The sequence below is a fragment of the Corythoichthys intestinalis genome, chromosome 13, assembly GCF_030265065.1.
Source record: "Corythoichthys intestinalis isolate RoL2023-P3 chromosome 13, ASM3026506v1, whole genome shotgun sequence".
In the NCBI taxonomy this organism is placed as follows: domain Eukaryota; kingdom Metazoa; phylum Chordata; class Actinopteri; order Syngnathiformes; family Syngnathidae; genus Corythoichthys; species Corythoichthys intestinalis.
The window spans coordinates 40,780,226-40,890,196 of NC_080407.1; the positions used below are offsets into that span (position 1 = coordinate 40,780,226).

Genomic DNA, 109,971 nt, shown 5'->3' on the forward strand with positions numbered 1-109,971 from the left:
AAAAGTAAAGTAGACATAGTGAACTGAACAGTTGAGATGGGCGATACCAGTGATTTTGGATTCGATTAGATACCAAGTAATACCAAGGCCAAATATTGCGATCCTGATCCGATATCGAAACCGGAAGTTTATGTATATATGAAGTTTATGTATATATACATATATATATATATATATATATATATATATATATATATATATATATATATATATTTTTTTTTTTTTTTTTTTTTTCATTCATAAGTGTAGATTTTTTAAAACAAAACCATGTTTGCCTTACTGGAGAAATGATTTCTCTATCTTTTGCAAAGCGTTGGATTTGATAGATGGCATTTTCTTTATTTAAACAATTTAAGTTGATTTAAAAAGTCCTCTCTCAAAAAGAAATTCATTGAATGTTCTTTTACTTTTGTGTTTGTTGTTGTTTTATTTTTGTTGTTGTTGACGTTGTTGCCAGTGTTGTTAATTTTACTTTAAAAAAGTAATTAATTACAGTTACAAATTACTTCTCCCAAAAAGTAATTGCGTTAGTAACTCAGTTACCTGAATGTAAGAGTAATTAGTTACTTGGCAAAGTAACTAGTGATTTTTTTTTTTTTTTTTCAAAAAAAAAAAAAAAAAAAAAAACAGGTCACACAATGTGAAGCTTAAAGGGTTTGGGGGACAATTGGCCCTAGCCCAATTCTTTACCCTCAACTTAACTAGACAAAAGGGTATTGCGATAACTAGCTAGTAACCTTTGCTATGTGTGGAAGTCATTTAAAGTTGTGAATCAATCGTTAAAGTTGTTAAAATTTCTCCCGTTATTGCATTAGTTCCCTTCTGTCTACTTTAAACATGCGTAAGTTTTAAAACTGTTTCATCATTTAAAGATAGATTTAAGTTAAGATTTTGCAGATTTAGGAGCATTTTAGATTTTTAAAAAATTACTTAGGTTCGCTAGGAAGGATCTCTACATCAGGGCCTTCCTGAGAGGTCTACTGCTTTAAGATGGCGGCTGTTTACAAACGCATGTAGTCCTTAAAACATGTTGGCAATGCAGCAGTGGCTGTCATTTGCATCTAGTTCTATAATATGATATCTACCGTGTCATGTGGGTGTAGTTTATCGGCTATGGCTGCAGTCAGGTATTATTGGAGCCACCTAGCATCGCGGTTGCAACGGCGTCTTCCCCACTCCTGCTCTGCTCTCGTTCCCGTGAGTCCGTTTCTCTGACTTTTTTTTATTCAACCAACTTAGTAACGCATAGTAACGCACGCCTTTCCCGCCTCAGTAACGGTAACGGCGTTGCCAAGATGAGAAAAGTAATTAATTAGATTACTCATTACTGAAAAAAATAACGCCGTTAGTAACGCCGTTATATTGTAACGCCGTTATTAACAACACTGGTTGTTGCTATGGTCCGCTTGGTTATGTGCTTAAGCTCAATCTATAGTATTCTATTTGATTTTGATAGTTGAATGCTTTGTTTTGTTTGTTTATGGTTCAATTAAAAAAAAAAAAAAAAAAAAAAAAAAACATTCGTGCGTGCACGCTATAGCGCAAGCGTATTGACGTAAGTACATCTGTGAATTGGCATTTACGGTATTTCACTTTACGTGACAGGCACGATATTTAAAGGGCAACTGAAGACCTTTCCGGATTTTGGTGTAATTTTATGAATATAAACTTGGGACAAGTTCGTCAAAACAACCATGACATTATCAACACGTAATTGTAAGGATAATTTGCGTTTTTTTTTTTTTTTAGTTTTTTTGCAATCCGTTAATGGTCCCTTCGCAAACCCGGAAGTGTGACGTAGGCAACAGAAGACTACCCACAGCTATCATAGCAGCAACAACGATGTCAGTGATATTTCCACCAAAGGTAACCATTCAGGATCGCTCTTTCGTGACGCTACCGATGGCAAAGGCTCCCAGGAAAGATGAACTACAATTAATCCCTACATGTTTGAACCTGAGGCGTCAGATGACGGCGATTTACTTGACACAGCAGATGGCGTCATGACGCCAATTGACAGCTCGACACTTCACGAACGGGAGAGTGAGTGGTAAGTCCAGCATCGTGATTTTTTTATTAGAATGCAATTACATGGTTGTATATTTTTCCATGCTCTACACATAGCTAAAACTGGATATTAGGTAATGGGACAGCTCCTACCGATCTAAATATGATAAAGCTAGCCCAAATGTGGCTAAATGAATGCTCTACACATAGCTAAAACTGGATATTAGGTAATGGGACAGCTCCTACCGATCTAAATATGATAAATCTAGCCCAAATGTGGCTAAATGAATGCTCTACATATAGCTAAAACTGGATATTAGGTAATGGGACAGCTCCTACCGATCTAAATATGATAAAGCTAGCCCAAATGTGGCTGAATGCTCCACACATAGCTAAAACTGGATTTTAGGTAATGGGACAGCTCCTACCGATCTAAATATGATAAAGCTAGCCCAAATGTGGCTAAATGAATGATATGTTATTGATATTTCAAAATAAATGACAAAACCATTTTATTTTCCAGGTGTTGCTGTAAACCGTCAAGTAATTACCCTTCCAAGAGTATGCCTGTGTCATCAGGAGATCCCAGACGTGAGAGCCAAACTTGCGGAGGCTGAAGCACTGACAGGGGCATGAATTTCATTAAAAAAATAAAACCATAAATTGTTAACAACATTGACACATTTTGTTGACTGTTTAATGTATTCTATCGGTATATAATATATTGTAATTATATTACATTCTGAAAAAATATTCAATAGGCCGCAATAACAAATGATACCAGGTTTATGTTGAATCAGCATTAGCTTTCGTTGCCAGATTGTGACACAACATGTTATACCAAGCACACAACGGCACACATCAAAGAGCATAATCGTCTAACACGAAAGAGACAGATGTGTGCGCACACGTTTGCTCTTTTATACTTTAACATTTATTAATAATACGCTCTGTGTGTGGATTCACCAATCGCTTATACGCATTTTTAAATGGGCACTTTTAAGCGAACGCGTTACTATGACTCAAGTAACAACGGGAACATTTTTAAACAGGCATTTCACGGGAGAGCATTTTGACACTTCGGCCAATCATATGGCGAGAATAAGGAACGTCACTGTCAAGCGCAGACCCCGCGGGTGGATAGTGAAGGGAAGAGGATTAGTGAGCCTACACCGGCCAAGGTGGATCATTTTTTCTTTGTGCGCATCTTGTTTTTTTTTTAGTTAATTTCAGTCACTTAACTAAACCGAAGCTTCGACGACGTGTCCGGCTTTAGCCACATTACAGACTCAAACATCAGTTTTCAAGTCTCAGCACTCGTTGAAGGTTTGCGACCTACTTTAGCTTAGCCTAGCTGGCCAACCACTAACAAAGCTGCAAGGGACGTCGTCAAGTGTTCAGAAAATGTCCGGGAAACCGGCCCTGGCTGCAGTAAAGTTCCAGGAGGTAAAAGAGGAGCCCCCACGTCACCAAGACTCGACTGTGTGCAAAATAATGCACGCAGAGGCTGTTCTTCACACACTAGAAGGTTGGTTCTAGTGCTGCAACGATTAATCGATTAAGTATTCGATCAAAAACATTCGAATTAAATTTTGTTGCTTCGAGTATCCGTTTAATTATTACAATGCTCAAGTAGGTCGAAATCCAGCGTAGGGCTACTGCACCTTAAAACATGTTTTGTTTTCTTTTTCTCCTTGGAATAACGGTTGTTGTGATTTGGTCTAAACTAATAAAAGTTGATTTGATTTTATTTGACTTAGAACACATCCATAACTGAACAGTATGGACATGCAGGTGACAATGTTTTTTTTAGGTAACCTATTGTGGTTCCTCGGTTTTATTATTAATATTATAGTTATTCTTAGTTCCGCTGCCCCTTTGAGCTCAATTTGACCTTAGAATGTTTCAAAATGCACAAAAATCGGCAGGCAGGTCAAGACAGGTGCAATCTTTGATACCGTGTAAAGAAAAATTCCAAATACACTATGTAGCGTTCCCTAGCAGTCATTCTTTGTCCCGCTGACGCTTTGAGCCCTACTTTGACCCCCTCAGAATGCTTCATAACTCATCAAACTCAACAGCCAGGTTAACACTGACAAAAACTTTGATAAAATGTAAAAAAAAAAAAAAAAAAAAGCAAATTATTTGTAAATGTGTGTAGGGCCCCCCAGGAACAAAACCAACATTTCATTTTTTTTTTTTTTTTTTTTGAGGTGAAAGAGAAGGTAACAACGCAAAGGGTAAAACTTAGAACACATCAGTACTAAATGAATGGGATACCATAGGTGGTGCCCAGACTGCCGTTAGTACTACATCCAGTTTTCTTTGGGTGGGCAGAGCATGTCCGTGGGTGGGCACTGCCCCCCCCCCCCCCCCCCGTAAAGCCCCTTTATTTGACATGAAGATGGATATGATAGAAACATATGAGCGTAGAGTGCGCATCTGTGATATGGCTCAACAACACAGCCGTAGACTGTCTATGATCTCGGCAGTCCCCCTCCGTTCACCAGTCTTCATAAGGTGGTAATTATTAATGTGGTAACAAGGCAAAAGAAATCGCCAGCTTTGTCAGGTTTCTAATCATTTATTCCATCAACTTGTGCAACACTACAGGCTTCTGTCCCCCGCTGCAAATAAAACTAAAGTAAAAAGGCTTCGTTAAGTCAGCCACGAGGTGCGTTCAGGTACATCAAAAAGCGTCCGCCACATTAGAACCCGGTTTGTTTATTATTATTATTACTGTTATTGTATTATCATTCCAATTTTTATTTATTTGTTTTGCCCTTTGTAATTTATATTTGCAATAGTAACATCAGTATTTATTAAGAATTTAGTGTAGGTTTTAGGGCTCTGGAACAAATTAATTCAATTATAATGTATTCTTATGGGAAAATCCTGCTCGACATACAAACATTTCGACTTATAAACAAGGTTCTGGAACGAATTAACTTCGTATGTAGAGGTACCACTGTATATTTTTCCTGCTCAGAGGTTGGGAAAACTCCGGCTTCCCACCTTCCTCGAACGCAGCAAAAAGATTGGCCAGTTTTTCCTCTTTGGTCTTTTTGGGTTTTGATCTCCTCTGTCCCAGCCACTTAACCGAAGTCACTTTATTCTAGCATAGCTGGCCGACCGATAACATTGACACGCCGTCAAGCATTTAGAAATCAAGCGAGTAAAATGTCAGAACGACACCGGCTGCAGGAAAAGAGGAACTCCCGCGTCACCAACGCTCAATGTCCAATGGAGATTCTTGACTCTTGACACAATTTCCAATGCAGTTTCTTGACTCTTGACAAGGTAATGATGCTGGAACTTGGGTTTGTTGCTGTTCCAGTGAGATTCACAAACATGACTGCCTGAAGAAACCATCAAAATGCCCTCAGTCCTTGATGATATGGGGCTACATGTCAGGCAAAGGCAGTGGGGAGATGGCTGTGGTTAAATTTTCAATAAATGCACAAGTTTACATTGAAATTTTAGACAGCTTTCTTATCCCTTCAATTGAAAATATGTTTATCATGTTCCAAGATGACAATGCGTCATGCCACAAAGCTAAAACTGTGAAAGCATTCCTTGGAGAAAGACTCATCCAGGCAATGTCATAGCTTGCAAATAGCCCAGATCTCAACCCTATTGACAAGATGTGGTGTAAATTGAAAAAAATGGTCCACAGCAAGGCTCCGACCTGCAAGGATGATCTGGCAGGTGCAATCAAAGAGAGTTAGCACCAAATTGATGAAGAATACTCATCAAGTCCATGCCTCAGAGACTGCAAGCTGTCATAAAAGCCAGAGGTGGTGCTGCTAAATACTAGAGATGTGTTTGGATTGTTATTTCTTTGTTTGTTTCTCATGATTCCATATATTTTTCCTCAGAATGGAGTGATTCCATATATATTTCCCTGCACTTGCTCTATAAGAGTAACATTTACTGACTACCACAATGTTTTTAATTCATTTCTTTTAGTGTTTCTGATTGCTAAAGAGTTGCACTTTTGAACTAATTAATTATTTTTTTTCAAGCTTTTTATCTGGGTTCGCTCTACATGATAAAATGTCTGAGTGAGTGCTCGTCCGGGACTGGTGATTCCACACTTCTTGCTTGGGGTTATATAAGTAGTCATCCAAAAAATGTACTCAAGTACAGTGCAAGTAAAAACAAAGTTCAACACAAAGTCAGCGATATGAACTGTTGTGATAATGATACTGTACAATAACCCATTACATAACCACATTAAGCCAAAGAAATAAAAAAAAAAAAAAAAAAAAAACCCCAGAAATTATCGTTATTCATTCAAAGAGCTTGAGTGCCCTCTACGTAGTGGAGAAAATTGTTCCTAGTTTGAATGGTTCCTTCACAGTTCCTATATGAAAGGATCATATCTCCAGTTCACCGTTGTCAATCGGTGCCAAATAAAAACCGGGAGAGGTTAAAATCCACGCTTTTGAGTCATGTTGAGGGCGGCGCCCTATATCAAATACTTCATTTTTTACAGTGCTTTAATGATGCCACGTGAATGAACAGGCTGGCGTGATCGTACAGCTGCGAGCTTGCGTCTGATTGGTGTAATGGAGTCGTGATTATTGTTGCGACGTCTCATTGGTGAAATTGACAGATCTACTCTTGGCATCACTGGCAAAAAAAAAAAAAAAAAATCTAATATGTAGAATAAAGAGGAAACGTAACGACTTGTACAGCCCAAAGAAGGTAAGAGTAGTGTTTTTTTCTTCACAACTCTACTCAAGTAAAAGTAAAAAGTATGGCTTCGTAAAGTACTTTTTAGAAGTACGTTTTTTTTTTTTTTTTTTTTTTTCCCCAAAAAGTTACTCAAATGTAACCCAAGTACATGTAACGCGTTATTACCCAATGGGAAATGGAAAAATGACCAAACTGTCTTGGTGTTCAATAAATTAATTTAGACCAGGCTCGATTGTGTAATATCCAGCAATTTCAGCACTTGAATTGGAAAAGGAATTTAGTTTGCCTGAACTTCTACTTAGCTAACATCCAAGCAAAGAGGGTCTTCGCTTGAAAGCCAATCACAGCAAATGCATAGTTTCTTACAATTTGGCAGCTTTGTCAGGCAAAGGGTTTTATATACAAGTAATAATGACAAACCATAGAGTTCATAATACTTGACATGACATGGGAAACGGGGCTGATCCATAAAACTTCAAATTCAAATATTTTCAAAACCAAAGCTGCTACCGACCCAAAACCAAAACACCTACCTTAGCCATACAGTGGGGAGAACAAGTATTTGATACACTGCCAATGGGTTTTCCCATTGGCAGTGTATCAAATACTTGAGTCCATGAGCAGCGGCATCAAAAAATTCAAAGTCGTTCCCTTATAAAATCCTGATTAATTATTTTTTATATAAGTATAACACGACTTAAAATGGCTATAAATTTATTAGATTTTACACTAGATGCACAAAAATCACCAAATGCAGAGATAATAACCTATATTTTCAGGATCAATAGCAATATTTAACATATATAAGTTTTTGACTAAAATAGCAACTTTTTTTTAATTTTTTTTATTTACTTCAAGTTTTCAACAGCTAATAAATCACTCAATTTAACATAAAAAATTTAATACTTGTGGAAAACATGCAGAATAAATTATAAATAAGATGTAAATAGATAGGGCCATGGGGAGAGATGGCCGCTTGATGACCGCCCGGCCTGTGTCCGTGTCCCTGTGTTCTTCCTTGCCCGTGGTCATGGCGAGGAGCCTCAGCCCGGCGATCGTGCTGGCGTTGACAGCCGCCGTGATGGCATTGAGTGAAAACACAAAGAGCTTTTTCCATTGAAAATTCTTGTGAAAAAATGCTTAAATCCCCAAATACTTTATAGATATGGAGGTAAAACAGTCTCGATTCATGGTTAAAAGCCAAAAAAAAAAAAAAAAAAAAAAAAACAGGAAGTTTGCATGCATTTACTTCACGTAAATATGTCAAAGAATGATGCTAATCTTCTAGGTCTTTGTTATGATAAGGGGGCTGCCACAATGGCTTTTTCCGTTCAAAATTCTTGTGAATAAATGCTTAAATCATTGAATTCTTTATATACATAGAGGTAAAGTTGTCTCGCCTCTTGGTTAAAAGCAAAAACCGGGCAGTTGGCAGTTATTTTACCTAAATATTGCGAGGTATAATGGAGAGGCTAATTTTTCCCATTGATTTTTTTTTTCACAACATTTCAAAATGCATGCATGGTATGAAAAATATAATAATTACCAAGAATCCTCGAACAAATCACTCCTGAGACAATCCATCTTGTAAGTATGCGGTCCAGCTTTCATACTTTATAAATGTAAATCCGGCAATGTGCTCAAAAGTATGTGTAAGAGTGTCACTCCCACTGACTTCTAATAAATGAAGCTGAGTCACACAGCCCCCTACGGGTAGGCGGGGCGCAGAGAATGAAGGAACTTTCAAGTCAAGTTTTTTTATGTCTATGGACAAACGTTCTTTCTACCGTAAGACATCAGTCATTGCTGTTAAAGGCTCTAACGAAGTGCAGCAGGCTTATCTTAAAATATGGCTATCCTCAAACGAGGCGTTTCCAGTGGAGTTTGTTCGAGGTGATTCGCTGTCTTCCCGGTCAACCAAGATCACAACTATTTTTCGACCAAAACCACTGCTCATCCATAATTCAATGACTTTTTAATCATATTTCCCGGTACCTCATAAATCAACTTTTTGTCAAAATTAGTTCATCAACTATAAAACAATGTTAACCCTGACATACCATAAAACAGCATTGTTTCAACGTGACTGTCATGTGTTATTGATTCAACATTGGTTATTGTCGAAAATTTCGATGTCAACCATACTGATGATTTTGATGGAAAATCAACTTTTATTCAGTGTCTGTCTGCTATCTGGGTGTAATGTCAAGCACTTTGAATTACCTTTCAGTTGGATTGGATATACACAAAATATCAATCAACAAAAAATTGGCAAGGAGGAATTTTCTCCAACAGAAAACAACTTTGGGAAAACAAGATGGCAAATAAGAAAATAAGATTGGCCCGTGTGTTTGTGGTCTTGCAGATCTGAATGTCACCCAAGCCCATCGTCCGGAGCACCAGGAGTCTGCATGCATCAAGAAAGAGGGGGAGGAAGAGCCACCATACATCAAGGATGAGGAAGAGTCCGCACCCATTCAAGGTCATTCTAAGCATTACTTTTTTTTTCTTCTTCAGAGGTGCGGAAATGCGGAATTTGTCTTATATTGTGGCTTTGCATACTTAGTAGCTGTGCAATGGACTCGTTAACCGACGTAAGGGTTTCGGCACGGCATCGACTTGAATATTGTTTGCAGATTGAAAGATTTCTTTCAATGGAAACAAATTTGAAGTAATTGTATCATGCATATACAGTATATTACTTGCGATTACCAGGATAAAACACACACACTGAGTAGAGCAAACAAGAGCGTAACACTGTGTAAAACATATTGATGGCAAATACCTGCTCACGCCAACCACAGCAAATCAAGTGGAACATTTATTCATGCATGATACACCTTTGTTTACTTTGACCACTGCTTCTCATTTATTTTCTTTTATGCACCCCCAGGAAAATGTAAGCATTTCGCCCCCCCCCCAACTCTCTGCCGCCCCTGTAAAAAGTATCATTTGTCTTTAAAATTAATTTTTCTATACGCATACCTGTCAATCCGAGGCCGTTGGCAATCTACAAATAGTGACATATACCCTTACAAATTGGTGACTAATCTTACAACGTTGTATATAGCGCGCAATATGAAACAAAAATAAAACTCAATTTTTTAAATATTATGAATTTATTGGTAATATTGTAACATATAACCTGGTGCAATCAAAGAATAATCAATATCTTCAGCTACATTATGGTTACTAAAATTTAACAGTGACTTTTGTCATAACTGTATGTAGCACTTTTGGCTATTTCTATCATGTCTTGATGGCTGCACTTCATGGCACTTTAGCTCGCAATTCAGTTTGACTTGAAGGTAGTTCGTTAGTGTGTCCAATTATAAATTAAAAAGGTCAATTGATAAAATTAACCTACCGATGCAATCTTTGAGTCAGGGAACATTTATTTTGCTAATTCTGAGAAGTGATCAACAATAGTTGCAGGCAAATTGTGTTCGGCAACAAATTGGCAGAATGAAATCTCCGCTTTCGTCACTTTTTATTCTGCTGACTTCGTCTTTATGACCAGTGTTGTTAATCTTTTTTGTTTTGAGTAATTAATTAGTTACAAATTACTTCTTTCAAAAGGTAATTGAGTTAGTAACTCAGTTACCTGAGAGTAAGAGTAATTAGTTACTTGGGAAAGTAACTGTGTTACCTTTCATGTTTTTTTTCATTTAAAAAAGCAAACAAACATGGTAAACTTTGCTATGTTTGGAAATCATTAAATGTTGTGAATCAACTGTTAATGTTGTAATATTTTAATCCGTTTTTGCATTAGTTCCCTTCTGTCTACTTTCGACAGACACATGTTTTCAAACTGTTTCATCATTTAAAGATAAATTCAAGTCAAGATTTTGCCGATTTAGGAGTATTTTAGATAAAAAGTTAAAGTTCGCTAGGAAGGTTCACTACAACAGAGCCTTTCTGAGAAGTCTACTGCTTCAGAATGGCGGCTGTTTATTAACGCCACCGTCTGTCCTTTCGCATGTAGTTCTATAAGCATTTGATATCTAGGTGTAGATTGCAGGCTGTCTGCTACAGTCAGGAAATATTAGAGCCACCTAGCCTAACATCACGTTTGCTACATCAAAAAAAAAAAGAGAAAAAAAAACACAATTGGGGGAAAAAAGAAAAAACCATGACAACTTGAGAAGGGACGCGTTCGGCTTCCAGACTGCAATAGATGCACACCATATCACTGGGTATGTTTACATGGACACTTTGATTGGGATTTAAAGCCTGACCGGAATAAAAATGCCATTCGGAATATTGTAACCCGATCCAGCCTATTCCGCTTCAGATTCTATTTTGAACGAGAGGGGTGGTTTATACCGATTGATAATCAATCTAAATCTATAACAAATCTTTATGCATGTATTTTACAGGTTATTTCCTGTTGATTTTGAGTCACTTCCGATTCATTTGGTGACATTCTTTTTAGCAACGGGGAGTAGAGTAGCCAAATATTTTACTCAAGTAAGAGTAGCGTTACTTCAAAATAATATTACTCAAGCAAAAGTTAAAGTTGTCATCCAAAAACGTGGTCGAGTACAAGTAAAAAAAATATTTGTTGAAAAGATTAAGTCATAAGTAACATCGTGAGTAACTGCTTTTTTTTTTTTTTTTTTTTTTTAAACAAAGCTATTTTTTTCCTCACCACAAGATTATCTATATGAACTGTTGTTGTAATGATACTCTCCCATAACCCATGACTCAACCACATTGAGACAAAGATTAAAAAAAAGAAATCATTGAATTCCGGCGATAGAGCAAAAAATTACAGAAATGAAGCATAATTCGTATGAGTGCCCTCTTGTTGAGAAAGCATGTTTCCTATTATGAAACTAAAAGGATCTCTAGTGGAGAAAGCTAACCTTTAAACACGCCACGTGATTGAACAGGCTGGCGTGATCATCGAACGGCAGCCTTGCATCTGATTGGTAAAATGGAGTCATGTGATCATTGTTGCAACGTCTCAACGCCGAAATTGGTCGAGCTACTCATGGCATCGCAAAAAAAAAAAAAAAAATGTTGTATGTAGAATAAAGAGGAAAAATGTTATGACACTTGGGTAGCCCAAAGTAGCGGAGTAAGAGCAGCATTTTTTCTTCAAAAATATACTCAAGTAAATGTAAAAAAAAAGTATGGCTTAGTTAAACTACTCTTAGGCTACGTTTATACTACAGGTCTTAATGCACGAAACCGATTTTTTTGTGTTTTTCTGACTCGAGTGAGGCATTAACTTGACGGTCTGAACGTGACAATTCGCATAGAACTGGACCATTTCATATCCGATCCGGGTCCCTTTTGTATGTGGTTCAAATCCGATCTGGGCCACATTTTTCCAGACTGTCGCGGCGGTCTGTACTGTCCAGTCTCTCAAATCGGAATTCATGCACCAATTACGTCATCAAAAAGCGAGAGAGACTCCACGGTAGCGGTGCAGCTGTGCGTTTTTGGCGCCTAGCTTGCCTTGAACACGGCTTTTTAGGAAGGGTCGGAGTTGACAACAGTAATAAAAAAATTAAAATGGGTTGAGGATAAGCCTGAGAATGATTGGTTTTCTGTCTGCTCCATATAAGCAATATTTCAACATTGCTTACACGGGAGAGAGTCGGGGCAAACTGCGCGTATATGTGTGTGACATGCACGGACAGTGCGTGCATGCTATCGATCCATATACTTTGAATATAAACCTAAACTGGGATTATTTATGTCTGTTATTTGTGTCCTCTTTTTAAAAAGCAAAATATGATATCCCTGGAATGACGGATGACAGCCAGCATGTGTGGTCATTTGTTTTGATGCTTCTGCGCATGCGGGTCGTCTTGCTCAGCGCTTGTCAGACTGCGAATTAGTGCGCATGCGTAAAAAAAAAAAAAAAAAAAAAAAAAACAATCGTCTTAATACCACTCACACAACGGACTAAGGCAATCTGAACGGGCACGCCAAAAAAACAGATATGACAAAAAATCGGATTCGTGCATTAAGACCTGCAGTATGGACGTAGCCTTAGACCTATGTAGCGCGTTACTTCACACCTATGCTTTTCAGGAACCCAAAATGAGCAGGAAGTGACCCTAAATGCCCAAAAAATGGAAAGGAAGTGCCCAAAAATTATCAGGAAATGACGTGAAATGGCCCAAAATGCACGAATAGCCTGGCATTGGCTACCACTGACAACCATAGACGTCCAATCCGTTTGAAGTGTGAGAAATGGTAGCGAATGAATTGAGTATGTATGTGGGATTTACTTCAATTTAGAAACATTCCTTGCGTTCTAACAAGGCGTCAAAACGTCTTGGATTGGATCATTTCTTTATCATGAAATGCTTTCTTGACCCATGATCCAGGCAACTATTTTGCTGTTCTGTCATGCACGAGGTCAGTTTTGTGCTCGAAGTCTCGTTCGACTTTTTCAGATTTTTTAAGTTCATCTGATTTCGGAAGGGTATTCTTGATTAAAATTGTGGTGGCCCTTCTCATGGTGGCATTTTATGTTTTCACGTTTAGTCAGAGCAACAGTGCTTCGACACAAAAGACACATTGGCTTCATGCTCAAAAATGGCAGGATAAACTTATATTTGTCAGTCCGTTCTACATTTTATCGGCAGTTTTCAGTGGCCACCTTTCTCAGACGTGCCATTTTGATGTCGTGCCACGGGTGTGAGCAACGCTCCTGCTGCAAATAAATTGCCACTATTGCGCCTGATGCATGAGGTCGTGTCAATGGACAATGATTAACAGCCAATCGGTGCGTCGTTGTCATGGGATTGACAGCCCAGAATGCATCTGGTATGAGCTCGTACATACAGTGGGGAGAACAAGTATTTGATACACTATTGGTAGTGTATCAAATACTTGTTCTCCCCACTGTACCTCTCTATCTCGCTGTCTTAGCCAGCCTAACCTCACGGCCTACTAGCTGGATAGACTGTTCATAAAACATATTATTTGACTATTTGTGTCTTGCAGGTTTCAGCAAATATCTTGCTCTTGAGGGGCAAGAGTCTGCTGGCGTTAAAGAGGAAGTCGAGCACCCGCATATGAAAGAAGAAGAGCAAGAGCACTCTCAACAGCAAAAGAAAGAAGTGCAACTTCCAATCAAAAAGGAGGAGGTAAATCTGCCATATATTAAAGAGGAAGACTATATCACCAGGTCGACTGGTGAGCCCTTGAAGAGTGAAGATGGTCCGAGTGAGGTCAGCAGAGGGACGGAGCCTCCAAGCAGCAGCAGCAGCAGCTCAACAGAAGGCTTGCAAGCCTACATTTTCATCGCACCGTCAGATAGAAATGGCGCCACGTCACACTCACCTTACAAAGATGATGGTCCTAAGAAATTTCACCGTGACGACAATCTCTGCAAATGGTCTCAGTGTGGGAAAACCTTTGCTAATAACTATACTTATAATATGCATATGAGGAGCCACACAGGTGAAAAACCTTTCTCCTGCTCCGTTTGTGGTAAAAAATTCTCTGACAAAGGCAACTTGAAAAAACACACAAGAACCCATACAGGTGAAAAACCTTTCTCCTGCTCCGTTTGTAGTAAAAAATTCTCTGACAAAGGCAACTTGAAAAAACACACAAGAACCCATGTTGGTGAAAAACCTTTTCCCTGCTCAGTTTGTGGTCATGGTTTTATTCAAAAGAAAAACTTAAATGCACACATGAGAACCCACACCGGTGAAAAACTTTTTTCCTGCTCAGTTTGTGGTCAAGCATTCAGTCAAAAGGAAGACTTGAAAAGACACACAAGAACCCACACTGGTGAAAAACCTTTCTCCTGCTCCGTTTGTGGTAAAAAATTCTCTGAAAAAGGCAACTTGAAAAAACACACAAGAACCCATACCGGTGAAAAACCTTTTTCCTGCTCAGTTTGCGGTCATGGTTTTGTTCAAAAGCAACCCTTAAACATACACATGAGAACCCACACTGGAGAAAAACCATTTTCCTGCTCAATTTGTGGTCAAGGGTTCGCTTGGAAGTATCAGATTAAGAGACACGTGTGTGTCTGACATGTGCTTTGTCCAATCCTTGTATTATGTGGATCCACACTAGAGCACTGGCTCACCTGATTTAACTGTCAAGTTAAGTGGCATTTTTTATACAATACTCCCCCTCCTTCAAATGACACTTCACAGTTAATATTGAAACAGTAGATCCCAAATTACAAAAATTTAGAATCATTAATAACAGTGTTGTTAATAACGGCGTTACAATATAACGGCGTTACTAACGGCGTTATTTTTTTCAGCAATGAGTAATCTAATTAATTACTTTTCTCATCTTGGCAACGCCGTTACCGTTACTGAGGCGGGAAAGGCGTGCGTTACTATGCGTTACTAAGTTGGTTGAATAAAAAAAGTCTGAGAGAAACGGACTCACGGGGACGAGAGCAGAGCAGGAGTGGGGCCGTTGCAACCGCGATGCTAGGTGGCTCCAATAATACCTGACGGTAGCCATAGCCGACAAACTACGCCCACATGACACGGTAGATATCATATTATAGAACTAGATGCAAAAACTGACACAGCTGCATTGCCAACATGTTTTAAAGACTACATGTGTTAGTAAACAGCCGCCATCTTAAAGCAGTAGACCTCTCAGGAAGGCCCTGATGTTGAGATCCTTCCTAGCGAACCTAAGTAACTTTTTTTTTTTTTTTTTTTTAAATCTAAAATGCTTCTAAATCGGCAAAATCTTAACTTAAATCTATCTTTAAATGATGAAACAGTTTTAAAACTTACACATGTTTAAAGTAGACAGAAGGGAACTAATGCATTAACAGGAGCAATTTTAACAACTTTAACGGTTGATTCACAACTTTAAATGACTTCCACACATAGCAAAGGTTACTAGCTAGTTATCGCAATACCCTTGTGTCTAGTTAAGTGGAGGGTAAAGGGGCTAGGGCCAATTGTCCCCCAAATCCTTTAAACTTCACATTGTGTGACCTGTTTTTTGTTGTTGTTGTTTTTTGTTTTTTTTTTGTTTCTTTTTTTTTTTTTTGAGAAAAATTTTTTTTATCACTAGTTACTTTGCCAAGTAACTAATTACTAGGTAACTGAGTTACTAACGCAATTACTTTTTGGGAGAAGTAATTTGTAACTAATTAATTACTATTTTAAAGTAAAATTAACAACACTGCATATACTGTATATAGATATAACTAGATGCAAAATGACAGACACGGCACTAGATGCATTAGTAAACAGCCGCCATCTTAAAGCAGTAGACCATTTATTACGGCTCTTTTGTAGAGAACCTTCCTAACGAACCTAAGTAACTTTTTATCTAAAATACTTCTAAATTGGCAAAATCTTGACTTGAAGTCAAAATCAACAAAAAAAATCAAGTAAAGTCAAAATGAAAGTTTTAAAACTTTCATTTGTCGAAAGTAGAGAGAAGGGAACTAATGCAATAATGGGAGCAATTTTAACAACTTTTAACTGTTGATTCAGGGTGAAGGGTAAATTAGGGTAAAGAATTGGGCTCGGGCCAATTGTACCAAAAACCTTCACAAAAAAACTTCACATAGTGTGGCCAATGTTTTTTTTTTTTTTTTGAGGAAAAAAAAAAGTAATTATCACCAATTACTTTGCCAAGAAACTAATTACTCTTACATTCAGGTAATTGAGTTACTAACGCAATTACTTTTTGGGAGAAGTAATTTGTAACTATAATTACTTTTTTTCAGTAAGATTAACAACACTGATTAATAAATAATATAATTGCATCAATATGGAAAATTATGATTGGCCCACTAATAATAGTTTTGGGGGCAGGGGTGATTATACAAATTTAAAAAAATACTATTACTACTCTTGATTGACAGTGATATATTATGACAGAGTATTAGGGCAAAATAAGGGGGGGGGGGGGGCAAAAGGAGTACGATATTAAAGCTGTACTGTTACTTCAAGAAAAGAATTACGTAGGGGTAATGTAGCTGAATAAGCAGCTACGCACTTTACATACATGTACCTTAAGCTGGTAGCTACGACGAAGCATTAGTACAAATCCTTCTATTGATAATAATTTAATGTAGATGAGCCAAAAGATGAAGGATTTCCTAATTTTGGAAACTGATTCTTAAACACAGCCTTACAAGATGCTTTCATGATTGCTGATTTTAGCATAGGCGGCAACACGCAACGTAAAATATATAGCTGCTCATTCAGCTACAGTACCCCTACGTAATAATACGACTTTTATTCTCGTAGTAATTGTACAACTTATTTCTTGTCGTGACAGTTCAACTTTTTATTTTTCATTGTAACAATATGATTGATTGGACATATATTTTTATTGTTTGTGCTTTTAATTATACCAATTCCAACTGATGAAAATCTCTCGACTCTTCTTTGAACTTCAAAGTGCTTGTACTTCACCGTCCTTGTTTATTTTCATTCATACTAAAGACCTTGTTTTCATTCAGTCCAAGCCTCCTGTTCCGGTCCTTCAGAACAAGCCTGATGTGTGCTTTAAAATAATTTTGCTCATGTTGTTGTGCCACTTTTGGTCAATTTACTAGGGACGATACAATACACCATAACACCTACGATGCGATTCGCCTCAATATGCAGGGTCACGATTTGATGCGATAGTGTTTAAAATACCAGCACTCCAATGTGACCAACTAGATGAATTTTTGATTGTTACATGACAAGTTACCAGTAGGTTTAACCAGCATTTATGATTAAAATGCTTATGACATGACAAAATATCTTAAATAGCATTACTATGGGAATTTATATCATATTTTGAGACGATTCAACTATATAACATAATTTGGCAAAGTGCAGATGACGAGAAATGCATCTTTAAATCTGCAGTTTAGTTCCTCCAGTCATTATAGTGCACTGGTGTCTCCATATTTGTGATGATGTCAGATAATGAGCGATTTCAGCGGATTTAGCATTGAGCCCAATGGAGGAGGAAATGTTTTACAGCGATACTGGTTCAAGTGTGAATTTTTCGAACGATATTGTCAATCCAGAGCAAGTATGTGATATACAGCCATTTATGATTGAGTTGCATTTCAAGGAGGAGGAAAATTCAGAATGAAAAAAAGGCAACAAACACAAGGCTGATGACTAGAGGAGACAGCCTGGACAACACAAAATGTCATATTTTTTTTATCTTTCTACTCCAATACTTTTCCAGGACATTCTAAATATTTTTTCCCCGACTGCTATATAAATTGTATGGTCATGACAAATAACAGTCTTGTGCTAAATGGAATATATAATAAAAAAAGACATTTATTCATTTCGACATTGCAAAATTACTACATAATGGTCAAAACTGTCGACTTCACCTTTACTGGCGCACTTCCCGAACGATATTTTATGCCACCGTAGTTAGTCCGGCGCTTGTCATTTTCCTGCCCCGGCTTCGGAGAGTGTAAACATACCAAGAGGCGTGACAGCTAGGCGACATGCTAATCCGAACCGAGTCACATCTCAAAGTATTACTTTCGCTTTTCGAAGCGAAAAATCACACAAAACTAGCCCAGATCATGTCACACGGCGGCGGGGTCGTCAGTTGTCATCGTCGATCGAAGACCCGCCTGGCGGCGAGCAAGTTACAGCTCGTTCCTGTGAGAGAATGTATTCATGCTTAAAACACAAACATTATACATTATATGTTGAATGCTTTTGTTATGCTTGCATGAGGACATTATAGCATAGAGTATCATTGTTAGATTAATCTGTTGCCTTGACTGTATCACAGTATGCCCAAATATGGACTGTTATGTTCCTGTTTTCCAGTATGCCCTGAATGAATACAATGAGCGACTGTAGTTTATCCGACTAAGCTTATCTTCAGTCTAGCCCAGACCAGCGCTCAAGGTCTCAGCTCAAAGATGATTTGTATGGAAAAATACCAATGCTTGTGAAGATGATGAATTTCGCTTCTGGGTAAAGTTTCATTTCAGGGGGACTTCGGCACCGCCCTTTTCAACAGTATAAATCCCGGCCTCTATTGTATTTCTGTGTACTTTCTGGCTGACCTCAGCTCCTAGCTGGGTCATCATTTTGTGCCGGTGATATATCATTTTATATAAGCAAATAAGCCGCCGGTCGTCAGCCGAATGGCATTCTCGGAAGACTATTAGCCACAAAATGCAAGCCACCTCCGTATTAAAAGGTGCCATGATCCCAGTATTTGACAATACGAAATAGGATATTACAGTAAATTCCGGACTACGAGCAGCTACTTTTTTCCCTCATTTTGGATCCTGCGGCGTGTGCAATGATGCGGCCAATTTGTGCATTTTTCTGACGGCCGCCCGGGGCGCTCGAGCATGGAATTTGGGAGTGAGACACGTGGAATATAAGTGTCGAGGAAGACTGTTGTTTGCACTATGACCGGTGGCTTAACTTTGTACGTTGTGCATGAATAGAGTGGTGGAACCTCATCTTTGTGCAGAGTAGAATTGGCAGATCTGCATCATGGAGAACGCTAGAAAAAATTAAATTGGCCATCCGAGTTGAATGGGAAGTTTTGACGACTCGTGGTGAGAGATCGTTTGACAAGACTCGCCTCGTGCGAAGACCAGCTATTGCACAGGTATGCCGGGGGAGCCTGGCAGCGTGAAAGAAGTCCGCCATCACCAACGGGTTTCGAGGGGCCAGTCTGCTGCGTGCCAAAGAGGACAGCACGGGCTCAGGAGTGCATTTGCCTCATTATGGGAGACATTGAAGGCGACGGCGAAGGAGAGACTGAGTCGGTGCGTGGCGAAGTGTATCTGAGCATCTTCATATCCGACACTGAGGGTGAAGACTTCCATGGTTTGAGTGCACAGGAGGAAGATGAAGATTGCTAACAAAGACTTTTATGTTTTCAAATAACCAGCCCAATTTGTGCTGTACGTCTATCCAGCCAGGGGTCCGGATAGTCAGGAGGCTGCAGTTGAAAAATACTCTGGGGAGGGGGGAAAGGCGGCACCGGGTGACTAGTGGTGTGACTGAAGAGACTAGTCAACTATATATTAAAATTAGAGAATTGAAATAAAGTAAGACAAGTGGTAGGTAGAGTGAGAAAACGGAGATAGGACTCAGTGGCTGTACTTCCCCCAGCATTATAGCTTCTAGTGCAGCTTAGACTGAACTGTGAGTCTAGTCCGGTTTCAACTAGCCTGACCATAAGCTTTGTCGAATAGGAACGTTTTTAGTTTAATCTTAAATGTACAGACTGTCTCGGCTTCTTTAATACTAGCTGGAAGCTGATTCCATAAAACAGGAGCTTGGTGGCTAAAGGCTCTAGCTCCTACTGTACTTTTAGAAACCCTGGGAACTACCAGTAGACCTGCATTCTGAGAATGGAGTGTTCTGTTGGGGCTGTATGGATCCAGAACATCGGTGAGATAAGATGACCCCAACCCATTAATGGTCTTAAATGTAAGAAGGAGGATTTTAAATTTAATTCTAAACTCGACTGGAAGCCAGTGAAGGGCCTGGAGCACAGGGGTGATATGCTCTCTTCTATTAGTTCCTGTTAAAAGTCTTGCTGCTGCATTCTAGCTGAAGACCTTTTAGAGAACTTTTAGGACAAGCTGCATGTAGGGAGTTTCAGTAATCCAATCTAGATGTAACGAACGCGTGAATTAATTTTTCTGCATCGGTTGTTAGATAAAATATTTGGGCTAATTGTTGTGCAGGTGAAAAAACGCTGTTCTGCAGGTTTGTTTAATATGAGCTTTAAATGATAAGTCTGGGTCAAATAGAACTCCTAGGTTTTTAACTGCAGTGCCGGAGGCTACACTTACATTGTCCAGAGTGACCATCTAGGCAGTTAAAGAGTCTCTCACACTTTTTGGGCCTATTATAAGGACTTCTGTCTTTTCAGGGTTAAGTAGAAGATAATTAGTGCTCATCCGGTTATTTATATCTCGGACGCAGGTGCTTAGTTTATCCACTTGCCTGATCTGCTCAGGTTTAATTGATAAATACAGTTGCGTGTCGTCAGCGTAACAATTAAAGTTAATGCTATGTTTTCTGATGATATTGCAGACGGGCGCAGTTATGAAAAAAAGGCACCCAACCCTAAAAAAATTGCAACAAAAGGTTTTTCAACTGTTTTTTGTAGTACAGTATTAGGTGTACTAAATAAGATACCAAAAGTTTACCAAAATATGACCACTGGAAAGGTGTTATTTTCAAGATGGCATCCAAGATGGTCAAAAAAACATTAAAATAGCCTATCTCTGTCCTTATTTATCATAGACAAGCACTTTTTGTGTCTAACCCTATATTTTGGGGACCAAGAAATCTGATATACAATTAGTTAATATGGAAATTATATATTTTGCTATATTAATTTCACGAAACCTTTAAAATGATAACCCATTTCAAGGTATATAATTGATTATGATTAAAATATGTCCATCCCATTATATTATTATTCTTTCTTGATGGAAAAAGGCTTGCAAAATCTGCCATGAAGAAATAAAAGACGCTTCAGATATGGTTGAAGTACGTCAGAAGGGAGCTGATGGAATCAATAGTGCAAGTGTCCAAAGAGGGGATAGCAGTCATTTCGGATGGTGGAAAAGTACACTCAAAATGTCGACAACAGTATGTAAATCCCAAAAACATTCAAAGGCAAAACAAAACCTTAGTAGAGCCCCCAACGAGAAGTGCCAGAGTAATAACTGGTCCTTTCAACAGCCAAACCGACTGTCAATTTTGTGTGGTAACAGTGACACATGGAAGTGCAGACTTTAGCTGTGTTAAGACAGATACATTTGTCAAGTGCATTCTTGAGTATTGTGAGAGTCGCTCTGATGAATGGGCCTTCACCGTCAAGGGCAGAATTGAATGTTATGCCCGTGATCTACATGCTCCGGATAGTGTTTACCCTCACACATGCAGTATTAATTTCCGGACTGAGAAATTACCACTATTACAGTTCCAGAACGACCCAGAGGCAAAGCATAGAAAGTCTGGCCGGCCCAAAAATGATGATCAGGAGCAGGCATTCATGTAGGTTTGCCCTTACCTTAAGAACAATGATGAGGAACTGTTAGTTGACATTTGCAAGATATGATGAAGGAATTTATGTCAAATACAGATTCCAAACCATTTGGAAAGGCCTACCTCAAAACAAAGCTAAAAGAAAAGTATGGGGACAGTGCACATTTTGCTGAAGGGAAGGGTCTCCAAGACATAGTGACGGTGAGGGAAAGGACATCACAGATACTGAGATCATATTTCAAAGCCCAAGCAAAGGACGAGGAATCACAGAAAAAAGTGATCATTGAGACAGCACGGTTTATTAAGTTATATTAAGTCCAATGTTGCTAAACTTCAAACAAGAAACCCCTGGGTGGCAGGGAATGATGCATATCATGCATGAAGGAAAAGTCAGTGTTCCAGAAACTTGTGAAAGGTGGTTCAACCATCCAAACCGGCGCAAACGGGTTTCTGCTCCCTAATCAAGTAAAGAATGTCATAGAAGACCTTCGGAGACGGGTGATGGCTCTTATGTTTAGTGTCAAAGATACAGATTCTCTTGTATCTTTGTGCTACAAACATCTCAGCAAGAAAATTGTGTTTGCTAAATCATTTGTCAACCCAGAACAACTACCTCTTACAGAGTCTGCTACTACATATCACTGCCAAAGAGTCGATTACCAGATCCTTGTCTGGACCGAAATGGTGAAGGACATGAATCCATTGGATTGGGGATGGAAATGGGAGGACAGTAACTTTGTGCCAGTTATGACCAACAAAACGGCTGCTCCAGAAAGCCTCTTGCATATGGTCCACTGTAACTCCACAACTGCCTGTCGAACACAACGGTGTAGTTGCAGATGATATGATTTGTCATGCATGCCTGTTTGTGGAACATGTCAAGTCGAAAATTGTGAGAATCCGCAAAATCGATCCACTTGTTCATATAGAGAACGCCCACATCTCTGAAAATCTAGTCCATGTTTTCCCTGTGACCTAGCTAGCAGTCGGTACTGCCTTTTGTTTTTCCCGCGATCATTCTCTGCGCATGTCTTTCACCTTTGTTGTTTTGCTGTCAAAAGTTACATCCCAGCTCTAAAATAAGGCTACCACTTAGCTGCTGCTAGCTAGTTAGTTAGTCTTTTGGCCTGTATGTGTGTTATGAATAATTTTTGGATATATTTTTGTGTGCATGTGTGTAAGGCAAATTAGTCTGACCCAGATATTACTTAAATCCAATTAATTAGTAGTATTTTTCAGGGTTTGAAATTACAGCCATTTTTGTTACCTAAGTGCCCAAAATGTAATATGTGTATCAGCACATGTGCATGTATGTAAAAAAATTAGAGTCACAGGGCCCTGCGATCGGCCTCGAGAAGACCGATCAAGGGTAACAGATAAAGCGAACCGTGTGGCTCTCCCAGAAGAATGGAGGTGGCATGAGAAAGGGAAAAATTATAATCAAATTAAGCCAAATCAATAATTTTGTACGTCCAAAAACAGTTGGTTCTTAGTCAAAATCATGCTCATCAAGGCGTAAACGAGACTTCAGTTCCCCCAAGTCCTTTGCGACAGTTGCGGTCCGCCTCAAACAGTTCTGCCTGCTTTCGCGCTCTCAGTGCATCGTGGATTTTTTAATCATAAGCATCTCATAAGAATAAAAGTTCTAAAAGCATTTATGTAAATATTATTTACATCTACGTTCATATGTACACACACGAATCATATGAAAGTGAGACAATGCGTGTACAGTACGTATTTATAAATCATTTTATGTCCATTATTTATATTATTATTATTGTATTTTATAATTTCTGATTATTCTTTCATTTTCTAATGATAACATACGCATATATAGGGCTTTACATACACTTATTGATGTCCAACCCAAAAATGTATTAAAAAAAAAAAAAAAGGGGGGGGGTGACATTATTTTGCGTTTTTTTATTTTATTTTTTTACCATTAACAGCGATGAGTCATGTCATGGGAAAGAGGGGATCAATATACATACTGTATATACACACACAAACAAAAGTTAACCACCAGTTAGCTATGTAAAATCCGATTAAAAATTCGAATGCCTTGACAGCACTACTTTTAACATGAAAAATGAATTCTCATCACCGGGATCTGTCTTCTATCATGTACAATTTACACATCCTCGAACGTGAACCAACCTTCTAGTCTGTGAAGAACAACCTTTGTGTGCATTATTTTGCACACAGTCGAGGGTTGGTGACGTGGGGGCTCCTCTTTTACTCCACAAAGTTCCTCCGGGAACTTTACTGCAGCCGGTGTCATTTTTGCTGACATTTTCCTGACTTGATTTCTGAACGCTTGACAAAGTTTCTTGCCGCTTTGTTAGCAGTTGTTCAGCTAGGCTAGGCTAGGCTAAAGTAGGTTGAAAAACAACTGAATAATTTCTTTGAAGAACTACACTTACCAGGATCCTTATAGGCGAAATGATAACGCTACAATAGGGAATGGGACGTACTACGTCATTGTTTGGACACGCCTCCATGCTGGTAATATCCTTTACTTCCGGTCCGGCAGACTCAACGGTGATTGTAACGTGTGGTAGTGCTAAACTAATCCCTTCGGTGTATTAGAAAGAAATTATGGTTGTGTATTGTTGTGTTACCGGGTGCAACAGCGTCTCCCACCCACGACAAAAAAGGGCAAGGAAAACTGGACTATGGATATTTCTGCTGGAATGAGAGTGTGTTCCCGTCATCTCTACTCTTGTAAGTTGAACGATTTATCCACTGTTTTGGTTTCAATACGTTTTTGTTTTTTTACCGTTGTGTAAATCTGCCTTGGTAGCAATGCCCTACCTGTTGTGTTCCTAGGGAAACCTGCATATGAAATGCTGACAACACATTGGTCACCGTCTCTCTTCTTGAGTTATTCTGAGGTCAAGCGCACCACATCAGAGCTTTATGAGAGGTTGGAAAGGCGAAGAGTGCACGCTGAAACTTCTGTTTGCTGTGCTCTTCCAAACATGAGCCCAAGTGTTGTGAAAAGTCAATAAAATGTGAATACAAAAACATGACTTGAACAAGTTCTTGACAAACTGTTAACTGCTCGTTGTTTACTTCAGCTCTTCATAATAAACAGGTGTAATAATTACATAGTCAGGTGATTTAGTTTTGTTATTCTATGTGGAATATGCATTGACAATGTTTGGACAGTGTTGTAGACAAGAACTGGAACTGATAAATTGCAATAGATTTATTTCAAGTAATGCAATTTCTCCAATACAATATTTGAACTGACAGTTTAAAATCTTTAAATTAGTGCAAACAAGGCCCACCCTCTGACGGGGGTAGCAAATATTATATGATAAATTATAAGTAATATACAAATACAAGATTACAATAAACGTGTGTTTGTCAAAGTAGTTAAAAAAAACTATTTACTGGCCTTGCGTAAATTGCCAGACAGAATAAATATGTGCTTTAAAGTTCTTGCATTTCCATTTTAAGTATTGCAAGTTCTCCAACACAATATTTGAACTGGCAGTTTAAAATCCTTTAAGTGCAAAATGGCCCACACTCTGACAGGGGACAGCAAATATTATAATACATAATATAATACATTATAAAAAGCTATATACTATATAAATACAAGATCACAACAAAACATGTCTTTTTCAAAGCAGTTAAAAAAAAATCTGTGGCCTTAGGTAAATAAAGGTGTATAAATATGTACATTACAGTTCTTGCATTTCTATTTTAGGAATTACAACTTTTCCAACACTATTTGAATTGACAGTCTAAAGTCTACATTAGTGCAAACAAGAATATATTATAAATAATAATAGAATATATGCAATATTACAATTAATTGTCTTTGTCAATGTGGTTAAAAAAAAAACTGGCCTTTGTTGAATAGCCAGGCAGAATAAATATATGCATTAAAGTTCTTGCATTTTCACAAGTTATAAGCCCGCAGTCCATTGACATGAAGGGCAGACCCAGATGGCGTCTGCTGCAGGGGCTTGTTTGAGTCCGACACAAGACAAATGGAACAAATTTCTTTGTCAAATAATCCAAGAAGAGAGACGGTGACCAATCGGGATGTGTTGTCAGCATTTCATATGCAGGTTTACCTAGGAAGACAACAGGTAGGGGAGTAGTAATGAGCATTGCTACCGAGGCAGATTTACACAACACTTAAAGAAAAAAAAAAAAAAAAAAAAAACATCAAAAGAAATGCTTTTCCGACGAACCGCCGCGACCCAATCCATCCGTCGTGCCTTCGTGATCTGATATTTGGTCCTCAATGCAGGAAAACGGTGAAAAGTGAGTCCAGTTTTCCTTGCCCTTTTTTGTCGTGGGTGGGAGATGCTGTTGCACCCGTTAACAAAACAATACACACCCATGATTTCTTTCTAATACACCGAAGGAATTAGTTTAGCACTACCACACGTTACAATCCCCGTTGAGTCTGCCGGACCGGAAGTAAAGGATATTACCAGCATGGAGGGGTGTCCAAACAATGACGTAGTACGTCCCATTCCCTATTGTAGCGTTATCATATCGCCTATAACAGGGATGGGCATTACGTCGATCGCGATCGACCAGTCGATCGCAACGCTAGTGTGGGTAGCTCACAGCATCAAAAAAAAAACAAATTTTTTTTTTTTTTTATGTACATAGTGAATTATGTTATGTGAGCAAACATAATTTACCGTCCATTTTTTATTTATATTTTTTTAAATGTACACAGTTATTTGTGTTTTGTGATCAACATATTTTTTGTAGTTCACCCTCCTCTCTTAAGGTAGATCGCGGGAGGTTGTCTCATTTAAAAGTAGATCTTGGAGCAAAAAACATTGAGCACCCCTGGCCTATAAGGATCCTGGGAAGTGTAGTTCTTCAAAGAAATCATTCATTGCGGTCAGCGACGCTTTCTGGCGGTCAGTAAGGATGAAATGAACGATTGTATTATTTCCAGTTTATGAAACAGTCATTCACATTTAACGGTCTATTTATTCATGATTAAACATTTAAATTACATGTTGATCAACACAAAACACTGAAGTACAACTTAGGCAATTCTTTACAATAAGGGTCTCTTAATTCACATTAGCTAATTCATTTATAGAGAGTAATGTTTAAGTAACATCATAATAATTATGAGCCCTTATAATCCCTTATCTAACATGAGTTAATATTGTAGCGGATGACGTACCAGTAAACCCGAGGCCGTTGGCAATCTTACAAATAGTGATGTATGCCCTTACAAAATGGTGACTAATCTTACAACGTTTTATATAGCGTGCAATATGAAACAAAAATAAAACTCAATTTTTAAAATAATAGGAATTTTGGGAGAAAAAATCCCAAAAACTATATTTATGCGTTTTTCATACACTTTGATATGCTCGAGTAAAATTACAGTGCATAACAATATTTTGGTGAACGAAATAAAAAAGGTCAATTGATAAAATTAACTTACCCATGCAATCATTGAGTCAGGGAACATTTCTTTGCTACTGCAATACTGTGGTCCTTTTGTTAGGAAATGAAATTATACAACATAAAATATTGAATATATATGAATACTGTCATATAATAGGCTATTATTATATGGGAAGTGCTTTATGAAAAGGCTGTACTGCAATACGTCACGCCACGGCAATCCGTGAGCTTCCACAGCCACAGAACGTGCAGGAGTTAAAGCGTGTCTTGGGGATGTTCAACTATCTTGGAAAATACATTCCCAACCTGTCGACAGTGGCCCAGCCACTATATGAACTGTTGAAATCCAAGACAGCCTGGACGTGGGACCACGCTCAGCAGGAAGCGTTTCAGCGCATGAAAGATATCCTGTCGACCTCTCCAGTCCTGAAGTTTTACGACGTGAACCGACTTGCCGTCTCTGCTGATGCCAGCAGCTATGGCATTGGCGGAGTGCTGCTGCAGCTGCATGACGGGTGTTGGCTGCCGGTGGCGTACTGTTCACGCCGACTGTCTGAGGCCGAGACTAGATACGCCCAGATTGAAAAAAAATGTCTGGCGAGCGTCTGGGCCTGTGAGCGATTTGGGAAGTATCTGTGTGGCCTTGATGACTTCAAATTGGTCACCGACCACAAACCACTCGCTCATGAACAAGAAGGACCTCGACAATGTTCCGCTACGATGTCAGAGGCTCCTTATGAGACTAATGAGGTTCAAGCCAACGGCTGAATACGCACCGGGAAGAACTCTGACAGTGGCCGACACCCTCTCACGGAGTCCACTACCGTCCCTGGAAAAGGAGACTGACACCCACTCAGAGGTGGAGTGTTATGTAGCCGCCGTCATCGAGTGCACGCCAGCCACTCCACATAGACTGGAGGCTATACGAGCAGCCACCGCAGCTGATGGTGACCTACAAGTGGTGCTGCAGTATATCAGGTCAGGGTGGCCGGACTATATAAGCAATGTCCCAGCAGCAGTCAGAGAGTACTTCCCCATCAGAAACGAACTGTCAGAACACAACGGGTTTGTCACCAGAGGAATCCGCATGGTAATACCACACGTTCTAAGGGCAGACATCCTGAATCGGATACACGACGGACATCAAGGTCTGTCAAAGTGCAGAGAGCGGGCCAATATGTCTGTATGGTGGCCCAGCGTCTCATCTGAAATTAAACAGAAGGTCGAGTCATGTCAGGAGTGCCACAAGATGAAGCACACTCAGCGAAAGGAACCTCTTATTCCAACACTTCTACCTGAACGACCCTGGCAGAGACTCGCTGTTGACCTCTGTGAACATAACAAACACACCTACCTCATAGCGTCTGACGACTTCTCCCGTTTCTTGGAGATTCTCCACATGCCAACAACCACTGCTTCACAGGTCGTCTTAAAGCTGAAGACCGTGTTTGCACGGTTTGGCTGTCCAGATGAGGTCGTATCAGACAACGGACCTCAATTCTCAAGTGAGGAATTTAAGGAATTCTCAAAAGACTTTGATTTCCAGCACATGACCTCAAGCCCGCACCATGCCCAAGGGAATGGACATGCAGAGAGAGGGGTTCAGTCCGCCAAGAGAATCTTAAATCAAAAAGACCCTCTACTCGCCCTCATGAGCTTCCGCTCAACTCCCTCCACCACCACAGGCGTGAGCCCTGCAGAGCTTCTCATGGGCCGGAAAATCAAAACGACTCTTCCGACACTGGAGGCCAACCTTCAGCCCAAGTGGCCAGATCTGGACACCGTCCGGGAAAAAGACGCTACAGAGAAGGAGCTGCAGGCCCTCTACTACAACCGACGTCACGGTGCCAGGCCCCTCCCAGCTCTTCACCCAGGGGACAGGGTCTCCACCAAGCTCGATCATGAGAAGGGCTGGACTACGCCGGCAGTGGTCTCCGGAGCGTGTGACACCCCGCGCTCTTTCCTCATCAGCACCCAGAAGGGGACTGTGCTTCGGAGGAACCGCCGCCACCTTCGTGCAGCGCCACCTCCCCAGCCTGCCCAAGCCACCTCACCCACATCCACCGGAGGTACTGGGGTGAGTTTCCAGTCTGAGAATGTCGCTGAACCAGAGACTATCCCTCCAGACCCAGGTATGATCTCTTCCCCTGTACGGCCACCGAATCAGACTCTGACCAGGTCGGGCAGGGTCAGCAGGCCAGTAGTTAAGCTGGACTTGTAAGCTTTTTTGTGTTTTTGGGGTGGGTACAAGAAACATTGATACTTGATAAGTTCTGTGTTAAATGACATTTTTGATAATATTTCAGATAAGAAAATTGCTTATTACACTAAAAGAAACATTTATGCCTAACTTGATTTAAGTTTAATTTTCATCACATATTATATAAAAATCACACCTAAATGTTATATACATGGTTGAAGCTATTAGAATAGAAGTGTCATTTTGTTTGGATGTAGCTTGTATGTGTTTGGATACAACTCTACTATATCCCGGTTAACATGTTATATTTGACTGATATAACACTGTGTTCTTAAAAGGGGAGATGTCATATAATAGGCTATTATTATATGGGAGGTGCTTTATGAAAAGGCTGTACTGCAATACGTCATTCTCCAGTTGATTGACAGGTCCCGCCTATAAGGGGAGTACCAGGAAGTGACTGTAGTGTGAGCACGCTGCATGTTATAGACCCTACCCACGTGACGTCACAACTCCGCTCTCCTGACTGGTGCCGCCCACTTGTCCGGCAACACATCGTGTTGACCTGTTACGGCTACGTACATTCCTCCTATTTACGGCGTGTTTTTCTGCTCGTTAACATTAATAATCAAAATGGTGAAGGCGTGTGTGGCGGTCGGATGCAATAACAGAGAAGATAGACGGAGAGACTTGAAGTTCTACCGGATTCCGAGAGACACGGAGAGGAGAGAGCGAGATGGGCTGCTGCAATTCGACGAGAAAACTGGGATCCAAACGATTACCACAGATTATGTAGTAGTCATTTTATATCTGGTAAGATGCATTTAATATATATTTAGAGGGTTTTGGGCTGACAACCACAGTTAAGATCATTGCTAGGCTAATCGCCGACAACATACACGTATGTATGTAGTCAGAGTGCTATCGCTAAACCATATAAACATTAAAAGCCCTAGCTCCATTGACAAATGACATGAAATACATTAGACTTGACAGTGGATGTTAGCAAGAACAAAAGATTTTGAATTGAAAATTTCGTAACTCACCTTCCGAGCACAAGATTCCTGCCGAATTTTCGTGTACGAGGACCTGTTTCACCCAACCAGCAACGTAGCATTTATAAGCCTCCAAGCTCTTAAAGTTTTTCAAACTTTCGTGAGAATAGGCTGATTTTGTGTGGACAAGATAGTTGTAAATATCAGGGTCAGGCAGAGACGGCGAAGGCAGCCGGTCAAAAATCATCGATTTAGGCATCAAATATGGATCTGGCGACTGTATAGAACGAAGCTTTTCCACATAACGCCTTTAATGCAACACATCCAGTGAGTTTACGGCATCAGAAAGCACCGGGTCTTCCATGAAATGCATTTTAAATTCTTCGATCAATTGAAACCAATGCTAATACAGAGACAAAATGACGGACAAGTGGGCGGAACTATACAGCGAGCACGTGGTTTTGTGACGTCGGTGGGTAGGGTATATAGACCCTACTCACGTGACGTCACAGCCACGCCCCCGCGCCATGTTGTCCGTATACTAGTCATGTTAATGCATTAGCGCTTCGTAAATCCCTCCTATTATGGCGTGTTTTTCTGCTCTTTAACATTAATAATCAAAATGGTGAAGTCGTGTGTGGCGGTCGGTTGCAAAAACAGAGAAGATAGACGGAGAGACTTGAAGTTTTACCGTATTCCGAGAGACCCGGAGAGGAGACCCGAGATTGACTGCTGCAATTCAACGAGAAAACTGGGCTCCAAACGACTACCACAGATTATGTAGTAGTCATTTTATATCTGGTAAGATGCATTTAATATATATTTAGAGGCTTTTGGGCTGACAACCACAATTAAGATCATTGCTAGGCTAATCGCCGACAACATACACTCAGACGTTGTGAAAGAACTACCTGAAAACATATAATTATTATTACAGTTGTCATACAATTAATTTACAATTTCACTATTGAGGTCAAAAGCCAAAAAATAAATTCAACTAGGGACAATCTGGAGTAGTGCTATCGCACTTCATATTTATTACATATTATATACCAGGGTGACCCAAAAAGATGCGTACCCATGAAAATTTCAATTGTGACTTTGATTAAAAAGCTATTTATTTCAAATTACAACCACACATTATTCAGTTTATGGAAGACCATTCACCAGAGTTTCAGCTATTTCTGTCAATTTTTAGTCAATTTATGGCTTTCCCAAGATGTGTTCCAAATGTCCACCATTCCGTTGCAAGCAAACCTGTACTCGTCTGACAAAGTTGTCAATCACTTTTACACACTCCTCTTCCGGGATGGCTCCTATTTTTGCTGTGATGGCAGTTTTCAGTTCCTCAATTGTTTGTGGATTTCCCTGGTATACATTGTCTTTGAAGAGCCATCCCGAAAGAGGAGTGTGTAAAAGTGATTGACAACTTTGTCAGACGAGTACAGGTTTGCTTGCAACGGAATGGTGGACATTTGGAACACATCTTGGGAAAGCCATAAATTGACTAAAAATTGACAGAAATAGCTGAAACTCTGGTGAATGGTCTTCCATAAACTGAATAATGTGTGGTTGTAATTTGAAATAAATAGCTTTTTAATCAAAGTCACAATTGAAATTTTCATGGGTACGCATCTTTTTGGGTCACCCTGTATGTATGTAGTGAGAGTGCTATCGCTAAACCATATAAACATTAAAAGCCCTAGCTCCATTGACAAATGACATGAAATACATTAGACTTGACAGTGGATGTTAGCAAGAACAAAAGATTTTGAATTGAAAATTTCGTACCTCACCTTTCGAGCACAAGATTCCTGCCGAATTTTCGTGTACGAGGACCTGTTTCACCCAAACAGCAACGTAGCATTTATAAGCCTCCAAGCTCTTAAAGTTTTTCAAACTTTCGTGAGAATAGGCTGATTTTGTGTGGACAAGATAGTTGTAAATATCAGGGTCAGGCAAAGATGGCGAAGACAGCGGGTCGAAAAACATCGATTTAGGCATCAAATACGGATCTGGCGAATGGATAAACTGAAGCTTTTCCACATAACGCCTTTTATGCAACGCATCCAATGACTTTACAGCGTCAGATAACACCGGGGCTTCCATGAATTGCTCCATAAATGGCACGACTAATTGAAACCTTTCAGAATAGGTCTAAAAAATAGGTACAATATGGCGGTCGGATACAGCGACACGTCATTTTGTGACGTAGGTGAGTAGGGTCTATACTGCCTCTGCCACGTTGTTATTAAAAAGTTACAAAAACGCGAAGCTTGTCTGCTGCCCATCATTACAAATACTACATAGCATTTGTAAAACAAATACATGATAAAATAAATAATAGCCCGTATAAATAAAATAAATTGAAATGAGTTAAAACACTGTCATTAAATAATAGAAATAATTCAAAAATGCTGCTTACACAATTAAATTATTAAATGTTGAAGCGGGATGCAAAGTTAATAGTCTTTATTGCTCAATTGCTGTGTCCAGCTCTGTAACTCTCTGCACTCTGTGAACTCTCGTGCATTCTCTCTCATGAACCGGAACGCGCGCGGCTCTATAGACCCTACCCACGTGACGTCACAACTCCTTCCTCCTGACTGGTGCCGCCCACTTGTCCGTCAACACATCATGTTTACCTGTTACGGCTACGTACATTCCTCCTATTTACGACGTGTTTTTCTGCTCGTTAACATTAATAATCAAAATGGTGAAGGCGTGTGTGGCGGTCGGTTGCAATAACAGAGAAGATAGACGGAGAAGACGGAGAGACTTGAAGTTCTACCGGATTCCGAGAGACCCGGAGAGAAGAGAGATGGGCTGCTGCAATTCGACGAGAAAACTGGGCTACAAACGATTACCACAGATTATGTAGTAGTCATTTTATATCTGGTAAGATGCATTTAATATATATTTAGAGGGTTTTGGGCTGACAACCACAATTAAGATCATTGCTAGGCTAATCGCCGACAACATACACGTATGTATGTAGTGAAAGTGCTATCGCTAAACCATATCAACATTAAAAGCCCTAACTCCATTGACAAACGACATGAAATACATTAGACTTGACAGTGGATGTTAGCAATAACAAAAGATTTTGAACTGAAAATTTCGTAACTCACCTTTCCAAGCACAAGATAGATTCCTGCCGAATTTTTGTGGACGAGGACCTGTTTCACCCAACCAGCAACGATGTATTTATAAGCCTCCAAGCTCTTAAAGTTTTTCAAACTTTCGTGAGAATAGGCTGATTTTGTGTGGACAAGATAGTTGTACATATCAGGGTTGCTAGCAGATGTCAGGCAAATACAGCGGAGACAGCGGGTCGAAAAACATCGATTTAGGCATCAAATATGGATCTGGCGAATGGATAAACTGAAGCTTTTCCACATAACGCCTTTTATGTAATGCATCAAGTGAGTTTACGGCATCCGAAAGCACCGAGTCTTCCATGAAATGCATTATAAATTGCTTGATCAATTGAGACCATTGATAATACAGACACAAAATGACGGACAAGGGGGCGGAACCATACAGCGAGCACGTGATTTTGTGACGTCGGTGGGTAAGGTCTATATAGTGTCTGTCATGTGACTGTGACGCAGCCGGTAACGCGCACGGCCAAATGGACACTCAAGTACGGTGGATGAATTTTGTCCAACAAAGGGTCACCACAATGTATTAATTTTTGCGTGGCGCTTTAACTTGAGAAAAAACACCAATAAAGCTTTAGAAAAATGTTCAGAAGAAAAAAATGATGCATTGAGGCATTTCATTTGTAAAAAAACAAAACAAAACAAAAAAACTGTTAAAAACATTGTCACTGGGATTGCTTTACTGTTTAGCACAGGACTTCTTTTTTCTCCTTTCTTCCAGAAAGGTAACTGACCAATACGTGGGGTCTGAAAGGCAAGTCAAATCGGTCTTTGTCAGGTGACGTAACGCTGTCAAAAGCCGCAGTGCATTGTGGGTTGAATCGCCATTTTGAGTGTACACTTATTGTAAACAACTGAGCAGTGAGAATCGTCTTTGCTTTCATCATTGTTTTTGATAAATGGGACACTCGTGTTGTTTGAAAGGCTGCCATACTAAATCACACGACAAAAATGGCAGCAAAGTTGACCACGACGTAAGATTTTTTCGTTTTCCCTCTTGGAAAAGAGGTTATAGACAGCAGGTTGAGGAACTAACGAAGCGGCGTCGGATGGCCTGGGTCGCAGCGGTGAAACGACTTTCTACACCATATCTCCCTTCCGGCGTGTTTGCTCCCGGCATTTTCATAAAAGCAAGTCAGTTTTTTTCAAAGTATTGATACTGAATATGCTGTTTTTTTGCTTTCTAAAGTCGCTATTTTCTCATTGGCTAACCTTAGCTAGCTAGCCTCACTTGTAAACTACAGGCAAAGAAGGGAGGGCAGTTGAAATGGGTTAATCTGTACGTGATAAATCAGTGTTTAATTTATTTAGTCATCGTTTATAAAAACATTATAGAGTGAATGATATAAAAGATAAAGGTAAACAGCAAAAATGCACAGAAATATTGATCAATGCGCGAGATTTCCTTTTGTGATCTGAGAGATCTGATGGGATGGTAGCAAGTCTGATTAAGTGTTTACGAAAGTGAAATGCCATGGAAATATCCAATCTTACCTAGCTTTCTAAATAAAACATGTGATTGCAGGTGAACCAGCTTATGAAATGATGGAGACTGACCCAGACTGGGCACCATCCCTACATCTGGGACACACATCTGTTACACCGACAAACACTGCACGCTCTGCAAGACTAACGTGAGCAGCTACGGAAAGAGACACTGCAAGCACCAGAGATGGGGGTCCAGCAGGATGCAAACATTGAAGAGGTGCAGACCAAGGAGGGTCCATCTGAGCCTGTCAGTCACCAACAGAATGAGGAAGGGACACCTGATGCTGGAGAAGAAAGCGGTCAGCTACAGACTGAAGAGGGGACACATGAAGCTGGAGAAGGTGATCAGCTAATCACAGAGGATGAGACGCACAACACCAATCAGGACCGTTTTGAAATTTTCACAGAAAACCCATCAAATCTGAAAGCACGTGCCCAAATGTTTTCCAGCTACAAGCACCACCACACTATGAAGTATTTAATATGTATTACACCCAAAGGAGCCATTTGTTTCTTATCAAAAGGCTTGGGAGGGCGTACAAGTGACAAATATATAACCCTGAACAGTGATTTTTTTTTTTTTTGGATAATTTGTTACCTGGGGACATTGTCTTGGCTGACAGAGGTTTTGACATACAAGAATGTGTGGGCATGTAGTGTTCAGATGTCAAACCCCCAGCATTTACAAAAGGCCACTGTCAGCACATTTGAGAATCCATGTTGAAAGGGTCATCGGAAATGTTTGTCAGAAGTATAAGATCCTAAAGGGAACCATACCCATAAACATGATTCTTCCATGTGAAGGTGAAGAAGCCACAATGTTGAATAAGGTCACTTTCTGCTGTGCCCTGATAAGCCATTGCCCAACAGTAGTATAGTACAATTTTCTTTTCGTAGTGTTTGTTCAAGCAGTTTTTTTTTATACGTTTGTAGATGACTTAAACCTGTTTAATAAAGTATGTCAGTGACAATTTTGAAGTCTTGACTCCTTGCCTCTCTTAGGTTCGTAAAACACTAGTGTTGGTTTTGATAATGAAAAGTACTTTTTTTAAAAAAAAAATTTATTTTTATTTTTACTAATTACATTCAAACAATTTTGTGGAGATAAACACTGAATAGGAAATACAATGTTTGCTAACAAAATGAGATGTTTGACAGGTTTACTGTTTTTGGATTTATAATTTTTACTAAAATTCTCAAAACACAGCAGCAGCACAATGGTAAACAGAAATTAGCAATACAAGGAAATATAAAACATGTGCATATGAAGTAAAATAACACTAGTAGAATAACGTGTTCAAGTAAATTTGTCCCACTTCACATGATAAGTCCTGCATTGAGAGAATTGCACATCTTTGCATGGCAATGTCAACACTGAAACAATATATTGTGCAACATACATGAATTTGCATGTCATTATGACAGTTCCTTCACCTGTTTTAGTCATGTGATGTTTAAGATGATATTCAAGGTACAATTCAAGTTCAAGGATGTTCAAGTAAGAGCTGTATCATGTTTCTGAGAGTAGCAACGAGTGACGACTGTGTTGTCGCAGTCCTGCGGTCGAAATGCGAAGATCCTGCACCGAGCCATTCGTTATATGTCCGTGAGCTTCGAGAGATTTATAGTTTTTAAAATGTAAGCACTGATACCGTAAACGAGGGACTTTTTTATATCCAGCGATGAAGTTGGAGGCAGTAATGTGGCGTCGGAGCTACTCCTGTTTTGGTTTGTTTACATCCGTGATACACTCAAAATTGGGCATGGGGGCGTGTCCGCTAGTTTGGGCACGTGACTGACAAAGACCGATTGTTGTTGTATTGTTATCTTTTAATACACGCTACTCTCGCACGATCTTGCAATCCTCGCGTGAACCAATCGAGCCGCTCCACTCCGCTGCGCTGCTCGTAAAACGCGTCCTATGGAAATTGACGCCGAGCGTCACTGCTGCGTTCACGTGCCGTAGACGTTTCTTGGGTGGGGAAAACGCGGTGCATTGTCTCGTTGCCGAACAGTGACCAGATCAGAACGGACCAACAGGATGTAAGTAGCGCATGCACAGTAGCGGAGCTACTCACCGAGCGAGCCACGTCGACATCTATCCGCACATGCGCGCTGCCATCTGGTCGCCACTTGCCACGTCACGCACTCAGTTGCACGCGCTAAGAGAAACGTGCTCAGCAACAAGTTGCTTTTTGTGCGACGTTAACCCACAAAGTTCGTGACGCAGGAGGTCCAGAACTACTTGACCGGAACCAATTCGAAACATTTGGTCCGTCCATCTTCAAGTGGTCTTTGCGTGCGTTGAAGCTTCGCAGCTTAGTTAGCTTAGCTTAGCTTGTGAACAAAGACCAACGTCAACATCAAGTTGGAGCCTCCCAAAGTGTGCAAAATGTGTGCAAGAAGGACGCCAGCCGCAAAGTTCGAGGCGGAACTTTGTGGCGCAAAAGCTCAGCGACGACATCAACTCTCAACTGCTTGCAAAATGCAAGTAAAAGTTGTTCTTCGCAGACTAGCAGGTTGGTTCACTGATTCGGGAATATTATTCATTTTTTTCCGTTCTCATGGTGTTGATTCTGAACTGAAAGATGAGCATTCAAGGCCAGGCCTCCCTTTTTATTGCATCGGACGTCTATCGTTTTGAATCATAAAGATGATCATTTATTGATCACAGTGGCCTGTTCAGGGGTGTTTTAGGGGGCCCCTAAAATATTCTTAAGCCAACCTAAATAATAACATTACAAAAAATGCTAACATATTCACTATAAAGATGCGAGGATATTAATTGAAACAATCATATAACCTGGCATTATTAACTTAAATATGATCATAAATCTGTCAGTTTCCCACTACTTCATAGAGTAAGGTAGAGAGCCCCTTCAGTGCGTCGCTATCCAACCCATTCCACTTGTTCATATAGAGAACACCCACATTGCTGAAAACTTTTCCCTGTGGCCTAGATAGTAGTCAGTAGTACACCACCTCTAAAATAACGCTGTTACCTAGCTAGTTAGCATGAAATGTATTGTTAAAGTCCTTGCAGAGTTAAGTGTGCACTCTTGTTACCACTATCTTTGGCAGGGTACACGCGGGTTATTAAAAGTAGAGATGTCCCGATCCGATATTTGGATCAGATCGGGACACTCTTTGGGGTGGGGGACTTCCTTCTGGAAAATCAGCTGTGTTTCACGTATGATTATCATCAGTGGATAGTCATTATAATACACTCAGGCATGCAAACTTGCCACCTTTTGGCAAAATTTTGCCTTTTTGAAATCAAAATGGGTCATTCTTCTGAATCACGTAGATCCGAGGAGAAAAAAATGGGGGGGGCATGTCAACAAGCGCGTGAGACCGTTAACTTAAAAACCGTAGTTCCCTCTGTTAAGTTAATGGAGCATACCAACTCTCTCAATAACAGAGGGGTTTCCTAACAACTAGCACAAACGAATGGCACCAATTCGGAACCATTTTGCAGTAGATGAAGGGCTTAGAGGGACGTCATCACTCGAAATTAATATCTCAAGCCCCCCCCCAATTTACTGCAAAATGGACCCGAATTTTTTTGTACTCTGTTCGTGTTAGTAGTTAGGACACCCGTCTGTTATTGAGAGAGTTGGTACGCTCCATTAGCTGTGGGAGCTAAGCTTAGAAACAGCTACGAGTGACGTCCCCACTCGAAATTAATATCTCAATAAAAGCATGATACTGTATCTACAAAACCGTGACAGCACAAACGATTAACATAATTTTTATATAAATTTGCGTCTGATGGGGGGGGGGGCAACTTAATGGAGGCCCGTAGAGATGGTCACAAAGCACATACAGCAAAGTGTCGTCTTATTATTTTTTTAACTTCTGGGTCATCGTCTTTGCAATTGTCTTGCGAGCCTTTTGCTGTCGTGTTGTGGCAATTGGCGTTCGTGCTTTTGCCAATTTGCAATCGCGCTTTAGGAATTGGGGATTGTGTTGTGGCAATTTGCATTCTTGCTTCGAACCATTTGCTGTCGTGTTGTGGCAATTGGGGTTCGTGCTTTTGCCTGTTTGCAAAGTGTTCGGACTTTGCATTTCGCATGACACCACTCGGCCACCGTACCTTTGTAAAGCGCTTTTTAACGATTAAAAATAAATAAATCATGAGCAATGAGGTAACTAGAGTGATGAACTAGTGCCTTCCATACAAGTCATGTTCAGGGCTTTGTTAGTAAAGTTCTGAATGTTCACCAGTTAATTTTGACGAGTTATTTAAGGCCCCTCTATACTCTCCGATAAATACAGAAAGGGAAGAGTTTTGCCTTGTTGTGGAGGTCGTGTCATTTGTTTAGCCATGGAGAGTTTATCAAACCGGAGAGCTCCGCTACAGGTCGCATTTGAAAGTACCCCCATTCCTGCGCTGTTCGTACAACCCCCCCGTTCATAAAACAGCCTACAGGTGTACTTCTGTTTATCCAGAATGATGCCCTATCTATCGAAGTTAAGGACCATGGGACAAATTGCTTTGGTTGAATGTAAATAAAGTTCTGATCACTACAGTTAATGCTTTTGAAGACTTGTAATTTTTGTATTCTCTCTCTCTCTCTCTCTCTCTCTCTCTCTCTCTCTCTGTCTCCCTCTCTCTAACACATAATAGTTCAGTGAATGGAATTTATACTGGACCTGTAAATTCATATTTTATGCTGTACAGCTGTTCTTGCTTAATGCAAACGGGACATACCATTGGGATAACCAGTTTGCATGCCTGTACACTAACAATTATAGGTGGGAATCTTTGGACTCCTAATGATTCAATTATGATTCAGAGGCTACGATTCAATTATAAATCAATTATTGATGACCCCCCCCGCCCCCCAAGCTATTAGCTGCTTTTATTGTTTCGTACATTAATTACGAAAATTGTGCAAAAAGTCTCTGAGGCTTAAATAAACGACTATTTCATTACCAAGTTAACAGTTCAAAACAATAAATAAAATACTCAAGTCCCCATTCTGTATCAGCAGTTTTAAACTACATTCAATCAATTTAATGTTGTGAATCAACCGTTAAAGTAGTTAAAATTGCTCCCTTTATTCCGTAATTTCCCTTCTGTCGCTTTTCGACATGTGAAAGTTTTAAAACTGTTTTAAAGATAGATTCAAGCCAAGATTTTGCCGATTTAGGAGTATTTTAGATAAAAAGTTAATTAAGTTTGCTCGGAAGGTTCGCTACGACAGCCTTCCGGGGAAGTCTACTGCTTTAAGATGGTGGCTGATTTCGAATGCCGGCGAGTATGTCATTTTGCATCTAGTTTTCTACACACGAGCTGCTAATGCCGCAGAGTATGTCATTTTGCATATAGCTCTTTATACATGTGATATCTACCATAGCATTATGTGGACGCAGTTTGTAGCGGCTGTCGGCAGCAGTCAGGTATTATTGTTTTTTTATCTAGCGGCATGAGTTGCGCCAAAGCCGTGAGTTGAGCATTGTCATTACCCTTGTAATGACAAGCATGCTGTTTACTCTCGATCCGTTCCTCATTGCATCCCAAAGACCGTGCCGACTGTGTTTTAGTTCCGCTTTACTTGACATTTGACACACACACACATTAAAGCTATATTGCTCTTTTGCCAATGAAACATTTAAGATTTTGCAGAATAAAGCAAGCGCATTCAAAAGAATAGCTGCAGCCATTTAATGGTCATTTTATAGGCTTCACTGTTGGATTATAATTTATGATGAATGCTTTAACGCCATAAAAGGAATATCAAAGAAATCACACAGATACAAAATAACGCGTAACACTAATTGCTAGATGCAGTCCGTGTCCAATCAATCCACTCATTAAGTTCAGCCGTTTTGACAAGGTTAGAGCCGCTATCTGACTCCATCACGTTCATTTGTAGCTAGCGTTAGCCTGTGACCTGGCTTCCAGTAGAAAGCAGTGAAAGCACCCTCTCCTGAAATCGTGAGAACCAGGGAGGAAAGCGGACGAAAGCCCGTTTGGAGGCCGCCAAGAGTCTACTGAATGTCGGGTGAAAGTTTGACGAAGCTCCCTTAAGCCCGACTCCATCACGTTTGCTTGTAGTGATAGCCGCTAGCGTTAGACTACCTGGTTTCTGTTTGTTTGAATTCCTGATAATCATGTGACTTCATACGCAAGCACACTGACTGCTTTCTTAAAGGGAATGAACATAACCGAAAAACAGAGACAAAGTAGGATAAAAAGAGTATATTTTCTTGTTTTATTAAAATTATCGTATTTACCGATATGGTCAAAATTACGTCGGTTATCGTGAAGAATTTCGGTAACGGTAAATTTTATGTATATCGCCCAGCTCTACCATACAGTGCCTTCTTTTTTTTAATCCAAATTATTTATTTCATAACAAGTATTACTTAGTTTATCATTCATACATCGTTAATATATAGTTATTTCAAAAAGTTAGTGAGAAAGAACCCTGGCCCGACCCGACGTAATAATTGACATTTTAATTTTGGTCATGTTTTCAGTTTAATTTAGCTGTTTCCAGCTTGCTATGTTAATAATTGCGATGTTTGTTTACCGCTTTTCCCTCTTACTGCGAAGAGGGAGGAAGTTACATCAGCCGCCGCTATGATATTTAAGTCATCAGCCATCTGCTGTGACCTGGGAATTTAACGCCTGCTTTCACGCACACTGCTTCCCATGTCAGTCGACACGGGAAATTGTTTTCACACACAACTGCTGCACGGTTAAGTCCCGCGATATTCCCGTTGTTTTGGAGTATGTGATAGGGGCTCAAGTTACATCCAGATACTTTAGGTTGCAGTTTATGGGTCATGCGAAGGCAGTGGACCTGCTTAAACATTTCGGTTTGCCTTACGAATGAATGTGAATTTCGCCGTTTTAACTCACGAGTTAGCCATGTTTACTGGGGTCTTGACAGGAGCACTAGCTGCTAGACTGTTACAGAAGATGGCTGGTCTGAGTCCTGTCCTCCTCCTCTTTTTGTCCATAATCAGTGTTTCCCACAGGATTTTATGAGACTGTGGTGGGAGGGTCTCTGACCAGTGTTTCCCATAGGATTTTTTGAAACTGTGGTGGTGGGCTGCATCGGAGTCGGACAGCCTCACCATGTCGTGCCACGGGGATTTTTTTTTTTTTCTTCATTATTTTTTTCCCCCAAGAAGAACCATAACAAAGATATATTTGAAATATTTCGTTAGCTAGGCTAATGTTATAGCTCTCAGCTACGGTATATGTATGCAAAATGCGTAGCTGATTACAGCTACGTTACCCTATGTAATAATGCGACTTTTTTCTCTTAGCAATAGTACGACTTACATCTCGTAGTGACTCAGGGTTGGCAACCCAAACTTTTGAAAGAGCCATATTTGACCCCCCCCACTCCCACCCCAAAAAAACAAAACAAAACTGATACAGTATGTCTGGAGCAGCAAAAAATTCAAAGCCTTGTACAAGCCTTATAATTATCAATACTAGCTATATTAGCCTACTATAAAAATGACTAAGTTGGCTAAAAATACATAATTAGCCTTCATGATTAAATGTTTATTTTCCCTGCAGTGGATCCTATAGCGCACCACGTGACTACTCTGTTGTACGATGCCACCACAAGTTTAACTTCATTACAATATTAATGAATTGAAAGAATGTTTGTGTCATGTTTGTCCTCCTAGAAATCCTATTAAAACAAAAAATATATTTCCCTCCCCCATCTTTTTCCATTAAAAAAAAAAAAAAAAAAAAAAAAAAAAAAGCAGCGCTAAAGAGCCGCATGCAGCCCGAGAGCCGCGGGTTTCAGACCACCGTCGTAGTCCTTCTTTTTCCTTTTTATTTGACCCTCGTAAGTACTACATTACCACAACAATAACAGTCCTTCTGTCAACTGACCCATTTACAGGACTGGGGGAATTCTAATGGCCGTGTAAAGAGTTTTACTTGATTCGGTGAGAAGGTGAATAGTTTTTTCCCCGTTGTTCGTGAACTAAATTTCCACACAAACGCACATCGAGGTACCATTAACTTAGCAAGGAGAGGTATGAGAGTCATTTTTCGAGTGTCCCAGAGCTCGCAAAATTGGGGAGGGGGGGCGCATTTATCAAAGATTCATCAGCCGTAATTTGTCTGAAGTTGGCGCGCCGGTGTTGTGCCGAAAAATAGCCACTCCACGCGAAATGTCCCCCCTGACGGGAGCGCCCACGCGTCACTCGTACAAACAGCCTTTTCTTACCAATAGGGAATGGGACGTACTACGTCACTGTTTGGACGCGCCTCCATGCTGGCAATATGATTTACTTCCGGTTCGGCAGAGTCAATGCGGATTGTAACGTGTGGTAGTGCTAAGCTAACTCTTTCGGTGTTTTAGAAAGAAAATATGGGTGCTTATTGTTGCGTTACCGGGTGCAACAGCATCTCCTACGACAAAAAAAAGGGGTTAGGAAAAATTGACTCACTTTTCACCGTTTTCCTGCATGGAGGACCAAATATCAGATCACGAAGGTACGACGGATGGCTGGATTGCAGCGGTTCGTCGGAAAAGCATTTGTTATGATCATATTTCTGCTGGAATGAGAGTGTGTTCCTGTCATCTCTACTCTTGTAAGTTGAACGATTTATCCACTTTTGGTTTCAATACGTTTTTCTTTTTTTACACCGTTGTGTAAATCTGCCTCGGTAGCAATGCTCGCCTACTACGACTCACCTACCTGTTGTGTTCCTAGGTAAACCTGCTGACAACACATCCCGATTTGTCACAATCTCTCTTCTTGGATCATTTGACAAAGAAAATTTGTTCAATGGAGTGGTTCCATTTGTCCTGTGTCGGACTCAAACAAGCCCCTGCTGCAGACACCATCTGGGTCTGCCCTTCTCGTCGATGAACTGCGGGCTTTTAACTTGTGAAAATGCAAGAACTGTAATGCACATATTTATTCTGCCTGGCTATTTAACTATGGCCAGTGACGTATTATTATTATTATTATTTTTTAAACCACTTTGACAAAGACAACTTTCATTGTAATGTTGAATTTATATATTCTATTATTATTTTTAAATTATAATATATAATTAATTATTATAATTAATAATAATTATTATAATAATTAATATAATTGCACTTGTGGAGACTTTAGACTGTCAATTCAAATAGTGTTGGAAAAGTTGCAATACCTAAAATAGAAATGCAAGAACTGTAAAGTACATATTTTTACACCTTTATTTACCTAAGGCCACTGGATGTTTTTTAACTGCTTCGAAAAAATACAGGTTTTGTTGTGATCTTGTATTTATATAGTATATAGCTTTTTATAATGTATTATGTATTATAATATTTGCTGTCCCCTGCCAGAGTGTGGGCCATTTTGTACTAAAAGGATTTTAAACTGTCAGTTCAAATACTGTGTTGGAGACTAGTACTTGCAATACTTAAAATGGAAATGCAAGAACTTTAAAGCACATATTTATCCTGTCTGGCAATTTACCCAAGGCCAGTAAATAGTGTTTTAAACTGCTTTGACAAAGACACGTTTATTGTGATCTTGTATTTGTGCAGTACTTCTCAAATGGTGGGGCGCGCCCCCCCAGGGGGGCGCAGAGCGATGCCAGGGGGGGCGCGAGTGACCTCGGGGAACATGCTTTTATTTTTTATTTTTTTTTGCCGTACTAGAATAAAGTGTACTTGCACATCCACTCCGTGGGTGGCAGTGGCGCTCTCATTTTCAAAGTGCGTGCAGTATTTTTGAAGTAAGCAAGAGCACACGGAAGAGACTCATGCAGAGCTAGACTCACGCAGCGACCCACTGTCTTCTTCGGTTCTCACGTGTCCGGCCGAGAAGTGCCGTTTTCGGCTTGGGATCGTCACGACCACCGCCCTCACCTACGGTTCTACCTCGGCCGCCGAGAATGCGCTTTTTTCGGGCCGTTTGCCTTTGACTTTTAATATAGTGGGAAATGAGGAAAGACCACTGTTTACTGAGTCTAAAAATGATTATAGCGGAGAAGCCAAATCAGTTAAGACGCCACTTAAAGACATTCGACCTCAATCTCATTGATAAACCGCTTGATTGTTTTTCAGCGAAAATGTGCCGAATATTGCCAATTGTCACAATCGTCCCGCTTTGTCAGTGTTATATCAGTAAACCAGTGAGCACTGTGGTGAATCAGCGAAAATAAAAACTTTCCTTCTGTCCAAAGACTTTTTTTCCCCCCTTCTATTCAGTTTTGTTTTTCGGTCAATTTTTTTGGCACGTTGTCCTGAAGAGTAAATGTTTCTAATCAATTTGAATTTGTTATTATTTACTGATTTTATTACATTTTATTTTTCAGTATCAAATGGTCAAAAATGTACCTTGAGTGTATTTTTACAGTTTGGATGTGACTTTTTTTTTTTTTTTTTTTAACTTCAGGCAAATTGATGCGCGTTAAGTCTTTTCTGTTACAAGCAACACAATGTTAAAAAAGTTATACTTTATTATAAGTTGATCTATGTTACTTTTTTTCTTTAATAGAAAAAAAAGGACACAATGTTAGGCTGAGGCGTACTTATAATAGTAATATAGACGAATGATACTATTTACAGTGGTGGCAGAGAGTTGGGGGGGGGGGGCGCGAAACATTTACGTCTTCCTTGGGGGGGCGTAACAGAAAATAATTGAGAAGCACTGTATTTGTGTATTACTTATAATTATATAATATTTGCTGCCACCGTCAGAGGGTGGGCCTTGTTTGCACTAATTTAAAGATTTTAAACTGTCAATTAAAATATCGTATTGGAGAAATTGCATTACTTGAAATAAATCTATTGCAACTTATCAGTCCCAGTTCTTGTCTACAACACTGTCCAAAAATTGTCAATGCATATTCCAAATAGAATAACAAAATTAAGTCACCTGACTTTGTAATTATTACACCTGTTTATTATGAAGACCTGAAGTAAACAACAAGCAGTTACAGTTTGTCAAGAAGTTGTTCAAGTCATGTTTTGGTATTCATATTTTATTGACTTTTCACAACAACACTTGGGATCGTGTTTGTAAGAGCAGAGCAAACTGAAGTTTCAGCGTGCACTCTTCGCCTTTCCAACCTCTCATAACGCTCCGATGTGGTGCGCTTGACCTCAGAATAACCCAAGAAGAGATATGGTGACCAATCGGGATGTGTTGTCAGCATTTCATATGCAGGTTTTCCTAGTAACACAACAGGTAGGTGAGGAGGAGGAGTAGGTTAGCATTGCTACCAAGGCAGATTTACACAACAGTAAAAAAAAACACAAAAAAAAAAACGTATTGAAACCAAAACGGATAAATCGTTCAACTTACAAGAGTAGAGATGAGGGGAATACTCTCATTCCAGCAGAAATATGATCATAAGAAATGCTTTTCCGACGAACCGCTGCAATCCAGCCATCAGTCGTGCCTTCGTGATCTGATATTTGGTCCTCCATGCAGGAAAACGGTGAAAAGTGAGTCCAGTTTTCCTCGCCCTTTTTTTAGTCGTAGGAGAAGCTGTTGCACCCGGTAACACAACAATACACACCCATAATTTCTTTCTAAAACACCGAAAGAGTTAGCTTAGCACGACCACAAGTTACAATCCGCATTGAGTCTGCCGACCCGGAAGTGAATCATATTGCCAGCATGGAGGCGCGTCCAAACAATGACGTAGTACGTCCCATTCCCTATCGATGGACACGGAAACGACGTTCTTGTACCGTGAATATGTATCATTTTACTCTGCTTGAACTAATAAATATTTTACTTTGACCAACGCTCTGAAAATAGAGCAAGGCTTTATTTTGGGCCCCGCCTCTCCGCGCAAGTTCAATCAAAGTTTGCTTTACGTCCAAGACGGCCGTCCACCGCTCACTTTCGCCGAAAAGTCCGATCCAAACTATTGTAATGCCCCGGATATGGGGAAGAAGGAGAGAAGTCTGTATTTGCTTACCCACCTGATTGTGGTAACAATAATACAGAAAAACAATAACAAAATAACAGCGTGCTGCTATGACATGCGACCGCTATCTCGCTCGTTCTCCCATTCTTCCTACTCGTTCCCCTTGCGTCTCTTAAATAAATAAATAAATAAAATACTACTCTAAAATGCTACTCTACTACCCGCGCGCGCTCTCGCGGGTAGTAGAGTGGAGTGGGCTACAGCTGTGTAATCGGCTGACTGACGCATCTGATTATTATCTTCTTTTTTTTATTCGGCGGGGGGGGGGGGGCAAACGAGAGCCGCCACAGTCTCGTTCATTTGTGGGAAACACTGATAATTATTGTGTGCGTGTGTGTGTTTAAAAAAATTCTGACAGACTTTATAATGTTACTTTAAATGTGTTTTAATTGTATCTTCAATATGTGTGCATTCTTTTGTCAAACACACTTAGTAATTGAGGTTAAATTTGATGTTCAGTACTTTATTTATTTAATATGATTCAATATGATCTAAATAATGGGTGCGAGAAAATTATTAATTTTCAGTTGAAATGGCATTAAAAAAGGTCTTAAAAGTCTTGAATTTAGATTGATCAATCCTGGGGGGACCCTGAGTACACCCATTTAAACGCGATAAATATTTACTCTTAAATTCAAAAATACTTTTTAAAAAATCACAACTTAAAACAATAGACCATGCCTCTTAAGTAAAAAACTACAATATTGATACCGCACAGAAACACAGAATAAATAAAATGTGTTTAAAAAAAAAAAATTGCACTTTTCCCGTCATAGCTTCTGCAATGGTGTTTTGCAGGGATGCAACAATACAGTTAAGTCATGGTTCGGTACGTTTTTTGTTACAGGGGACACGATTTTCGATCCGATTCAATATATTTAATGCTCTGTAAAAAAAAAAAAAAACTTTTTTTTTTTTTGCTAATGATGAAGAATTAAATTGCCATCATATAAACATGCATTTTAGTGCATGATATTTATGTGCTTACTTCTTACTGATCTGAAAATTTTTTGTATAAAAGTGCTGAGAACAATCTTTACTGTTTGTAAAGTGAGGCAGGGCAAACTGTTGATTGCTACAGCTCTCTTGGCAGCTAGGTTTACAACATGAGCAAGACATCCTATTTGTGGTCCGAATCCATCTGTGTCACGTACTGAATTAACAGTATTTGCAACATTATCTATAGTCACTGGTATGGATTGATTTGGCCTTCTTAACTTCCATTCAGTCATGACAATTTAGAATTCATCGATGTAGTAAATGGACTACGTGTCCCATAATCACTCTGGGCTCACGTAGCCAATGGCATGGGACGTAGCACATCTAGTTTGCCATGTCATGATATCTAGTGTGTGCGCACATAAAAAAAGTTAGCAAGCGCCGCTGAAGTCACGTCTGCTCATTACTACACAACACCAGCATGTGACAATCGACTTTCATAAACAGGACAAGTTTGAAGCACAGTGCTCTTAATTGCAGCAAAGTCTGTAACAATGTTTTGGCGGACTTCGTTGTAAATATCCGGTGTTGTGCCGAAAAATAGCCGCCCCGCGTGAAATGTCACTCCTGGCGGGAGCGCCCACACGTCAACATGACCGGCGCGCCATAGATAGTCCACAGTCACTCCGGAGCACTGACGCGGCCGGTATACGTTGAACAATAGGATATAATGGGAACGATTGGATCCGGCGCTAGTTTTTGCCTGACCTGGAACGAAGATTCGTTTTGCGCAGTTGATAACGAGGAATCCGAACTTTTAACAGAACGTCCGCCGCACGCGCGCATGCACGTGTACGCGAGGCAATAAATCGCAGCGGAAAAATTACCGCCTTCATTTTTATTTATTGCGCGATAAATGGAATTATTGCATATTGCGACAGGCTTAAGGATGACGTCATAATTCCTATCACCAGACTGATAATTATCGGTCCAATAATTATCGTGTACATATACTAAGAATAGCTTCAAAATGTAAAATCTGATTGGCATTGAATAATTATTATACCGCTATCATATATAGTAGTATCTTATATTAATAATGCTAGATGTTTTTTTTAAGAATTGTTTTGAATCATGTTGCAAAGGCGGTCAGTGTTCTGAATCTGTTTACATTACATTCTTTTGCACTAGTTAATGTTATGATCATTTGACCTCATTGTTTATTTGTGATCTATTGTTGTTGTTATTTACATGTTTATTTATACTTTAATAAAGAATTGAAGCGTTTCAAAATATTTTTGTGAATTACTAAGTGTCATAAAAAAATTCATTACTAAATTAGTTTAAAAAAAGGGGGGGGGGTTATTAGCCTGCCCGTGTCGTGCTAATGTAGTTACCACCGTCAAAAATGGTATCCCTTGAGCGGAGCCATATGGAGGTAGAATTGTGTCTTTATTATTCAAACAAAAAAAAGTTGCTTCAATCAATATATATATTATCAACCAAAAACAAATTGCTTCAATAAAAAAAAAGAAGTGTGTTTGAATGTAAAAATAAATTTGAAACTCAAAAAACTCCCCAAAAATGCATGTGAAAGCTATTTTTCTTTGATGATTTTTGTTTGTTTGTTGTTTTTTTTTTTGTGTGTGTGTTTTTTTTTTTTTGATTGAAGTCATTTGTGTTTGGGCCACATTTTGGCTAGGACATTTTTGTCTTTATTATTCAATTTAAAAAAAAGAAAAATCCCTTCAATCGAAAAAAAATAATTTCAATCCTAGAAAAAGTTTATGAATGCGAAAAAATATTTGAGATTGAAAAATTTGCATTTGGACATTTTATTTTTCAATGAAAAAGTTTTCTTTGAATGAAGCTATCCTTTTTGTGTTTGGGCCATATTAAAGAGCATACGACATGAGAAAAAATGTCTTAAATGGCATTATTATGTGAATTAGAATCATAATTTGAGACGATTTTACTATATACAACAATTTAGCAAAGCGCAGATGACGAGAAATTAGTCTTTTAATCTGCTGGTTAGCCACGCCTACCATTATAGGGCTTTAGCGTCCCCAACAGGTGGATGACGTCAGCGGTAGACTGGGCTCATCGGTTTTACTATTCAGCCCATTGAGGGGGAATTATTCAGAACGAGGAAAACGCGACGAATAGAGCCGCAAAATGTCATTGTTTTAGTCTCTCTAGTCATTGTTTTATTCTCTCTACTCCAATACTTTTACAGGATATTCTTTTTATCCAAGTATTTTTTCCCAATAGCTATATAGACCCTACCCACCGACGTCACAAAACCACGTGCTCGCTGTATGGTTCCGCCCACTTGTCCGTCATTTTGTCTCTGTATTCGCATTGGTTTCAATTGATCGAGGAATTTAAAATGCATTTCATGGAAGACCCGGTGCTTTCTGATGCCGTAAACTCACTGGATGTGTTGCATAAAAGGCGTTATGTGGAAAAGCTTCGTTCTATACAGTCGCCAGATCCATATTTGATGCCCAAATCGATGTTTTTCGACCCACTGTCTTCGCCCTGTCTGCCTGACATCTGCTCCGCTGATATTTACAATTATCTTGTCCACACAAAATCAGCCTATTCTCACAAAAATTTGAAAAACTTTAAGAGCTTGGAGGCTTATAAATACTTCGTTGCTGGTTGGGTGAAACAGGTCCTCGTCCACGAAAATTAGGCAGGAATCTATCTTGTGCTTGGAAAGGTTTTCAATTCAAAATCTTTTGTTATTGCTAACATCCACTGTCAAGTCTAATGTATTTCATGTCGTTTGTCAATGGAGTTAAGGCTTTTAATGTTTATATGGTTTAGCGATAGCACTCTCACTACATACATACGTGTATGTTGTCGGCGATTAGCCTAGCAATGATCTTAATTGTGGTTATTTGTCAGCCCAAAACCCTCTAAGTATATCTTAAATGCATCTTACCGGATATAAAATGACTACTACATAGTCTGTGGTGATTTTTTTGGTGCCCAGTTTTCACGTCGAATTGCAGCCGTCCATTTCGCTCTCCTCTTTGGATCCCTTGGAATACGGTAAAACTTCAAGTCTCTCCTTCCATCTTCTCTGTTAGTGCAACCAACAGCCACACACGCCTTCACCATTTTGATTATTAATGTTAAGGAGCAGAAAAACACGCCGTAAATAGGAGGAATGTACGTAGCCGTAACAGGTTAACACTATGTTTTGACGGACAATTGGGCGGTACCATTCAGGAGAGCGGAGTTGTGACGTCACGTGGGTAGGGTCTATAAATGACTTGAGAAGGACCAGTCAGCCAGTCGAGGGGGAACTATTCACAACGAGGAAACGCGACGAAGAGAGCGGAAAAATGTCATTGTTTCTGTCTCTTTACGTCAATATTTTTACAGGATATTCTTTTTATCCAAGTATTTTCCCCAATTGCTAAATAAATGGCATGGTCATGACAAATAACAGTCTTGTGCCAAATGGAATATGAAATAATAAAAATGCATTTATTCAGGACGACATGGCAAAATTACTCCATAATGGTCAAAACTGTCGACTTCACCTTTACTGTCGCACCTCCCGAACGATATTTTATGACACCTAAATCAGACATATGTCATTTCCCTTACCCGGCTTCGTAGAATGTAAACAAACCAAAATGCGTGACAGCCAGCCGACAGGCTAACCCGAACCGAGTGATGTTTCAAAGTCTTCGAAGCGGAAAATCACACATAACTAGCCTGGATTATTTGACATGAAGACTGAGTTGTCGATTGTTTTTACGGATCGGCAAACCGCCCGGCGGAGAGCAATTTACAGTTCATTCCCCGGAGGAGGGCGGCTGCAGTTGTTATGGAGCTAACATGCTACTAATGTGCATGAGGACAGCTTTTTACATGCCTATCAATAATCAAACGTAAGTAGTCCTTTATTTAAAGAAAGTTTGTAGTGTTTACTTTGTAATAGCTGTATTAATATTTGACATAATACTAAACAAGATGTTTACTCAGTTCCTCGTAAGTCCAATGCTCACACTGTAGTCGGGCTTGTTTTGGCCAATAGTCACGGTGAATGGGAACCTTTTGAAACTCCAAAAAGGCGCATACGCCTCTCCCTCGTACAGAATGATTTTTCTGCAGCCGTTGGGCTGGCGTGATGCGAAAAATAAACGTATTAATCCGCAAAATCAGCTGAATCCTTAGTCCTCATACACAACAGTACGCTGTATAGTGAATAGGACGCCTTCTACCGTACACGTCACAGCGCCCTCCTCCTCAATGCAAGACCGAAGCCGGAAGTCACTCATTTTCATGGCGCGGGATTCAAAAAACTAAATAAATATAGCGATCGCTTCCACACACATCCAAGCGGTCCATATCATTCAGAAGCATAAAATACCGCGTGTATTATGAAATAAACATGCTTTTTCGTGTCACATGCACTTTAAGGGTAGGACATTTGTGTCTCAATCATTTAATCCCTCAAAACATATTTATTATTTTAAATATTTTCAATCCCCCAAAAAAATCATTTGAAAATAAAATTGCCCTCCCCTAATATTTTTAAAATGAAAATTATATGCAAAGCAAATGACCGTCTAAGGTGCTAGTCACATGATCTGTTCGAAAAATAATTTTGACCCATTATAAAATTTTTTTTTTTTTTGTTAATTTCATTCATCTTTGTTGCAGATTTATTGCTTTACTATTTTAAATATATAGGAAAGTCAAATACATGCAATGACACTTTATGGCCACCGGGGGGGGGGGCTGGCCCCTTGGCACCCCCTTAAAATCAGCTTATGGTTTGTATACAGAGTCGAGGGGGAAAAGTACGAAAGAGAATAAGGAGACACCCACAATAGGCCGTCAGGTCACCTACCCTTTCGTTCAGTTTCGCTCCACTACCAGAGGCACTAAATATTATTTTCTTCATAAAATAGATTTATTAGTTCTAAGTAAGAATCCGTGGAGTTCACCCTCTGAAAACGTGCCCATTTTTGGGAGTATTTTGCTTTGAGGCGCATTGATCTCTGGTGTGCGCGTAGTACCATTAGGTCGGGAGTGGTGTGATTTTGGTCACATGAGCCAATCAGGTAGCCGCTTTCCCCTCACCATAACAACCAGATATAAAAAATGGCGACTACCATGTCAGAGAGCGAAGAAGAGCGACTGGAGAAAAAAGTTAAAAAGAGAGCGCAGAAAGTGGGAAATAAACGATGCTATATGCATCTCTTTTCCGTGAAGAATGAGAACGTATTGGACTTCACTTATCAACGGTGGAACACGTACAGAACCTGCTTAAACCTGCTTTAACCTGGCTTTGACCTGGCTTTGTCTTCATGCCGCGAACAAGTATCTTGCAGAAATATACCAACATTGCGTGGATATGGATTTTGAAAATATTCCTGGCGACTCTGGATTCCACACTACATGCTACCGGCGTTTTACTGATAAACAGAAATTGTTGAAGGTGAGCCATTCTGACCCCCCTGCAAGTACTAGCGAAGTTGTAGAAGCGTCTGAAACTCCCAGAAAAAAAAACAAAAAAGTTTCAAAGTATGCTCGTTTGGGATCGGAAGGCAAACGGCAGAGGGATCATCTCGCCAAAGCAAAGACATTGTCGGCAGGTATGTGCATCACAAACGCGCCCATTTTTATTAACAATATGACCGATATTTATTAATGGACTGAAAATAATTTGTTGTTAAGTTAATTTTTAAGGCTATAGTTTAGTAAAAACGCGAGCTGCTGAATGATTTATCGAGTGAATCCAGCAGTGGTTACCAAACTCGGGTTAGCTGTGCCCTTCACAGTCATAGATCACAGCTAAACCTCCCCACACCCCAACCTCAACAAACCCCTTACTTTTAAATCTGTGATGTACATATACTGTGAAAAGCAGTGATGTGACAATAATACTTATTATAATTCTTTTTTTGTAAAGGCCGGTTGCTGATGAAAACTCTTTAATCCTTCTCCATATCAAAGACAAAGACTGTGTTGCAATGGAGTTGCGATACCATAAATCCTGTTAGCGAGATTACACCAGGTTCCTAACCAAGTCAACAGCAACAGAAACGACAGGACGAAGAAATGTGAGTTATTACATTGCACTATTCCATTGACACTTTGCTAAAATTACACATTTCAAAGGTAAAGCATTGGTGAACAACATGTCACTTGTATTCTGCTTGCCTTTAGCCAAAGGATCTAAAGCATTACTTTTTGGACATCCTAAGTGTGTGTGTGTGTGTGTGTGTGTTTCAGACAACCCTTTGCTGAGAGCTACAAACTCTTTTGTGAACAAGTGATTTGTCAAAGGATTATCGTTGACAAAGAAGTGCTCATAATGAGCATGCAAGAGTGAATGTGGGTGTGTGTGATGTGAATATGTGTGTCTTGTGCTCATCTTTCCCTTTAACTTTGTTTCAGGTAGGTTTTGCTGAAAAGAAGATTGAAGTGTGATTTCCCCCAGTTGGTTTTTCACACCCCTTTCCAGCGCAAAATGTTTGAAATGTTTTTTGTTTTTTATTGAGACATTATCAACAACAGATAAACTTTTAGACAGGATACCTCACTCATCGGGTACATCAGCTACCGAATCTACTGAGGTAAGCCAAGAAAGTGACACTGAACAAAGGGCTAGCACAACATCTGGTTGGAAAACCAGCTCTTGGCCCCAGTGTTTGTTCTGCCCTCATTGGCATCCATACATTCACAGGTTATGACTCGACCAGTGCCTTTCATGGCAAGGGCAAAACAAAGACATTTTCTCTTGCTAATCAGCAAGAAGAATACCTGACTGCGTTTACAGATCTGGGTAGTAGTTTTAACCTTGACCAGTCTACATTTGAGGCATTGAGCAAATATGTGTGCCATCTATGGCCAGTCGTCTGCCAAAAATGTCAGCGATGCAAGATACAAGGCATTCTGTATGACATCGTCAGATTTGGCAGAACTGTCCATTCCTCCCAACAAGTGATGCTCTCTTCCAACACAGGAAAAGGGCAAACTACCAAACAGCAGTAATGCGACATTCTCTGACTGGTATGATGTGTGCCCCTTCACCAATTGGCAATGGATGGGACATTGAGGATGGTGAATTAACAGTAAAATGGATGACTAGAAATCCTGCCCAAGATGGTGTGCTACAGGTAGTCCACTGTGGTTGCAAGATAAGCAAGTGTGATACTGAAAGATGTTCATGCTTGTCTGCAAAAATGTCTTGTACAGCTTTATGCCACTGACAGAACTGTGAAAATATTTCAAAGGAAACAGAAAGAGGCACATAGGATAATGACAGTGATGATAATGATATTGATCAGTAGTCACCCACCATGTAAAATTTGTCCTATGTTTCGATTCATTATCAAGATGGCAAAAAAGATGGATGTTCCAATGAAGTGCCATGGTTTTACTGTGAATGCACATTTGATATATATATACATATAATTTTTTTTGTCTTTGTTGTTGTTTTTTTTGTTGTTGTTGTTTTTTTTTTTTTTTTTTTTTTTTATTTTTTTTTTTTTTGGTGTGTGTTAACCCCTACAACAGCTCCAGTGGAAGAACTTGTAAATAGTTTCAGTTCCACTGTGATGACTGTAATTGACACTATTGCCCCGATTAAGACAAAAACTTTGTCAAGAAAGAAGGTCACCCTGGAGAAATGCCATACTAGCTTTAAAGCAAAAGCAAGATTGTAGACGAGCAGAACGCAGATGGCAAAAAACAAACTCCTAGTTTTTTTATATCTTACAAAGAGAGTCTTCGCAAATACAACCAGGAACTGAAAAATGCTAGACAGTCATATTTTTCGGAGATCATTAGTAGAAACACCAACAATACTCGCACACTATTTTCTGTTGTTGACAAACTGACAAACCCACAAGCATCAATACCTCAGGAATTGGCATCTGAGGTGTCCTGTAATGATTTCGCAGCATTCTTTACACACAAAGTACTAAAGATTAGACAGACTGTGTGCAACTCCAGATTGACAATTGTTACATTAAATGCCTCCCAAAATGTCCCCCACGTCAATTTTAGACAGTTTAGCCTCTTGGACTATGCCACTTTAACAGAAATTGTGTCAAAATTAAAGCCCTAAACATGCGGCCTTGACATCCTTCCTTCAAACTTTTTCAAAACTGTTTTTCATTGCTTAGCCCCAGACATACTTCAGATTATAAATACTTCTCTCCAAACAGGAGAGTTTCCACAGACTTTAAAAACTGCAGTAATAAAACCTAATCTGGATGCCTCAACCATTAGCAATTACAGGCCAATATCAAATCTGACATTCCTGGGGAAAATTATCGAAAGGGTTGTGTTCGAACAGATCCAGACTTTTATGATGCAAAACAATCTTTTTAACTCATTTCAGTCTGGATTTCGGCCATAACACAGCACCGAGACCGTGCTTATCAAAGTCCTAAATGATATTCGTCGGAATACCGATGCCGGCAAATCATCTGTTCTGTTACTATTGGATCTCAGCGCCGCATTCGACACGGTTGATCACAACATACTACTCAGCAGATTGGAACAGTGGGTAGGGTTTACTGACACTACTCTTCAGTGGTTCACATCCTATCTACATGATGGGGATTTCTTGTGTCAATCGGAAACCATCAGTCAGAACGAACCAAATTCACGTGTGGAGTCCCTCAAGGGTCAATTCTTGGACCACTCTTATTTAACATCTATATGCTTCCGTTAGATCAGATAATGGAACAGTATGACATCTCCTATCACGCCTATGCAGAAGAGACACAACTGTACATTTCTGTGTCCCCACATGATTGTAAACCCTTAGTCTCCCTGAGTAAATGCATTCATCAAATCAATGAATGGATGTGCCAGAATTTTCTCCAGTTAAATGTGGAGAAGACAGAGGTGATCATTTTTGGGCCAAAAAAGGAAAGGTCAAAGATAAGCAGGCAACTTAGCACAATGTCACTTACAGCTACAAATCAAGTCAGAAACCTTGGCGTAATTATTGACTCAGACCTAAAATTGGATAGCCATCTAAAGTCCGTCACTAAATCCGTTTATTACCGCCTAGAAAATATAATCAGAATTAAGGGGCTTCTGACTCAACAAGACATGGAAAAACTTATGAATGCATTCATTTTCAGCAGATTGGACTATTGCAACGGTATATTTATGGGTCTTGATAAAAAATCAGTCAGGAAGCTGCAGTTAGTACAGAATGCTGCAGCCAGAGTCCTCAAAAATACAAGGAAGCTGGACCACATTACACCGGTTTTGAAATCGCTACACTGGCTTCCAGTGAGTCAAAGGATAGACTATTAAATACTACTGCTCGTCTACAAAACACTTAACTCATTTGCTCCCGGAACCGTATAAATACGTTTTATTTTTAAATGCTCAACTGTCCCACAACCGTATTAATACGTCTTTTGCGTTTTTTTTATATAAGAAGCATATATAGCTTCCGCTGTATCTGAGAAACAAAGAAAAACGCTCCAAACCAATTTTAAAGCAATAAAACTGGCCACTGGAGGGCAGTAGCGCATTTTGGAAGACTAGACAAGCCGATTCAACAGCAGTGAACGGCCGGCCAGCATTGTCAAAGCGCTTGCGGATTGAGCCCAGGCGGCGCTCCGACCGGACAAAACAACGAGAGGACGCCTGGGGCACCAGGCGCTGGACGATCGTGCAAAACGAGTGAAACCCCCCGTGGAGCGGCTCGCCTAGCAGACCCTGCAGAAATGCAAAAATAATCCATCTTTGTGAGACAGATTACGATGAGGGAAAAGTTTACACAGCTGACGTGGCGACAACTGCGTCATCTCGGCGACAAACCGTCATCTCTCAGTCGTTGTGTGTGAATAAATTGTTACTATTCTATCTAAAGCTCTATTTGTCTGGTTGTTCATAGTATTTTGTAAAAGGAAAACATTATTCAGATGTTTGGGATGTAACTAATGCAAAAAATAGCTTTGTTAAAGTCAAAGTTATGTTTGAAATGTATGCATTTACAAAAAGCTCATTTTCTCCGTTTTTTCATCAGAAATTGGAAAATTGCTCAAACTAAGCTATTTTCTAATGCTGATTTCTAAAGAATGGAAAAAGATACGAACTTTTTTTTTCTGCTGAAAGAAGAGAGTCCAATCTTTCTTTTGGTGGGTTCAAAGTTTATATAGCAATAGAACAGAATTTTCTGTGGGCCTTGCAAAATCAGTCAAAATCCAGAAAAAACGGCCGGGAGCGAAGGGCCTTGCTCTGGTGAAAATGGCTGGGAGTGAAAGAGTTAATGGCCTTGGACCAAAATACATGCTTGACTTGTTAGATTCCTATGAGACATCTAGACCCCTAAGGTCGCCTGGAACCTGTCTTCTGCATGTTCCAAGAACAAGAACCAAGCAGGGTGAGGCAGCATTTAGTTATTATGCTCCTCACCTCTGGAACAAGTTACCCGAACGTCTGAAGTATGCTCAAACTGTTAGCTCTTTTAAATCAGGGCTAAAAACGCTTTTGTTTAGCACTGCATATCCATAACTGTCTATATATTTCAATCTACTTGCTTTCTATTCCTCTTGTGCTTATCTCCATTGCTGATTTCAATTATTAGTAGTAGTAGTAGTTTTTGTTTTATTTTTATTTATTTATTTTGATTCTTTTTGTGATTAAATGCGATCTTTATGTATAATTTTATTTCCGATTTTGATTGTCTTGGTTTTTACGTTGTATTGATTTAAATGTGATTTTTATGATCTTCATTGTGATGTAAAGCACTTTGAATTGCCTTGTGTTGAATTGTGCTATATAGATAAATTTGCCTTGCCTTGTGAGGCAGGGATGGGGGGTGGAAATGACATGCTGTGACATAATCTGACACTTTAATAAATACTCTTTGTTACAAATATCTGGGCTCTTAATGCATCTATTTTAATCCAGTGCATTTTGCCTTGTTCCAGTTTTGAGGTGCATGGTAGTATTTTCAGCCATTTTTGGCCAATGTGTGCTGCTTCTTGTGTACCTTTCATTACAGAGTAGGTTGTGAATTGTTTTCATATATAAAACATAAGCTTTTAGATAAATGTAACGTGTGCTTCATGTGCTGGTGTCACCTCTAGTTGAAGTGATTTTTTTTTTTTTTTTTTGCACAGATTTGCTACATTTAATGATCTAAATTCACATACGAGTATATTAAACCACCAATACTTGTCTCTGATATTAGGTACATGTACTGTATGTATGACATTTGAGAAAGATTTTGTGTTGCCAAATTTAATGTAAGACATTTTACAACCAGAAATGGCAGCACCAGATTTTCATTTTTTGTTATTTCCCTATATATATATATATATTCCTGGCTTTTGACAAAATTGGTGCAGGGAAACGTTGGGTGAACTTTTAACCCAAAGTTCAGAAGGGTATTATCTATCAAAAAAATGCATTGAACAAGTAGTACCCAGACAGTGGAACGAAACTCATTTTCTAGGCACTTTTTCAGGGTCCAACCCCAAGGCCTACAAGTTTCGACCTGGTGGTCTATTCAAGACGTTTCTCTTTCTTTTCTACATTTTACTTGACTTTTCATTGAAAAACCAACAGTTTGCGCTGGGCACAGGAATCTGCAGTGTTGAGACACCAATTCCAAGTACGCTGTTTTTTAGTTCATGGAGTATATAATAGGGTTGGGAATCTCTGGCATGAAGCCGATTCGATATGTATCTAGATACACAGGTTACGATTCGATTAAAAAACGATACATTTTTAAGGCCGAGCGATTTGATACGATTCGATATAGTTTAAAAACGATACGGTTCGATACAGAGTGAAAACGATACGATAGTAAACATTTGTTGTGTGTGTTCGTACAGTATTTTAAAAATATAAAAAAAGACCACATTTTTTAATAGCAAAATTAACAAAATTTCATACCAATGTTATGTTTTATTTTTTATGAGAAAAAAAATAAGGCTTACTATATGACCGTCATTTTCTTGGATGGGATTGATAATACAATAAAACTCCAGTCACAGACAACAATAAAGTGCAGTAACTCAATTACTGTATTTCCTGGTGTTTTTCACACAAGAGGTAAGTAATTTAAGTACAAACTTTCAATGTAAACATCTTACAAACAAAAAATATTAATTATATGCAGCAGCTCTTGAAAAAAAAAATTAAACCTGCTAGTGTTATCATAAATAATAAATTATGCTTTTCGACTGGTATAATTGGGGGAATAAAAACATAGCATTTTCGACAGGTCAATAATCATTACTTTAACCTAATACACAGCAAAGTCATTCACTTGTGCCCGTGCTTCCTCATTTTTTATTGCTCATCACTGTCCATATCTTTTTAAGCAGACTGCGTTTCGTGGAAACAATATGCCGCCCTTTCCAGCATTGTAGTGGGTTATTTTTCAGGGTTAAAACTCACGATTTCTGTACCACTTCACACAAGCTCTGTCCCATGCGAACAGATCTGGCTGCCTTCATCACTTCAAAGTCTGACTTTTGTTTTCCTGGGTGCGTTGAAAATCAATCACAGCAGGTCGCTGCCGTCGGTGATCACACTGTCCATTGTTTTCGCATGTTGCTTCGTTGCCACTACTAGTTTCGTTTTCGTTTTGGGCTGTGAAGAAAACGCTACACTGCGTACGTTACAGTGGTTTCGTTAGCTCTCGCGTTGCGTGACGATCAGGTAATGACGGCGACTAGTAGCGGTTCTGCCAAAATGCATGGGAAGTAACTTGTGGCAACCACGACTGTGAGTAGTGCTTGTCCATATTATATCATGCGTGCGGTCTCGATCTCAGTGTGCGCTGTGTGGTGAATGACGCGCACTTGTGTCATTCACTGAAAGACACAAGCGCAGCATGTGAAGTAAAAGCTAAATTATCATATTAAGCTATGCATTGAACTAGACATTAGAAGCCGATTCTTGTGCTCACGATAGCCGAATTCTATCTCTACTATCGGTTCACTGAATATTTAATGGCTAATTATTGCCGAATGGTAACTTTACTATCGATACATCTGTATCTCTCACCTGGAAAACCGGATATCCGGTCATATCAGTTTATCGTTCTCAAGCTTAGTATATAATTGGCTATCCATTTTATAAATATTACAGATTATTTAACAGCTGTTTATAACAGCTCTGAGATGTTATGTGCCATAAATTTTAAATGTGCACAAAGATTTAAACCCACCGACTCAACCAAGGGCATAATAAGGCCCCTACCCGCCACACACGGAGCCCTGATCTCAACATGATGCAGTCAATCTGGAATTAAGAGACATAACTAAAATATCAATATGCAAAGAAAAAAATGTGCTCTCTCTCTCTGCTTCTCTGATGAGTATAGACACCGGGTATTTTTCGTTTTTTTAAATGGCACATTATAGCGAGCGCTCACGAGGGAACGGAGTTGGCGGACCGCAGCCGTGCGCAGCCGGTATGATTTGCCTGTTTTTGACGTACTGCGTGGCACGCAGTCAACACTGAGCCGGACCAGAACCGGAACGATCATGCATCTGGTGTATTTGGGCCCTTACTGTGTACATTAAGACAATCATAAGAAAAATTATGAGAATTAAAATAATTTAAAAAAATTAATATTAAAAAGTATGAGAGCAGAAAGGGTGAATTATCGCATATTATAGTATTCCCATACAATAAAATACTGACAAACGACAACATTAAACACTAAATGCACACACACAAAGAAATTCTTCCCTAGAAGACGAGAATTTATAACCTCGATATGTCCGAATTTTTATATTCACTGTTCAGAATGTTTATTAGCATCATTTTAGAGTTGGAGATGGATTTCAACACTTTTAGTTTGTCGTCGAGCTCATTCCAAATTAGGGCCAAATAAAAGAAAAACAAGGACTACGATTTGTAAGTCGTAAAATGGCTACGAGAAAAGGTATTATTACGAAGGGTAACGTAGCTGTAATTAGCTAAGCAATTTACGTACATCTACTGTAGTTGAGAGCTACGACATTAGCCTGGCTAATGAAATATTTCAAATAGATCTTAGTTATGGTTCTTCATGGGGAAATTTTTTTTTGTCATGATATGACGCAATTTTGCCATGGTCAACATGGTGATGCTGTCCGACTCGCCACCACAGCTTCAAAAAAATCCTAGGGGAAACCCTGGATTGATTTATTTATTATTTATACTTCCATTGGTGACATTCTTGAGTCACTTCCTTTTCAGCTGAGGAAGGTAGAGTAGACAAAATTTTAAATCAAGTTAAAGTAGCATTAAAAAATAATACGACTCAAGTAAAACTAGTAGGGGTGTAACGGTACACAAAAATCTCGATTCGGTACGTACCTCGGTTTTGAGGTCACGGTTCGGTTCATTTTCGGTACAGTAAGAAAACAAAATGCAAAATATAAAAGTGCTAGTTGTTTATTACACACTTTTGTGCTTTCAACAATAGGAATATTAGCCTATACAAAGCTAGAATTCTACTTAAAAATAGAAAATACAATATTCTGAAATGTAGATATTTTGAAAAACAAAATTAACTTTGGCTAAGACTTTTTCTTTAAAATAAATATCTGATGTGCAAAATTGAACAGTTGCAACACTGAAGTGAAGAGTTGTTCCATCTATATTCTTTTTTAATTTGAATTCCCCACCCAGAGGGCCAACCATCTTCCGTGTTAACATTTAACCGTTACCCACGCTGCTCACTGCACTTCTGAGTGGTGCGACGGCCCTGGCCGTTTGTTATCTTTTTTGAGACTGTCAGTCATCTGATAGTCGCGTCCGCCAGCTGGCTGCCTCCTCTCCCAACGTGGCGTACTCTGACGCCGGACGGGCTGACGACGTCACCGCCGCTGACGGGCCACCCGAACTAGCCGCTGTCTGACATGTATCCATTATGCAGCGCTTTGTTTACATTTGCGGCAATAACAACACTTGCTTTACGGCGGCTAATCCGATACACGGTAATATGGCTCTGGGTAATACTATTAGGCCGTTGTTTGAGCTTGCATACTCGCGTGTGTGTTGCATTGTGCCTGAGTCTTGTTAACCAAAGAAAGGCAGCGTTAACAAAAGTCATCTGACCGCTCGTCATTTTACAGTCAACACTCAGATTTCGCAACTTCGCATTTGACAGCATACGTGCCGCGTACCTCCTCGCCAGCAATTTGCTCGCTATTCATTCACCTGTGCATTTGATCGCTATTATTTTACACTCGCACTCTTTCGATGAGGTATTTTGTGTTCATTCGTTATTGGATCAATTTTGTTCACCACTGTAAATAAGAGCACTGCAGCAGTAGAGGTAAACTGCCATTTTCGTTCAACCCGTTTTGTTTAGTGTAGAAGCCAGGTTAGTGGCTGTAGTTTTTCTTTTTTACGATCAGGGTTACTTAGCTGGTGGGGTTGAAGTGTAGTTTCATTTTGTTTGTTGTTTTGGCCTGGGCTTACACTGAAGACAGCTTCTTCTGCATTTTGTATATTTTGTTCATTGCGAGTTCGATTTGTGTTAATAAATTTGTGTCCACTTGCAATTTGTGTGCGTGTCTCTTTTTATATTACGCCCTTTGCAGCCGTCTGTGGTACGTAACAGTGGGATTATGGAAAGCATGAGCGGGCATTCCACGCTTGCGTTAAATGCGTCAAATATTTTAACGTGATTAGTTAAAAAAAAATAATTACCGCCCGTTAACGCGCTAAATTTGACAGCACTTTACATTGCGTCAGAAACTCTTTCGGTATGCCCCCCTACCGAACCGAGTACCCCGAACCGAAACGGTTCAATACAAATACATGTACCGTTACACCCTTAAAAACTAGTCATCTAAAGTACTCAAGTACAATACTCAAGTCATAATTACAATTGTAACTGCTATTTATTTTTCCAAACAGAGTATAAATAAATCAGTAAGTAATAAAATAAATCGAAATCGAGTCGAAATTGATAATTATCATGATCATTTTTTCTTTGAAATTTGAAGTCTGATTTATTTATTATTTATACTTCATTTAGGGACATTCTTGAGAAACTGCCTTTTCAGCAGAGAGGGTAGAGTAGGCAAAAAATTGACTCAAGTAAGAGTAATGTTACTTCAAAATAATATTACTCAAGTAAAAGTAATCCAAAAAATTTACTCATGTACAAATAAAAAAAGTATTTGGTGAAAAGACTACTCAAGTAAATTGTAACTGCTTACATTTTTAATTTATTTTTAAACGATGAACACAAAAAAATAAATAAATAAAACAAATAAATAAAATTGCCACGGCTTGCGCCTGAAGGATGAGAGCGTGTCAATGCACGATGACTAACAGCCAATCGGTGCATCGTTGTCATTGGAATGACAGCCCAGAATGCATTTGGTACGCGCGTGTATATACACTCTCACTCTTTCAGACGGTCTAACCTCACGGCCTAGTAGCTGGATAGATGGTCCATAAAATACTAGTATATCATTTGTCTTTTTGTGTGTATTGCAGGTTTCAGCAAATATCTTGGTCCTGACGCTCAACAACTAAAGAGAGAAGTACAACTTCCAATCAAAAAGGAGGAGGTAGAGCTGCCATACGTTCAAGAGGAGGACGATATCACCATGTCGACCGGTGAGCCCTTGAATGGCGAGGATGGTCCAAGTGAGGTCAGCAGAGGTACGGAGCCTCCAAGCGGCAGCAGCAGCTCAACAGAAGGATTGCAAACACAGATTTTCCTCGCACCATCAAACAGAAATGGTGCCATGTCACACTCACCTTACAAGGATGATCATGGTCATAAGAAATCTCACAGTGACGGCCAACTCTGCAAATGCTCTCAGTGTGGGAAAACCTTTGCTAATAACTATACTTATTGTATGCATATGAGGAGCCACACCGGTGAAAAACCTTTTTCCTGCTCAGTTTGTGGTAAAAGATTCACTCAGAAGAGCACCTTAAACACACACACAAAAACACACACTGGTGAAAAACCTTTTGCCTGCTCAGATTGTGGTAAAAAATTCAGTCGCAAGAGCGTCTTAAAAAGTCACACTAGAACTCACACTGGTGAAAAACCTTTTTCCTGCTCAGTTTGTGGTAAAAGATTCACTCAGAAGTGCACCTTAAACACACACACAAGAACACACACTGGTGAAAAACCTTTCTCCTGCTCAGTTTGTGGTCGAGGATTCACTCGAATTCCCCACTTAAAAGCACACACAAGAACCCACACTGGTGAAAAACCTTTTTCCTGCTATGTTTGTGGTCAAGAATTCAGCCATAAGGGTACCTTAAAAGCACACACAAGAACCCACACTGGTGAAAAACCTTTTTCCTGCTCAGTTTGTGGTCAAGGATTTAGTCAGTCGAGTGCCTTAAAATCCCACACAAGAACCCACACTGGTGAAAAACCTTTTTCCTGCTCAGTTTGTGGTAAAGGATTTAGTCAGTCGAGTGCCTTAAAATCCCACACAAGAACCCACACTGGTGAAAAACCTTTTTCCTGCTCAGTTTGTGGTCACAGTTTCACTGAAAAGAAATCATTACAAATACATACAAGAACCCACACTGGTGAAAAACCTTTTTCCTGCTCAGTTTGTGGTCACAGTTTCACTGAAAAGAAATCATTACAAATACATACAAGAACCCACACTGGTGAAAAACCTTTTTCCTGCTCAGTTTGTGGTCACAGTTTCACTGAAAAGAAATCCTTACAAATACATACAAGAACCCACACTGGTGAAAAACCTTTTTCCTGCTCAGTTTGTGGTAAAGGATTTAGTCAGTCGAGTGCCTTAAAATCCCACACAAGAACCCACACTGGTGAAAAACCTTTTTCCTGCTCAGTTTGTGGTAAAGGATTTAGTCAGTCGAGTGCCTTAAAATCCCACACAAGAACCCACACTGGTGAAAAACCTTTTTCCTGCTCAGTTTGTGGTCAAGGATTCAGCCATAAGGGTACCTTAAAAGTCCACACAAGAACCCACACTGGTGAAAAACCTTTTTCCTGCTCAATTTGTGGTCAAGGATTCACTCAAATTCCCCACTTAAAAGCACACACAAGAACCCACACTGGTAAAAAACCTTTTTCCTGCTCAGATTGTGGAAAAAGATTCACTGAGAAGGGTGCCTTAAACACACACACAAGAACCCACACTGGTGAAAAACCTTTTTCTTGCTCAGTTTGTGGTCAAGGATTCACTCAAACTCACCACTTAAAAGTACACACAAGAACCCACACAGGTGAAAAACCTTATTCCTGCTCAGATTGTGGGAAAAGATTCACTGAGAAGGGTGCCTTAAACACACACACAAGAACCCACACTGGTGAAAAACCTTTTTCCTGCTCAGTTTGTGGTCAAGGATTCACTCAAATTCACCACTTAAAAGGACACACAAGAACCCACACTGGTGAAAAACCTTTTTCCTGCTCAGTTTGTGGTAAAAAATTTGCTCGCAAGGATCGGACTAAAAGACATGTGTGTATTGGTGTGAAAATTAGTAGCCAATGACTGTTTTGCCTGTCATCCATGCTGCCTAGATTAGATTGTGCACACAGTTCAATTGCAGTCTGCAGAGTTTCCTCAAATCCTGTTGAGGATTGGCAGTATTGGTGCTTTACATGTGCTTTGTCCAATCCTTGCATAATGTGTTTCCACACTATTGCCAAAAGTACTGGCTCACCTGAATGAACCCTCAAGTTGAGTGGCATTATTTATACAATACTCTCCCTCGTTCAAATTACACTTTTCACAGCTAATATTTGAAACACTAGACCCCAAATTACAAAAATTCTAAATCATTCGTCAATAATATACATACAAAAATATGGAAAATATGATCTTATGTAGATGAGCTAAAAGATAATGGATTTCCTTATTTTGGAAAGTGATTCTAAAACACAGCCTCAAGAGCTGCTTTCATTTTCGTTGACTTAAGTGGCGGCGGCAAAGCGCTACAGAAAGTATGTAGCTGCTTATTCAGCTACATTACCCCTATGTAACAGGATGACTTTTTTTCCCCCCCTCCTCGTAGCAGTACAATAATATCGCAGTCCTCTTTATTTTGGCCTAATGCTTTGTCGTACAAATAGGACAATGATTATTAAAATTGTTTGTACTGTTAATCATTCCGGCCCTCGTCGATGAAAATATCTCGACTTTGCTTCGAATTTTAAAGTGCTTGTACTTCACTGTGCTTGTTAATTTTACTCATTATAAACAACTTGCTTTTATTCCGTCCTTGCCTCCCCTTCCCTTCCCAAAGAATCATTGGTACCGACGCGGTCGACATGATTTGGGCGCTTCTTTTGTGCGGCATGCGAGGTTGCACAAGTTTCCCGACAAGCGGTCAAACACACCGCTAAAGAACGAGAAAACCAATTAATGTATGCATCATGGCAGTGGCATGTGCATTTACGACATTTTTTTTTTTTCAATTCTATGTTGTTTAACCTTTTAACAGCTAAGCCTTTTGTTCCTAAAATCTGCATACCTTTGATGTTGCCTTTATATTTCAAAGAAAAAAACATCACAATTGCCAGATTGGGTCCCTTTTTTAGTACACTATAATGTCCAAACTGTTGTTTCCTTCAACCAATTATAATCAACATTTTGTCCCCAAAAAGACACACAAAAAAAAACTAAACATTTTTGTCAAAATTTGTAATATTGATGTCCCATTGAGAACCAAACTTGCTCAACGAAACGTTTTTAAGGGTGATGTTCAACTTGTTAGGATAAACATTCAACAGAAGAAAAGACTGAATAGTTTTATATTTGATAATGCAACAAAAACAGCAGGTATGGTAAAGGGCCTTTTTGTCCTTTCTACATATTATGGTCAAAATAAGTTATATACAGGAGACCAACAGTGCAAAATTGTGATTATATATATTTTATACACAGTGTAACACATATATTTTGTATATAAACTACAATATAACATTTGTTAGATACTTTTCCTCTCAATGTGCAAAACAGGCCATAAAATGAAAACTATGTACATTTTTTAATCTTTGATTCCTCAGAGGCCTTGGTCAGTTCCTCTCTGGCTGGAAACACAGGCCCACATTGTATATCTCACACATCCAGGCAGTGCTCCTCTGCAGAGTTTGCACCCCATGCTGGCTCTCTGCAATTTCGGTCTATGACCACACTGGAATCTCCACAGTCCTCTCCAGGACATAGGTCAGTCAGAAGACGCGTACTTATTTCACTGTCATTTCATTTCATACACAGTATATCTGTTCCTCATCACAACACAAACTGTAGCAAAGTAGTAGCAGGGGTGAAAGTGGCTAGGAATTTCTTGCAGGAACTCCCTGACATGAAGGTCGCCACGGAGCCAGAATCTTTTTGGGGGGGTCAACCCTCGGACAACCACTGAAATGCAGATAAAACTGCTTTTGGCACGGTTATTCCTAAAACACAAATTTTCATTCAATATTATTTTTTTCAATGATTTGCAAAATAAAAGTTAACATAACCAGCAGTAACCCCAACCTCCATCTCTTAATCCCCCCCCCCACATTTCCTAAATGCAAAACCTCCATTTAAACTACTTAAAAACATTGGATGTTAAATGTTATAATAGCGTACTGCACTTGACATGTCATCTGTGCTCATTAATATTCATGACGTTAGCAACTGTTGCTGGGTGGGGGGGGGGTCAAACATGCATACAGTATGTCCCTCATGCTAGATGCATGTAAATAGTGTACGAAAGAGATGTTTACAGAGCTAAACCTACCAATTCTGTCCGAAAATGATGTCCCTGGTGCCAAATTCACTGGTAAAGATGTGGAATAGCATTCAAATGTTCCGTTAAAGAGATGGCTTGAGTGTCAAGGGTAAAAAAAGACGGGGAAAAAGAGCCGACCTGATCCAGAAGTAGCTTTACGCCACTGACAATGACATTCTTCTGTTTCAACAAGCTATCCTTTGCCACCCTATGCCCTGTCTTCATTATATATTTTATCCTCTGGTTGTGTTACGTCTCTGACCGTTGTTCAGGATGATTTATTTTGTTATTTTCGTGTAGCGATCACATATGCTAGTCAGTGACAGCCAACGAACACATTTAATCTTTTTTATTTTGGATGAATGAATGCTTTATTTTGGACATGAGAAATTAAAAAACTGACAAAACCAATGATAATACTTGAGATAACGGCAACAATATTTAAGACAATATTAATAATAATAATATCAGAAATTATTCATTGTTTCCTAAAAGGAATAGGATGAAGCATTTGCTTATTAAAACCTACACCCCCTTTTCTATTCTTTAATTATATCAGTCCGCCCTATTTAACGAGTCCTCATATCAACAAAGAAATAGTTAATAACCATACACATAAGATGCTAGATGAACAACAATAAATAGGACCAAGACAATAACAGATATGTGAACACCACCTATCTCTGAAACCCTTCTTCTTCCCTATACCCTGTGCTTGTGCCACTTCCTAAACTGGGTCATGCTTGGACATTACTTGAGCCCCTCATCTAATTTATTCCACAGCGTCACTCCACAAACAGAGACACAACATTTTTTAGTGTAGTTCGTACCCTCTGATGCTGTCAGTGAAGCTCCCCCCTCAAACTTTCTCTGTTAAAAAACAATTTCTGTATATTGGCAGGAAGTCACCTGTGTAAAGCCTTATACATGAGCTGAGCTGTTTGAAAATGAAACAAGTCCCTGAGTTTTAATGTTATGTATTTTAAAAATAATATATTATTATGATCCCTATAACCAGCATTATGTACTAATCTTACGGCTCATTTTTGCAAAATGAATAGTGATTTTATTGTTCATTTATAGGTGTTACCCCAGACCTCTGCACTGTAGTGTAAATATGGCAGGATTAAAGAATGTGGAGTGATTTATTGTCAAGACTGTGTTTAGCTTTATTCAGGACTGATATGCTTCGTGATACATTGTACGTGTTTTATATGAGCTTTCTAGTTAACCTTGTCAATAACAACCCCAAGAAACTTGTTTTCATTGACCCTTTCAATATTCACCCCATCTATCTGTATTTGTACTTGACTATATTTATTGTATCTGCTAAATAACATGAATTTGGTTTTTCTTAAAAATAATGATAATTTGTTTGTTCCAAATCAGGTCTTTAGTTAACAAATTTCATCAGAAACCCCCCGAGCAAAAGATACTTGTGTCATCTGCAAATAAAACTAATTTTAGCATTCTTGAAACTTTGCATATACAGTTGTGGTCAAAAGTTTACATACACTTGTGAAGAACATAATGTCATGGCTCTCTTGAGTTTCCAGTTATTTCTACAACTCTGATTTTTCTCTGATAGAGTGATTGGAACAGATACTTCTTTTGTCACAAAAAACATTCATGAAGTTTGGTTCTTTTATGACTTTATTATGGGTGAACAGAAAAAAGTGATCAAATCTGCTGGGTCAAAAATATACATACAGCAGCGCTAATATTTGGTAACATGTCCCTTGGCCATTTTCACTTCAATTAGGCGCTTTTGGTAGCCATCCACAAGCTTCTGGCAAGCTTCTGGTTGAATCTTTGACCACTCCTCTTGACAGAATTGGTGCAGTTCAGTTAATTTTGATGGCTTTCTGACATGGACTTGTTTCTTCAGCATTGTCCACAAGTTCTCAATGGGATTTAAGTCAGGACTTCGGGAAGGCCATTCGAAAACCTTAATTCTAGCCTGATTTACCCATTCCATTACCACTTTTGATGTGTGTTTGTCCTGTTGGAACACCCAACTGCGCCCAAGACCCAATCTTCGGGCTGATGACGTTAGGTTATCTTGAAGAATTTGAAGGTAATCCTCCTTCTTCATTATCACATTTACTCTCTGTTAAGCACCAGTTCCATTGGCAGCAAAACAGCCCCACAGCATAATACTACCACCACCGTGCTTGACGGTAGGCATGGTGTACTTGGGGTTAAAGGCCTCACATATTCTCCTCCAAACATATTGCTGGGCATTGTGGCCAAACAGATGGATTTTTGTTTCGTCTGACAGAACTTTACTCCAGAAGGTCTTATCTTTGTCCATGTGATCAGCAGCAAACTTGAGTCGAGCCTTAAGGTGCCGCTTTTGGAGCAAGGGTTTCCTTCTTGCACGGCAGCCTCTCAGTCCATGGAGATGCAAAACACGCTTGACTGTGGACACTGACACCTGTGTTCCAGCAGCTTCTAATTCTTGGCAGATCTGCTTTTTGGTGATTCTCGGTTGAATCTTCACCCTCCTGACCAATTTTCTCTCAGCAGCAGGTGATAGCTTGCGTTTTCTTACTGATCGTGGCAGTGACAAAACAGTGCCATGCACTTTCCACTTAAAAACAATTGTTTGCACTGTCGCTCTTGGGACCTGCAGCTGCTTTGAAATGGCTCCAAGTGACTTTCCTGACTTGTTCAAGTCAATGATTCGCCAAAATTGCTCATTCGTGTTGCTGTATGTATATTTTTGACCCAGCAGATTTGATCACTTTTTCTGTTAACCCATAATGAAGTCATAAAAGAACCAACTTCATGAATGTTTTTTGTGAAAAAGAAGTATCTGTTCCAATCACTCTATCGGAGGAAAATCAGAGTTCTAGAAATAACTGGAAACTCAAGAGAGCCATGACATTATGTTCTTCACAAGTGTATGTAAACTTTTGACCACAACTGTATCATTTATATAAAGAATAAATTATATATACATGTATATATACAATATTTTTTTCTGCCTCTGTAGTTCTTGGTTTTATGACTTCTCTATACAGTGTATTTTTCTCCTTTAAAAGCATTTTGAAATTCCTTCATGAACCATGGTTGATCTTTGTACTTTTGTTTTCTGCTGTGCTGTTGTATTGGACAGTTTTTATCAGATTATGATGTGAATATATTCAAAAATGTTTCATATACACGGTCGATGTCAATTCCATTACATACATTTTCCCAATTTTGTGCCAATAAATCCTTTTTAATTGAGTTGAGTTTCCTCTGTCCTTACTCGCCTGTACTTGACATTCTGCTCTGGCAGATTTCTTAGCTGAGTGCCGATGTAAACTGTAAAAACTGGTAGGTGATCACTAATATCGTTAATTAACAGTCCGCTTACTGGATTACTTTCAATGTCATTGGTGAATATATTATCTATTAAAGTAGCACTGTGGGTTGCGATTTGACTCGGTCTGGTGATTTTTGGATACAAACTCATACTGTACTTGGTATTGATAAATTCATTAACCGATTGGTACTTTTTCAGATTGAACAAATCAATATTGAAATCCCCCCAAATGAACACAACCTTTTGAATGGCTTTTAAAAACATTTCTCCTATCCAGTCCCTGAATGTTTCTTAACTAGAGCCTGGTGCTCTATGTATACAGCGGATTATGACATTAAACTTTCAGTTTAAACAGCTAAATTCATAACTATCCAGTTCAAAATCCATTCCTATATCTGCTTTGAGCCATGTTTCGGATATGGCAATTATTTTGAATGGTTTTATAAAATGATCAATGTTTTGGCTTCATCTGTGTGTCCCATTTAGTTTGATGAATATTTTACAGTTTGATTTCCATGGGTGCTGAATTTTCCCATGTTTTTTCATTAGTCGTGCTTTTATAGCGATATCAAAGTTTTGCCATGTCAGATGCTCGTTCCCATGAATCCGTTCAATATCTTCCTTGTTTTAACAATATCTTCCTTGTTTTAACAGTGCGGTTTTGTGCTTTCTGTTGACAAACCTGATGATAACACCTCGTTTGTCGCTGTCATCTCTAGAGAGTGAGAGGGTAGAGGTGGCAGGCTTCGATGTCATTCCGATCCACCTCAATCCCTTTGGACTGGAAAAATACAGCCACTTGTTGCTCAACAGAGCCGACCACCTGCTCGCTAGGCTCCCCAACGTTATCGGTCACAGCCCGGGCGTATGACCACAGCTTTATCCGGAGCCCAGTTCCGATCACATCGTTGATCCTTGTGTGCTGCTGCAATTCCGCCACTCGACTCTCCAACTGCGCCAGACGCCGGTCTTTCTCGGCATTCTGGATTCGGAGAGCCTTCACCTCCTCCACCAGGTTCAGGATGGATTTCTGCTGTAGCTTAATCACAGAAATCTCCTCTGATAGGAAGTCAAGAGATCTCTTGATATCGCCGCCCTCTTGTTTTGGCCCATTTTGCTAGGTGACGCTGATTAGCTTCCAAGTAGCCACCGGCAAACTTTTAGTTCCAAGCAAAAAAAAAAAAACCCTGAACCAAGAGGGCGAAAATGTGACATCAAACTCCTGCAATTCCTTCCAGGGTTTTCAAAAGTCACAAGGAATTTTCGATTCCAATTGCAATGGTCTGCTTTCACAAAACTGTCAAACCACTGTCAAGCGACGGTCAAATGACAAGCGGTTGACTCCATCTATCCCAGTGCCATCTGATCGACATTAGCCTCAGATGCTGATTAAATATTCGGAACGTGACGGTCTAGATCACAACAATAATGTTCATTTTGTTAGCGGACCCTCGTCCTCAGGAACTTTTCTCTTTCCAAAATACTGTACATCAAAATACTCTTCTGAAATTACGAGTGATGTCAGAGCCAAACAAATGCTATGCTAGGACGCAACGATTCGGGTCAAAGACACACCAAGGAGTTAAACCTAAACCCTCTTAGAACCTATTTGTTACATTATCACAGGATTGGTTAGTATTATTATTATTCAGATTTTATATATTTTTTGTTTTGCAATGTGTAATAATATAATAATAACAATGTATTAATTGAAATATAATGTATTTCCCATCATCCTGCCCAAGTCCTGCTCAACATACGACCATTTCAACTTACAAACAAGGTCCTGGAACGAATTAACTTCGTATGTAGCGGTACTGTATGAGCCATAATGTCTATTAGTGTTGATTTTGATTATGTTAACCAGGCTCCTAAACAAAAGAAATAGTTTATCTTCCTTTGCTTATTGTTTGACTGTCACCTTTGGTTTCTGATAGGTGTGGGCGTGGTTTTAGGTAATCAGCCTTTGACACATTTCAGCTGTTATGCCTACTTCAAATAGGGCTGTCAGAAGGAGCCAAGTCAGTTGAACACACAGAGCGAGGGGGTTACCTGGCTCAAGACATTTTCTGTTGACCGTTGTTTCACTGGTGTACATAATTGTTTAGTTCTGAAGTATTGTTTGAACTTTGAGTTGGAATAAACACCTTAAACTTTACGCTCAGTTTATCTTGAATGATTCAACGAGTCAAGGAACCCAGAGCCTTCTAAGCCTCTCGGTGGCTATTTCTCAAAAAAATAGTCCCCACAATTTAAGTCAACAGAAATTTCTGTTGAAAAAGAGAATTACAGTGCCTTGCAAAAGTATTCGGCCCCCTTGAATCTTGCAACCTTTCGCCACATTTCAGGCTTCAAACATAAAGATATGAAATTTAATTTTTTTGTCAAGAATCAACAAGTGGGACACAATTGAGAAGTGGAACAACATTTATTGGATAATTTAAACTTTTTTAACAAATAAAAAACTGAAAAGTGGGGCGTGCAATATTATTCGGCCCCTTTACTTTCAGTGCAGCAACCTCACTCCAGAAGTTCAGTGAAGATCTCTGAATGATCCAATGTTGTCCTAAATGACCGATGATAATAAATAGAATCCACCTGTGTGTAATCAAGTCTCCGTATAAATGCACCTGCTCTGTGATAGTCTCAGGGTTCTGTTTAAAGTGCAGAGAGCATTATGAAAACCAAGGAACACACCAGGCAGGTCCGAGATACTGTTGTGGAGAAGTTTAAAGCCGGATTTGGATACAAAAAGATTTCCCAAGCTTTAAACATCTCAAGGAGCACTGTGCAAGCCATCATATTGAAATGGAAGGAGCATCAGACCACTGCAAATCTACCAAGACCTGGCCGTCCTTCCAAACTTTCTTCTCAAACAAGGAGAAAACTGATCAGAGATGCAGCCAAGAGGTCCATGATCACTCTGGATAAACTGCAGAGATCTACAGCTGAGGTGGGAGAGTCTGTCCATAGGACAACAATCAGTCGTACACTGCACAAATCTGGCCTTTATGGAAGAGTGGCAAGAAGAAAGCCATTTCTCAAAGATATCCATAAAAAGTCTCGTTTAAAGTTTGCCACAAGCCACCTGGGAGACACACCAAACATGTGGAAGAAGGTGCTCTGGTCAGATGAAACCAAAATTGAACTTTTTCGCCACAATGCAAAACGATATGTTTGGCGTAATAGCAACACAGCTCATCACCCTGAACACACCATCCCCACTGTCAAACATGGTGGTGGCAGCATCATGGTTTGGGCCTGCTTTTCTTCAGCAGGGACAGGGAAGATGGTTAAAATTGACGGGAAGATGGACGCAGCCAAATACAGGAACATTCTGGAAGAAAACCTGTTGGTATCTGCACAAGACCTGAGACTGGGACGGAGATTTATCTTCCAACAGGACAATGATCCAAAACAAAGCCAAATCTACAATGGAATGGTTAAAAAATAAACGTATCCAGGTGTTAGAATGGCCAAGTCAAAGTCCAGACCTGAATCCAATCGAGAATCTGTGGAAAGAGCAGAAGACTGCTGTTCACAAACACTCTCCATCCAAGCTCACTGAGCTCGAGCTGTTTTGCAAGGAAGAATGGGCAAGAATGTCAGTCTTAGTTAAATAGACAGGCAGAATAAATATGTGCATTAAAGTTCTTGCATTTTCACGTTAAAAGCCCGGAGTCCATTGACAAGAAGGGCAGACCCAGATGGCGTCTTCTGCAGGGGCTTGTTTGAGTCCGACACAAGACAAATGGAACAAATTTCTTTGTCAAATAATCCAAGAAGAGAGCCAGTGACCAATCGGGATGTGTTGTCAGCATTTCATATGCAGGTTTACCTAGGAACACAACAGGTAGGGGAGTAGTAGTGAGCATTGCACTCTCCATCCAACCTCACTGAGCTCGAGCTGTTTTGCAAGGAAGAATGGGCAAGAATGTCAGTCTCTTGATGTGCAAAACTGATAGAAACATACCCCAAGCGACTTGCAGCTGTAATTGGAGCAAAAGGTGGCGCTACAAAGTATTAACGCAAGGGGGCCGAATAATATTGCACGCCCCACTTTTCAGTTTTTCATTTGTTAAAAAAGTTTAAATTATCCAATAAATTTTGCTCCACCTCACGATTGTGTCCCACTTGTTGTTGATTCTTGACAAAAAATTAAAATTTTATATCTTTATGTTTGAAGCCTGAAATGTGGTGAAAGGTTGCAAGGTTCAAGGGGGCTGAATACTTTTGCAAGGCACTGTAAATCAATAGAAAGCCCTAAGAAAGAAGAGTGTGAGGCACCATTGGAAACACTGCTACACACGTCAATTCCACACGCTTTGAAAGTTTAAGCCTGTTCTAATTGAAGGATCCACGTTGGAAACGTCCTGCCCAGCAAGCAGCAGCACATTGCAGTACCATAAAGGTAGGCTTATTTAAAATTGAAGAAAAGCCACTTTGAAAGAACCGTTTGTCCATTGGGGACTGCTGTCAGCTGTCATCTGTTGCCTCGTTGACTTTGATTGAAAGCACATGTCCCACTCGTTAACAACACCACGATTGGATATCTTATGCAGTGACAAGATGAGTTTAACAAAATCTTTGGATGAAGGCAGAAGAGTTGTTAAATCCACAGCCAAAGCATTGGCATATAAAATTGAAATGCATCAAAAGCAACGCCACTCGTGTAAAACAAATTCAAAGAATCACCAATGAAATTAAAGGGCTGATGCACGATGATGTGAATGCAAGAGATGTGCAATGTAAATTGGATTCATTGATTCAATTGTATGAACAAGCAAAAATTAATCATGATTCAGTGATTGTATTACTGCCCAAAACTGAACAGATTGCTCAAAATGAATGGTTTGAACGTGTATCCAAACTAAAGACTTTGCTGAAGATGTAAAAATATGGATGCAAAAAAACTGAAAAATCATCTAGGCAGAGGTCTAATGTGATTGATACTCAGGGTCATGTGACTGACAAAACAGAAGTTGCAGAGCCAACCAATGTTTTTAATCTCTGAGGAGAAAATTAATGACACACACAATGAAATTGACGTAAGTGTTCAATTAAAAGGCAAATATCCCCCGAACTATATTTCCATCCTTCCAAATGCTAAACCTTTTTTTATTGGGAGGACAAGACCATCATTTTAACGGTGTTCAGCTTGACAATATTTTCGCCTCTCAATCAATTAAGCCAGATCATGAAGGTGTGAATTCACTCATGGATCAAATACGACCAGAGGACAGTGTATCTAATCATGGCAGGAGCAGCAAAGGAAGCTCTTCATGTTCAGATTCTGGAGTTTCCAAAGCGTGAATCCTCGCCGAGGCGGAAGTAGCCGCTCTCACGGTACATCAGCAACGGCTCAGGGATAAACACGCCCTGGAGAAACAGGAAGAGGAGTTGAGAAAGAAACGAGAACAACTGGAACTGGAAGCAAATATCGAAGCTGCTAAGCTGCAAAATGAAAGTATTGGAATCATTATCGGGCTCGAATATGTATACCAAATCATCTAGAGCAGGGGTCCCCAACCTATTCCACAAAGGCCCACTGTGGGTGCAGGATTTCATTCCTACCATACAAGGTGACAACACTTTTTCCCCAATCTGGTGTTTTACATGTGCAATCAGTTGATTGCAGTCAGGTGTGGCTTGTTTTAGCAGAAGCCTCATTGGTTCAACTGTCTCTGCTGGATCGGCTGGAACAAAAACTAGGACCCACAGTGGGCCTTGAGGACTGGGTTGGAGACCCCTGATCTACAGCATCAAGACGATCCAATCCCTTGAACTCATATATTCATAAAATTCAAAATGGCGAACAAGCACAGAGCCAAGCGGGTTCTATTAGTGGAGAAACCCGCCCATTGCACCATGTCAGTTTTCCAGTACCAATGACACCTGCTGTGAACAGGGACGTAACTAGCGGCCAGGTCGTGAACTCACCTCTTAGGCTTACAGGTGGGCAAACCCTCCCGGCAACAAATTGATCGCTCGAGATGTCAAGGCATGCTGAACACCAGGTGCCGAGGCAGCCACCACCCAGCCACGAAAGATGACACAAACTTGACCGCCCAAACATACCACAGAAGGGTCACTGCATAGGGTCACTCGCTGCCTTTAAAAGGAAATACAAGGACAGTATTCTGAGTCGCTGCCATGATTGACCTTCAACACTATAAAACCACTGCCACACACAGACACAACATAGTGTTCCCTCAACAAATAACTGATAGGAATGTCAGGGGCAAAGATAAAGTAGTCACAACATAGCCTGTCCTAAAAAATAAGCCCCGCCGTATATGCAGAACATTAACTGCTGTCATATGTGCATGTTGTCCACTTGATTTGATCTGTTGCTGAACTGGTCGCTGAGTTCACTGGACATAATTTTTTCAACAATGCGACCTACATCGAGCCAACGCCCATGTCCGACCAACACCTTCACGTCTGGATACACAAATATGACAATCACCCTAACTCACAATTGATCGACAACTTTACCTAAGTATTATGTCCAATCAATGACTTTTGGGAAGAAAATTCATGGGAAGACAAAAAAAATCCAAAACAAAACAAAAAGCTGTTCATGTATTGCAATGTATAATGCCTACTCTACCATGTATTGATTGTGCGTCCTTGGTTGAAGGGGACAGGGCTTGATAAGCATATGCCTCTCCCGTCAGCCCTAGTCTTTTTCTCCATTTTTTTTCCTTTGGGTTAATCATATCACATGTTGCAACTATCAATGATACCGATGATAATGACAAATAATTAATTAAAATATAATAACTAATAAAGGATTATCCCAAGACAACACCCTTGCCTTCCGCCCGGCCCACTCCACCGCAGCTTTCAAAAGACTGAACATTTAGCTAACAACTGTCGCCTCTCGGTGACATTTCGATGTATCCGTTGTTTTGCTGACCCTGGTTCCAGTATTGCCTCGTTGTCGTCTGCTTTTTCCTTGTTTTTTTTATCACTGTCGACCTGTTCTCGGTCCTGTCGCGTATTCGGCCGCTTGGCTGGGAGGCCGAATTCCTTCAGATAAATTTGAAAAGCACATTTAAATGCGGGGGATTGAATAAAAACAAGGTATTAATTACTGTATGAATAAAAATAAACTAGTGACAATATATTCAATTTTCCATATTTATTTGATGACAGTATTTTGAATGATTTTGGAATTTTTGGGAATTCGGGGTCTACGGTTTCAAATATTAAATGTGAAAAGTGTAGTTTGAAAGGGAGAGTATGAGATAAATCATACCACTTAACTTTGTAGTGAATCGGCGAGCCGTATATTATGGATCCAACACAGATGAGGAAGTTTGTTGAGAATTTATGACAAGACAAAACCAAGGGAGCACGCCAGAACACGTGAGAAAAAAATACAAACAAAAAGAGGCACAAACCAAGTCAGCGAGAGAACCAAGGGAAAGGCGTCGATGGCCAGAAAAAGCAAAAAAACAAAGTAAACGAGTAAAGTAAAACAAAGAATGCCAAAGTCCGACACTCGCACACTCAGGAGTCTTTAAATAATGAGCGCTCCTAACGCAACACAGTTGTGCTGCACAGCCCCGCCCATCCAGCTGAATCATGTGCTGGAATGAAAAGAAAAACAACTGAGAAGGCACGCAAACATGACAAACTTGAGAGAGTTCAATCAGCTGAGGTTTAGGCAATAGGGTGGATGTACATCATACAACAACAATTGGACAAAACAAGGCACCAAAAGTGCCAACTTCAAAAGGATTTAAGTAAGCTCGACGGAATACAATCGTCCTGTGTGAAAAATCTGATGAAGCCAGCATGGATGACAGGCAAAACAGTCATTGGCCTTTGCTTCTCACACCAACACACACGTGCCTCTTCATCTCTTCCTTCCGAGCGAATCTTTGGCCACAAACTAAGCAGGAAAAAGGTTTTCGCCAGTGTGGGTTCTTTTGTGTCTTTTTAAGTGTAGCTTCTGAGCGAATCTTTGATCACAAACTGAGCAGGAAAAAGGTTTTTCACCGGTGTGGATTCTTGTGTGTTGCTTTAGGTTTCCCTTCACAGAGAATCTCTGGCCACAAACGGAGCAGGAAAAAGGTTTTTCGCCAGTGTGGGTTCTTTCGTGACTTTGTAGGTGTTGCTTTCGAGCGAATCCTTGAGCACAAACTGAGCAGGAAAAAGGTTTTTCGCCAGTGTGGGTTCTTGTGTGTTTTCTCAAGTCTCCCGCCTGAACAAAACCTTTTTCACAAACTGAGCAGGAAAAAGGTTTTTCACCACTGTGGATTCTTGTGTGTTGTTTTAGGTTTCCCTTATGAGAGAATCCTTGACCACAAACGGAGCAGAAAAAAGGTTTTTCGCCAGTGTGGGTTGTTATGTGTGCTTTCAAGGATTGCTTTTGAGCGAATCTTTCATCACAAACTAAACAGGAAAAAGGTTTTGTGCCAGTGTGGGTTCTTGTGTGTAGTTTTAAGGTTTGCTTCCGAGCGAATCTATGATCACAAACTGAGCAGGAAAAAGGTTTTTCTCCACTGTGGTTTCTTGTGTGTTGTATTAAAGTGCTCTTGTGGCTAAATCTTTGATCACAAACTGAGCAGGAAAAAGGTTTTTCACCAGTGTGGGTTCTTGTGTGTACTTTTAAGTATTGCTGATGAGCGAATCTTTGACCACAAACTGAGCAGGAAAAAGGTTTTTCGCCAGTGTGGGTTCTTGTGTGTTGTTTTAAGGTGCTCTTGTGGCTGAATCTTTGATCACAAACTGAGCAGGAAAAAGGTTTTTTGCCAGTGTGGGTTCTTGAGTGTACCTTTAAGGCACTGTTATAACTGAATTCTTGACCACAAACTGAGCAGGGAAAAGGCTTTTCGCCAGTGTGGATTCGAGTGTGTCGTTTTAAGTGTTGCTTCCGAGCGAATCTTTGATCACAAACTGAGCAGGAAAAAGGTTTTTCTCCACTGTGGTTTCTTGTGTGTTGTATTAAGGTGCTCTTGTGGCTGAATCTTTGATCACAAACTGAGCAGGAAAAAGGTTTATCACCAGTGTGGGTTCTTGTGTGTGTTGTGAAATCTCCCTTCTGAACAAAACTTTTTCCACAAACTGAGCAGGAAAAAGGTTTTTCACTCGTGTGGCTCCTCATATGCCTACGACATGTATACTTATTAGCAAAGGTTTTCTCACACTGAGAACATTTGCAGAGTTTGTTGTCACTGTGAGATTTTTTATGACCATCATCATTGTTAGGTGAGTGTGACGTGGCCCCATTTCTGTCTGACAGAGCGATGAAAATGTCTGCTTGCAATCCTTCTGTTGAGCTTCTGCCGCTTGGAGGCTCCGCCCCTCTGCCTGCCTCACTCGGACCATCTTCACTCTTCAAGGGCTCACCAGTCGACCTGGTGATATGCTCCTCCTCCTCTTTAACATATGGCAGTTCTTCGTCCTCCTTTTTGATTGAAAGGTGCTTCTGTTCACAGGGCTCTGGCTCCTCCTCCTCTTTGATTTGGGGGAGCTCAACGTCCTCTTTAACGCCAGGAGATTCTGGCTCCTGCCGCTCAGCATCAAGATATTTTCTGAAACCTGCAAGACACAAGAAAACCATTGATATATTTTATGGACTTCCACCGCGTCTGAAACGAGTGTGATCCTTTGCTGTTTCGTGGATTCAGAGCATGGTGCGGTTTTCAAAAGTATTTATCAAAAAACCAGTGGGGGAAAAAAATATGTGGTTTCATTTTGCGGTGCAAGAGACATTGTTTTGGGTAGAGATGCGTCCCAAAATTCGGAAAACTATCAGCCAAAAATAGCTAGAAATGCAGTTTCGGTTAAAATGTTCTGAAGATGAATTGTGTAAAGACCCATCCTCTTGTGATGATGTCATTAAAACACAGTGTATTGAAAGCATTATTGAAGCAAAAAGATACACACTTGTGTTTACACATTTGTGTTCGTATATAGAAAAAATGTCCTCATATTTATGCATTCATGTTCGTATTTAGGCATCTGTATCTGTAACAACCAAATTGTGACATCGGATTATTTTTTGGTGGGTGAATGAATACAACTCTCTTTTTGACGATGAGGAATCATGTCTGTGGACGAATTCAAGTTTACAGCTACGAATCAAAATGATACCACATAGGTCCCAGGGAAAAGCGATCCTCTAACATCACATGCGCCAAAACAACAAAACTGGCTAACTGCAGAGTTGTTCGTGGAGCTAACCTGTCAGTTGGCAGCAATGAATCACTGGTAAAGTCAATAATGTGTTTGTCCAATATTTATTGGTTGAATATAAGCATTTGATGGTGACTAAATATTTTCTGTTGTCACTGAACTATGCCTGTGTATGTCAGTGTACTTGTTAGCATGTTTATAAAATATTTCTAAATGATTAGACTCATCACCCAATTACCGTAATTTTCAGACTGTAAGGCGCACCTGACTATAAGCTCCCACCAACCAAATTTGTCTCAAAAATGGCATCTGTTCATAGATAAGCCACACTGGAGTATAAGTCACAGCTGTCCTCACTGTATTATGGGGTATTTACACCAAAAGATATTAACCGGTAACACTTTATTTGACAGCGGCATCATGAGACCAAATGAAGCACCATGAAGTTTTGAACCAATGGCTGCATAGTTTCATTGCTTCAAGAAGCTTCATTTGGCCATCACAGGTCCCTTGAGGGACCGCTGTCAACACTGTTGTCTTCCAACATGCCTTCTAGCATGCATTGCAGCACTACCAATGTAAATGACAATAAAAATTCATGTTTTGTGCCAATATTTTTCTTCAGTTACTGTTCCAATTGTTTCATTAATTGCTAGTTATTGTATTCGGTAGTAACACTTTATTTGACAGTGGTTCCATAAGACTGTCATAAAACCATTATAATTATGAGAGGACACTGCCATGAGCATGAATCAATTTTTATGACCGATATCATTTTGTGTCATCCGGAAGATTATTGCACTTTTGAACGGATGTAAAGAATCAGAGCTGCACATAAATGTAGTTAGTGACATAATTTGCCAGATGACACTTAATGACATCTGTCATATGCATTTATTAATGCCCATGATAGGGTCATGACATACTTATGACAGTCTTACGGCAGTCTGATGACACCGCCATCAAATAAAGTGTTACCTATTAACTTGACCTGTCCCGACTAAACGACGTCATCGATGATGTAAATGCGTCGACGAGTACAACATCCCGTCAACGGTTAATGAAGGGGGGAAAAAATATATACAGTGGGGAGAACAAGTATTTGATACACTGCCGATTTAGCTGGTTTTCCCACTTGCAAAGCATGTAGAGGTCTGTAATTTGTATCATAAGTTCTCTTCAATTGTGAAGGATGGAATCTAATACAAAAAAACAGAAAATCACGTATGATTTTTAAATAATAAATTTGCATTTAATTGCATGAAATAAGTATTTGATACATCACAAAAATCGAACATAATATTTGGTACAGAAACCTTTGTTTGCTATTACAGATACCAAACGTTTCCTGTAGTCCTTGACAAGGTTTGCCCACACTGCAGCAGGGATTTTGGCCCACTCCTTCATGCAGATCTTCTCCAGAGCCTTCAGGTTTCGGGGCTGCTGCCGGGCAACACGGACTTTCAGCTCCCTCCATAGATTTTCTATCAGGTTCAGATCTGGTGACTGGCTAAGCCACTCCAGGACCTTAAGATGCTTCTTACGGAGCCACTCTTTAGTTGCCTTGGCTGTGTGCTTTGGGTCGTTGTCATGCTGGAAGACACAGTCACGACCCATCTTCAGGGCTCTCACTGAAGGATGGAGGTTGTCAGCCAAGATCTGGCGATACATAGCCCCATCCATCCTCCCCTCAATACGGTGCAGTCATCCTGTACCCTTGGCAGAGAAGCAGCCCTAAAAAATGATGTTTCCTCCTCCATGTTTCACGGTTGGGATGGTGTTCTTGGGGTTGTACTCATCCTTCTTTTTCCACCAAACACGACGCGCTGAGTTTAGACCAAAAAGTTCAATTTCGGTCTCATCCGACCACATGACCTTCTCCCATTGCTCCTCTGGATCATCAAGATGGTCAGTGGCAAACTTCAGACATGTCTAGACATGCACTGGCTTCAGGAGCGGGACCTTGCGTGCGCTGTAGGATTTTAATCCATGACGGCGTAATGTGTTTCCGATGGTTTTCTTCGAGACTGTGGTTCCAGCTCTCTTCAGGTCATTGACCAGGTCCTGCCGTGTAGTTCTGGGCTGATCCCTCACCTTCCTCATGATCAGTGATGCCCCACGAGGTGAGATCTTGCACGGAGCCCCAGAACGAGGCAGACTGACCGTCAACTTGAACTTCTTCCATTTTCTAATAATCGCTCCAACAGTTGTTACCTTCTCACAAAACTGCTTGCTTATTTCCCGTAGCCCATCACAGCCTTGTGCAGATCTATTATTTTATCCCTGATTTCCTTACACAGCTCTTTGGTCTTGGCCATTGTGGAGAGGTTGGAGTTTGTTTGTTTGAGCATGTGAACAGGTGTCTTTTATACAGGTAACAAGTTAAAACAGGTGCAGTTACTTCCGGTAATGAGTGGAGAACAGGAGAGGTTCTTAAAAAAGAACTGAGAGCCGAAATATTTACTAGTTGGTAATGTATAAAATACTTATTTCATACAGTTAAATACAAATTTATTATTTAGAAATTATACAATGTGATTTTCTGGATTTTTGTATTAGATTCCGTCCCTCACAGTTGAAGAGAACGTATGATACAAATTACAGACCTCTACATGGCTTGCAAGAGGGAAAGCCAGCAAAGTCGGCAGTGTATAGAATACTTGTTCTCCCCACTGTATATTCATGCAGTAGTATACTATAATATTCATGCTATGTAATTGTAATATGTAGTATTTTTTAAAGAAATTAAGAAGTCACAGTGTTCTGAATCTTTTTACATACTGTATAATCCAATGTGGCGTCACAAAACAAAGAGCTTTTTAAGTTGAAAGTGCATGTATTGGGCTCTTTTATATAATAATTACCTTGAATCCGCGAACAAATCACTCTTTAGACAATCGTTCCTGCTTGTATGCGGTAAAAAAAAATCATCCCGTTTCCACCTAAACCCGGCATTTGAATGCAGCGTGTGTTTGCGTTTATCACAGTCGAAGCCAACTCAGCTCTGCCTGGGCCGGCCCCAAACGGGAAGGCGTTGCGCAATGTTAGTGGGAGCCGTCTTGTCAACTGATAATGAAGTCTATGGTTTGGATTAATGGCAAAAATCATATTGTCATGAAATTGGTGTTTGTACCCTTACTTTTTACCATGTAAATGTCATTTGGAGGCTGATCTGAAGCGTACTTGTCATTCAAATTAAATTTCAACTAAAGCAATTTTAAATAAAACGGACTTGGGTGCAATTTCACCAATCAAAAAATTTGAATATTTACCGGTAAGAAGCACAAAAATAAAGATTTTCATCATTTTTAGGTCAACAATGTCTTTTAAAGGATTCATGGACTATCAAAATAGTTGTTGAATAATTTGATTAATCGTAGCAGCCCTTCTGTGAATACAAATTAATAACAGGAATTCTTAATGACAAGCAAACCCTGTGGTTGTTACTGATATCTACGTGGACTTGTAGTTTTGAAAAGCAATGTACCTCGCTTGTGGCAGGTCTTGAGCAGGTGATCAGCGGGCTGTAAGAGAGCCCGGCCAGTCCGGAACCAGTGCTGCTCAGCCTGGCCCGCCCCTGGGGGCTGATCTGCCGTTCTGCTCCATGAGATATATTATTCATTTATATTTATTCATTTGGTTATTCTTTAAATTTAAAAAAGGGGGAAAACAGTAAATATTATCTTCTTTATTCCGATAATAAAAAAGGGACAAAAAAGACAATATATTACAATATCAATATCAATATATTTTTTAAAAATTGTATTTTTTTTATTTCAAAATATAAAGGGAAAAAAACGAAATATGAGCCCATGAAACGATTAATCGCAAAAATAATTGGTTATTAAGCAACTGTTTGTGGCAAGCCTAGTGAGTATGATACACAGCGTACCATGCACTACAAAATACGGGAATAGAAGACCAGGGGTTTGAAATTTACTCTGCACTTAACACGATCATAACTGCGATCACTCCCTTCCAGTTCAAATGGATTGGACATTGATCGCCGTCAATGGCAGCCATCTTTTTTCTCAACTTACATAAAAACATTCAGACCTAATGTTTGATAGCCATATGCATAGACTTCACTATCAGTTGTTTTTTTTTTTATATGCAGGCTGCGTTTTAATGCACTCTGTGGCCCAGATAAGGGGCACGCTCAGCACGTTCCATTGTTATTTTTTTCCAAATCTTCAAAATAAATAATATGACATCAAAAATCGGATTTCTTTAATTTTATCAAAGCGAAGTTAAACTTGAGGCAGCATTGTACTACGGAGACGAAAATAAACACATAATCATTAAGGCTCGTTATGTATTTGTAGCCAACTTCGTTATTTGGATAGTAGGCTATTTCAGTGATCCCTCGCTACTTCGCGCTTCGAATTTCGCAGTGTCAGTCTATCGCAGATTTTTTTTCAGTCAAAAAAATTGTTATACATGCATAAAAAATTAAAAAATTGGAGAAAATAGGAAACGGGCAGATTTTACATCCTATCAGAAGGCAAGGCGAGCCCTCCCAACTCATATTCCGCCGCTCTGATTCGCTGGCCAGCATCACTCGGGAATATCGCAAGCTGATTGGCCGAGATGTTTCACCTCGTTACTATCGAAGGAAAATGGTTCCAACGCGTCCTCCGTCTGCTCAATCCTCTAACGAACCCAATAAGAAAAGAGAAATTATGACGGTGCACGAGAAAGTTCAATTACTGGACATGCTTAAAGTTGGCCACAGCTATGTGTCTGTTGCACGCCATTACGGACTAAACGAATCAACCGTTTGTTACATAAAAAAAGACGAGGCGAAAACCCGAAAGACCGCCTCAATGTCATTATCCAGGGACACTAAGCGAGTCATGAATCCTCGCAACAAGACGATTGTAATAATGGAAAATCCACTAACAGTGTGGATATCGGACTGTCGGGAAAAGAAGGTGAGTCTCGACACAAACATGATCCGGGCAAAAGCCAAAGCGCTGTATGATAGCCTCATTCCTGAAGGAGAGTTGAATGAAGGTGGTAGTTATACCGACAACGACGAAGATAAACCACAGCCTAGCACAAGTGAAGAAAATTGTGGTTTTGTTGCCAGCAAGGGCTGGTTCGAAAAATTCAAAAAGAGGTTTGGACTTCGCAGCGTTACGTTGCATGGGGAGGCCTCCTCGGCAGACCATGACACAGCTGTTCGTTGGACCAATTTCCCAAATAAATTGAAGAGGGTGGCTATCCCCTGGAGAAGGTGTTTAACATGGACGAGACTGGCCATTTTTGGAAGAGGATGCCATCCAGAAAAACAACGGTCACAACTCCCCATCACGTTGTTCCTTGTGCGCAGGACACCTCCTGCAGAAGCTTCTCAGTAAATCATCTTCATATTAAAGAGAATACACATATATATTCACATCGCATTATACTCTTGTATGCATATTTAATCATATATTTAACCAGATATATACTCTTTCTGCGAATATCCTAAAACACAGTGTTCTTTGTTCCCACTACATACCATCTGGACTTAATTATCTCTTTGTTCAGGAGTTTTTTCTTCATTTATCAAATTTATCAAGATCATCAGTGTGGTGAGTACATTTTATTCATCTTATGCACGTTATTGTATACAGTATTAATATTGCATTTACGTTTCAAACTAGTGTACTTTATACACTAAAAATATATAAAGAATGTAATATAGATAAGGAAAGGTTTAATTAAAAAAAAATTTTAATAAAATTGGGGGGGCGGTGTCGCTATTTCCCGGTTTTTCACTTATCCCGGTGGGTTCTGGTCCCCATTAACCGCGAAAAACGAGGGATCACTGTATACATACAGCAAGTGTTGCCTTCATTATAGGGCTGATATGGCCTTAAGTGCTTATCACGGTAAATTGAGCAGATTTACCTTGATGACGATAAATTCGCCTTAGCGGACTGAATCATAGCATGAAATACAAATTAACCATTTCTCATTTATTTATTTACCATCTTTCAATTTAACATATTTAACAATTGTACTTTCAGTGTAGACTGATACGTATCTTGTAAACAATAAGCATTCAAGTATAAACATATAAAACAGCTTGTGTGACTTGAACAATGTATAACATTTTAAATATTGCTATGGCCACTATGCAAAAATGTCATTGTAACACAAATGACTTACAGCAATAGTGCACTTTAAACAGAGGACCGAGTGTCAAGCAACGTATTGTTTATGGCTGCAGTGACATAATCACTCAACACAAGTGCTTACTTCAAGTTACTTTTTCCTTCCTGAGGGCATTTTCTGAAATACACACACATGAAGCTATACTGCTCTAACTCTTATGCCAATGAAACATTTCAGATTTTATCATTGGCAGTAATGACACAGAATATAGCAAGCACATCCAGAAAAATAGCTGTGACCTTTAATCTGTCATATTATAGGCTACAATGTTGGGTTATACTTTATGACGAATGCTGAGCTGATCCATTTCCTGATAGCCACATGACGTCAAACTGAAGTGAACTGGCTGTTCTTTCTTAAGTCGGAATTAGCATAGCCGAACAACGCGTAGTCAAAGCGGGCTGAAAAGGACATGGTCATAATTATGTTGGTCATCATGAACCATCTCGGTAACGGAAAATTTTTGGTCAATTTCCCGGCACCTTCAACTTGCACTGATGTGTCGATGTCAAAATGACTCGAACAACAAGGATTGGGCACACTATCGCATAAACACTAAACGAATCGAACAAAGGCCACCAGATGACAGTTCCAGCTACTTCAGACAGACCACCGCACTCCCCTCAAGTTGAGTAACTTGATACTCACAGAACAACGAGTGTGATGTGGTGTCGTCGCTATCTGACAGTCGAGTGATGAGGATGTCGGCTTTGGATCCTGCTGTTGAACTGCTGCTGCCGCCACTTGGAGGCTCCGCCCCTCTGCTGGTCTTACTCGGACCTCCATCTTCACCCTTCAGGGGCTCACCAGTCCACTTGGGGATGTCCACCATCTCCTGTTTCACATTCGGAGGATCCTCCTCCTCCGTTTTGAGGGGATGAGGTTGCTGCTGCTCCTCAATGTGGGGGTTCTTAACTCTAATAAAATACTCCTTCCGCTCCTCTGTAATGTGGACACATTCCTCCTCGACCTTCATAATGTATGGCAAGTCTTCCTCCTCCTCTTCTTCCATGCGAGCAGACTCCTTGAGTTCAGGATGATGCAATTGACTGACATCTACAAGACAGATACCATTATCACACATGGGCCAAATCTTATTTCTTCATTTGCAATATTCACTCCACAAAATATTTTATTTATAATTATTTTTTGCCTCAGAAATAACCTCCGTGACAATTTTGTATCTATTCGTATCTTGTTTTCCACTACAGCACAATGTGAATCAAATTGCTTGACATCACATTTTAATAAGTAAGACAATAATTTTCTTTTTTGGGGGCATAGGGTCAAGCCTCTTGTTGAGGGCGCACAACAGTGACGTTATACAACACACCTATGGGGCGCCATGAAAAGTCACCCTTTTTTTTCTTTGTTTGCACATTTAAAACAATTCAGGTAGTCGGCGGGTTACAAACGAGTTCCATTCCTACGCTGGCAACGTCACCCGAATTTCCGCGCAAGTTAGAAATAATCCTTCAAATACCCCAAAATACCCCCTAAATATAAATAACTGAAAAGATGAAAAAGACTGTTTCGGCAGATGGATATACGCAATTACAGCTGTCAAAACTTTAATAAATGCGCTTTTTTTCAAGTTTCGTGAGCTGTGGGACAAGTATATAGTAACTAGAGGTGGGAATCTTTGGTCACCTAACGATTCGATTCGATTACGATTACGATTCAGAGGCTACGATTCGATTATAAATCGATTCTTGATACGATAGAATTGACCCTACCATTATTAAAAGAATTACCGTATTGGCCTAAATATAAGGCGGCCCTGATTATAAGACGACTCCCTCTTTTTCAAGAGTCAAGTTTGAAAAAAAGACTTTTTGAACACCAAATTAATTTTTGTACAGAAAATAATTACAGCACATCCGAAACAAATGATTATAACAATATATATGAGAGAAAAAGCATGTTATTTTGCCTCATTCAAATCTTAATATCTGAACATTGAAATATGTAAACTTAAGTGCAATCACATAAATGTAAATGAATGGCTTCTGGTTTTTGAAATGTAAATAAACCAATCTATTGTGATAAAACAACAAAATTGCAATAACTGCATTAACCATCAAAGTGAAGTCTAACTGCAACTGTAGTCTTGAAACAAATCTGAATAAGGAAAAACATTGCAATAAAATAATGCAAATTGGTTAAACTTAGTAGCTGAGCTCTGTCATGATAGGACATCGCTTCAATGATATCTGACGCCATGTAGTGTTGAGAATGGGTATAACGTCTAGACCGCGAATATAAGACGACCCCATCTTTTTCAGTCTGATTTCAATATTCGGGCCAATACGGTATTTTCATTATTTTCAGAGTTACATTTACCCCCTTATCACTTGCTAAATGAGCCAGCCCAAGTTTTTTCCTCAAACGCACGTTTGATTGGCTGAGGACTTGGACCCCCCCCCGAAGAGGAGGGATATTAGACGTTTTTTTTCGGCCAGTAGCCGCTGTAAGTAATGTGAACAGACATTGTTGTGAAGGTGGGAAACGGTGAGCACCACTAATTTTGCTTCTGAAAGTCCGACCTGCATAACAGTTTAGCATTACCACTACATTAAACTGTGAACTTGCTAACCTGAGTAGGAAGCTGGTTCAGAGAAGTGTCCTCCTGTATGTGTATTCTATGATGTTAACGTTAATTAAACTGAGAAATATAGTAAACTCTGCTCAGCTGAAAGAAATTTAGTGAACCAAGGTTTACACCCTTATCCCCAATTTTCATTTTTATTTTGCTTATGTGGTCTTTAAGCAGCCCAAAGGAGCTTTCATTTTTTGTTGAGTTTGGATGTGCTTGTGGACAAAAGTGGTGTTTTTCCTGAAGGAAAGCTCCATTTTTTAAAATTTTTGTTATTCCCGGACTAAGAGTTTTTTTGGTGTTATATTTAAACAGACAATGTTGAGTGGTATTAAGACAAATGTTTTTTTCTATTTTTTTTGCATTCCTGGATAGTGAATAAATGATTCACAATTTTGTATTTCTTTGTATGTTAACACACAAATTTGTGTTCAAATATTGCAATTTAAATTTTCTAATAAAATCCAGACATTTATTTTGGAAGTTTTCATAATGTTTTAGTAGTTTTTGAAAACAAAAGTTTGAATTGAACGGTGTATCATCTGAACCTATACATATGCACTGCAAAAACCCATCTCCTTAAAACTGAAAAAAAAAAAAAAATCCCTTATGATCAGTGTAAATCTACTAGAAATAATTAAAATGATCTTCCAATGCTTCAAGTAAATTTTACTCAGATTTCTTGAAATAAGAAAAATAAGACACCTATTTTAAGTAGAAAGCTTCTATATTTAATCTTAAAAAAACTTGTTTTTAAGAAAAATGTTCATAATTCAAGAATAGATATTGTTCAAAACATTTGAAAGCGTTTTTTTCCTTGATTTGGTGAAAAATGACCGATTTTTAGATTTTTGGGTTTAATAAGAACAAAAGGTAATATTTACTTAACGTAATTGGAAGAATCTGACACATTAATCTGTTAACTAGCCTTTCAAACTCAAAACAAAATGAAGAAAATTATTCAACTAGATTTAAGAAAAATTATCAGATTAAGACGTTAAAATGTAAATATGCAGTGTGAAAGTTAGTAAAAGTCAATACAGATTTATTTTGCATTAATCATTTAGCCTGTCAATTAATTAGGTTCTTATTGGTGCGAAATGTAGCCTTGACCGCCGTTCACCCAGTCTGTTTGGTCTTATTAATGTCCCGTCCCCAGCAAAAAGTGTACATGGATGTTGTGCTGTTATATCGTCCTGGTCAATATTGAAACCAAACCTACTCCCTTGGTGGAAACCCTGCAGACCCGTGCCGCCCATAAGGTGAGCTAGGCAAATGCCTTAGGGCGCAGCAGCGTCCAAAAGGGCGTCAAGAAAAATATTCAAATAATATTTGATGATGGCAGTATTAAAAAAAAATATACAAAACAATAAAACAAAAGAATAACAAAACATATCAACATAAGTCTTTAAATAATAATGAAATCGTTTTTCTAGTTTTCGTTTTTCTGCCCGTTTCACTTTTTCCTGTGATGTGATAATTTCACCACAGACCCTTGTCTCACCACCCAGCAGACCAGCGAGCTACCTGAAGGTGCTATTTTTAGCCTCCGCAATTGAGCGACGTTACAGTGACAAGTCAACTTCATGAAAAGACAAAAGCCCTCCGGATCAGAAGAAAAAGAAAGAAGAACAAATGGAGGTTTGTTGTGATGATTTTTTCAAAAGCATAAGCACGTATATTTAGCGCAACTGCAAGCTAGCGGTTATTTACATAGAGTTTATATGACTAACTGCTAAAGCAAAATTATACTGTATCATTAGCCAGGCTGTTGATTTAAAAATATTTTCAGTATTCAGCCAGCTGTGGATTAGTTTCAGTTAAATTTACTTCCCCTCTCATTTTAGAGAAATTTGGACAAAGCTGATGGGGGACTAAATATGTCTTGCTTTTTTTAATGTGATGTGAACCACTTTTACCTTGTGTTAAATTGTGATTTTCGAATAATTTTGCCTTGCCTAAAAGTGCCAAGGTTAATTAAATAAATACACCATTAAATATGCAATTAATAATTTCAAAGACAAGTGGTATGGGGGACTACAAGTGCCAAGGATTTAAATGCAAACGTGTGTAATTAAATGTGTCATTAATTCATTAAAATGGCGATCACGTTCATGTAAAAAAATATTCAATTTTTTGTTGTTGTTGTTGCTATCATATATTATTTAATTCATTATTATTGGTTAGTCGTGTGCAGTTGGAGTGCTTCAAGAATTTATTTTCTTTTAACTACGCCCATCAAAAATAGTGGCCAGATGCAATAGACAGTTACAGTAGGCTGCAAGAATTATAGGCGCTATTTTGGTTATGTCATGCTGGTTTCACAATCAACAGCTATTTGACTAATATAATGTAACATTCCAATTTTTTCTCTTTGTAGATGCTCTTCTGAAATATTTTCCTTGTACCTCTGTACATCCTGGGCCATCTTTTACAGCAAACTTATTCACATCAGCAGTCCAAGAAAGAAGTGGCCCTTCCAAAACAACGGTCATACGAAAGTGCAATACATGCTTTTGCATCAGTGAAGACAAGGTGAGTAAAGTTATAGGTCAAGGTGAAAAAAAAAAAGTTGAAAGTCTTCTGTGTGTCTTTATATAAGTTTGTGTGGGTGGGTGGGTGTTAATCATATTGTAATAACAATTGTAATTTATTTTATTCATTTGTTTTTGAAGTAGTTTTTATTGGTGCTTTTGAATAGTTATTAGAGCATTTTTCTTTTAATTTCTGCTTTTGTTCGTTGTTGTCTTTATTATATATGTGAGAGTGTTTAAATATATGTGGTGAAAATAAGGGGGGGGGTGCAACAAATATGTTGCCTAGGGTATCAAATTGGTCAGCAGGGGCGGACTGGGACTAAAAAGCAGCCCTGGACTTTGACTCAGCCCAGCCCACAAGAATCGCTTTACGAAGGGAAACAGACCCCCTAGGGGTGTCCGGGGGCATACCGCCCAACCCCCCAACCCCGGGGAGAATTTTTATTTATTTATTTTTTTTACATTTTATTGTAAAATGCATCAATTTCTTGCACTTTAAGAGAAAATGAAGAAAATATGTCTAGACTGTCACTGTTTGGGTGGCACGGTGGCTTAGTGGTTAGCACATCTGCCTCACAGTTCTGAGATCAAGGGTTCAATCCCGGGCTTCGGCCTTCCTGTGTGGAGTTTGCATGTTCTCCCCGTGCCTGCGTGGGTTTCCTCCGGGAACTCCGGTTTCCTCCCACATCCCAAAAACATGCATGGTAGGCTGATTGAACACTCTAAATTGTCCGTAGGTATGAGTGTGTGCGTGAATGGTTGTATGTCTCCTTGTGCCCTGTGATTGGCTGGCAACCAGTTCAGGGTGTCCCCTGCCTACTGCCCGTAGTTGGCTGGGATAGGCTCCAGCACCTCCGTGACCCTCGTGAGGAAAAGCGGCATGGAAAATGAATGAATGAATGTCACTGTCTGACTTGGGGCACTCAAAGTACTGCAAGGCTGAACTGGAGTTGGGTTCATTTTCTGTACTAGCTCTATGATAGACCTAAATAAACAAATGAAAGAATGTATTTTTCAAAGCAAGTTTTAAGTATTCGGGCAAATTCCACATTCTGAAACTGTCAATGATTATGATGATGATGACAATGACAATAAATTCATTCATTCATGTATCCGATTGATTATAATATATCTCTATATATCTCTGTCTATAAAACAATTTCATTGTTTATGCCATAATTCAGTGGTCTCCAAACTATTCCACATAGGGCCGCAGCGGGCACAGGATTTCATTCCAACAAAACAAGACAACACCTATGCACCAATCTGGTGTTTTACAAGTGTAATCAGTTGATTGCAGTCAGCTGCTGCTTGTTTTAGCAGAAACTTCATTGGTTAAACTGTCGGTACTCGATCGGTTGAAAGAAAAACCAGGCCCCACAGTGGCCCTTGAGGACCGGTTTGGAGACCCCTGCCATAATTAATCTTGCCATACAAATAATAAATTTCAATGAAAATACAATAAACATTTCAAGACAAATCCTGTATACATAACCTTCATTGGAAAGTATTAACCAGAAAACAAAACGATATATAAATGATTAAAAATATATATCAATTTAACTACCTAAACTGTAAAGTAAAACCATTCATTTTATTAATATTTTGTTATATTTCTTCTGAATTAATATTGCTGCTGCGTGTGCATACGTTGTTTTACAGCTAAAATATTTTTTCTTAGGAGAGTGATAGTAGGACTAGCATATTGTAACTTGACACGATTGCCAACGGGTACATCGACTAGCTGGCACTAACCCTTTAATTGTCGTTTATTTCATTTAAAATGTACCTACCTGGTGGATAACAATTGCCAGTATACCGAACAAGTGACCCTCTTCATCCATTTTTACTTGCTCTGCGCTTGTCTGGGGAACTTCCCTCTCGAACTTCCACCAGCTTATCATTACCCCCTCCCTCTTTTTTTCTCTCTCCCTGAATCGGCTGCGCGTCAGAGCGGCTGCCGCTCCCCCTCTCACGCCGGGAGTGGGCTGCTGTTACCCGACGTGGCCGTTGCAGCCAGACTGCTGCTTGCGAAAATATTTGTCAACTTATGACATTTTGATGCTTCGCTCTCCAGTTTCTTTAATTTTTTTCTTCCTAACCTTCTTCGCGCCACCCTTCTCTTTTCTTTTTTTGCCACCACCATCCATATTGTGCATTAACGCTCGTCGCCATTTTGCTTCCACAAGGAACCAATGAAGGCAACTTTGTGCTTCTTCCGTTCTTCTATCAGACTGGCGATGAACAGCCAGGCGCATTGCTGCCACCTGTTGGATTGGATGCGAACTGTAGATAATCAGAGGCAAGGGGGGACAAAAACAGTGATGTATAATGAATGGCGGCCGCCGGCCGTCCAGGGCACCGGCCGTTCTGTGATCCTCCAGAACCCACAGATTACCAGTCCGCCCCTGTTGGTCAGGAACGGCCCTGAAACCCTACAATGTAAACAGTAATGTTGGCTGCTCTTGGCTGTGTGCTATGGGCGACGACGTCGTTGGGACAGCTTTTTTACGCCTACGAGGCAACAAAACCGAATGCACTGAGAGCATCATGCCTGCGACCAAGTCAAGTTTTAGGAAAGGCCGCTATAAAAAAAAAAAAAGAGAGAGATTCCGCGTATGGAGAGCTACATTTCCCCTGCACTTAATGTTCGTTTTCAGCCCCTTGGTGTGTATTTTACTGTCATTTTCTGCTACACCAGGAAAATAAGGCCCACATCACACTGGTCCGTAGCGCAAAAAGCTTGGGGAACACCGGTGTACAGTGTACGTGTCATCGAAAGTGTACCAACCTTCGAGTCTGCGAAGAACAACCTTTGAGTGCATTATTTTGTACACAGTCGATTCTTGGTGACGTGGGGGCGACTCTTTCACTCCACAAAATTCCTCTTGGGACTTTTCTGCAGCCGGTGTAGTTCTCGCAAACATATTCCTCACTTGATATCTGAACGCTTGACGACGTGCCTTGCAGCTTTGTCAGCGGTTGGCCAGCTAGGCTAGGCTAAAGTAGGTGACAACACTTCAACGAGTGCCCAGACTTAAAGATGACTGATGTTTGAGTCCGTAATGTGGCTAACGCTGCACACGTCGTCGAGACTTCGATTTAGTTAAGTGACTGAAATCTAGGGGGAAAAAATACCTGCACAAAGAAAAAACTGCTCTACCTTGGCCAGTCTTTTTCATTTCCGACCAGCATTGCATGATGGGAAAGACAGTCTCTCTCCAGCCACAATCACAACGTAAAACCCATCTATTTCAAGAATAAAAAACAAAAACAGCCCAAATTACAACTTCCCTTTAAAAAATAGAATGTTTCTCTTATACAACTCAATCTATATTTTGACATGATAGGGGGAAAAAATCAACAGTGAGACGATCGTAGCGTTAGCATTTCGCCTATAAGGATCCTGGGAGGTGTAGTTTTCCCACAAGAATCATTCGGTGCGTTCAGCAACGCTCTCTGACGGTCTTATTTTCAATTCAAGTAATACAGTAATATTTGACGGTCTATTTATTCAATATAAAACATCTAAATTACATGTTGGTCAATACAAATCACCGCAGAAGTACAACTTTGGTAATATTGTCCAGAGCCAATTCAAAGATATTTTGAGAAGATTTTTTTTTCTAATGACTGTTCTCAAAAGCTGAAGCAAATCAGTGCTTCAAAAAACAAATTACAATACGGAGTAAAGAAAAAAAAAAAGAAAAAAAACTTCATCTAACACTAATGTAATGTCATTTTTAGAATGATTTTGTTGAATTTGACTGTGTACCTGAAAGTAAAAAATGACATGCGGTTCACAGCTCACGCAATGCGAGGCTCTAAAATGTTCAGCTCATTCACAATCTGATTAGTTTCCTAGTGTGAGTGCGTTACTGTTTTGGAATTGCCTCATAATGTATGTAGAATGAAGAATATTTTAGTCATGTACAGTGTTGTTAATCTTACTGAAAACAAGTTATTATAATTACAAATTACTTCTCCCAAAAAGTAATTGCGTTACTAACTCAATTACCTGAATGTAAGAGTAATTAGTTACTTGGCAAAGTAATTGGTGATAATTACTTTTTTTTTTTTTTTTTCCCCTCAAAAAAAAACAAAAAAAAAAAAACATTGGCCATACTATGTGAAGTTTTTTGTGGAGGTTTTTGGTACAATTGGCCCGAGCCCAATTCTTTACCCTAATTTACCCTTTACCCTGAATCAGCTGTTAAAAGTTGTTAAAATTGCTCCCATTATTGCATTAGTTCCCTTCTCTCTACTTTCGACATATGAAAGTTTTAAAACTGTTTCATCATTTAAAGATAGATTCAAATCAAGATTTTGCCGATTTAGAAGTCTTTTAGATTAAAAGTTACTTAGGTTCGCGAGGAAGGTTCTCTACAACAGAGCCGTCCTAAAAAGCCTACTGCTTTAAGATGGCGGCTGTCATTTTGCATCTAGTTATATCTATATACAGTACATGTGATATCTACCATGTCTACCATATCTACCATAACATGCGGGCGTAGTTTGTCGGCTATCGGCTACAACATGAATTATTGGAGCTACCTAGCATCGCGTTGGCTCGGCGTCACAACTTTCTTGCCTCCTCCCCGCTCCTGCTCTGCTCTTTCGTCTCGGTGAGTCCGTCTCCCTCAGACTTTTCGACCAATATAGTAACGCATGCCTTTCCGTCCTCAGTAACGGTAACGGCGTTGCCAAGATGAGAAAAGTAATTAATTAGATTACCCACTACTGAAAAAAATAACGCCGTTATATTGTAACGCCGTTATTAACAACACTGGTCATGTATGAAGAGCATTATAAATAGAAAATGTTAGAAAGGTTCCCACTACGCGTTATTACACGATGCGCTCGTTTCCATGGTAACCGCTCATAGCTACTTCCTGTTTTGGTCTCAAGTCACACGCGTTAATTGTTTTGGGACATTCGAGCCGAGTGCAGCCACCCGTTGAGATGTGAGAGGGAATGTTGATTTGTGTGCGTCCATGAATGAACGTGAGTATATTTTTCCTTCATTCTGGAGGGTTGCAGCGATAGATTGGAGCCGTTGCAATGGCGAGTAGACAGCAAGCATTGTTTACATCATATTTGTGTTGCACATTTATGCTGTGAGGTTTAGCATCTTTGGGATGTATTGTACGTTTGATTGAGTGTAAATTGCTTAGTTGCTGCCATGTTTTGTGGCCAAATTGACTGTGTGTGTGTATACGGCGTATTTCTGGGTTGTGCGTGCGCATTCGCCCCCGCCCGCACCTTTGTGTTTATTGCACTGTTTATTGTGCAATTCATTTGTGTGTTACTGCATAATCTGCATTTTTAACATTGGTACTGATATGCTGTTAACCCTAACCAAAAGTTCAGGATTTTCAACATTAAGCTAAATCTTTAAGTTCGCGGGGAAAGTCGGTAACTAAGTTAGTCGGTGGAGTTGATTTCAACAAATTCCATGCAGTTTGTCAGCTATTTGTTAGTTTCAGGGTTCCGGAGTCCTGCAAACTCGAAGATTAAGCCTTATGTGAAGAATTCTGATCTTCCCCTTTAAAGGGGAACTGAAGAGGTTTTCAGATTTCGCTCTTAAGTGTTTTACTCAGTTGAATTGTATTAAATGCGTCATTCGCTCTCTCAAAAAGTCACTTAAAAAAATAATAATAATAATTGACCGCGTAGTTTTTGAGTTATGGCCATAGCAACACCATAGCAACGAGGGACGCGCCGTCCTGCCGACCCCTACCTCGTGACGTAACTTCCAGGAAGCCTCGCCACCACTCTGAACACGGAAATATAACACCACGCTATCCTCGCCATATATTGCAAACATTTTCTGGGTTTTACTCGCGGGATTCGTCATGCCATCTCGATGTGTAGCGATATGAATTACTCACAGGAAGACTCGAGACTCTAGGAGTGGTCCAAAAAAAAACTTCTCCTGCAAAGGTTTGGACCGTTTTTGTTAGCATGCATACAGGTCCCCAATCGGCTCATTGTTTTCATCATTTCAGCCACGACAGCTTTGAAAACCTACAACAATGCAACCTTGGTTTTCCAAAGACGTAAGTAGAACATTAATGGCTTTTTTTATATATACTAGGGGGACTCCTACTGCCAGTTTGTTGAAGTGCGACATTTTTTTTTTTTTTGCTGTTGGCCTGTCATAAGTAGATAGGTTGGCTGACATGTCGTCTACTCATGAGATTTTATTACTATATCAATAGGTGTTATGTAAATTCAAATGTCCCCAGCACCAAATAGGTCCTTGGCTCGTTTTTTATATTTCAACATCAAGGTCTGCCTATTTGAAGAGGGAACAATAGCATCAAATAGATGCTGGTATGACTGGGGCATTATTATTTGATCACCAAGAAATTATTATTAAATTAAAATTAGGATTCATCCAATATTTTCATGCTGCTGTGATTTTTTTTTTCCTCCAGGAAGCCAAACATAAAAAATTAAGTGGCGGAAACCCTCAACACGATGAAAAAAGCGTTGCAAGTCAGTTGCCACCCAGTTTCCCAAAATCAAGAGAGAGTGGGTCGAGTCATATGATGACCGAAGTGATGCGGTGTCCAGCGATGACGACTGAAGAGATCCTATGAGGCCTGCCAGATGCTGAATTTCTTCCGTCTGCGACATCAGATGACGATGATTTAGGAGAAATAAATGTAGCAAATTTTGATGACATGAAATCATAAACTAGTCATATATACAGTACACATTTTTTAAAAGAAAAATCAAGTTACCTTCATATTTTAATGATAATGCATTATCTTTGTATAGAGAACACTTCATGCTACAGAAAAGAGTAAATACATATTTCCCACTGCCATTATCATTTTTCAATGTTGCGCTAGTCCGTTGCTATCCTAACTTTGTGTTGCTTACTAAAATTATGCTCTTTGATGTGTGCCGTTGTGTGCTTGGTATAACATGTTGTGTCACAATCTGACAACGAAAGCTAATGCTGATTCAACATAAACCTGGTATCATTATTGCGGCCTATTGAATATTTTTTCAGAATGTAATATAATTACAATATTTTATATGACAAAAGAATACATTAAACAGTCAACAAAATGTGTCAATGTTGTTAACAATTTATGGTTTTATTTTTTTTAATGAAATTCATGCCCCTGTCAGTGCTTCAGCCTCTGCAAGTTTGGCTCTCACGTCTGGGATCTCCTGATGACACAGGCATACTCTTGGAAGGGTAATTACTTGATGGTTTACAGCAACACCTGGAAAATAAAATGGTTTTGTCATTTATTTTGAAATATCAATAACATTTCATTCATTTAGCCACATTTGGGCTAGCTTTACCATATTTAGATCGGTAGGCGCTGTCCCATTACCTAATATCCAGTTTTAGCTATGTGTAGAGCATGGAAAAATATACAACCATGTAATCGCATTCTAATAAAAAAAATCACGATGCTGGACTTACCACTCACTCTCCCGTTCGTGAAGTGTCGAGCTGTCAATTGGCGTCATGACGCCATCTGCTGTGTCAAGTAAATCGCCGTCATCTGACGCCTCAGGTTCAAACATGTAGGGATTAATTGTAGTTCATCTTTCCTGGGAGCCTTTGCCATCGGTAGCATCACGAAAGAGCGATCCTGAATGGTTACCTTTGGTGGAAATATCACTGACATCGTTGTTGCTGCTATGTTAGCTGTGGGTAGTCTTCTGTTGCCTACGTCACACTTCCGGGTTTGCGAAGGGACCATTAACGGAGTGCAAAAAAAATAAAAAAACGCAAATTATCCTTACAATTACGTGTTGATAATGTCATGGTTGTTTTGACGAACTTGTCCCAAGTTTATATTCATAAAATTACACCAAAATCCGGAAAGGTCTTCAGTTCCTCTTTAAATTCAACTATGGGAAAGTCAATTACATGTGATGATATTTTTCTGTTGTTGAGGCAGCAAAGGGAGAAAAATTGGTAAAAAGTAACCAATAAATTACTTTAAAAGTAACTTAGTTACTTTGATAATAAAGTAATTAATAAAATATATATAGATTAGAAGTTAAATTTGTGTATAAGAATCACATAAGAGAGGAAGACAGAGACACAATAGTTAGAATGATAAAGTATCAATACATTAAAAGCAGCTCGAAACTGATGAGATTTTCGAGTGATTTAAATTCAATTCATAGAATCAAATAAAACGTGCCATTTGTTACTGTTCTTGAGTTGACGTTAAAGGGCTAGTTCGTTGGAATGACTAATTGTAAACAGGATGGTGTGCCGATCAGAGCACAGGTAGAAAGGTGACATGAATCCACTGCTGAATTCAAATGGCTTTAATTTGCCTTGTATTCACCCAAATCTTCCTTGATGTGCAATAAATGAGCAATTGTAACTTCATGAGCAGAAATATGAAGTAATTTCATGACATGCCAAATAGGGTCACAATTAAAGTAATTAAACATCACCCAACAAATAAAGCATGAAAAAATAATTTATATGTTGTATACTTGACAAAATAATCGCGTTTCCGAAGTTCGAGCCTGAAAGGGGACGAACCCGGAAGTGATGCGTCACACCGAGAACAGCGATGGCAGCGCTCCATACATACGGCCGCCATACAAAACCCTTCAAACAATGATTCAAACAGCGATATAAGCGATAGATCGAGCGCAAGGGAGGAGATCCAAGTTTTTGAAGAGTTGGAGGAAGAAGAGGAGGTTGGAATTTTATGTTGGACCTAACATGTATTAGCCCGACGCTAATCAGGATGCAAACAATGTGCCTAGACGTGGCATGGAATGGAGAAAAGACCCATCGAGATTACAAGATTGGTAAGATATTGGCTGTTATTATTTTCATAATTTGAAGATGCAGGCATTTGCACATAATTTTATGTTTTTGTCTATCTGATGACATTGTTTAAAAAAAAATAATAATCAGACTTCATGTTCATTTTGACAGATCCGGCAGCTCTCGTAAATATAAAATAATAATACAAAAACGTTGAGGGGAAAGAAGGAGATGAGTCGTTGATGGCTTTCTCCACTTTATTGTGGCAACAATAAGAAAACAGTAAACAAAATAATAGTGGACAGCCGCCACATTCGACCGTGAACTTATGCTTCTCGCTCGTCTTCCCCTCACTTCTTACTAGTCACAGCGTCTCTTAAATGGATTGTGCATAGTGTCTTGTTATGACAAAGGTATCGAACACACGACGTGCTGACAACTTTGTTTCTTTAGTAACACATGGAAATAACAGTACGAACACAGTTTGGGGCTCTCAGCAGGAAGTGGCGTCTAATGGCGTGAGGAAATGTAGTTTTTCACACAAGCGAACAGATTACAAAGCACCACTTCAGTGTTGTCCCGAGACTACATTTCCCATGATTCACTGCGGGACCGCGCCGCTCCTGATTCGCTGCGAGACATTAAAACCAACACGCCTTTTGTCAACTGTCATCTGTCAGCGGCTCTCTTAAAACACAAACTAGAAGGCTATCAAGCGATCACCGTGAACGAAACGCCAAACTGTACAAATGCAATGCAATGCTTGAAGCATGAAGGTGGAAATACATAATACAAATACAAATAAATGTGCACAAACTCACCGGCGGTGTGTGTCTCTTACGGCAACCTGACCGTGAATTACCGCGACGCTGACCCGCTTATATGCACATCCACAACCCCTTTCTCGATTGACAGTGGATTAACCCTTTTTGACAAGATCGTAGATGACGCACAATTTAAATACGCTTAACCTAGCGAACGCAGCAACAACTATGATCGGGGATTGCCACGAGTTCGCTTTCGACTAACGTCGCTAGCGCTAATGTCGCTGTTCATTCCACAACAGTTGGCAGCTCTGCTTTGACAAAGTCATCAGTCATCTATCCAAAAATCACACTTACTTTTTGGCAAATCCTTGATCATAAGCAGACCGGTTAAGGAAGCAGGCATCTTCGAAGTGTTTGTAGCAGAGAACACTACTCGATGATGGCGTGAAATTCATTCGCTTCGTGCGAACGAAAGATGTCCATTTATGTGCCCTGCAATCCTTTGGCCACTCATATAGCTTTTCGTTTGAGTGAGAACAAAACATCGCCACACACCGCCGTGGCATCTTACCGAGAAGCAATGCAACAAACAGGCAGACTTCCCTCGCAATTCTAGGTGTGACGGAACTTCCGAAGATTGCCGAAGAAAAGCATTTTCGTTGTCAAGGGCGTTGCTATGGGTTAAACAAAGAATCTGGGAAGGTTGCGTGAAAAAAAATAACGAAAACATGTTTATAATCGTTTAGCCATTGATATTATTCAAAAACATGGTTGGCCAACCTTGTTCAGGCATGCAAACTGGTTAGGGGTGAAAAAGGTGACAAAGTAACATGGACCTACGGCATGCGCGGAAAAGTGCATTTCATAGTGCAACCGAAGACATCTCGAATTAAACACAGTACATAATAATTTAACATATACAAGTCTAAATCTCTCATCCTGAAATCAGAACATATAAGACGCATTAAGTAGCAAATGAAACAAAATCTAAATTATAAAATATACAGTATGTCCCATTTGCATTAAGTAGAGAACAGCTGTACAGCATAAAATATGAATTTACAGGTACAGTATAAATTCCATTCACTTAACTATTGTGTGTTAGATAGAATAAAAAAAATACAAATCTTCAAAAGCATTAACTGTAGTAATCATAACTTTATTTACATTCAACCAAAGCAATTAGTCCCATGGTCGTTAACTTCGATTGATAGGGCATCATACTGGATAAACAGAAGTACACCTATAGGCTGTTTTATGAACGGGGTGTGTACGAACAGCGCGGGAATGGGGGTACTTTCAAATGCGACCTGTAGCGGAGCTCTCCGGTTTGATAAACTCTCGATGGCTAAACAAAGAAAATGACCTCCACAACAAGGCAAAACTCTTCCCTTTCTGTAATTATCGGAGAGTATACAGGGGCCTTAAATAACTCATTGTTAAAAATAACTGGTGACCATTCAGAACTTTACTAACAAAGCCCTGAACATGACTTGTATGGAAGGCACTAGTTCATCACTCTAGTTACCTCATGATTTTTTTTTTTTTTTTATCGTCAACAAGCGCTTTACAAAGGGGCCTGAAATAACTCGTCACAACGCCAACTGGCAACAATTCAGATCTCAACTGACGTTCGCTAACTTTACTAGCAAAGCCCTGTGTGAAAGGCGCTAGTTAGCCCCTCCGCAGTTAGAGCTACATCGAGTAACTGCGTTCTACGAGGCAGTGAAATATCGAGGACTATCTGAAGTCAGTTATCAAGAAATTAAGAGAATACTTGTGTTATAGTCACCATTACAAGCGCAGGAATTGATTGAACGACACGATTGAATGATTTATGAAGACTATTATAGGCCATCACTCAAACTTTTAGCTTTAAGAAGTTAACAATTTTTTACATTAAACCCTTACCTAGCTGCAATTTCCAACGGGTCAGGGCGAGAAGCTGGGATGGAGAGGGGTTCCGCCTCCTCATTGCTGATTGGTGATAACTGTGCTCCCTTCTCTCACTATTGTCATTCATTTGTTGTCACGAGAAGAGAGTGGCGGTGATAGGTCTAGGTCATCGGACTAGAGTGTAGTTTTAAGTATGGACTACGGTTTTGAAGTTAACGGTTTCACTCGCTCGTTGACAACCCCCCGCCCCATTTTTTTCTCCTCTGATCTACGTGATTCAGAAGAATTACCCATTTTGATTTCAAAACGGCGAAATTTCGCCGAAAGGTGGCAAGTTTGCATGCCTGAGTTCACAATACGCTTTGGGGCAGACGGTATGAGATCAATCTGTAAATAATACAATAAAAAAGGAATAAGCTAAAATACTCTAAATTTCAATGTATTATAGTCAAGTGCACACATTCACTAACAAGCATATATTATGACTGAATTCGCTTACAACAAATGGACGAAGCTGTGATCTAGCGGCCGTAATGGGAAACTACCGTACCCAGCAAATAATACAAATCATGCAACATCAACATTGTATATGCATCCCCAAGGCATTAAAAATACATACCATGCATAGATACAACTCCATTAGTGACCGATGCTAATATGCTAACGAATTCACAAACGTATATCTTCCATAAAAGTGTCTGAATGTAAAGTGCTTCGATAACGATGAACAGCCCTTCTCTTTGGCAATCGGACCACGCTTGTGATTGGCTGCGCAGATTTTGACTTGCTTGGCACTAATCTCGTGATTGGCTGTGCAATGTTGATTCGCTTGCAACAGCCGCTCTCCCGATTGGCCTTTTTATAAGAGAAAGAGATCAAAGAAATAAAGACATAGAGAAGATAAAGACTCGCCATTTTTTCCTCTTTTCTCGACGACGTGTCCAGCATTATGGTCTAAAAATCATTAGCTAATCTTCGTCTCAGCATTCAGAAATCAAGTGGGGAAAATGTCCGCGAGACCGGAGCATCTTTGTGGAGTGAAAGAGGAGCCCCCACGTCACCGACACTCGACTGTGTGCAAACTAATGCACGCTAAGGTTGTTCTTCACAGACTAGAAGGTTGGTTCACTTTCGAAGATAAGTACTGTATTACTGTACATGACAGAATGCGGTGATGAGTATTCATTTTTAATGTTAACAGTAGTGCTGTCAAGGAATTCCAATTTTTAATCGCAGTTATAGTGATGTCAAGCACTTTGAATGACTTTTGTGCTGGATTAGAAGACAACAAAACACGAATAAACTAAAAATGGCGAGGATGAATTTTCTCCAACAGAAATTAACTTTGGGGACACAAGTTTGCAAATGAAGAAATGCACCCGGAGTCTGCATGCATCAAAGACGAGAAGAGTCGCCATCCATCCAGGAAAAAGTCATACACATTAAAGGTCATCCCAAGCACTGCTTTTTCCTCATTAGTACAGAAATGTTTTTCAGTCGAATATAGTATTTTTCATTCCTTTTATATCGTGGTGTTGCTTACTTAGTAGCCATGCAATGGACTCGTTAGCCAACATCAGGTTGCACCACTGTATCGATTGAAAGATTTCCTTCTATGTAAATGATTTGCTTTGTTTCAAGTAATTACATAATGTATACATATATATATATATATATGGCGGAAAAAACTCAGGTGACTTGAAGTTCCGCTCTGAGACTCCCAATTTGGCCAAATTTCATAATTGTCCTATATGCATGTGTGATACATCATTGGAAAGCTTAAAATCTCAATTTTCTGGGGGGAGAAAAATTTTGAACAGGAGGGCAATACAAAAAAAAAAAAAACAGCGAAACTAACTGGAGGTGAGAGCATGAGAGAGCATAATGCGCCATGATTTCAATGTGATATTATCGCATACTCACCCTGTTTCGATCCAAAAACTCCATGTAGCATGTATCACCGAGTGTCTAGACACAGCTGTAAATGGCCACAGCTGGATTTTTGGGGAATTTTATGGGTGAAACATGGTAATATAACAAGGGTCGCGATGCAGAAATCGCAGATATCAAAGAGTGGTCGAGATTTTCATTTTCATATATTTACCATTTTAAATGTTTTTTTCTTCAAATTTTCTTTGTTCGGATCGATTATTTATCATCTAAAATATTGGGGAAAATGCGACAGTAACAAAAAAAAAAAATACAATTAAGTGATAGTTATGAGGTAGATATCCGTGACTTATTTACAAACACTAATTTTTTCACTGTGATGTAATTTTTTTAAAAAAGTTTAAAATTTGCGAGTTAATCATTTTTTAAATTCGTTTTTCTTTTAAACTAAATATTAGACATCTGATATTAGACTGTCTCAGGGGCCTCTTTGCACAGCCTGCACCTGGGGTCCTGTCTGGTGCGATAGACCCCGGCCTCTATTGATCTTGTGTTCAGGGCCTGTTCTTGTGCTGCCATGATCAATGCCGCCGTGCTGTCTTTCAATCCGTCCTTTTCCAACCACTGGTATGTTTTTCCTATGTCAGCTACCTCCTCAATTTGTCGGTGGTACACACCATGCAGGGGCTTGTCCTTCCATGATAGCTCCTCAGGGTCCTCCTCCTTACTGGGCTTCTGTTGCCTGAGGCATTCACCGAGCAGGTCATCACTGGGGGCCATTTTCATGATGTATTCTTGGAGGGATGTAGTTTCCTCCGGGATAGTGGCTCTGATGCTCACTAGTTCTCGGCCTCCCTCTTTCCGCTTTGTGTAGAGCCTCAGGGTCCTGGACTTAAGGTGAAACCCTCCGTGCATTGTAAGGAGCTTCCTTGTCTTGATGTCGGTAGCCTGCATCTTTTCCAGTGGCCAGGATATGATGCCAGCAGGGTATCTGATTACTGGTAGGGCATAGCTGTTAATGGCCTGGATCTTATTCTTGCCATTCAGCTGACTCTTGAGGACCTGCCTCACCCTCTGGAAGTATTTGGTTGTGGCAGACCTCCTAGCTGCTTCCTCATGGTTTCCATTTGCCTGTGGGATCCCCAGGTATTTGTAGCTGTCCTGCACATCTGTTATGTTGCCTTCAGGTAGTTCAGCCCCTTAAGATGAGATCACCTTCCCTCTTCTGGATACCATTCGCCCACACTTATTTAGTCCGAAGGACATCCCGATGTCATTGCTGTATATTCTCGTGAGGTGGATCAGGGAGTCGATGTCACGCTCGTTCTTGACATACAGCTTGATGTCATCCATGTAGAGGAGGTGACTGATGGTTGTTCTACTTCGGGACCGGTACCCGAAACCACTCTTGGTGATGATCTGGCTGAGGGGGTTTAGGCCTATGCAGAACAGCAGGAGTGACAGGGCATCTCCTTGGTAGATACCGCATTTGATTCTCACATGTGCAACTGGCTTCGAGTTGGCTTCTAGAGTTGTCTTCCACAGGCCCATCGAGTTCTGGAGGAAGGTCCTTAGTGTCTTGTTGATGTTATACAGTTTCAAGCATTCCAGTATCCATGTGTGTGGCATTGAGTCATAGGCTTTCTTGTTGTCAATCCAGGCAGTGCACAGGTTGGTGCTCCTCGCTTTGCATTCCCTGGCGACTGCCCTGTCCACCAGCAGTTGGTGCTGGGCTCCGCTGGTGTTATTGCCAATCCCTTTCTGTGCCCTGTGCATGTATTGCTCCATATGCCTGCTCATTTTAGCCGCTATGATTCCTGATAGGAGATTCCATGTGGTGCTGAGGCAGGTGATAGGCCGGTAGTTGGATGGTACTGTTCCCTTCTGGGGGTCCGTCATGATGAGGACTGTCCGACCTTGTGTTAGCCACTCTGGGTGGGTCCCCGACCTCAGCAGCTGGTTCATTTGTGCTGCTAGGCGTTCATGGAGTGCAGTTAGCTTCTTAAGCCAGTAGGCATGAATCTTGTTGGGCCCTGGAACTATCCAGTTCTTCATCTTGGACAGTCTTGTCTGGATGTCTGCTGTTGTGATGAGTACTGGGCCTTGTTCCGGGATGTTGCGATGTTCTGACTTCAGGTCTGCCAGCCATTGGGCGTTAGTGTTGTAAGACGCCTCTTATTGCCAGATACTTGAAGGAAAATAGTCGATTTATCCTTGTTACAGATTGTTTTATTCTTATAAAGAACAGGAGATGATGACATAGAATTCGGAAATGAAAAAGAACAAAGAATTTACACTGAAAGACACACAGACAGAATGAAAGACACATTGCACCAGACGAGATGCAAGACAAAAGTGTTTCTCTCTCTGCTTGGAGTCCTTTTCTCTCTAACTTGGGGGAGGGTAAAGCTCCTTGGAATGTGCATTGTGAACCCCCAAGCTAATATTTTCCAGATGTGCTGCTACTCGAAGGCATACACTGTCTTATGATGGAGAATGCAATGTCCATATATGATTATTGTGAATAAATGGAAATATAATCCTTCATACTCTTCCAGTATTGTTCAGTCTCAGCCCTGGGTGGGTCTGCTGTGGTCTTGGTACCCTGCCACTGAGAGTAGATATTAGCTGGATTATTGGAGAACTTAGGCGGCTAGCTAGGGCTGTGAGTCTTTGCTTAGCAGTCTCCAGTGCCTCAGCTGGGGACAGCTTGCTGTATTTCTTGGGCAGTTGTTTCTTAGGTTTCACGCCTTTGCTCAGCTCTGTTAGGAGGCTAACTTCTCTCCGTGTTGTTCCGATTTTTGCCTCTAGCCTTCGCTTCCATGGAGGCTCCTTCCGGCTACTGGCGCTGCTTATCTTGTAGCCAAGTGACTCTAGGATGACTGATGCTGCTGCATATATCAGCTGATTGGTCTCAGTGATGTTTACGGTTGGGATGTTCAGCAGTGCTGTGTTTACATCCTCCAGCAGAGATTCTGATGGTACTTTGTTTGTTAGCCTTGGCAGGTAGGAGGTAGTTAAGTTCCCCCAGGACTTTATGATCTTCTCTCTAAGGTCTGCTGCTCTCTCATTGTTGGAGCCATATTAGTCATTGGCAAAGTTGTGTTATTTCGTAATTGTTGTATTTTGGAAAGAAATTGGTTTGTGTTCTGGAAAGATGGCGCCCCCTTTTTGTTGTTGATGGTATGGTAGTTGCAAATGGTGCACTAATCAACTGACACCTATCAGGTGTGTTTAAATGGAAGTGAGAAGCCAGTTTTGTTTTGGACACAGACGGGGTAGCCACACAGTTTTTGACCACCTAAACCATATGAACAGTTTTATTAAACTTACAAGACATACGACCACGACTCATGACCACTGACCATA

General features: G+C 39.8%; 3 protein-coding genes and 3 long non-coding RNA genes across 13 annotated transcripts; 4 read left to right on the forward strand and 2 right to left on the reverse strand.

Annotated features, from left to right (window-relative positions):
- The first annotated feature begins 1,658 nt into the window (after positions 1-1,658).
- LOC130928979 (uncharacterized) lies at positions 1,659-2,682 on the forward strand. The gene is made up of 2 exons (XR_009066776.1): positions 1,659-2,050; positions 2,531-2,682. It is a non-coding gene; the product is annotated as an uncharacterized LOC130928979 (long non-coding RNA).
- A 307-nt stretch (positions 2,683-2,989) lies between these two features.
- Positions 2,990-16,558, forward strand: LOC130928966 (zinc finger protein OZF-like). The gene is made up of 3 exons (XM_057855818.1): positions 2,990-3,535; positions 9,074-9,190; positions 13,678-16,558. Exons 1-3 carry the CDS (start codon positions 3,412-3,414, stop codon positions 14,718-14,720), a joined length of 1,284 nt encoding a protein of 427 aa, XP_057711801.1. The 5' UTR covers positions 2,990-3,411; the 3' UTR covers positions 14,721-16,558.
- Positions 16,559-37,041: 20,483 nt separating this feature from the next.
- Positions 37,042-71,283, forward strand: LOC130928939 (oocyte zinc finger protein XlCOF6-like). Of its 5 annotated transcripts, none has more exons than XM_057855772.1 (4): positions 37,323-37,458; positions 53,755-53,905; positions 54,243-54,421; positions 64,284-71,283. In XM_057855772.1, the coding sequence occupies exon 4, from the start codon at positions 64,397-64,399 to the stop codon at positions 66,284-66,286; it is 1,890 nt and encodes a 629-aa protein (XP_057711755.1). In that variant the 5' UTR covers positions 37,323-37,458; positions 53,755-53,905; positions 54,243-54,421; positions 64,284-64,396; the 3' UTR covers positions 66,287-71,283. The 5 variants fall into 5 exon arrangements, with proteins under 5 accessions (XP_057711752.1, XP_057711755.1, XP_057711756.1 ...); XM_057855773.1 differs by lacking the exon at positions 37,323-37,458 and adding an exon at positions 47,960-53,437 and having other exon boundaries at positions 54,078-54,421; XM_057855770.1 differs by lacking the exon at positions 37,323-37,458 and adding an exon at positions 47,960-53,437.
- A 5,196-nt stretch (positions 71,284-76,479) lies between these two features.
- LOC130928934 (oocyte zinc finger protein XlCOF6-like) lies at positions 76,480-96,473 on the reverse strand. 4 transcript variants are annotated; one of them, XR_009066761.1, is made up of 4 exons: positions 96,071-96,473; positions 88,795-89,202; positions 77,770-81,384; positions 76,480-77,208 (listed from the first exon to the last, which is right to left on the reverse strand). XR_009066761.1 is itself a non-coding variant. In XM_057855764.1 (4 exons), exons 1-4 carry the CDS (start codon positions 96,204-96,206, stop codon positions 79,733-79,735), a joined length of 2,166 nt encoding a protein of 721 aa, XP_057711747.1. In that variant the 5' UTR covers positions 96,207-96,473; the 3' UTR covers positions 76,480-79,732. The 4 variants fall into 4 exon arrangements, 2 of the variants coding, with proteins under 2 accessions (XP_057711747.1, XP_057711746.1); XR_009066760.1 differs by having other exon boundaries at positions 77,332-81,384; XM_057855764.1 differs by having other exon boundaries at positions 76,480-81,384; positions 88,795-89,138; positions 89,169-89,202.
- A 2,422-nt stretch (positions 96,474-98,895) lies between these two features.
- On the forward strand, positions 98,896-100,874 carry LOC130928983 (uncharacterized). Its single transcript, XR_009066778.1, has 3 exons — positions 98,896-99,222; positions 99,288-99,338; positions 99,720-100,874. It is a non-coding gene; the product is annotated as an uncharacterized LOC130928983 (long non-coding RNA).
- Positions 100,371-101,142, reverse strand: LOC130928978 (uncharacterized). The gene is made up of 2 exons (XR_009066775.1): positions 100,730-101,142; positions 100,371-100,523 (listed from the first exon to the last, which is right to left on the reverse strand). It is a non-coding gene; the product is annotated as an uncharacterized LOC130928978 (long non-coding RNA).
- Positions 101,143-109,971: the final 8,829 nt, after the last annotated feature.

Excerpts from the sequence above, each read along its gene's own strand:
- LOC130928934 (XM_057855763.1), bottom strand. The coding sequence starts at position 96,206 with ATGTTTGCGAGAACTACACCGGCTGCAGAAAAGTCCCAAGAGGAATTT. Across the intron at positions 89,203-96,070 it reads TGTTCTTCGCAGACTCGAAG|ATGTCAGTCAATTGCATCAT; the intron begins GTTGGTACACTT and ends TCTGTCTTGTAG. Across the intron at positions 81,385-88,794 it reads CACATCACACTCGTTGTTCT|GTTTCAGAAAATATCTTGAT; the intron begins GTGAGTATCAAG and ends TGTGTCTTGCAG.
- LOC130928966 (XM_057855818.1), top strand. The coding sequence starts at position 3,412 with ATGTCCGGGAAACCGGCCCTGGCTGCAGTAAAGTTCCAGGAGGTAAAA. Across the intron at positions 3,536-9,073 it reads TGTTCTTCACACACTAGAAG|ATCTGAATGTCACCCAAGCC; the intron begins GTTGGTTCTAGT and ends GTGGTCTTGCAG. Across the intron at positions 9,191-13,677 it reads AGAGTCCGCACCCATTCAAG|GTTTCAGCAAATATCTTGCT; the intron begins GTCATTCTAAGC and ends TGTGTCTTGCAG.
- LOC130928939 (XM_057855769.1), top strand. The coding sequence starts at position 37,332 with ATGTGTGCAAGAAGGACGCCAGCCGCAAAGTTCGAGGCGGAACTTTGT. Across the intron at positions 37,459-64,283 it reads TGTTCTTCGCAGACTAGCAG|GTTTCAGCAAATATCTTGGT; the intron begins GTTGGTTCACTG and ends TGTGTATTGCAG.